General features: G+C 40.7%; 2 protein-coding genes across 5 annotated transcripts; both read right to left on the reverse strand.

Moving 5' to 3' along the window:
* Positions 1-9,325: 9,325 nt before the first annotated feature.
* On the reverse strand, positions 9,326-53,961 carry LOC119721426 (collagen alpha-1(I) chain-like). 3 transcript variants are annotated; one of them, XM_038191508.1, is made up of 35 exons: positions 53,433-53,961; positions 41,047-41,123; positions 38,918-39,004; positions 38,319-38,448; positions 37,117-37,326; positions 36,346-36,532; positions 35,694-35,765; positions 34,527-34,541; positions 33,592-33,651; positions 32,672-32,770; positions 31,699-31,743; positions 31,208-31,261; positions 30,623-30,667; positions 29,510-29,575; positions 27,617-27,691; positions 26,366-26,419; positions 26,110-26,199; positions 24,859-24,900; positions 23,598-23,651; positions 23,144-23,197; positions 22,434-22,487; positions 22,050-22,103; positions 21,522-21,575; positions 20,699-20,752; positions 19,694-19,747; positions 19,057-19,164; positions 18,553-18,651; positions 17,412-17,519; positions 16,846-16,917; positions 15,399-15,512; positions 13,969-14,115; positions 13,579-13,633; positions 12,502-12,693; positions 11,698-11,775; positions 9,326-10,719 (listed from the first exon to the last, which is right to left on the reverse strand). In XM_038191508.1, the coding sequence occupies exons 1-35, from the start codon at positions 53,453-53,455 to the stop codon at positions 10,511-10,513; spliced, it is 2,991 nt and encodes a 996-aa protein (XP_038047436.1). In that variant the 5' UTR covers positions 53,456-53,961; the 3' UTR covers positions 9,326-10,510. The 3 variants fall into 3 exon arrangements, with proteins under 3 accessions (XP_038047436.1, XP_038047437.1, XP_038047438.1); XM_038191509.1 differs by lacking the exon at positions 24,859-24,900 and adding an exon at positions 24,976-25,017; XM_038191510.1 differs by having other exon boundaries at positions 38,918-38,977; positions 53,433-53,960.
* A 15,910-nt stretch (positions 53,962-69,871) lies between these two features.
* LOC119721427 (extracellular signal-regulated kinase 2-like) lies at positions 69,872-89,662 on the reverse strand. 2 transcript variants are annotated; one of them, XM_038191511.1, is made up of 13 exons: positions 89,508-89,662; positions 85,521-85,649; positions 84,801-84,891; positions 83,398-83,528; positions 81,907-82,076; positions 81,019-81,216; positions 79,801-79,935; positions 78,596-78,701; positions 77,078-77,261; positions 74,378-74,482; positions 73,371-73,489; positions 72,253-72,426; positions 69,872-70,925 (listed from the first exon to the last, which is right to left on the reverse strand). In XM_038191511.1, exons 1-13 carry the CDS (start codon positions 89,571-89,573, stop codon positions 70,740-70,742), a joined length of 1,794 nt encoding a protein of 597 aa, XP_038047439.1. In that variant the 5' UTR covers positions 89,574-89,662; the 3' UTR covers positions 69,872-70,739. The 2 variants fall into 2 exon arrangements, with proteins under 2 accessions (XP_038047439.1, XP_038047440.1); XM_038191512.1 differs by lacking the exon at positions 74,378-74,482.
* Between the last annotated feature and the right edge of the window lie 27,326 nt (positions 89,663-116,988).

Here is a 116,988-nt window from a genome sequence, read left to right on the forward strand (position 1 = left end):
CTTGAGAGCAGGTATGTTTTAAGATCTTTGTAATTTAGAAATGCAAAAGGATTTGATTGATTTCAGGATTGAATAACAAGAGAAAATATCAATTCAGTTTTTCATTCTAGGTTACACAGACTTTTTAACAACCGGTTGCGATTGTTTACGTATGTACACGTACAGTGTTTTAATCTTAAACGTTCGTTTAAAATCAAATATTGTAGTTATCTATAAATACTTCGATTGTTACTAATGTGGATGGTTTAACTGATAAAGTGTTTTCAATAGAAAATGAAGACTGTCAGCTAGTTCAAGGACCAGGACATGAATTTTACTTGGGAACATACTTTGCGGAACTTTCTATTCTTCTATAATGCATACAAACTATTTGACATCCTATTTTTGGTTAACATTGAAAAGTGCACTTTTTGTTCCATGCATTTCCTGACAACTGAGGGCGCTCTTGCAGTGTAGTCACTGCAGGAACACACTCTTCAGTTTAGGTTTTTCAGTTCAAATTTTGAACCCAAAAATGTGCTCATTGGAAACATTCGAAAGAAAAGTTTGCCGTTTGACCTAAGGTAATCTATTGAAAACAAAAGCAAAAAATCATCCCCCCCCGAAAAAAACCTGCAAATTTACAAAAAAAATTCCAAAATTTCGCAACTTTCTGTGCTGAAATAGCTTTAACACTGTTGTTTCTACCTGCCGAAAATAAACTACAGCACATTTGGTCATGATTATGGAACTTTGCATCGGCATAAAAAGAAACATTAAAAACGGATAGGTACCGAAATAAATTTTTAAAAATGGCAAACTGAAAATTGAAAATACAATTAAAAAGAGACACGATGGTGCATCTTCAAGGACTGTATTATACTTAATATTACATGGGGCCCTTAAAGTAGGTTTTGTTTGCCAAGATAGCATTAATATGGATTGAAACAAATTGAACACTTAGAAAGAAGTTGAACGAGCCAATGAAAAATTGTGTACAGGAAAAGCGAATTCTTTGGTCAACAATTTCGACTAATGCAACATTTGACTTTTATGGAATTAACGAAACTTTTGAAATTACAATAGTGTACGTATTTCCGTCTTTACAAATTACAGCGCAGTAGATTTAAATACTTGAGTGCACAGATTATCATACTAGGAAGATTATTGTAATCGTTGAATTGTGATCAGATTGCTTAAACAGGTTTTAATTAAAACTTGCAGAAATATTGCTTTTATCATATCGCTTTTAAGTTTTACAGCGAAGTAGATTTAAGTATAGTTAAGTGTATGAGATTTACCGTCGAGTATCATTTTAACATGCAAAGTAAATTGGCAGAAAGGTTTCATTACAATATGCAGAAATAATTCCGTATTTCCGTCTTTACAAATTACAGCGCAGTAGATTTAAATACTTGAGTGCACAGATTATCATACTAGGAAGATTATTGTAATCGTTGAATTGTGATCAGATTGCTTAAACAGGTTTTAATTAAAACTTGCAGAAATATTGCTTTTATCATATCGCTTTTAAGTTTTACAGCGAAGTAGATTTAGGTATAGTTAAGTACATGAGATTTACCGTCGAGTATCATTTTAACATGCAAAGTATATTGGCAGAAAGGATTCATTACAATATGCAGAAATAATTCCGTATTTCCGTCTTTACGAATTACAGCACAGTAGATTTAAATACTTGTTTTTGAAGTAGTATTGAGTGAACAGATTATCATACTAGGAAGATTATTGTAATTGGCATGGTGTATTTAAAATCGGTTTAATTTGTCTTTAAATTGTGATCAGATTGCTTAAACAGGTTTTAATTAAAACTTGCAGAAATATTGCTTTTATCAAACAAAAAATATCGCTTTTCAGTTTTGCAGCGAAGTAAATTTAAGTATAGTTAAGTGTATCAGATTTATCATCGAGTATCATTTTAATATGCAAAGTATATTGGCAGAAAGGTTTCATTAAAATATGCAGAAGAATGCGTTTGCTATAACATATATTTTCCTCTTAAAAAGTATTACAGCATAGTAGATAGACCTTCGAGCGTTGTTTTGAGCTCCATATCATTGTAAAAATATTTTAAAGCACGATGTATGTAACGCCGATATAACTTTGATTGTACTCAGATTTGAATCGGGGATTACCAAGGTTTGCTTGAAAAATGTCATGAGTTCAGAATATATTTTGAAAGGCATGTTAAAATTTAACAATCGAGTGTTGATTATCATGAGTTGAATGGTTGTGATTTGTCAGCAAAATCAATTCATTATTTGATGCGCCCTGTCGCACAGAGGGAGATTCAGAATAGCCAAGTATAGCTGTAAAAACTGCGACGCCGTAAAAAAGGCGACGCCCAAAGCACATGTTGAACACACGTTGTTAAGGACAGGCAGACCGACCGACCATTGAGTGACATAGAAGCTCCTGCCAGAGCTTAAAAACCATGGATCTATAAACTGTGCCGGATATAGCTAGGATTAGGGACTGCATATTAGACGCTATAACAGGACTGTAGCTAGCACGGGAGTATAATGGTAATGTAGTGGATACCCTCTTGTTAGTTCCAGGGCGGGGAGTTTGTCCACTAGTTAAGGTGGGAGGCTGGGAGTTTAGACTGATGTTTGATTCTCCTGATCTTTTAATCTTTACTCTTGATGATTGCAGTAACAATAGTCCGGCGAGACAGCGCCATGTGTACATGATGTAAAAACTGAGAATACTAGCTCTGAAATGGAAAACCAATGGGCTCCGTGCGCCAAAAAGAGGGCGCCCTTTTACCTAGCAACGACGTCCCAAGGGCGGGACCATTGATCTCCATCTGTGTATATGGAGATCAATGGGCGGGACCCATACATTTCGCTGGTTGACGCGCGTGTGACGCACACTAGGGCCCAATTTCATAGCGCTGCTTAACAGCCGACTTTGTGCTTACCGAGCCTCTATCTATTTCATAAAGACCGTTAAGCAGTAAGCATAGCAAAAGCACGCTTTACCCCAGAAGAAAACTTTGCTTAAATCAGTGACGTTGTCACATGAAAATCCGACTCCTGTGAAAATCGGACCCCTAATTCCCTATTATTGGTTGATCCCTCGCACGTGACAGCTCAGTCTCCCAAAATGATCCTAAAAATAGCGTAGTATCGTACTCACGCGTGCGCAGTACTACCAATGAGTCCAAATTTCATGGAGTCGGATATTCACGCTACACCGTAACAATAGAAATCTCCATGCGCGCAACCGTTAGCATGAAATAGTGCTTTATAAGCAGCAGCATGATTTTCTGCTATAGTAAGCACAACTTATCTGCTTACTGTTAAGCAGTGCTATGAAATTGGGCCCTGGGCATTTGTACTATGTACACGCAGTGGCCGCGCTTCGCGGCAAAATATTGCAGTCAGGCAAGATGGCGTCGTTCGGTCACCCCCAACTGTACATTCTTTGCCGGTGAGGGGGTACTTGTGAACGGAGCGGATACACGCATTCCCTTTTTAATTGAAGATACGCACATGTGTATAGGAACCCACTAATTATTATAATTGGATCCTAAACATATCCAAGAGTTGTCTGGGCACTAAACTAAACTCTTACCTGTATCAGCCTTACTTCCGAATTGTTCAGCAGTCACATGGAATGCGCTTCATCAGCCCACGGTAGTACACGTGTACTGTGAAAATACACCATACTACAAGAAGTAACATCATCACACAGAAAGCATAATTGCACATAAAGTTCGCAAGGAACGCAGCCATTTGCAAACTTGAGCGAATGTAAATTTGTACTTGCTTGTGAATAATAAGTACTCGCTTCATATTACTGAAGACTCAACAGTCATCTCAAATGTCGCAGTTAACCGAATAAAGTTTGTCGAGACGAGACTGGACAAGCGGCTAGCCAGCAAAACAGCTCGCCATTCCAGCGTCTCAAAAATCGGGTACGTTCGCGGTCCAGTGGCATTGAAACGCCAGAGGCGTACGCGTTTCAATGGAACGTGCCGTGTACGATTGTTTTCCCCGTAGCTGGGTTGCTCAAAATGTCATGCATAATTCAGTTTTCCTAAACCATCATAGTCGGTTGAATGATGGTTCCAACAGTCAAACATCTGCCTGACGTTGAATACTGTTTAGGTCAAGGAACAAACGGAGTGCTTCACACACGTGTGCCGTAACAATAGCCACTGTGAAATGTTGTAATCGTTTTTACAAATAAAAGCAATTCCCTTATTGAAATTCGAAATCCCTCCCTCTACTATTAGCCCCCCCCCCCTCCAAAAAAGTCTTCGGTTTCTGGTAAGGAGTTTGCCCCAAAAGTGGTGCGGCGACGCGGCTTTTTTTCCCCCCTACTTTTTTTCCTTAAAATGTCGGCTGATGTTGCAGATGATGACGCTTCGACCCTCTTAAAACTCTCAAAAACACCTTCAGGGTGGAGCTTGAGGTGACCTCAGTCAGGCCATAAGGCTTGAGAATTTTGCACCCACTAACGATCTCGACCGACACGAACATTCTTCGGAAAATTTGGATAGTCAAGACAAAAAATCTGAGAAAACGGTAACGTCAGACCATACAGCGACATCGACATCGTGTCTGTGCTGCCAGTTTGGTCATTAGTCTGCTCCCTCACATATTGCGCTAATTAAAAAGCGTTTACAGGTTCCAGATACACGTCCATCGCTTCCACACAGACGTCTGGCTTCCACACACACAATCACAAAAATACAACACCGTCTGCAAACCTTGCCCGACTATTCCGTGCAAAATATATGGAAGCCCAGAAAGGCCACATGAAGCTTATACTCGATCGTAACCCCATCTAAAAACACGTTAAAATTGTGCAGCAGCAGGATTCCAGTCAAGCCAGTGAGTTTGGCGGTTTTGAGTCATCATCTTTCATTGAACCAAAAAAAAAAAAATTAAATTGCCGACGCGCATGACTAAGGCGACGCGCGCGCATACCAGAAACCGGAGCCTTTTTTTATGGGCCTTATCTACGATATTTTGTCGGGAGATTTCACTAAACCTAGTTCGTACTAGTGTTCAAGAAAATTTTTGTTCTTGCATGGTACAAACATGCCTTGTAATTGTAAACGTGAATACACAATCACGGTATAGCGATGTAAAGTTTGGGGCGAAATTTCACAACAGAAACTAACAATAGCCACTGCGTTTCGTAATCGATTTTTATAAAAAGAAATTCCCTTAATATATTTCGAAGTCCCTCCCTCTATCTTCGATATTTTGTTAGGAAAGTTCCCTTAATCTAGTACGTACTATAGGTTTTCCCGGACAATTTCGGAAAATGTGTACACGAATTTGTAAAAGAAGCATTTGTTTTCGTGCGAAATAGAATGAACGTTCCAAATCTCTGTTTCTATTTAACAAATGATAATTCTTTTTCCGTGAAAGTGCATTCAGTCGTAAAAAATCAGCGTACGATTTCCCGAATGTGCACTGCATTTAGTGTATTGTCATTTCATTTTAGCGCGAAATCGGAGGCACATCCGCAATCCTGTTTTCCTTTTAATTTATCATCAATCTTTTTCGCTAAATGTGCAGCCGATTTCCCTCGCAGTGTTATTTAACGTATGCCTGGTCAAGCATTGGAATTCATTTATGTGTTAAAGTAACAGTTGAGGAATGGTTGATTGAATGATTGAATTTTTGAATATTCAAAAAGTCCCCATGCAGATCCCATGTAACATGACACGTGATGTGTCCCTTTACCGTCTCAATAATATGGCTACAAGATTATTTTGAGTGATTTCATATTGGTCATATTAAATATCATTTTCACATTTCATTTGCCTACATTTCACATAGGCGTGTATATCAGAACAAACACATTAATGATCAATAAGGCATACATTGATTAATTAATGAATCATTAATTAATGAATCAAAGTTGTATCATGATTTGTATCGGCCTGAATAATTTATTTAAATTGAATGCCGAAAATGCGAATTTAAATTGTAACAAATGAAGAAGAATGTTCAATTCAGCCTGTGTCACAATAGACGATCGATTTTCTGCGAATTGGATTGCACATTCGTAATAATCGGCAACGCATACGCCAAACCGAAAACCTAATCACGTATTTATAATCCCTTAAATGAAACGTTATGCACATTCGTTCATTTGATTGATGCAAAATGACATCGAATGCTAGTTATTGCGAAAATGAAACCAGGATGTACGTCGTTTCTCAAACTCGGCGCCAAATTGAATTTATGTTTTACAAATTCAAACGCACATTTTCCGAAATTGTCCGGAAAAACCTATATTAAAAGTGTTATTAAAGACAAATATTGTTCTTGCACTAGCATACTTTAACGTGAATTATATAATCACCGTAGCGTAGCGATTGCATGTGATGATTAACTATAAAAAAAAAAAAAAAAAAAAAATAAAGAAAATATAAAATTAGGAAAAAAGTGAATTTGAACGTTATGAAATTTGGACTTTATTTCCCCTCTAAAAAAAATCCTCCGAAGCCTCAGGTTAGAAAAGGAATAAAAATCGGGTGCAAAACCGAGATTCGAACCCGCAACCTCCTTCCCTTTATCGACTGTGACACACTTCTCGCCAAAATGCGGGGAAACAAATAATTATATACCTGCGTGCGTATCATAAAAGTATTGTAGAGGGCGCTAAACAACCATGTATGCGGATGTCGTTTGGGAGAAAAAAAATCGCGGCCGGGCTACCTAAATTTCACCACAGACACGACATTTACATCATTAGATTACCAAGATTCCATTCACATCAACGTCCACACGTAACTCGTGTTGAACTATTTACCCAAACCTTCACAGGAATTTCACAATCACGTCCAAATATTATCTATAAATCCTCAAAAACAAGAACAACCTACCGTTTAGGTGACGCACGGGTTGCCGGGGATCGGGACGCCATTTTTCCTGACGCAATATGGGCAAATATTCGAAACTGGGCCATTATACGCGATATGCCGGGAACGTTCCGCTGGAACGCGCAGTATGGAATGCGTGTTCCCGGTGTCATACTAAAATCCGACTCCTATGATGAAAATAGGACCCCTTTTCCCTATTGTTGATTAATCCCTCACACGTGACAGGTCACTCTACTATAATTATATAGGCCTACAAATAGGCTATAATCACTCTTACGCATGCACGATACTACCAACGAGTCCATATTTCATGGAGTCGGAAGCATGCTACACCTGCTGTTCCGCTAGACCGTTCTCACAAGAGGGATTGTGCCGCCACGTTCCGACGGAACGGTCCTCTGTTCCCAATGTGGAACGCCGGAGCGTTCCAGTTCGGGATCGGAATCGGGTTCGTAAGTAAATACGTCATGTACACGCGCGCGCACAATACCACTGATTACTAGCGCCCATCGGATAAACGCTCGAGGTGCGTTAATTTCCGGTCTAATTCGCGCTATGCTACTCCGTGTGAAGTGTGCAAGGTTGAATTGAGATGACGTCACACTAATGAACCAAATATGCCGTTCCAATAAGAACGTTCCGAGCGTTCTGACTTATGAGACGTTTAGGCACGCACGTAATCCACTTCTTTCACCACGGAGGAAAACCTGCCTAAATTAAGTCACAGTTAGAGAAAATCTGCTTAACTATTAAACACGTAGAAACAACACACGCGTTTCATGAAGTCTTAGGCAAACAGATGTTTTCGTCACCGTAGTAATTAATTTTTGTCCTCATGGACTGCGACTTCATTAAGTATAAGCAAGGTTTGTGCCCCCCCCCCCTCCCACAAATGCCCAGTGTCCCTCACAAAAAAGCCCTGAAATATGCCACTTGCCATGGAAGTGTCTTTTATTAGTAGTGAAACAGAGGAGAAGTGAAGTTGAGTCTTTTTTATCGATCTAATCCCTTAATTTCCTTGACCCTATGACTTCATGAAATACGAATAAATTGAAAAGAAAAAAGAGGGCCCTCTAGCCTCAAATGAGTTCATATGATAAGGACCATAGAAGAAGAAAAGGGGACGCCTTAACAGCGCAGCGGCCATCTTAGAGGGCAATGCCTTAGTTTTAATGGGATATGCATGAGTGAACCTTTTGGGCATTCATTTTTGAGGAATTCAAGATGACAAAAGATGGCGTCTAAGAGGGTCGCTGCGCATAAGGTCTTATACATGGAATTTGCATCAAACAACTTGTCAAATCAGTTGAACTGAAGTTATTATCAGTGGCGTAGCCACCGGGGGGGGGGGGCGTGGGGGGGGGGCGACCGCCCCCCATGAAACCTTGTCGCCCCCCCCCCCCCCCCCCCCCAGTCGCCCCCCCACTGAGATTTTGAGTTTCTAAAAACATTATCAGTGATCTACATGACGCCATGGGCCCTATTATGTACTACACTGTATCTTTTGCTTAGAAAATATTGGTTAAAGTGGTCAGAAATTGCCTCAGATAGCACCACAGAGCATTTAGAATCCAACATTTTTCGGGGCCCTTAAGCGGGCCCCGAACCCGACGCCTATAGCTCAGAATACCGATAGCTGATTCACTGACTCCAACCTCGAAAACAATGTTCACAAACTTTTCTTATGTCTTTAGCTGAGAAAACCTCGAAAATTATGTTTAAATTATTATCTTTTGTGCTAAGATAATTATTGGTTAAAGTGGTAAGAAATTGCCTCAGATCACACCACAGAGCATCGAAAATCCAATTTTTTTCGGGGCCCTTAAGCGGGCCCCGAATCCCACGCCAATAGCTCAGAATACCGATAGCTGATTCAATTTCTCCAACCTCGAAAACGATGTTTAAATAATTGTTCTTTTGCCTAGAAAATATTAGTTAAAGCATGGAGGAAAGTCGTAAGAAATTGCTTCAAATCACACCACAGAACATCTAGAATCCAATTTTTTTCGGGGCCCTTAAGCGGGCCCCGAACCCCACGCCGTAAGGGCTTCGCGCTTACATCAGTTATGATCAAGGTATGTCCCCCCCCCCCCACTTTTGAGAAGCGCCCCCCCCACGAAATGTTGCAGCCCCCCCCCCCCAGCGCCCCCCCCCCCCCCCCCCCACTGAAAAATTCCTGGCTACGCCACTGGTTATTATACACCCAACATGAAAGCTACTGTACACACCATTTTGTCTATGTTTGTTGCGATAACGTCCACGCTCTTTTATTAGGTTCAATTACGCTTCGCAATCCTACTCAAGCACGTGATCTGTAATGCAAATGTTCATTTTCGCATTCCTATAATGGGTCATTTTGTTTGAATGAAAGAGGGCGCTATAACGAACCCGGGGCCACTATGGGCACAACCCGACGTGGATCCCCAACCTCGTTTCCTTGGTGTTGAGCAGTACGCTGCCACTACCTGCTGTATACGAGGTTGAAAATAAAGCAAGCCCTGGATTCGAGGTTGGTGGATCCCAGGTTATTGACGTTATTTTATTATTATTATTATTATTATTATTTTTTAAGATGAATTAAAGATAATCAATTGCTCAACATGATATTTTATTCGTCCAAACATGTGGCCCGTTACCATCAGTTACTTTGCTATCGGGCAAAATTGAAAATGCAGATGCAGCGCATTATTTTATTAGGTATTGAAAAAGTCACCTGTGTTCTGTTTGACAATTCCAACCCCCCCCCCCCCGAAAAATTTCAAAACCATTAACTGACATTCAGTGCACCAGTAAATCCTTGAAACATGATGATTCTTTGTTTTGTCTTAGGGAAATAAAATGTTCATTACATGTACTTAATTTAATTGGCTAACTTTAAGCTTAAGATACACTGCGTAATATACAAGCGGACTTGTCATGCAAATTCACATCAGTGTAAATTAATGTATACAAAGTGAATTCTTATACTGTTAACAAAAGCCGTGCTTTCTAAGACTAATGGTTGTTTTTGTTTGTACTGCATGAAACCAAAATTTACTTCTTATTACATTTTTCAAGTGCCATTTCTTTAACGAATTCGGATTAGTTGAGTGCAATATTAAAACTTGTAGCTATTCTACAGTGAAAATTTCAAAGTGCAGATTGTTAGACAAGCAAAATTATATTCTTACGAAAAAAAGAACATTTTCTACGGATTTCCTCACTCTAAATAAAATACACTTAAAACGAATACAATTATCGTTTATGAAACACACTGTTTAGCACCATTCTGAAGCTGTGGCAGTAGATTGTACAAAATTGCAATTGGATTACTTGCGACCATTTCACTGCAAGATACAGGCGAATTAAAGTCTCTAATTAGCAGAGAGACAAAGTAAAGCGCGCCTTATCTGTCAACAAATGTCTCTACTTCCATCTATTTGTTTCATATCAAAGTTATCATAATTACATTGGATACTATACTCACATATCACCCAAATTCAAACAAATTGTCGGTGCACAATCAAAGTCTTAAATCTGGCTTGATATTAAGAATCCAAAAAGTTTTATATACAACGGGTGAAATTGAAACTGAAGCTATCCTAGCATTTGACGTATTCCAGATATCCAGACTGCTTTTTGTTTTATTTCACAGGGATTTTGGAAAAGAAAAGTAGCAGTTTAACCTGCTTTGTTGTTGAGGTCTATATAAGGCTGATACGGGTACGGATTGACGAGCTGCTGAGCTCCGGGATAGTTGCAGTATTCGCAGTAGCCCGCATTACCTTGCGGGCCAGAGGGTCCGCGGCGTCCGGTAGCTCCGTTCGGTCCGCGTGGGCCCGGTGCGCCGTCCTTACCGTTCCGGCCAATCCCTGGGTCGCCCGGAAGACCTTTTTTTGTGAAAAAACAAAAATGAAACAAAGAGAGAATTGGTGGATCAAAATGCACGAAGGGAGCGGCGACGACTCCTTTTAAATGTTACAGGGGGAGAATAACATCTGGAAAATTAGGTATAGCTTTACCAACTATTGCGGGGATGTATTACACTGGTGTCCCCTGCCCAAGACATAATGGACAAACTCCCCTCACCCCACCCGATCACACATCCCGACATTGGTATCCTTGTGGAGACATCGCTTTGTTCTCGTGTACAAAAAGGTTAGAGGGTCGAAACATATTTTCCAAACGCTCCTATTTGAACTAGAATTACTTTCCTGGGTCAACATTTTGACCAAAATGTCCCTCGCATAACAGATTGTAATTTGCGGCAGAGAAGTACACCTTAGAAAATACTAGTTTTTAGTAAAATCAATCTATTTCGTGAAATGCTTGTGGAGACCTTTACATCTTTAGAATTTTCCTGTGGAGACCTTTTGTTCCGTATTATTCGCGGGTCTCCATAGGGTACAGTTTTGGAATCGCCCCTCCAGGTTCTCCACACAGGGCAATTTTTCATGGAGGTGCTAAGCCGAAAAAATTGCTTAGCCCATTTTTGTGTCAAGCAGACATCGAAAGAGTACCAGTTGAACAGCAATATACATGGCATGACATTGGTTGGTAACCCGTTCTTGCTTAGCAAATCTCACCTGTGCTTAGCAGAAATGGGGCTCAGCAGCGCCATAAAATTAGCCGACTGTCATTTCATATAAAAAGAGGTTTTCAATCCCTGCATGATTCAGCGGGGTTTCATATAAAATCCATCTTGTTTTTGTCGCCAAACTCTAAATTTGAACATCGTATCATCATCTCCTGTTTCTCTTGGTTTCCCGGACGTCCGAGCGACAGTTCACTTTTGAAAAACCCTTCCTAAGAATGGTTAATTAAAGTAATATAAAACTTACAATGAAGTCAATTTAATTAACCTTTACCTTGTAATCCCATGTGACCTGGGAAACCGCGGCTGCCATATCCTTTGTTGCCTTTGTCACCACGAGACCCGCGTGCACCTAAAAAAAACAATCCGGATTACATATATCAATATCAGTTTCAGCAAAGAAATTGAGTAGTTCTTCTCTTCCTTTAGCTTGCATTGCACAAGTTGCCTCAATACTGTAAAAAAGAATGCTTGCATACACTCTAAAATGCCTCTTGTTTGATTGACCCGGAATCCGGATTTTATATGGCCTAGTAGTACGTTTCAGGGTAAAAAAACGACACTTTTCAGGGTCAAAATAACACTTGTATGGATAATTTTCCTGGTCATTTTGACAAGGACACTGGCAAAAGTGTCATTTCTATAAAATGCCTCTTGCCAGATTTACCCAGTATCCGGGTTTAATTTAGTCAAGTACATTTCAGGATCAAAAAAGACACTTTTCCGGGTCAAACTGACACTTCTCTAGGTCATTTTCCGGGTCATGCGGACCAGGAGACCTTGGCAAAAAATGTTATTTCTCTAAAATGTCTCGTCAGCGTGATCCGGAATCCAGGTTTCGGCCTTGTACATTTCTGGGTCAAAAATGACGGTTTCAGTGTCAAAATGACACTTCTCTGGATAATTTTCCGGGTCATTTTGACCAAGACACCTTGGTAAAAGTGTCATTTCAGACCCAGAAAGATGTCATTTTTGGACCCTGAAAAGTACCAGGCCAAATAGAACCCGGATTCTGTGTCAATCTGCATGGCCAGGGACTTTTAAGAGTGTGTAATACTTGGCTTTTTGTGCTACAAACCTTGTGGGCCGTTGAGGCCTGGGTCACCCCGTACTCCTGGTCGTCCGGGCTGGCCCGGATCACCGGCTACACCCTTGCCTCCGGGGCTGCCATTCGGTCCGGGGGTACCTCTACTACCGGGATTACCTCGGAGTGTTCTCCCTGGAGGGCCCGGCGGGCCGGTCATTCGAGACGCGATGTTCTGCATTTGACCTTTTTTGGGGGAACAAAAATGCAGGAAAAGTGAAATTGAGCCCCTGTTTAATAGGTTTCGTGACTCATAATCAACGGGTCTGGGGTTCGAATCCAGCTGCTGGTTGTGTGTTGTGTCCTTGGGCAAGCCATTTCACCTCACTTGTCTCTCTCCACGAGCAGTACAAATGGTAACCGGCATCAGTTGGGGAGTAAAACGGGATGGACTCGCATACCATCCAGGGGGAACAGAAGATATTTTCATTGTCTCCAGAATGACTTTAGTTGCTAAAGGATTCTGAGACATCCAGAATTTCAAGAAATGCATTCGTCTTTTCAAAAGTTAAAATCTAGTTACGCTGATTTTGAATCCATGCAGCATTTACCATTCAAGATGTGAAATATGGATAATCTCGTTTGTGACCTTGCACCACGAAATGAGCATAAAGTTGGAAATTGCCATTTTGCAGGACAGTGTGGCCAAACCAAACTTTTTAAAGGTTGGTGAGATTTTTGTTTTCAGATGAACCTCAATCTGTAACTCTGTTTCAACCTTACCCGTTCTATTAGTTGACTATTCATTCACGGTAATACAACAGCGGGATTTTGAAATGACATTTTCTCATAAATTAGTTGTACAACTTCAATTTAGTTAGCAGTCTATATTCCCGATACTGAACTCATTCAGAATTAAAAAATAAAAATATCTCAGTTTTTTAAATTTTTATTGCTGCGGTTACATATTCGGAATTCAATACATTGCAGTAAAACAGTCCGTTAGATTGAACTGTTCAGCTATTAAAACAAGAAAAGCTGACAGTTTTCGAATTTTTGTCTTTGAATTATGTCTGAGAGGAGTACTCTTGTTTAAATATAAATGTTGCCATGGCGTTATATAAGACTTACTCTGAAGAACCTTCTCCACTATTTTAGCGATGTCATCCTCTGTTGGTGTGAGACCCTGAAAAAATACGAACACTTTTTGTTTACAACAAAGTCTTTTCTTATGACGGTTTCGTGTCTTTCACTAGACTAAAAAACCTGAGCCATCTCAATCCCAAACCCCAAAATATTGACTAATATCAGTCTTCACAAAAACAAACCTAAACGGTTAACAGGAATTAATCCGCTAAATGGTTTCTTTCAGTGATTGTTTTCAAAAATACAATGAGCAATGAGCTATCCGGTTTTTTTAAAACATGGAGATCAGTTGAAGGTGTCGAACTATGTTATAATGGTTAACCACAGTATTCGCTGGAAAGGGTTCCAAGATTCTTGACGGGAATCGTGACTTACGGGCTGGCCCGGTTCTCCCCTGTCTCCTTGGTAGCCACGTAGTCCCGCCTCGCCTTTGACTCCGGTTGCGCCGGTGGGTCCTTGCAAGCCGCGCGGACCGACTGGGCCGTTGGGGCCAGGATCCCCGCGAGACCCCTGCTGTCCGTCCTGGAAAGAACAAGAAAGAAAGACTTTCTAAGTGCATATTTGCCCTGAACAAGGCTAAAAAAATCACTCTAGGTACAAGCTACAAGAGAAATACGAAGAAGATTAAGTCCTCATGAAAACTGAAGGTAGGAATTAACATTCTTTTTTTTTAAGGAAGGAATTAGGTCGGATCATAGGTTGGAGCAACAAGCACCTGGCAAGGAATCCCAAAAAGATGTATGGTAAGAAACTCATGTTAACAAAATCTGGTTGTTCTTGAGTGCATAGTTGCCCTGAACACGGCTAAAAGCAACTCGGGTACAGGGATATAAGAGAAATAAAACGATGAATAAGCACTCAGGAAAAAAACTTGGAATTAACATTCCTCTTGAAATAGGTCAGATCATAGGTGGGAGGGAAACAAGCACCAGGCAAGGAGTTCCAATGAAATGCATGTTATCAAACTCAAGGTAACACTGTCAGAAGATTTATGCAAAACAAAAAAAAACATTTATTATTGACGAATTATTGGAATAGCTTGTTCAATGTTCATCTGTGTTTTCATGTTTCTTTAAATTATAAATGTTAAGCTTCATGTAAGCGATTGATGTTTCCAATTAACAAAATTCGCTGGAATACTCGGCCCGCGATGAATAACATATGAAATTACATAGGCCTATTTATTAATTACTAATTGATCAATGTCCACTGATAAAATTAATGTTAAATATTATATTTAATTCATATTTATCAATTTAATAAATGAATCGGCCTATATTAACCTATATCACCTGTAACACGAAGTTAGGCAATACTATATTGAAAGACCAAAGTAAAGCACAGTAATGTGAGTGTGTTTTTTTTAGTTCGAAATTCGTTTTCTTCCATATTACTCGTAGTCCAAGGCCATTTCATAAAAATCGTCTCCGGCTTTGGCTCCACACTCCAGATTCATGATTTGAGGCTCATTAGGTTTGGGATTACCGAACAGCAACTGATCATCTGCTGTAGTGTTTGCAGTTATTCCATTTGGGCCTACCATGAAGGTCACTACCGAAGCCGCAGACAAAACCGTGCTTTCCGAAACGGCCTAGTTTCTCTTTTTTTTCACACAACACTTTGAAAAGACATTATCATGTTGCGGCCTTGATTTGTTCCTATTCAAATCAACGTAACTAAAGCGAGGCTGGAAGGAAACATAGTCTGGTTCCTTTTTGCACTTAAAAAGTTATCATTCAGTACTGTTATTGGGTACGGGGCACATGACTAACATGGTGGCAGCATGATAAAGGTCTATTACTCACCAGTCCTGGCGGGCCTATCGGTCCAGGTTTACCCTCTTCTCCAGTGCGTCCCGTGTTACCTCTCGCCCCGTTCGGTCCTCGTGCCCCTTTCACTCCGAGATCGCCCCGTGGACCCTAACGAAACAATCGAAACAGTTTACTGTTTCTAAAGGGTGAGTAAAAAAAAACAACCGAAACCCAAATGTCGGGACTATTGTTCTAGTGAAGTTCTGCATGTAGCACTTTCAAAATCTAGGATATTAAAGTTCAATTTTTAGGCTTTCTTCTAGTACAAGATGCATTCAAATCACGAATGTACTTTTTAAGTTACGGAGTTTTAAACACAACCACCGTTTTAGAGTTCTGTCCACGGATCTTAAAAAAGGTGGTCTTTTAGCAAAACGAAAACATTTTGATACGATTTCGTTTTGCTGAAAGAACACTATTTGTAATCCGTGGACAGAATTAAAACGATTGTTGTGTTTAAAATTCCGTAACTTAAAAACTACATAAGTGATATGAATAATTCTTGTACGAAAAGAAAGCTTATGAATTGGGCTTTTATATCCTAGATTTTGAAAGTGCTACATGTAGAACTTCACCAAAACAATGGTCTCGAATTTTGGTGTTTTTTTTTTACCTACCCTGTATTTCTAAAAAGTAATTAATTATAACGTCCTGAATTCTTTCTTAATTAATTTCGATCGAAAGGACAGATTCCAGCAGCAAACTTTAAATTGATGAAATTTAGCGTCGGGGATATGTCAATACAACATATCGTATCTTGTAACGAAGAAATCGGCACTCCAAGTAGTCTCCCTCAACTCTCCCGTCCTTACCGTTGAGGGGGTACTTGTGCATGGAGCCCATTTACCCGTGGTACAAAACTTACAGAATGATGATATTAAATTATTCATGGTAAAAACAGTTAACTTCACACTGTGCGTCCACAATGCGAGAAAACTGCAAAGTTTCGTCGCACAGTGCAAATAAAATCCTACCCGTACACGGCAAGGTTTAAAGGAAGGCCCACATCGGATGATTTCATGTTTGTGCACTGTTGTTTCGTTTGAAGCAACAACATTGTTCAAAGTCTTAGGAAGGGTGCATAACAACTAACTGCTTGAAGTTTCAGCTTAGTTGATCATATACATTTTTGTGAGAACAGAAAAAACGTATGCACAATTTATGTGGCCTCGTAACTGGATTCCGTTGCCGACGCACGTAAAACTGTGCTCTTATTTAAATGTTTTCTTCCGAATGACAATAATTCCATGGGGTATTTGGTACCAGTCCTATCTTCACTTTGAGCAAGAATTTCCATGTTAAATCAGTTGGTACGTTGTCAGGTAATTGCAAATTTTCCTAGGTGCCTTTACGGATGTAGACCTTTCCCCACAATGCCCTGCGGCTGAAGCGTGATTAACGCCCTCAAGAGTAGGTTTTCGGCCTAGTAAAACAGCCTTACCTGTGGGCCCATGATACCCATAGATCCTTTCAAGCCTGGTGGGCCAACGATACCCGGATCGCCATCTCTACCCTGTGAGAAAATAAACCACAGTTTTAAAAAGTAATAATCCGTTGTGATGTATTATTTTGCGATACGTCGTTAATGTACAACATATGCCTACAACTATTTCTTCAATGTCAATCTGGTTTTTGTTCGATTCCTGGTTTATCAACTATCTTATGACTTATATAACACTGACATTTTGCTTGAACACATTAACTTATAGGCGCCGGACTATTTAGGGTGGAAAACAATCACTCTGTTAGATTGAACGAGCTTTAAAAACATTATTGCAGTGGAAACTCGGTTTGAATGAAGCTGACCCCAAACGTCTTGTCCTTAGTCTCAGTTCGGCTAATGGAAAAAAAAATAACATTTCATGTTTACTAACGCATCTCTTAGGAAAAACTATATTTATTTGACTACCTAAAACTTATCGATTGAAGTCTTTCTTCCTCTTTTAAAAATTGCAGTCCTGGTTAGTGGCTCTGTGAGCTTTACCAGTAGTACCGGTACGCACTCACCTTAGGTCCCGGCCGTCCCCTGGCGCCCTGTATGCCGGGCTGACCCCGTTCTCCCTTCGGCCCCTCTGGTCCAAAAATACCAGTCTGTCCTTTCGGTCCTGGTTCACCCTATAAAAATGAGGCGAGCAAATTCAATTTCAATTCAAGAACATCAATTTCCAACAAAACCAAAAAAAAAATATCAGGACATCGAGTCATACTATATGATGGAGGCATGATTTGAAAAAGCCGAAGCTTGTGTGGGCATGCCTGACATTGATAAAACTGAAAAACAAAACTGAAAAAAAACCACTGACAATATTAAAGAACTTACAGAAAGACAGACGAAACAATTGGCAAGTACAAGCGAACACAAACAACAACCAAAAGATAGACTGACGAACAAATGACATAGAACAAGGGTCAATTAATTATCAAATTATCACTACACAGCTGCTAAATGAGGGATGACTGAGCAAAACGCGCACACCAGCATGCATTTGCACACAAATACCGCGTCATGGAACAAGAATGATCCTAACTGTTGAATGGCATTTCCCATTCCCCATGGACGAACGGGACTTCTGGAGCCCCGGCGTGAATGGGAGCAATTAACGAATAGCACGTGATGTGAGTCCCACCAATCACATGACAAGTATCTGTATGTCAGTTATATAATGTTTGATACCAACTAGCTGGTCTTTATCAACCGTTTAAAACCGGCCACGTGACGGGCCCTCGACCAATAGAAATGGGTAAACTGTCTTAGGTATTTATGAATGCATTGTCATGAAAGAAACACCTTTTTTATATGTTATGTCTGCAACCCTTATGCATGGAAAAGAAGTTTTTGTCTGGGGCTACTTTTTTACCCTGGACATAGACTGGATCCCGGTCACGATAGTATCGATTATGATAAGGAGGCGGTACCCAGTCTTGAGACCTGCATTACTGTTGAACCGCAAGTTATTCGAAATGTATACGGTATTTAGGCCTAGCTATTCCATAACTTAACTTTGGTTGATATTTTTCGTGTGATGTCTCATTAAAATGTAATAAACTTTTTTGTATTGCTAAAAAAATATAGCCATTAAAAAAAAAATCTTATTTTCGGTGAGAAACTCAAAAATAGCCCGGATATTACATCATTAATTTGACTTACGGGAGGTCCCTTTTCTCCGATGCTTCCTGTGTCACCTTTGCGGCCAGGGTTCCCGGATTGCCCCTCATCACCAGGGTCACCAATAGGTCCAGGCATTCCCTGACAAAGAAAATAAACGAGATGGAAAGTTACTTGAAAATGCACCTTTAAAACAATCAATCTGTAAGTTTAACGCAAAAAATCTTTCAGTGCACCACCGAATTTTTCGAATGAAGAGTCAACTTAAAATAAAGACACCAGTTTCCGCAATCTACAAAGCATAAGGTATTCAACTTTGCACCGAGGTCCAATATTAAAATTATACCTCTGTCAGGTCAATAAACACGGTGTTCAATTGTCTCGGTAGAACAATGTCCTATAATATTATTGTCCCCGCGGCCCGGGCAAGATATTTTACCGGTAACCATGGTTGCTCTGAATTGACGTCTTAGTGACGTCACGATTGCCACCAGACGATGAGTAAGTACTATCTTTCGCTTCGATCATGGTTTATTTCTTTCTTACCATGGGTCCGGCCAGTCCACGTTCCCCTGGCAAGCCGTCGTCTCCCCTGTCTCCTTTCTGCCCGTCAATCCCGTCCGTGCCTCGTGGTCCGGGGTTCCCAGAACTTCCCTAAATGGGACGAAACAAATTCTTTTTAGGTACCGTACCACTACACTCTAAAAACTCCCCTGTAGATCTAACCCGGAAACCGGGCTTTATTTGACCTGTATAATTTTAAGGCCAAACTGACACTTTCGGCAAGGTTTTGCGTCAATCGACTCTTTTTGTATGATTTTCGGGTCAAATTTAATGACCCGAATTATGAACATAATCAACAGAAGTGCCATATTGACTCGGAAGACAAGTTTTTGACCCTGACAAATAGCAGGTCACATTAAATCTGACCCGGCACTTTGTTGGAGTATAGTGGAAAGTTACTTTATTTAACATTTCTCAATTTTCAGCTTTCAGATAAAAGTCTAATCCTTTGTCGTAACAATGTATTTTTTTGTTTGCATTTTTTTACACAATATTATTTGTTATTATCATTCAATACTTCCCCAGTTTCATCTTTCGACACATAACGAAACGCAAATGTATCCTGATGTCACGACACCTAAAGAAAATTGCTATCTGGTATAACTTAAATATCCCTTACCTTAGCTCCTTTCACGCCCAAGAGGCCCGGTGCACCTGTACTGCCGGTAGGACCCTGTTTAGGAGATAAAATGAGTAAAAGAGGTTGCTTAATTTTGAAAAGAAGGTTAATGCAGAAAATGAACACTAACTCACGAGGCATTTTTGCTACAGGAATATTTTTGAAGTCCTCCCGAAATATAACAATGTTAGGAAACAAACGTACGGCTTCAATCTTTTTGTATTGGAACTTCCGACGAGCATCAAGCTATATTCTACCCAAATATTTTTTATTGCCCACCCGATTTTAGTTAGTTTATATATAAATATTCCTGTTTTAATATGTTAAAGCGATTGTGGATTTTATATGGGTTATGTAACCTTTTCCACAACCCGCGACAGAAATGTCGTAGTAAATAAATATAATATATATAAATATAAGCCTCATTTGAGTAGAAGTGGCTGCACTCTAAAAAGTAAATCGCAACATTTTACGCAGAATGCGGGTTCCTTTTGGCTAATACTCTTCAGGATCAAAATGACCTCTTTCCAAGGTTTCGTGGTCAAATCGACCAGGAAAATGACCGAGAGATGCGTCACTATGACGGGAAAGAGTCATTTGGACCGTGAAATGTAGCGGGTCAAGTACGACCCAAAGGGTGACAATTCACATTTTTGAAAATTCACTCCCACCGACTGTAACTAGAAACTAGACGTTTTAGAGTGTAACTCATTCAATCAAAAAGATCGAGTTTTCACTCGAGCTTCGACTGTAGTGATTCTTTTTTCAGAGTATTTCAATCTAAAATAAGAGTGATTTTCTTATAACTGCGGCCATACAGACAGGGGCGAACTGGAAAAAAAGGCTACACAATTTTGTATACTGGCGTACGGGCATACGCTTTCCAGTCGGTATAGCGATCAGTGGTGCACACTCCATGAGTCCTTCACTGGCTCCCCTAAGTAGACCATATACCGCCCTCTACAGCTTCAGCAGGTAGCCAAAGAATGATGTGAATATACTTACTGGTGGTCCAGGATTCCCAGTTGGTCCTGTGGCGCCCCGCGGTCCATCGTTACCCTTGTTGGCAAAACAAATACGATATTGCAAAGAATTAGATTGCCAGGCTAAAGTTAAGACAGGGAAGGAAATTTCTACGAATAAACCATATACAGGGTGAGTAAAAAAAACAACGAAACCCAAATATCGGGACCATTGTTTTAGTGAAGTTATGTATGTACTTTCAATATCTAAGATATGAAATCCCAATTCATAACCTTTCTTTTAGTACAAGATTAATTCAACTAAGTCATGTAATTTTCAAGTTACGGAATTTAAAACACAACCACCGTTTTAAAGTTCTGTCCACGGATCACAAAAAGGTAAGTGTTCTTTCAGCAAAACGAAAACAAAGCATATAGGGATGTGTGTAGATAAGAACACACATTTTTTTTTGGCGTCTTAAAAAAAGTCAGTTAATACAGTAAAGTCTGAACTTCACTCCCCCCCCCTCCCGCATAAGAAGCTGGCGGTCAGCATTAACATGTACGTTGATTTTCCAATGCAGCAGAAACCAACGATTAGCATTGTATAATTCAAAACCTAAGGTGTTCTACATTTCAAACCCATGAGGTATCTGTACTGAGCTACTCGTCCAATAAAATGTTTGGAAAATTCAAACACTAACCACCTTATCGCATTGTGTTTTAAACTGTTTTAACATATTAAACTGTCTTCTTGTCAGCTAAAATGAATGCTGTGTTTAAGTGTCTCGGTTTTTCAAAGTCCCCGTGTCCCCTGGCAAGATAATTTACATGTATTAACACTACAGTTGGTGCAGTGCACTCACCCTCGGTCCGATTGTACCCGGCGGTCCCTGTATTCCAGCTGGGCCTTGTACACCCTGAAAGTCAAAGTATTATTTCAAGGATATTCATACTACATTGATAGTATATCATTACATTAATTGGCGTAGAAAGCAAGCCAGAGTTACAATAACAGTGTTATACTATTTTATGAGTTCTAAAGACGCAACTTTGGCCACTGATTATTCAATTATTGTACTGATAATGCAATACAAATATGTGAAATACCCCTTTCTTTCTTTTTTACAAAAATTACATATGAAATAAAATATCTCTCGCACTTGAAAAAAGTCAAGGAAGGATTTTATTGATATTAACACAAGGCTTCTATTACATGAAATCTCCAAGTCAGCAATTATGGCCCCTCCACATAATTTGGTCAGGCAATAAATATATTGACATTGTGATACTGTCTACATGAAATATCACAGAAAGCCCTTATTGCCCCTGAACATTAATTAATCACAGATTGATTATACTGCATATTTTACTATCAACTATGAAACACGTACTTGTTCTCCTTTGTCACCACGTGGTCCTGAGGATCCTGATAGTCCCTGACTTCCCTGAAACAAAATGTACATTTTAACCGTGTAGTTCATGATACTTAATATTGAATATAGATGAGACTTCAATACACGTAACTTGCAGGTAAGATTTTCTCAAGAAGTAACTCTCGATCTTGTAAGCTTCATATATCGAAAATAGCCACCACAATGAATAAAAAAAAAAAATTATGTAGCATTCTTATAGATTAAAATGTGTTTCTTGCGTTCGCCTCTGACACCAAAAAGGATTAACTACATTTACAAAAATGTTCCTCTTTCTGGCGGGAAATAAATAAATTCTGAAAAGAGGCTTTTTATTTCCCTTTCGCTGTCATCAAGCAAACTTACCGAGCCTCCAGTTTCGCCCGTCTTTCCTGGTGGGCCTTGGGGTCCGTCGTCTCCCTGTAATAAAAAAAAAGATCACCGTGTTACGAAAACAAAACTAGGTAAAGTCTAGTAAAAGCTGGTCCCAGAGTGCACAAACTGTATTTAGTTGATTCAGAATGGCTATTCACTGGAAGTTCGTCATTTTAGTAATGGCTGGATCTCTTTATGGGCCTGTTTTAGCTCATTCATTGGCATTAAAGGGTAATCCTATACGATAGCACTGCCCGACTTACAAGTGACAGTCAGTCAGTCACTATTAGTCGGACAGTCAGTCTGTCAGTCAGTCAGATACAAAGAGAACACTGGGCTGGCCCTCTTGGACCAGCAACAATTCCGAAAGATCTCTCCATTTTAGTTCAAATCGCAAAGGAATGAAGTCATAATGTGGCAAAGGAATAGTTTCGTTGCCAATTATAACAATGATTGGGTGTTTACTTTCGTAGATTTAAGGCACTCTCCCGAAGACGGTCAGAGCATACTGACCGGAATGTCAAGTTTACACCTGTGGTTCTTTTCAGAACAATTCTCTTAGTTTGAGAAATTATTACCACATGGTGTTTCCGCGAACGTTTCATTCATGAGTATTTCCACCATGCAGAGCCTCAAATCTTACTTAATATTGATACAATATTATGCAATCAAAATCTGTGGAGTCTTTAGTTTGACTGTACCTTGGGTCCACGTGGTCCCGGTCTACCAATATCGCCTCTGGATCCTGTCTCGCCCTGTTCATCAATAAAATGGATGTTTACTGTCAAATATTTGTTTTAATTTGTTTTGTTTTTTTTTCTTTTTTTTTTACAGTTTCCCCGTTTGTGTGTGTGTGTGTTTTGGTTTAACATTATTAAAGAAAAAATTTAAACATGCAGAAAAACAGTAAGTTTCTGTTACTCCTCAACACAGAAAAAGTGCGGGCAACTTTCAAATATAGTGGCTTTACAGTGGTATATATATCACTTGATAGTTGGACAGTAACGGACTAGGTCGATGTTAAAAATACGTTTTATTAAAGCTCCATCTTATCTCATTGAAGCTAAAGTTAAGAAGAATCCACTTTGTACAAGATTTTTTGGTAAAAAAGGTGGGGGAACTCTGTATTTTTTTCTGAAATCAATTGTTCAGCACCTGTGGTCCTTGCACACCGCGAATTCCTTGAGGGCCAGGTGGTCCGGGGGGTCCCTGAAACAGTCCCAAAGAAAATTATTAATTGTTATTTGCTGTTTATTTGTTTTCTTCCATTTAAACACAACATTGCTTTCATGTATTCGTGACGATGTACCTCAGCAGTTAAATTCAAAACTGGAAGATCGTTCACTGCGAGAAACAAATGTATGGTAACCATTTTGTACAGCAATTTTCAATTTTAAAGCAGTAAAGCAAAGTGAATATCTTATTCTATAAAAGAACACAAGAATAACAAGGATTCAAAGTTATATTTGCATAATTGTACAAGAACATTATCATATGATATACAATGGGAGAACTGCAAAAGAAACATGTTAACAAACAACATCAACAAAAAGTTGCCGTTGATAAAGTTTAGTAAGTGTCAAATTAGAAAAAAAATAACTAAACGGTGACGGTAGGGGATTTGTTTCTACGGACTCCATGGACTAGCGGTAGTAGATTATTTTTGGTGTAGGCTAGAAGTGGTCCTTAAAATGAGACTACTGGTAAACGTGGAGGTAATTATGGTAAACTGGTAAACGTAGAGGTAATGATGGTAAAGTGTATAACGTAAAGGTAATGATCTGGTAAACTGGTAAAAGTGGAGGTAATGATAGTAAAGTGGTAAACGTGGAGGTAATGATAATAGTAAACTGGTAAACGTGGAGGTAATGGGAGTAAACTGGTAAATGTGGCGGTAATGATGGTAAACTGGTAACCGGTAATGATGGTGGTGTTAAAGATGATTATGAAAATGATGATGGTGTTTTTATTGGGTTGGACTAGAGTTTGCAAAACTTGGATACACTAAATGATAAAGTTCTATTCGGACATGAAATATGTGAATGTGGCTCAGGAAGGGAATTGATCACACGTATGTGGTTTTAGGTTAACAAAGAATTAGTGGTGTAATGGTGTGCGAAATGGTAACTAATTTGGTGTTCATGTTCAATCTATGCATGGTTGGTTCAAGAAATCACAACTTCAGAAGTCGCAGAGTTCTCTGGAATCTTCATGTGTCGTACTCTACTGTACACTGGTAAACAAGTTTCTAAGGAATAAAAAACTACACCAGATATGAGAGTTTCTTCCGTGTAGGATGATGATGATGAAGTGGAATCATGAAGTGATGAATGATACGGGGTCAATCTAAGGTCATTCCAGGTCATGACATCGGGTGAAAGGTCAAACGATGACGTCATTCAAACAGTATACTGACCACAATAGTCGTCGGCTCCTGGGTAAACTCACTTCCCGAGCTCTGAACAAGTAAAAACAACCGACACAGCAGCGTTTTTAACAAACAGGAACATTAAATTTAAAAAGGAATATTTACCACAATGTTTGGCGTAGGATTTGGTTCGCTTGGACCTTCAGCCTATGCTCAGATATAAAGAGTAACAAAGCAAAATACAATGATATTCAAACGCACTGAACAAAATAGTACCAAAATTAATGTGTTTCCCCCCTAAAATAGGCTCAAATATCTATTATCGATATTTGATACAAAATACTTCCGTTGTAGCGTGAATATCCGACTCCATGAAATGTGGACTCATTGGTAGTACTGCGCACGCGTGAGTACAATACTATACTATTTTTAGGATCGTTTCGGGAGAGTGACCTGTCACGTGCGAGGGATCAACCAATAATAGGGAAATAGGGGTCCCATTTTCATAGGAGTCGGATTTTCATGTGACACCGTCATTGCTATGTCATGGGTAGTGCATGGGCTATGTAAAACGTCGTACTGGGCCGATATCTCAAGTCGATGGCGTGACCTTGACCAAAAAAATCTTCAGACTATGAGGAAAGGGTGCTTTTTTAAAACTGATTTTTGGTTTCAAAAATTGTATATTATTTTTAAAATCCATACAGGCAGCCGAAGCTTGGCAGTGCAATTTCTCTTTTGATCAAGCCCTATGCAGAGGGATATTTCTCTTTTTCCATCTTGGCAAACTATTCTTTAACGATACCAATTTGCAGGTTTGACAAAATGATGTTACTCAATACCACCGCAAAAGAAACAAACCCTTCAAAAACTTAAAAACTAACAGATGATCATATTGAAATTAGCCAGATATTTTTTTTTTTGTGGCGTTAACTATGCCAAATTTGCTCTAGCAATTTGATGCTGGACTGTTTGAGAGGATTTTAATATCTTCGGCGCTGAAAAGTCCTAAACTTGCCAATTACAAGAAACCAATCGATCTGAAACACTTTTTCTCGACAAAATATTAAATTTCTTCCGAACAGTTTTGCGCAAACTGCTTGACAATTCGACTGAATCAATTCGTAACTGTAGCGCTGACAGAACGTCAAAGTTTTTTCCCCAAATTACGCAAGTCCCATACTATTGTGAAGAAATAGTGAGAGAATTATTCTCACAATATTAAGGCCTATATCACAATTTAAAAAAGGTTATATTTGACGTAATGTTCGAGTATCCGACGGAATGTTGGTATCTTACGGGTCTACCAGGAGGACCGGGCGGTCCTTGTGGTCCCATGGGGCCTTGAACGCCTTGAATACCCGGGGCACCGTCTTGAGCGTCCAGACCCTGCAAGCCAAAGTAAGACAAACGTCATCGAGACTCTGAACATTCCGAACAATGCAATTCATTCCGAACAATGCAATAAATTGGTGCTTATATATTGCTTTATACCAAAGGTCTCAAAACGCTTCCCATAACACCCGTTAGGGCCTATAAGTAAAATGATACTTACTGGTGCTCCTTGGGGTCCACGCGGCCCACGTGGACCAATGCGGCCATTTTCACCCTATAAATAGTTGGGGGGAAAAGAGACGAAACTTAAAGATCAGATAGCTCGAAACCAACTAAACACATCACAAGCACGTCTGACAAATCTATTACCACCCAGTACAAGTCTTGATCTACTTGGATGAATGACTTTTTGTACACATTGTACACTTTTGTACATTGTTGCTTCCTTGAAATAACAATGCCGATTTATAACATGCAGAATGCAAAACGCCTTATTTATACCGCATACACTTAGTGTAAGGAGAACATGTTGAAATATGCATTCCATTATTGGTCACCAATTTGTTTTAGTGTGAATGTTGTCGAAGTTAAGTTTTGGAGATTGATTTACGCAGAGACGCCCATCACCTAACAATGCCCCATTTAAAGGCCACTCAAGATACTGACAACACAAAGATGGTGTGACAAAAAGAAATCTAAGAAACAAAGCAAAAAACTTCAAGTATTGACGTTTCGCTGGAACTGGGACAGTTTCAACATGAAAACGGAATAGGCCTACACAATAGGAGTTCTCAAGGGTGAGTAAAAAAACGAAACCCGAATGTGGGGACTTTTGTTTGTGTGAACTGAGTTCTGCATGTAACACTTTGAAAATCTAGGATATGAAAGCCCAATTCATCAGCTTTCTTTGAGTACAAGAATCATTCAAATCGCTAATGTACTTTTCAATTTGCAGAATTTATAACACAACCACCGTTTTAAAATTCTGTCCACGACCACGGATCACAATAAAAGTGTGCGTTCTTTCAGTAAAACGAAAACAAATCGCATGTGATTTTTTTTCGTTTTGCTGTAAGAACAGTTACCTTTATGAGATCCGTGTCCAGAGCTTAAATATGTTTGTTGTGTTTAAAATTCAGTAACATGAAAATTACATGAGTGATTTGAATAATTTTAGTACTAAACGAATGCTTATGAATTTGGCTTTTATATCCTAGATTTTGAAATTGCTACATGCAGAACGTCAATAAAACAATGGTCCCGACATTTGGGGTTCGTTTTTTAATGACTCACCCTGTAAAGTGGCGCAGGGCATGCACAGAAACTGGATAAATACTTCCTATAATTTGTTTTAGGAACAATGACTTTATATTTATATGGATGTGAATAGATAGAGAAGCGTGTAGTGCGCCGGCCACAGCTAGCTACAGGACGGTTAGGAGGAACAACCAGAGAAAGATGGATTATTTACCGGAACTCCATTCAAACCCGGCAGGCCTGGCGAACCGGTTTCTCCCTTCAGTAAACCAAGCTGGTTAACCAGATCCTGAGAAAGGAAAAAAAACAAATCTTAATTCACAATTGTTAAATGTGTTCACTCTCAAAACAATTATCCCTGTAGGTCCTGGAGCTCAAACTCTTCTCACATCCCACTCATATTCTTGCAACAAAACAATTTTTAAAAATGCAGGCGCAGTTCCAGTGTCGGACGTCCATTTACATTTTGGTAAATTCAATAATGTGCTTAGATTTACTTATATTCACGAAGTGGATTTAATTCTGATAAAACGTATAAGTTAGTTAGTACAATGATTTAAAAAAAGGAAATTATCCATCAAATTTTTGGCTGTAATAGAAATCGGTTCAAAACACCATTACGTCTAACATACTCGGACAAGTTGATTTTTTTCTGAACTCGTTAATAATTTTTTTTCTAAGTTGCTAGTAACAGCCATACTCTTGAACACTGTTAAAAAAATAAACTATATTTCAATAAAAATAAAGTTTAAAGTAAATCAAAGTGTTGTCTGACATGAAACAATATTTATATACTACGGTGCGATATTATGAAATTTAAAGATTTTTGATGGTTTTTAAGATAATATGAATATAGTATATATTTTTTACTCTCTAAGTATACAAATATATATTTTATCATCAACAAACATATTTTCTTTGCTGTTTTGTTAATGAACCAGTTGATTCTAATACTATTTATTAATAGAAGGTATAGGGTTATTTGTTGGGACCGCAATAGAAATAAGTTGTAAAAACGTGTTTGCGTTATCCCTGCTTTTTCCACTGAATGGGGAACTCTTTATGTTTTTTATTATTTACAGTTCTAGATAATTGTTTTCATGTTAAATCTTAACTAATATGTATCATTATTATGTGGAAGTTCCGAATAAATCACATCAAATCAAATCAAATACAGATGATAAGCTTCAAAATGGTGTACAAGTTTCATATGTGTCTTTTGAACCATTCTAAAATGTTGGCATTGAGGTTTATAATTCTGTGGCATTGCCCGTGTAATGGTAAGAACAAATAAGGCAACCCCGATTCTTTTGTTTATTTATTTTTGTGTAAGATTATAATTAATTTATTGTCTATCATTCATTTTGTTTGTTCATTTATTCGTTACTGTTAACTTGTGTTAGTTTTTTTGTTTTTCATTATTTATTTGATCAGCCGAATCATCTGTTTATTGATATATTTGTCTTCGATTATGTTTTTACTTGAACATTTATGCATGGTTTTGATTTTTGACTAGTTGCATGACTTATTCATTTATGACATTATCTATTTTGTTTATCTTTCCCTCAATATTTGTTTTCATCCCATGTGTATTGTATTCATGTTTGTCCGATTGTTAGTCTTTATATGTTGAGTTGTCATTTCTGTTTTTTTTTTATCAAGGCATCTCCATATAAGCCCCCGGCTTCGGAAGTTGCCTCCAAATTACCCATTAATTTACTGTTCTTTCATTCTTATCTATCTATAATCTGAACAATATTATTTTATAACTTCACTTTGTAACATTGCTTTCCAAGCATTGTGGCATTATGGAAATAATTGTTGATTGAACTGAATTGAATTTAATATCAAATTGAAGCATTTAGTCTTAACTGTGTGCAACTGGAGGTAAGTCAAAATACCTTTATATCTAGTCACAGTTACAGCTAACAGAAATTTGGCCAAAAGCCAAAAGGTGGGCGTGTTATTTCGTAGCGACTGAATTTCCAGTCAGTATACCAAAGGACTTGTGAAGCTAGTCAGCATACAAGCTGCGTATGATAACTTAGAGAATCAACAAAGTGTTAATGTTAGAGGTAACACCAAGGGAATGAACGCCATAGTTTACCTCGATGTTGCCGAAATCTCCAGCGGGTCCCTGCGGTCCCTGTGGGCCGGGGAAGCCTGGTTGACCCTATAAAGAAAAATCAAGACTATGAATATAACACCGCAGTGTTAAATTAACACTAACTAGTATCTACATATTACACGATGTTAAAGGCACATTAGCATCATCTGCATTTAACCCAAAAGTAACCCAGCGAGTTTTTATCAAAAAGCTTAATTGGATGAAGATGGTATACTGGTACTAAACACCCCGTGAAATCATTCCGTCTGGTCTGGCTCGCTGTCATTTTGAAAAAAAATCAGCAAATGTAGGTGATTTCCATAAATCAAGGGTGGATCGGGGGGGGGGGGGAGCAACGGGGACCATAGCCCCCTAAACGATCCCCATTTTTTGTTAGTGACGTCGCTATAAAGGCAGGCACTGCGTACACCACCATCTTTTCCTCCAGAGCATTTAGAAACAACACAATTTTCGGAACCCCAAGCCGTAACTTTTTGGACCCACTTTTTGGGGGGCCAATTTGTTTTGGGCCCCCCCCCCCCAACAAAAATTGTGTTCTGGATCCGCCCTTGCCATAGATCAGTCAATTGACTGATTTTTAGAACAAAGAGTTTTATTGACGTTTTTATTTCATCACACCTTAGGCTACATATACCCGAAAAATTACGGAAATGTCTTCGAGCATTCCACAACTTCTTTAGCGTGGCTCAAAATATTAGGGTATGTTTAATCACACATTTTAAGTTATTCATCAGAGCAGACTGGTGTTAATTTTTAATGAACTTTTATTTTATTGCTTTCATTGCTCGCATGTCTTAAAATGAAGAGTTTTACCTCGCTTTCAATTTAATAAGGCCGACTCGCGAATAAAGCCTATGGGTTTTGAACTTTCTTCTTTGGGTTTTGAATGGTGTTATTATTGAAAACGAACAAAATGCATAAAAAAACGAACAGTTCTATATATGATCTTTAAGCGACACCATGCAATATGTTTTCAATATGACACGTTTTAAAGACCTGGTTCTTGCGCACCATAAAGAAAGTCAAACTAGTTGTTGAATTGTTTGTCCAACTTGTCAAAATATCTGTTTAATGTTTGAATTGTATACTTACCGGCTGACCAGTGGGCCCAGTAATCCCAGTGAAACCCGGTTCACCCTGCAATGTCCAGAAATATTTTAATATAATATCATTTTGTCGATTCGGTGCTAATTATACAATCTAGAAGCATCAATTGCAACATCGTTCTTCTATGGAAATGGCACACTGCTGGTCGAATTATCAACTGCCTACACTCTTTGGCAAACTCTTCCCAATAGTTTGACAGTTTTTACCCAATTGAACCAATATGAGGTAATTTCATACCAATGATTGGTAAATTACATTCCCCAACAGTGTTTTATCCAATCATTTTGACAGTGCAGTTGGGGAGACATTCAAATGTCTCCCTAGAGACGCCCAGTGTCTACCTATTGTCACATAATTTAGTAAAGCCTAGAAAGTGTTTCGCTGAGGTACAATTTGGAAGAATTATAGCCATTTTTTTTAATCAATCAGTTCTTATATAATTTGTCAAAGGTATAAATAATCAACTATCGGAAATAAGATGTTACAAAAGTCGTAATGTAGGCCTAAGTGTCATTCTACCCTGAAAACCAAAATGGCAAGAAAAGTCTCTTATATGATATCATTCGTTACCTTTTCTCCAGGTTCGCCGTTCGTACCATCAATACCCATAGGTCCCGGGTCACCCTATTAAAAAACACACACAACATTCTCTTTAAAAAATTAAGAACGTTGTAAATAAATCCTCAAATTTCTTCCACATAATTGGGTTTGAAGACTAGATATGGTGGTCCATAATTGAGGAGGGGGCACTGTGGTAGAAACATGTATCTCTGCTCTTGTATTAAATACACAAAGAGAGAGCAACAGATTCTTTGTTGTCCTCGAACGTACATCTTTTGTTATATTACAGGAACGAAGAGAAACACATTGCCTTGTCCTCAGGCATACTGGTAAAACACGACTGTATTTTTATGTTGTATGTGGTTCTGGGAATATTGGTTAACATATTTACACAACAAAGTAATTTAGGTTGTCTTCGAGCCATGAAGATAACGAATCTTTTGCAGTTACAATGCAGATATTTACATCAAATTTAAGAAGGGGAAAAGGAAAAATCTTACCCGTGGGCCTGGTGGTCCGGGTGGGCCGGACGAGCCTGGAGTTCCCTGTAATAGTCAAGGAGAAACACGCTCAATGTTTTTCTCAAGATTACCATTTTTATCCTAAGTACCTCTCGATGAATCAAATCCCGAACGATTAAACATCGGTGAATATAGCAGGAAAGTGCAATTGCTTTTTTATACATCAGTAAACTAAGAAGACAAATTTCCAAAATTAATTCTTAGCCTTTGAAATGAACAATACTACAAAAATCCTACTCAAGATCCTATATCGAATGCACTTTTCCCCGACTCAAAATCCTAAATAGAGAGCAGAGTACTGTAACTTATCAGAACATATTCCGTTAACGTGCACAAATCTTGTTTATATTTGCACGACTACAGGGTGAGTCAGAATGATCTGAACCCAATTTCACCATTTTATTTTTCTGGCAAAAAGAGAAAAAAAAACCTTCAGTTTTAAAATTAGTGGCTGTGGTGAGGAGTAATGCCATTTTCATTAAAGTGGCTCATTTTCCAGTCTGCACACGGAGTTGGTTTTGCCTTTTTAAAAATAAATGTGTCAACAACTTCAAGTGAGTCAGTAACCATGACAAGGTTTCAATTTGTTAATTTCACTGCTTTACATCAGTATGCGATTTCAAACAATTTGGCAAACCATGGAACTGTGTGTTTGCTAGCACTTTTCTTCAAAATGGTACAATGGATATACATAAAGCTGTCACCAAATATGTCCAAAATACCAGCCCAGATACGTATCTCGTTTGCACTTGTTTTAATAATTGCTAAAATAGTCTTAATATTTTCTTTCATTTGGGTCAAAATCATTCCAACTCACCCTGTATGCATGTGCCGGCTTCAATCTGCCTCCCTGAAAAATACTCCCCACAGCTAAAAAATATGGAGTTTGGGGGAGGAAATTTAAAACAAAATATGCTCTGGAAGATTTTTATAAGATGGATTATCGACTCACCCTGAATCCGTCCGCACCGCGCGGTCCTACCGGTCCAGACGGGCCAGGCAGGCCGGGCTCCCCATCTCTGCCCAGTCGACCAGGGCTACCAGTTGCTCCCTGTAGTATTTCACCAGACACGATAAACACAAAACAAATTAACCCTGCGAGGCGCCATCGTTTTATTTTGTTTAGGTGCAATCTGCCACAGCACTGAACTTTTCAGTATGATGGTGCATGGGTGTTACGGTCTAACAAGATATGGGCGTTTGGGTTAACATAATCCCTTCTCATAGTAGATGGATACAGGCCCTCTTTGCTCAACAAAACAATTTCAAGCCAGAGTGTGTATACATCACCAGATTACTCTGTATTTGGTTAGTACCCGTGCGAAAACGTTTCAAGTTTTATCTCCCTGCTTTCTGTTGAAAAAACATTTGAGGCTACATGTATATAGCTTAAAAGGAGGAGGACTACCTGTTTTTAGGCTTCAAAAATTGGCCCAGTGACAGGATGATCGATGGTCTTACGAAAACAGAAGCTATACTTACAGCACAATACAATTACAATACTATACGTGACAATACAAATCCTATGAGAGTTGGCCTGGGTCTGATCTTTGCCTCAGAAATTCTGAGGAAATTTGCCGGAAATGTACATGTGCTATAGATTGTAATCATACACAATTATAAACAAAAACGCTTTTGTAGGTGTTTAACACAACTTAACAAATAATTTTATCCTTAAAAAGCAATCTTATCTCTAAAACAGTTAAATCTGTGAAACCTACAATTAATCTTATGGGTCCCTTAATTGATTGTGACTAAACATCGATGGCTAAGATTATTCGTTTTGAAAATTCTTTGTGAAATACCCGGACATTTTCACAATTAACATTTTGACATCTTTAATGAAAGATTATGCCAGTTCATGGGGCTTACCGTTGGTCCTTGAGGCCCGGCTGGTCCCGCAGGGCAAATCTGCTCACAAGTCCCAGGGCCCTGCACCAAAACGATCACAACCAAAACATTTAGGCACTTGCATTGTAATGATTAACATCACGCTGAAATAGCCTCACTATACAGATCATCAGGCTTCTCTCAATCGCGAGTAAATGGCGGAATCGTTTTTACTAGCCACTAAAACTCTCAATGTCCAAATCGTTTTTACTAGCCACAAAACTCCTAATGTCAAATCGTTTTAAATAGCCACTAAAACTTTCAATGTTTAAATCATGTGTACTAATCACTGTGTACTAAAACTCCCACTAAATCTCCCAATCGTGTTTACTGGCCCTTAAACATCCTATGTCTAAATCATTTTTAACTAGCCACTTAAACCTCCAATGTCCACATCGCTGTTACTAGCCACTAAAAGTCTCAATGTCCAAACCGTTTTTACTAGTCACTAAAACTCAAGACTAAAAACAAGGCAAGACTAAAAAACTGGCCCCAGAGCCCACCAATTTCTATTCAATTAACAAAATGACTATTCACTGGAAGTATTTTCATACATGTGCCCATACACAATATGGATAGGATTCAGCCCATTCGTTGGCATTACGGGGTAATGCTATACGATAGTACTGCCCGGCTCACAAGTGAAATTCAGTCAGTGAGTCAGCCAGTTGGGGAGAAACTCCTTTTTAAAGTTTCATATATCCTTAAGTAACTGATTTTTATTTTAATTTGGTTGCCAGTTTGGTTACTACTTCAAGATGAACAATATAACCTTATATCCAGTTAAAGTGAAGATTTTAAAGCAACTGCAAGTCTATGACGTAAAAAGAAAAATATAATTTCATCAAGATAATATCCTATGAACTTAAAACAATTTTCCCCTTTAAATCGAAAGAGAGATTGGAAATATAACTTACCGGACCTTCCTTTGTCTACAAATAAAAGAGAGACAACACAATGTTAGATTACGTTGCATTCTTTTTTTTTAGTTAAGCACATGAGATTAGATTACTTAAATCAATACGCCGTAGTTTAGATCGAATGAGGGCGCAATCGTTGGGCTCAAACTACCAAAAATATCATGTTCACTGAATTAACAATTGAGTAATGTCACTTCAATCAGAAATTCCACATTGTAAATGTATAATTTTTCAGTTGGACCAGCATGTTAAACTCAGGTCAATGTAATTGGATTGTTGTCTATTCCTACGTCCAAAACTGGCGCCGTTTCAGCACGCGCAATTTGTGAAAAAAAAATCATGCTATTGACTTTTCTATCGAAAACACGTGGTTGGCAGTTTTGCCAACCACAGGTTGCCAAACTATGCAAGGCCCAACACTACAAAATGAGGAATGGTTAACAACGATTACAGAAATATAATTTGATTGTTGAAACTACAAAATAATCAATGAACGCAAAAAAAACCTTCCTATATATGCCTTTTCCTTATGTATATGAGAGCTTATTTGTAACCACGGCTTAAATTCATACGCTTGCGGCAGCCCATACAAAATGGCGCTCAATGTTTACAAACAATAGTAAGGTATATTGGCAGTTTTGATTGATTACACGCCGAGAACGTATGACGTCACCTAATCCTTAGGTCACATGCTCACTTACTGTTCACAAATAAGTACCTGAAAATGGTCCATTACCTCTCAATAGAATGTTACAACCACAGGTATGCTTATTTTCGCTTCAAAGAGGAGAATAGAGGAATTTCGAATTGGTACTGAAATCGAGGGTTTCAGCGCTGTCTTTGGAGAGGATTAAAATAGAAGATAAGGTCATCAGTTCAAACAATGGCTTATTAGCACTGAGAGCCTCCATTTCAATGCTAATTTGAAACAGGTCTATCAATCAAGGCACTTATGGAACTGAAACACAAGAGCCATGGCGAAAACACGGTATTCACTGGGCCGTTGCCTTGCCATGAATTAATAATCAGGGTTGCACCGACTTGACCTCCGAGTGTCGTCAGTACCATTATAACGAATTGGTAGTGTCTTTGCAGCTAATGAAAGTTGACCATGGCTGAGGCCAATGCCCAAGTATTTAGTCTTGTATTTCCCACAATTCTTACCGGAAGTTCTTCGCAGTTGTCTCGCTCTGGTCTCGACGGGTCGCAGTGAATGATCATCCATTGCAATTCAAACTACGGACATAAAGATCAAAGATGGATTCATTATTATTATTTACATCGATTTCATGACCAATTTGGCATAAGACCCTTGATCTGGAGGACCCTTGCCCAATAAAGTAAGGACTTGTTTCGACTTCACGACAATCAATTCCTATATAATCAGGAGACATAGGATTAAAGCATTATTAGTTTGGAAGTAAAAAGCGCATAAAAATTTCAAACAGACTTAAAGTGGCACTCACGATTCTTTTCAGCTATGTCTCAATGGGAACCTAGTGGAGTATGAGATTGTGTAAGGTAAAAATGACGGAGTAATTAAAAATTATTTAAAAATGTAATACCAATGTCTGTACTGCCGCACACCAAAGACATAAAAGGACCAGAAAAAAGATCAAGAGAAGTGCCATTCTAACCCTCGGAGGTGACAATTTGACCTGCTACAGTGTTATTTTGGCCCATTAGAGTATCATCTTGAACCTGAATAGATCAAATAGTACCCGATTTCTGGATGAAAACTGACCCGGGACTTTTTGAAGTGTAATGTACAACCGTGCCTTTTTGGTACGAAGAAACTAGTTAGCAAGCACCTTACCGGCACCGGCATGTCGCCGTCGAGGGTCCTTCCGATGCTTATCTTCCCGGAGTAGTCCACTACGCCGCGAGGCGGTGAGATCAAGGTCGACGAGACGATTTTGCAGTCGACAAAGACAGTCACTCGGTCGTTCAGGATGATGATGTGAAGTTTATGCCATTCGCCATCAAATAGTTCCTCAACGTTCCTGCAGCAGAAAAGAACATAAATTGTTACTAGTTTGCCAAAAAAATTCTATAGACCTATAATTTATTTTACTGTTCATTTACTTAATATTCTAAACCGTATACAACTGCGCTGACAGCGCCAATACAAAGACTGATATTAATCAAACAGAGCAAGACTATAAAGGAAATTGAAAATGTGAAGTCGTAAAGAGAAGAATTTTTAAGAGAATATTTTTTTTAGGTCTTTTGAGGGACTTCGTGAAAGAAAATCTGATTCAAATCAAAACGGCCATTGAATAAAGATACGATGAATGCAATATTCATCTTCACAGTATTCATCCTTATAAACTTGCACATGAAGGAGCATGAATGACAAAAGTAGCTGTGTAATATTTAAGAGTTAAGATGTGGATGAAAGAACATCGTTTTATGCTACCACACAAAATACTGTGGAGGCTTCTGGGAGACACATGCAGCTCCCTCCGTAATTCAGATAATAAGTTCGAGTCGATTAAATTTGTTCAGCCTGCAATAATGAATCTAATGGCAAACGTGGGCAGGCAAAACCTGAAAGATTTTGAAGGGTGACATGATTATACTGAACCTGACGCTGACGCTCTGTAGTTGTCTTTCAGTGTCTACGTAGACGATCTGAAGCGCTTGCACTTCGCCGTTGAGCCTGAATGCCAACTGTGGTACCTTGGCCGGGTCTCTGATCTGCCATAAGAGCCAGTCCTCCTGGCGGGCTGCCGGGGACATCTTGAAGGTGGAGACGAAGGAGAACTCATCGGGAAGACCATCAGGAAAGAGTGCGCTTGTGGAAAAATGGTCCAATCGAAGTTAGAGTGACTCAGATAGGGCCAGCCTGACTTAAAATGGGCCAGCCTGACCCAAGTGCAGAAGCCCGACTAAAAGTGCAATTATCAAGACTTAAAGTGGGTCAGCCTGAGTTCGAGTTAATCAACCTGTCTAAAAGTTGCTAAGCTTCCTCAAAATAGGTCAAGCTGATTGAAAGAGGGTCGTCCGATTGACTCAAATTGGATCAGCCTGGTTTAAAGTGGGTCAGCTTTAACCAAAGTGTGTTAACCTTACTTAAAAAAGGGAGGGTCCGCCCCTCTAAAGGTTTGTCAGCCTTCCAAGTGGGTCATGTTGACTAAAATGGGTTTTCAGATTTGACTGAAATCGAGTCAGCCTGATGTTAAGTTGGTTAGACTGACCCAAAGTGCATTAGCCTGATTCAAAGTGTATTGGTATGTCTAAAAGTTGCTCAGCCTTTCCAAAGTGGGTTTGTTTGACAACAAAATAAATTGGTCATCAGATATTGGGTTAACCTGACCTAAAGTGGGTCAGCCTGTTCGAATAAGCCAGCTTGACTGGGTCAGACCGATTTAAAGTGGGTCACACTGATTCAAAGCGGGTCAGTCAGTTCAAATATCTCCAAAAATGCAAACAAAAGATAAAGGAATGCCAGACGTAGAATGTGTAGCCAACATAGATAAGATATATGGTTTGAAATATACACATTTCCACTTTCAAATGAGACTTTACATGTTCAAATCTGATATTTTTTACCAAGTTATGTGTAATTTCCCAAAAGAGTCCAAATCTTTTTTGGCATTTTTTTTTGGAGACGCACTGTATAACAGCAGCCAGCCCCTTTTTTTGCTACAATCACAACACAATATTAATTTTGGAAACTTGATACCGCTATCAAATCTATACGATAACTTGGCTGCCAGTAGTTTTCCAGATACTCTGAATATGTGTATGATTAAGAACAAATTATGGTGTAATGACAAAATCTACCTTGTAGGGAATCGAACCAGGTCGCTCTTCTTGTTGATCTTATAGGCTGTCTGATACTCGTTAGACCCAGGAATCTCTTTTATCCCTGACGCCTGGTTGTCTAATGTGAACAGCCTGATCACATCCCAACCTTAGGAAGGAACCAATCATGTACTTAGTACAAATATCGGATAAATATCATCCAATTTGTAACAAACAGCAAAATGTTCAAACCTTAGTCTTGACTTCAAAGGTAGTAAGAAGTGAAGCAATGCGTCTCACTGAAGGTGACATGGTCCTTTGGCAGGGATTCGAACCCATTTTGAAAAAAAATGTGCTTCGAGACTGGAAATAAGTCTGTTCAAACCTCCTCAAAGCACTGCGTCAATTGCATTGGTTTTGTTCCAACGGAGCCGATTGTGTGTCTACAATCTCTTGAGTATTAGCCCTCTTCAGATTTTGCGTACATAATACGGTCAAGGTTATAGACATTCTTGCAAGATAGCTTATTGTGCACTTGCACTTGTTGAATGATGTGCTGCAAACAAAATTCAATTGTCATCACTTTGTGGTGCATTGCATTGTAAGTCAGTCTTGTAGGCTATATAATATGTACTGACCTGGTAAGTCATTTTCCCCAATCCTGATGTCGTCCGGGCACTCCAGCGTCTCCAATTGCTCTGCCAAATACAAGGGAAGTTGAACTCCTTGGCAGTTTCAAACAGTTTTTGAGAGTTGCAAGCAGCATAGCAACACCAACAAGCAGGGTCATGATGGTGATGTGGTGATGGTGGTGAATGAAGGGTTGCATCTTTGACAGCAGGGTGGGGTGAGGTTTGGGGTTGCATGGTGGTGTTTTTCACCGTCGTGGCATCGGTTTGGGGTTCGGGGTTTGTTTAGCAAAGCGTCATCATCATCAGATGAAAGGAATTGTTCACCGTTGGTGATGATGGTGTCGTCCGATGAGGATTTCCAGCATGGAATGAACGGAAGAGATAGGAGATTGGAGGGAAAATGGGTTGGCGTTAGGGTTGAATTGGTACAAGGCAATGGAAGATTAAGAGCAAGGAAAGATGGGAAAACGAGAGATATGTGGGGAAAAAAAGCGAGCGGAACAGGAAAAGGAAGACAACAGGCATTAAGGAAATCAGGGTAACATGTTCGCAGAGGGAATGCTCTCTGGCAGATTCGCAAGTAGCTTTTTGTCATGCATAAATCTTGAATATTGAAAGCTCTTCTTTAAAGGTTATTATGGACACCAAACTAATTTTTTTCCCACTAGCCCAGCCGGGCTACTGAAACAGACACTTAACTAACCCGCGGGCATTTTCATTAGCCCGCATGTTTTTTGTTTCTTTTTTAGAGAGACTCATAAACAACTATGTGCATACACGTAAAACGTGTATCCTGAGACAATCTTGTAATTTAAAAGTGTTTTAATACACAAATCTAATAATTTAACCCTAAACAGTTAATAAACTTAGACGCAAATTGATACAGGTTTGCTTTCTGAATTTAATGATTTATCTTTTGCCGTCCTTTCATCTTTGCCGTATCCCAACAATTTTTGATATCCCCAACATGGCGTGGTAATGAACTGGGTATATAATCAGGCACATTGCTACAGTTATCTAAGACCTAAATACAATTGCAATTTAAAGATATAATTCAGAGACAAATATACCTAACAACAAAATGTGGTATTCAGAAGCATTACATTCGTGGGTATTTTTTAATCAGTATTAGTCACGGTAAGTGACTTATTATGATCAGAGGGTCAGCGGTCGAATCCAGCTGCGGTCACATGTTCTGTCCTTGGGTAAGCCACTTCACCCCGACTTGCCACTCTCCACTCAGGGGTAAAATGGGTACCGCCATTAGCTGGGGAGTAACCTGCGATGGACTAGCATCCCATCCAGGGGGAGTAGAAATATTCTTCTACGTTTCATGATACTGAAACTGGAGATAAACGCCGGCCGGATAGGCCACATTAGCTCGTGACAAACTTTACTTTTGTTTTAGTTGTATAATTATTCGGTTGTATTTATCACTGTTCACCCTTCATTATACAGATCATTATCAGAGTTCTGTCGAGCCATCTCAAACCAAGTCCATTGAGCATCGCTAGCCTTGCTGCCTGCATAACTTTGACACGCCACGGCTAACTGGTTCTGGCATTTTAGGGGCTCGGCTGCCCTTGAACTAGGCACAGAACCTGGGCCGCCTGTGGCAAACAAGCTTCTCCTCATTCCAAGATAGACTGGTGTTCATTAAAGGGTGGACAAGGAGCCAATCTCTAGTTTGTTTATTTAGCGATTTTCAATGTATGAGAGGAAAAATTGTAATGTATACCCTCTATAAAAATATCAAATCCACACTGTCTTGTGGGCATAACCATATATTCAAACGTTTGATCGACATATCCTAGCAGATAGGCCTTTGATCATTAAAAATATTTTGCTGTTGAGAATTTTGTCCTTTCAATATTCAACCTTTGATAAGCTTTTGTAGCAAATTAGGTAATGCTCAATGTCAGGCTCCCCATACCAAGGTAAATATTAATACGCAAACACTGCATTTCTACTTTCAAAATAGTACTTCCAAGACATTGCTATACCTCTTCAGATGTCTAAACTCTGACCTGTAAACATTTTGATAACAATTTGTCTCTGAAATTTGTTTCGGAATTCCGAAGCAAAAATCCTTATAGCAAAGCCCTGTCATTAAACCCTTGCTTCAATCTACTTACGTGCTGTAGCTCCGATTTGATATGAAGAAAATACAAGAAATATTGCGACCATACATAACTCCAGCCTGACCGGCCATCTGTAGTGAAAGAATAGGAGAGATACAAGCTGTTTAATTGCGAACCGTAAGATATAGACCATGGTGCCACATTTTGTTTTTACAAAATTTGATGTTGTGGTCACGTGGTACCAACTTTCACCAAAGTCTGGTTCCCAGACCAAACGATTCTGACTATTCCTCATGAATCTTAGGCCAGGTAGCCTTCAGTAATACATTGTATTTCAATTTACGTCACGTGACTAAAACGGGAGGAATTCCTCCTTTTTCCGAAAATGTCCGAAGTTCGCCGAATTCATTTCGTCGACAATCGGATAGTACCCGAGTATTTCCAAGTACAATATAGGTTATATTAGCTGTCAATTGCTTATTAAAAACTTTAAAAATGAGTTGATAAAATAATAATGTTCATTGCTTTCATTTAGAAAACTTGAATTTCAACGACGATTTTGTGCATCATGCACTCGGATCGTGTAGGAGGGGCGAACTTTTTGCTGCGTCATGTACTGTTTTGAATTTGACGACCGTTACCGGGATTTTCCAAAACTCGGCGTGGTCTTCATTCGCCTCCGCCTGCTAACAGTGCTATTCGGGTGCCTAACTTTGAAGATTCCAAGTCAACATTTGTCAATGTTTTTTTTACAGAAATATCAAACTGTATTATGATAACTGTATGATATTATGAAGCAAGTGATTCATTTAAAAATTTGATCCCAACATTAAAAGCTGTAAGTGATAAAGCGAATTCGGATACGAAGCCGAGCTTTGAAAAAGGGCCGTGTATGTCGTCATGTTCATTTTTAGCCATGAAGGCTGCCTGACCTACAATTTAGACGTGAGCGTCGGGAATAATTGTCAGGTCTGGAAACCAGACTACTACCTGGCTGGTCTTGAACACTTTTCCAGTGTCACGTGAAATGATGACTCCTTTGAATTCCGGTGCCTTTTTGTTACCGTTTGATTAGTCGGTGTAAATAATTGGTGTTGGACAGATTTCTTTTGCCCAACCCTTTGAATAAAATAACCGCAATTGTCGCTCAAGTCAAGTGAAACGTTTTGAAAACTTTTGTTCACTAAAGTGTAAGCAATTGATATTTCAACAAATTTTTGGCAAGAAATCACAACTTTCCAGGTTCATACGGGATGGTGTCGGCAGGTGTAAAACTACGAGTATCATATTTACAAAAAAAATTGCCAATGGGACAATAAATCTGTGACCGCCCACGCTATAAAAAGGCTCCCCACCTGCCTCTAAATAAAAATCCATCATTTTTGCCAATCGACCAAGAAACTTCGAGACCCTTCTCACGCCCACGTAATGTGAAACGAGTCAGGTCAGGGGAGGGGTGGGAGGGAGCGCAACGTGACGGGCCACGACTACAAATCTTACCATTATCATTGCTGAGCCGTACATTTCTCTGTTAAATTCGTATGCTTAGATGGGAACCAGTTTCGAGCAATATACATTACATGATCTTTGGCTGGTAACCTGTAGCTGCTAAGCTTTTTTTTTTAAATCCTTAGTAACTCTATGAGTTAGGCAACTCCGTGAAAATGGCTCCAGGTATGATCCTACCTTTGGCCCGACCTTATAAAGGTCTTTTAAGTGGTGCATAATGGTTAAGCAGCAGGTGGCTCGCACCTGGAATGCTCCAACCGACAGGTGACTCGGCACACCACAGCGATGTGATTGGACAAACGGTCCGCACAAAAACAGCTGACGCAGACTCCGATATGTTAATTAGAAACATTGTAAAACTTGTATGTAGTTGTATTACAACACCTTTATGAATATGGGGCAGTTGAGATTTTCCTTGTCACGAAACATTTAAGGTATGACATAGTAACACAGTGAAATCTCGATAAGTCAAGCTATGATAACTCAACCCAACTGTTAAGTCAAAGAGTCCATTGCCTTCAGTAGTGATTTACAACACTGCTTAACTCAAAACTCTGCTTCAGCCAAATTTTGAGCCTGTTCCCTTGAGGCTTGACTTTTCAAGATTTCACTGTAACTAGGAAGCACCCACACAGCGAAAACCTCCGCCAAGGCTAAACATTTCCCCGCCATACTGTCAGTACACCCAAAAGAAATACTCACATAAATGGTGAAGAATCCTTTTAAAAAAATCCTGAATTCCAGACCCAGATCCGGATCCGGATCACTTCCAAAATCTAATTATTTGGTATTTGTACCAAGGACTACCCCTAAAAAAATCATGGAAATCCGTCCATAACTTTTTGAGTTATCTTGTTCACAGACAAACCAACCAACCATCCATCCAACAAACTTACCAAATCAAATAAAAACATAACCTCCTCGACAGAGGTAATAACACTTGCATAATATTAATAATATATTTTCAGGTTTTCTGTTATTATTATTATTATTTTTTTTTTTTGGGGGGGGGGCTTTTTATGTGCTTAAAGTATAGTGCAATCAGGTCACACATTTTTGCGTGGATTAAAGATCTTGAAATACCTCCGTCAGAATTTCTGAGTAAATGGAATAATTTCCCGAACCTTTTGTCCCCCCTGAATCTGTTTCATTTTAAAACTGGCCTGTTGAAGTCGACTTGACAGGTTTTGTTGGGTAAACATTAATGTAGGGACCGCAGGGAAATACCGCATCTAGGTGAACATAGCGCCACAGGCGCTTGGTTTGGAGATTAAGTACGTATAGTTTAGTGGTAGTTATTAAATAAATATCATCTGAGACCACTGTCATTAGCAGGAACGGAATCCGAGATATATTGAGGAATTCAGAGAGCTGGTTAAAGTACAGTTGATTTAAAATAAAATTGAATGGAGATAAGGGGTTGTTCACACATATTTCTCCCGCAGACCAACGGAGCACAAGTTAACCGGTACTCCTCAGAACTATGCACAACTCACACAAAAAAGGGGGGCATTGGATGTTTTTTTGTTGTTGATCAATATACCAACTAAACTGCCTACAGTTTTGGTCGAATTCTGCCCATAACTTGGCAAAGTTTACCCGGATTGACCAATGATGGAGGAACTTTAGTAATAATATGGGGCAAATAACATAGCCGAACCCTTTCTACCTAGCTTTGTTGAGTGCACAAAAGGGATGCACGCACTCAGTGATATTGCAAAATTCTTAAAGGGGCAACGAAGTGATTGTTTTCTTAGGAACTCATTTTGTACAACTGTTTCCTCCTCTTAAGTGTAGGAAAACTGTTTTACATCCCTTTTTGGTTTAATACTTTAATTGAAAAGTGCACTTCTTTAAGCATTTAAAATTGTCTATGCTTTTCCGGACAACTGAGGGCGCTGTTGCCGTAACGTCATTTCAGGAAGACAATGTTCACTTAAGGGGTTTTCTGTTCAAGTTGTGAACCCAAAATGTTGCTCATTGAAAGCATTTCTGAGAAACGTTTTGCTCATTGGCTGACTGCAATATAGGCCTACTGACACAACAACGAATCGCCAAGAAAAGAAACTTAATGATAGCAAAACATCCGAAATTCTGGCGACTTTTGGTGCTGAAATAGCTGTAACATTGAGGTTTCTGCCTGAAATGACATCACACTTTTGCTCATGAATATGGAAATTTCCATAAGCATAAAAACCAAAACAGGCACCAAAACACAATTCGGGCGATTTACAATGCAGTGCGCCACCAAGAGTTTGCCACGGAGAGTTCATTTTTCCCAGTGCATTGTGGGAAATGGTCGACAAATTTGCAGAGCGGGACATTTGAAATCGTTACTTTTTCAGGTCAGTAGTGTCGTAAGCGTATGATTTGAGGATCTGTTTGCCATTTTCTTTTTGTCTACTGACACTCATTCAAATGGGCATGTTTTGTCGACCGTAAACTTGAAAAAATGGACTCTCCATGGCAAACTCTTGGCGCACTGCATTGTGAATCGCCCGAATTGAAAATGGAAAAACAATAATTGAAAATAAGGTTAAATGGGACACAAACGTGCATTTTCAAGAATTGCATTAAAAAAAATAGGCCCTTTAACATTATACGAGATTTGTTTAAAGGCTTTTATTAAACTCAAAAATAGCTGCACCGACGTCATACTATTTTTGTTGTGCTGATGGGTCGTATGTTTAAAAGTAGGTTCGTGTATAGGAAGATGCGTACAAGACATTCCTGACCCGGACATGCAGGTAATTTTATCCCGTGCATTTGGAGTGATATTCCGCCTCGCAAGGACACGATACGGGGGGCACCACGTGCAGTCCGCACGCAAGCATCCCCGTTCACGGCATCTTTTTATGATTGGTACGATCCGAATCAAAGATAAGACGAGATGGTACCTTAAAATGCATGCAGGATCATTTGCATTTATCCCCAAAGTAACCTAGCGAATTATTACAAAAGGAAAGATCGCGCTGGTACTAAACATCCCGTGAAATTATTCCGTCTTGTTTGCTGTCATGTAGAAGAAATGGGAAAAAAGTAGGTGATTTCCAACGATCAGTCAATTATTCATAAGGTGGAATTTTGCGTCGGGATAATGTAAATCAAATTAGGTTTTGCCCTTCACCGACGTATAAACACTGTATACTCAGTGTGTTACCTAAAAACAAAGAGGATCAGTCAATTGGCTAAAGAGTTCTATTGAAGACATTTTTGTTTCGTGATCAAAATGTTGTGTATATATTTCTTCCACTGTTTTCTCAGTAAAAGCGCAAGTGTAACATCCACTGAGCTGAAACAGGTTAAGTTTTGGACAGTCTTGTTCTTGGAATTTGAGTGGCGTTTATTAAGGGAAATGAACAAAATGCATGCAAAGCAAATGATCATATAATGCCTTCAACGGGGAATTTTCTTACAAAAAGGCACTAAAACTCCACATCGGATTAATTCAGAGCAATTTAAGGTTTTTGTCTCTTGCTAAAAACGGTCAATGCTGCTAAACGTCTGAATACAACTGAGGTACCGTTTTGCAAATACTGCCCAAGACCGAAATTATTTTGACTGAAATTTAGGTTACTCATACCAATTGTCGTGTTAAATATTATTGCCGATATTTAATTTTTTTAACAATACAGCCGGCATGAAACATGCCTTTCAAGTATGGATTTTATGGCCATCACAATGTAAATATACGTTTACATCACGAGTATGTTAAATTAATGCAGCATCGGTTTATATAAGCGTACTCTTGGCCAACTAGATCACAAAATACAAGAAAACATAACGGCAAAACAATGTAGGCCCTAATTCCTAACAACGCCACTAAGACTTAGGTTAATATAATAAGGTACACCTGGCACAAAAAGAAACCAAGCAGTTTTTATAATCATCTTTGAAAACAAAAAATCCGAAATATGCGTTTTGTCACGAAAACTTTTCGGTTCAATTTGATACCTCACTTGGGAACACTGTGTAAGAAATAACGAGAGCGCAAGCGCTGAAGCTCCTGAAGCCCCAAAACTAAAAGTTGCAATTAGCGAGATTTTCAATGCAATGATGCAAGCCCCACATTCAATTGTAAAAAAAATTAATTTAATTAGAAATTAAAAAACAAAAAACAAGAGCGCAAACGCCGAAGCTCCTGAAAACCAAAAACTAAAAGTTGCACCTACCGAGATTTTAAATGCAATGATACAAGTCCCGCATTCAATTGTGTGTTGCAATGCTCATTGAAAATCACACTGAGAAATGTCCAAACAAGGATGATTATAAAAACTGTTTAGTTTCTTTTTGTGCCAGGAGTATTTCCCCCGAATTTCATGATGACGCTTTGTACCTATCCTTCGAACCAAGTACTAAATGTAAGACAAATCTACCAATACTAATAAAATGCATTTGGAAGTTATCGAGGCTCTTTAGGCCAACATCATTAACGTTCTCGCGTAATGAGTAAAGACAAGTGTTATTCAAACTATGCAACCGTGGTTTAATTAGAATGTTTATTTTTAGTAAATGAAATTCATGTTCGGATTGACGGCCTACTGCCAAGTCAAGAAGTAAAAAAAATAAACTTGAAGTAAATTCAGACCACATGCCTCAAGAAAGTCCGCACACGCGCATCTGTTGCGATAGCCAGCGGTGACCCACGGGGGAGCATTACGGCGCTCGCTCGGCGCTAATTCTAGTAAAACATTCGCGGACGAAAGGGTTTTTATAAAATCCATGTTCCGCTGGTTCCTTGAGACAACCCTCGGCAGAGCTGTGAAATTGAAACCTAATTACTGCTTCTGCCGAATGTGTGGTGTCGATGGGGGGAATAAGGGTAAAAGTACAAGTGACCCTGTGTTGCTAAAGGTCGACCCGCAATCAGGACAAGCAATGCGCCATTGTTGTTTTATTTCATCCGAAGATGTGGGTCTTATTTATTCAGAGAATGATGCGTACGTGCTTTTCAGTTGGGCCATGGTTGTGGGTTGTTTTAACGTGGATATGATGGCCGAATCGAGCAGTACTAGGCCTATTAGGGTATATTAGATGATGCGGCGATACTGGAACAAGCATTTTAAATACTGTCGAATGCGGACTAATGACATCACAAATTGATGCTGAATGGATGCTCCGATAACAACATTACGGATACCAGATGACGCCTTTTGACCGCTTTTCGAGAGCGCCAGTGGGAGCAACCTCGTCTCCAAGGCGTCGAGCAGTACGCTCTCTCACCTTGGTACTGGATCATTATATCCGCTTGCACACAAGCATCTATGAAATGCGTGCAGATCTTACGATTAATTATGCAAAACAACACCGCGTATTGGATCGAGATTCTGGCCATTAACTGGCACCTTCTATCGGGTCTCCGATAACCCGTTTTTTATCTTTTAATGCAAATCGCAAAGTGTGGAAGAAGCAGCCCCTCATACTGAAACAAGACAAGATAATCTCTTCACAGTATGAATAGGGTATAGGGATAGGTAACTAATCCACTGCAAGACATCAATAATGCCTCTACCCATATTACAAAAGACATGGCAGTCAAATTGACCAATCAACAGCTTAGTCAACATTTCTGATCCACACGATGTCACACTCGACTCCAATTGGCTGACCACGCGGGGTCGCATAAAATATGCATGTCCACGTATGATCCGCAGAATACTTGATCATTTTGCATGTTCAAAAATCCGTTGCACAATATAATAAGGTACGGAATAGTCTGGAGCCATTGGGTATTTTTTTTCTCTCTCGCGGTGTCCAGGGTACAGGTAAAACTACACCATTTATTTTTTAAAAGTTTTGCTGCTGCAATCCTACCTGTCCAACATTCATACTAGACAACACTACACTTAATGCTGGTAAAGCAAAATGGCTACGGGAAGATTGTTTTTTAGTAAGATTGGACGTAAGTTACAATGAACGTCAAAACACGTCAATACGCGCTGGAAATAAAATTGAGTACAAGATATCCATATTACTTGCTATCGGAGCGGAAAGCTTACTTAACGAGGTTGAGATAAATGGAACTTAAGAGCATTTAAACTATTTATTTCCCACTTTTTTTGACTTTTTGATTATCCCAAGGTTCTACGTTTTCTGAGTGCAGAGATATCTCTTTAACTTGTCCTCCCATATTACCCACTCACAGCTGTTTTTAAAAAAATCACATTTTTCCCCCCGGTAAAATTCCATTGAATTCCATGTCGCAAACAATTAATTTCATCTCCCCGGCTGACTAGTTTGCCGACACCCGAGCTGAGAGTAACGACGCCTAGGAGACATTCTCAACTTGAACCGTGGCGTGAATCGACCAATCGGGGGCCTTGTATCATTCGAGCAAAAAGCGACCAATCGGGGGTCTTGTATTATTTATGCAAAACTGACCGTTAGGTCATTACAGGGTCGCGATTCCGCGCGCCATCTAATGTGCACTCTGGTTGAACCGGGGCTATCCATGGGGGGAATTAAATACAATCGGAAGGCGTTTCTTCTAGAGTACCACCCAACGCGCCTTCCATTATAAAGCAGGGCACTTGTAGATATGCGAAGTTGTTATCAGATGTAAATTATATTATTAATATTTTGATTTAAGAAAAGCCAGAAATGGTGATGATTTGCTTTTAATGTCATGTTTAAGTGACTGACTGACTCCCCGACTGCCTGACTGACTGACCGACCGTCCGACTGTCACGTTAGACGTAGAGCGTGGTCGCTAAATGGTAAAGAGAGCTGGGCAGTGGTATCGGATAGGATTACCCAATAATATACCAAATGTGACCAATTGTGTAGTCCAGATGCACAAAAAGACTTCCAATGAACTGCCATACTGAGTAAACTGAAGATAGATCTTTGTGTGCTCTGCTTGGGAACAGCTTTAGATTGCCCAGCCATTTCCTGGTTTAGTTTCATTCTTGTTAAGTAATTAAACAAGGGATTCAAATGGTTCCTGAAGGGAGAGAGGAGACGATAAGGTCTAATGTAGGGATGGAAAGAAAACTCACTGTGAGGGTGAATCCACAGAACAGAAAACTCGATCCACTTGTCGGCTTAAGTAGGACTCGAGCCGCGTACTAGGGGGCGGGGGAACTGAGGGGCCTCATTTTTTTGAGGAGGGTGGGGATAGCTCACAATGGGTTGGCCATGATTTAAAAAAAACCCATCAAGTTACTTGTTTTGGCCTTCTCCAAATCATGAACGGGAGGAGGCGCACAAGGGGACAGAGGCCTTGAGCGAAACGTGCGACCCCTGCCACCGATGGCCACCACCTCACCCCAACCCTACCCCACGTCGCATTGATGTCAACATTCAGCAAAACTGCCAAAATGTCTTAAACTATCCTGTTTGATTATAAGAGGATCAAGCATATCCTGTGAAGTCATTGCGCCTACAGAGGTACGCTGTGATGATAATTTCCTCGAAAAAAACCCAAATACTGGCCCAACTTGAACGATTTGTACTTTAATTTGCAATCGGTTACATATCCATGAATGGGAATATTTGTTTACCGCGTTATCAAACTAGGGATCATACCACAAGAGGGTGCTAATCAAAAAAAATGTATTCAACGGGAACTTTGCATTTCCACAATTTCACAATTATCAACATGCTTTAGGTTTATTCTGGTTTCCTTATGTCGGCGAAAGTGCACTTTGTTTTTTTGCAGATGGTGTTCATTACCTTTAACCTTAACTTCTAAAATCACAAAACTGCTTGTTGGTAAAAAAATTCATTCGTACGTAGGCCTATTACATGGACGGCACCGCTAAAATCACACATGCAAAAACTTAAACTGTGACTGTAGCATAGTGTCAACGGTTCCATTTTGACGGTATATAGTATGCGCCAAACTGTCGCCTGCAGCATCGGAATACCCGCACAGCATGGTTGTTTTCATACACGATGCGAGTTACCAAACATTACACGACACGCCCATCATAGGGTGACACATACACCTTGCGCCTGTAGGCAACCCAGTGAGATATCGGCGATCTCCCAAAAGTATACCTACACAATTATTATCCAGGAGCTTATTTGGGTTAAAGATCGTACTGGTATTAAACAACCCCGTGAAATTATGCCGTCTGGCTTGCTGTCATTTTTTAAGAAATAAAGAAATGTAGGTGATTTTCAATGATCAGTCAGTTGGCTGTGTTTTGGTGAAAAACAAAGGCTCTGCATTGTTTTTCACTGTTTTCTCGAAAAGTATAACATCCACCAAGCTAAAACTTCAACAGGTTAGGTTTTGAACATTCTTCTTTGGATTTTGAGTGGCGTTATTATTGGAAGCAAACAAATGCATGAAAAGCAAATGATCCTATAAACGTATATGCCTTTAAGGCGTTAATCAGGATCTCCCAGATGCATGACAAAGTCCATGAAAACCTCGTAAAAGTGGAAACATTAGGATATAAACAAAGACGTTGATTGGAGTGGGATTTCAACTTGTGACCCTGGAATACTGTACCGGCGCTGTACCAATCGCACTATTTTTTTTAACTAGTTCGTTAATTTATATATTTTTTTAATCGGAGAAAATTACTGAATATTATCGGCCGCAGTGTATCCATCAGTATTGTGTTTTTTGTTATATTTCAATGCAAAATTATTGTATTTTTTAACCTTCTAGGTCTGAGAACGTAATTAACTGCAATGCTGTAATGATGATTAATAAGTGTTTTAAGCTGTCACATGATGCGATATTGTTTACTTAATATCCAATGGCTATTTATCATTTCACTTATTGCCTGTTCACACTACCGTTAGCCAATAACATGTCAATTAACAACCTGAACTTAAATATTACCAATTATGTAGTTTTCTTTTATGACTGCATATACACCTGTTGTATCTTTTGTCTATAGTATAATTTAGACAAAGTTTAATTGTCTACTGAACTAGTTTAACCTACTGAACTACAGACCAATCTGGGCACGCTGTCAATTCTCTCACGAAGGCCCCCTCCAATGGCGAAATCTTTGTGATATGGCTATTTCTCAGATAATTTGTCATGGGGCGGTAGCTTTGCACATAATTCTTTGGCCATAATTCATTGTCTTTGGTACGACCATAACTTAACAAATTAAGTAAATCCTGTGTCATGTGTCCAGGTTCGTCTATTGGCAAAATAGTTATGACTTAGCAGACTAAGTTTCCCCGGGAAAACTTTTCCACGCCTGTCAAGTTGTCTTTGGCGCGACCATAACTCTAAAGTGTATGTATTTATTTGTCAGCTTTAGGACTACAACCGTAAACCACCTTAAGGCCAGACGAAGTACACCTTGTTAATATGCAACCTAAAACGTAGCACCCGGACTATAACAAAACAAAATAGTACATAAATAAAAAAAACCAAATCAAAAATGCAAAGTAATGTAATAAAAATGTAATTTGTTTTCACACTGCAAGCTTCCTGATAATGCCAACGTTGCATTTGCCCATAATTCAATGGTGAGCGGTTGAAGTTCATGACGACACACTGTCCCGCCCTTTCACATAAGGGTTAAAGTGGAAGGTTCGACATCGTTGAAGGGGCTAAGGCCCCCTGGGGCGCCCCCTACTGGGCGGCTGTCGAACTTATGCTTAACACCTGGGATAGAAAACTTCACCAACGTTTTTTTAAGGCCTTCCGTTTATGCAATATGCAGGGCTATTTGTACAGTCTCTGTATACTCATACGATATCTGTTACAAACAACTATCGCTGCATAGGTATCCTATAGTTTCGATTTGAGCACGAGAATGGTGATTGGCATCAACTTGCAATGACCTTAGACACAATATGAGATGCTACACAGATATAAATACACCATTATCTTTCAATTTCGTATACAAAATAAGTATTATTTTCATTATTATAATTATTTGCACTGTTTGCAAACCATCTGACTAAGGTTACAGCAAATCTGTACCAAATCAGCACATAGGTTTTTAATTTTGAAAATGTTTTCAAAGTGTAACATAAGAGCGATAGTAATTACTAAAAAATTATACCTTATGTGGAAGCATTCCCATAGACTTGTCCGCAAACAAAAAACCTTTCCATAAGCCCATTTGTAAATACTTCCGCATACCAAAACATTTTATTTATACTATTCTCGACACAAGGCATCTTTCTAAACATTGTAACATTGCCACTGTAAAATTCGTCCTGGAAATGGTAGTCGAAACATTAGGAACCATAGTAACCAATGTCTCCCCAGTGTAAAATGATTTACGAGACAGTTGTCTGGTAAAGGTACCCTTTCTTGAAATAAAGCATTTCACATTTCAAATAACTCAGACACTGTACTATTAGCAAAATTTCAAACGGCTTTTTTTCGACATGAATGACATGAATAGACAAGTGCATTCTTCAAGTAAATATTGACGATTTTCTGAATGGAATTTTTTTTTTAGACATTCCAGCATTCTCGCGTTGCTGATGCCATTACCATAATCTTCCCTCCTATGGTCAATTCCTCCGCCTACGTCACCGGCCTCAGTCATTTCAAGAATTCGCCCGTTATTTTTCTCGACAAACTTCGACATGATCCGATGACACCTTTTGAGACCGAGTATCGTAAACACACCGCGTCACTCGGAAAAAAGAAAAAGATCTTTCGAAGATGTCAAAGTATACCTTATATGTGTTGAATACGAATTTCGTTCAAAGTTGGCATTTCAAAAAAATACTTGTTAACAGTTTGGGATTTACTCATGTATACAGTGATTCAAAATTACCACTTATCCCAGGTCCGCAAAAAGGATATGTTACCATGTTAAACATACACCAAGCAATACTGTTACAACTTACATCATCAGTGGCAGAGTGCCAAGTTTGCTAATTACGGTATACAACCAATGCTTAATTTTAACGAAACCGAATGAGTGGACGTTTACAAATCAGGCATTTTTATCTTACGAAAAATGCAATTAAATGAAAGTTCATGATCTTACCTTGAATTACACTGTTCTCTCATTGGAAGCGGTGTAAGGAGTCCACAGACCCCAGCCAATAAAGTTCCAAAGTTTCTTCTTCTTCTTTACTTCTTCCTTGGTATCCCCAAGTCAGGAGTGAGACCAGACTCTGACTTTCAAGTTCGAGGAGCAAGATCTTTCCGGAGAGTCTGGATCCACCACAGCGAGGTATCAGACGCGAGGCAGCAGGCCCGAGTCAGCGAGCTAAGGACTTTCCATCTAGCGGGGCGACTTCCATTTTATTACCGGTTGGCGTTCGCCTTTCAGACTGCTCGGTGGGGCGTCCCGCGCGGTGATTGGGCCGGGGCTAACGAGAAAATATGAAATGATTCGAGGGGGCAAATGCGGCGCAATGTCGGGTAGGGAAGACGGGGCGTCCACGGTGTGGACCTGACGTATACGCGTGGAGTTCACCTTGTCAAACTTCCCATAGCGATCAGTTGGGGGATCCTGTCGAGCGGGAATCGGGCCAAATTACAGCGGCGGCTTGCCAGAATATTACAGGGGATGTGGCTTGCTCTGTGTGCTGATCTCCTGAAATCCAAAACTTCTTTTTTACATTTCAAAAAGCCGTTCAACATCTTGCCCAATCGTTGATTAAAAATATAAACTGCATACACTTCTTGGCAGTCTTTCCGACAGTTGGTAAAAATGTTATTCAAATTATCTACATTAACAATTCAGGCAATTAGTCGTTAATAATATTGCCATTATTTTGCACCAAGTTATAAATGTGTGCATGTATTCTTTCATTGGATATACTTTCACTTTTTGTTTACTATATTCGTCATAACAGCGCACATAAAAATTATCACACATAAATACAAAGGTCTAGGTCTATCTGCGAAATATATTGTGACGATCGTGCAAGCCAGTGGTATTACATACATGATGCATCCCAAACAGCCATTGTGGGGTTTTATCGTGTAACGTCCACTTTTTTTCCCAAGTATAACAATAAGTATACAACAATAATATACATGTAATTATAATAAGTTACGATAATAAATAATGAATTAATAATACTACAAACTGCTCCATAAACAGGTTTTGAAAATATCACTTAGTGATAAAACTATTCACTTTCATATGAATATAGGTCTAATACTTTGAACGTATTTTGTTTCTGGAGGGGAGATGTATAGATGACTATTCTGTTATTTATTTCACTGACACAGATATTTTAGTGAATGACATAATACCTGAGATCATAAAGTAGGCCATTTAAGATATACAAAGCTGCAGAACTATTTCGCTAAATAGGGAATATCAGTGATAACATTAGTTTTGGGAAAATTTGCAAGAACGACAATCGTGGAGATCACTGCGCGCCAACACGTCTTACCAAACTAATGTAACTATTTGTTGGGGGCATTGATGACGTCAAACAGTCAATCTGGGAACTAGAACTTGAATGTGGTTTCTCCAACTGGGACAACAGGTGAGCAAATAGAGGTGACATTCCAACCCTCATTGTGGCTGAATTCTATTACAGTTTGAAACCAGGTTCTCAAACCATCGGCGGTCCGTGCATGACAAATCGGGGAACCCGTTTAATAGGTTCGATTCAGTTCGGTTTGAAATCGGCTTAATTAACAACATTGCGGTTCCGTTCGTTGGTTTGACCAAGGCTCGTCACGCTTTTCAGATCGGTTCGATTTTGTTCGGCTTCGTTCGGCTGTTCGCATCCATCTGTACAGCAACATTGGTTGAAGAATTTGCAGGTCTCTTATGCAGTTCGCAAGAGTAGGAAATCGCCCTTATTGTGGGCTTCAATTCCGCACACTTGTCTGTTTCTCAAACTTTTTCGTGTGCATTACTCGGCTACTTGCCATTGAGTAAAATTGACTCATTTGTAACCTTAGGCTTGTCAATTTCAAATGAATTTCGCTGTCTTACTTTTCAAAATAGAATAAACTAACAAGCAAACAAACCGCAGTGAAATTGGTACCGGTTAACTTGAGTGACTCACAATGACTGCATAATTACACTGTTTTTGTATTGAAATTTTGTCTGTCATTTCTGAGCAGTTTGCGGCCGCGACAAAAACGTCATCTTGGTTTCTGAAATTGTTCGTGGTTTGCTATTGTACGTTAATTTGTTAGACATCGGTGAGACTTAGCGTAGGCGTGGGAAACTGTCATGTAGGCAGTTGCGGTGGACGATCAATTTCCCTTTTTCTTCTTCAATCATTGTATACTCTTTGATTTCAAAAGTGGGAAAGAAATCTCTCCGAGTGAAAATTCATGCCACGTGATCAAAACTAGTGAACCGGACGATTTGGGGTGAAATTCGTTCAATCGAAAAGATCGAGTTTTCAATAGAATGATGTTTCCCGACGTATTTCAATCTAAAATCAGAGTTATTTTTCACTATAAATCGTACGGTCATATAGTTTCACGGTTTGGAAATATCGAGTTGAATTTCAAAACCGCGGTTTCAACAACTGTATAGGGGAGTTATCTTTCAAATAAAATTTATTAAATAAAACCTCAACTAAAATTAAGCATTACAAAACATATTTAACATTTCCAACAATGGGGCTGCTTTTACTGGTCAAAACCTAGTGATCCCTTTGTAACTGACTGACTGTTACTTGTAACGTAGCATGGTTGTTGGCCGATGAAGAGAGCCGGGCAGTTCTATTGTATAGGATTACACCCCAGTGGGCTAAATCTGGCCCAGTGTACAGCCATTCTGAATCAATCGAATACAATTCTGTGCGCTGGGACCAGATTTACTCGGCTTGACTTGTCTTGTTTTCGGAGAGGAACATTTGTTTCATTCCGAAAACTCGGAGGCAACTGTATGTACAGTTTTCCTGCAACACACTGCAAGAATTCAGGCCTGGTATACGGCTGCGTTAATTTTCAAAGAGTTGCGTGTTTGGAAACGCCTTTACGTCTTTTTTCGTCCCCCCCCCCTTCATGGTTCTTTACCAGGTTTTCATAAAGGTGTGTAAACACTGGACGAACCAGGATACTGAACAAACATGTCACACACAGGTAGGACAATAATACCAACGCATATCTGAGCCCCTCATACGAAAACACGGTCAAATACCTTGGCTCCATTCCTACGCATAGCGATGCTAGTTTGGTATGCAGAGATCAACGTTCACGGACAATTATACGCACTAAAGAAAACATCGGATTTAGTTTGGTTGGATTTCGACATAAGTCTTCGTTACAATAATTCAAATCAAATCTGCAGGCGTATTATCTGCGAACCATGATTTTAAACATGTTCGTTCGTGAAGACGGATAGAGCGTACTGTCCGAAACGTCGTGTGTTACCAAACCGGTCTTTTTCAGAGCCAAACACAGTCACACAAACAAAATTGACTATCGTGTTATCGCAAACATTAAATGCTTTTTGGCATGAGTTAATTCGTTTGCATTTAGGCCTACCGAAATTTAGTCATACCAAGTAGTGCCCTCCTATTGTGCCCGCCATTTTCTTTAAAAATGAAAGATTGATATCATTATTAAGGGGGCTCAAATCCCCGAACATTTTTATGTTTTGGATTGTTTCCTTATCCTATTTCAAAGGTCTGGTGAAAGGAAACTAACCTTATGTCTTACCGTTCCCAAGAAAAGACGAAAAAAAACCCTGGTTGTTTTCATTGGACGCGGCTGACATTTTGTGGCATATGCATACGTATTTCGAGCTGTGTCAATTCAATGTACGGTACTCGCGGTGTGTGTGACACATAATACACACAAAACCAGTACACAAATGTTGTTTCTCGCACGTCCGCGAAATGCGATGCACTGGTGTAACATATGCGGCTGAGGATTCTCGACTAGTATCCAACAGCTCGATTTTTGAGAGTCAAAATTTTGACCCCCGAAATTCGTTCTCGCAAGAACAACAAACAAAACGCCCAATTTTCAAAGGAAGCTCTGTCCACTTAACATCTTTTCAGAACCACACACTCACAAAAGAGATTTATTCACATGGTGCTTCCGCAAACTTATTTTGTCTTAGTAACATCATTTCGTTTAAAAAGCGTTTTGTAGCCCAATTGGGCGCATTCCAGGACGTAATGTCCCTTTAAATGTTACATGAATATGACATGTTAAACTGATACATACATAGAAAAATATACGTTCTTCAGAAAGGGTTAATATAACTTCACTCAGCTTTTCCATAAGCTTTTGGGCCATTCTATAAATTTAGGCTCCTAAGTGTGACATTTTTCTGTACCCGTTACATTAGTTCTTCGTAATTTGCCATTTAAGTATCGTTAAGAAACTTCAAACATTTTCTGTCGTTGTTGGGTATGTATAGTTTGCTGTTCATAATCACATTTGGAGGACGACTGCAGTAGGGAGTACATCGGAACTATACAATCGTATATCAGAAATTTCTGTTTACCCTTACAGAAAAAAAAATGCCCCAAATTTAGAGAAGGACTCTTTTACAATACACCAGGTAAATTTAAGTAACAGTCAAGATCAACGTAAAATTCAAGCACTGAAAAAAAAATCTAAACACCTTTCAAAGCTTAAAAAAAGTTCACACGCAGCACTTAGGTTTTAAAAATTGTATTCATTTTCATTCATTCAATTCAGTTTACACATGTGTTCGTCATTTTGTCGTGTCAAAACTCGTTAAATTTATGCCTGAACAGTGAAACTTCTAATGGGATTGTAATTCCTTTGCATAACAGTATAGATTCGGTATTGCTTGCAGGTGCAATCGAGATTGACTCGGCAGGGCGCGCAGACATCGTCGCTACATGAGCAGCCTTTGGGATACCCCCATATAGCCTAGGCCCTACCCACAGCGAGCAGGAACCGTGAAGGGACATTTTTTTCACCAAAGCTGAACTGAAAGTTCTGAGAAGTTGAACAATTTGTCTCCCAGGAGCTTGTAAAGTGTGTGTGGTCTCTGTTCATTTTTTTCGTCTAAGTTAACCGTGTCGGTACTGGCGATGGGCTGGCGTAGAGAGAGAGAGAGCTTATATGATTTTTTCATCGAGGATCAACCGAAATTTCAAAATTGAGCACCTTTTTCTACCTTCTTCTGTCAGCCCTGTTTTTGATTGATTCTCTCGAGTACTAATCTTTATTAATTTAATGAATCGGCCGGGTGTACCGTGAATATTAATAGGTAGACATGTGACATGTGCATGGGCGAACATCAGAATTATATAATCATAGATAAGATGTCAGATGTAACAGGGTCAGGAAAAAAGGTGGACCCCCAATTTATGGAACCACCCACCTTTCAAAGCTCATGGTAACTATAATACTTTGCAAAAAAGTTACCCATCAGTTTGGCTCTATAAACCCTCCGCTGCCCTAAACAATTAACCACATTTTTAATACTTTTTTCTCCGTTTGGAACTTGTTAAGTGTGTGTGGTCTCCCTACTCCTCCTGCCCAGTCTATCGTTTGTTGCACACTTATACGAAAAAGCCTTTGTTTTTGTTCTGATTCTTTTCCACTTCTTTCTTGTTCTTCTATCCCCAATCCAATACACTGTGCTCATTTTCTTTTTTTGAAAACGTGTTGTCTAAACGGAATGAGTTGTTATTAGCAGTTATACACTCGTTGAGAAATGTTTCAGAAAGTTACAGTAAAAAGTGGAATCTTTTTCAGTGTTTTGTTCTGCCTTAATCTCAAGTTTAATATTTTCTCCTCTACATTCTAATTTATTATAAATATACATTTTCTGCGTTTTCCCATATGTTTGTTTTTCTGCCCATAACCCGCAGCACAGACTGCAGATGTCACAAAAAAAACAAAGTCTTAAAAAAAAACATTGTTACATTTCCAAATTTCCAATATAACATTCCCTTTCTCCATATGTTACCTTTATTATTCAGGTCTGCTTAAAACAAAACAATCACAGCTCATTTCGACCTCCAAGAATGCTCTGGACAGGTCCCTACTGTGATAATGGACGCGGAGGCGGGAAGTTTAACCCAAACACCGCCTTGTCAACTGTCTAGACCTCGCAAACAAAAGCAGCAAAATATAATGCCCCCTGGCCCATACGGTGTTCCGACGAGTTTCGATTCTCGGCCACAAAAATGGTATCTCCTGCTATAGCCTGTCCCTATTAAAGATACATAGGCTCCTTTGCTTTTAGTGATTTTGTGACTTCCGTTTGAAACAACAAAATTGCTCAATATCTTAAGTATGGGGTGCATAACACTTAACCTGTTGAAGTTTAAGCTTAGTGGATACTTTATGTTGGGAAAACAAGGGGAAACCTAAATGCAACATCATAACTTGATACCGTTGAACGTTATAACCGGCACACTTTTTTCAAAAATACCTTCAATAATTGTTTTCTTGCGAACGATACCATGCATTACAGGCGGAATAACTACACAGGGCGTTTGGTGCAATCCCTATCACTCTGAGTGAGGTTTTTCTAATTCAATCGAAGTCCGTTTTGGGGTATTTTCCAATGTACCCGTATAGACCCTACGTGCCTTCAAATGTTTCAATGTTTGTGCAAGTCAAAGATTCAATACTTGCACAATGTCGACTACTGGATTAATCGTGTTATTATTATTATTATTATTATTATTAAAAAAGTTGGGCAAAATGGGTTGATTATTCGACCAACGATGGGCGAATAGTTGACACGTTCAACTATTGGGCAAAACTGCCTATACATATTGCGTAGTTTATATTTTGCCCAACGAATCATTTGCCCAATATTTTTTTACAGAAGAGCACCTTGGTCTCACCCGCAAAATCCTATTTTGTTGATAAGCGATTTAAACTACATTTTCAATAGTCTCAATGAAGTTGCTAGTAGACGTTTATGTATCTTTTTTGGGGGGTTCTTCCATGCCCTTACATTTTTTCCTCGAGTGTGCTGTTATTATTGGTATTTTCATTCAACAAGGTTTCCTCAAATGTGATGAGGCTCGCAAGTATGAAGAAACCAAGAGATAACGGTGATAATTCAGAGTTTATCGAGATGATGGAAGGAACACCAATGATCTTCCAAAGGAAGACAAGTGGAATCGGGTAGTGACTGGGAAAAAAGATCTACTTCCGGTCTATAGGTAGGATTCAATGTCAATTAAAATTTCAGACGAACGCATCTTTTTACTCGACAGTACATAGGAAGCAGGTGTTCAAAGGTATGTTACAGGAATAACAAGGGTCACATATGAGGATGCCACCACTGCGCCAATTCGATTCCTTTATAATTGATATAAGTATAAGTTTTAAAAAACGCTATTGTTGTCTTACCTTTCAAAGTGCTACAACATCGACCCAGTGATTTTTTTTGGTCCGAACCTCAACTGAAACAGAGAAATAAAAAAGCTTTAAAAATTGTGTACAGGATGAGTAAAAAAAAACGACACCCAAATGTTGGGACCATTGTTTTAGTGAAGTTCTAAATGTTGTACTTTCTAAATCTAGGATATAGAGGCTACATTCGTAAGCTTTCTTTTAGTACCAGAATCATTCAAATCACTCATGTACTTTTCAAGTTACGGACTTTTAAACACAAGCCCCATTTGAAAGTTCTGTCCACGGATCTCAAAAAAAGTAAGTGTTCTTTCAGCAAAACGAAAACAAATCACATAGGGATGTGTGTGAATTGTTTTCGTTTTGCTGAAAGAACGCACACATTCTGAGTGATCCGTGGATATAACTTTAAAACGGTGACTGTGTTTAAAACCTCGTAACTTACAAAGTACATAAGTGATTTGAATGATTTTTGTACTAAAAGAAAGCTTATGAATTGGGCTTTTATATCCTAGATTTTCAAAGTGCTACATGTAGAACTTGACTAAAACAATAGTCCCGACATTTGGGTTTCGTGTTTTTTGACTTAGCCTGTATATCCATAGCCAAAAATGGGTACACTCGAATAAAATGTTCACAGGAGCTTGGAAAACGAGGAATGGGAAATACAGGAGGCGTAATGCGTTACATCATGGGACTAATCTTATGCTGTAACGAAAACTATTTTAGGTAAGACCTAAACAGGAAGCTTCGTTTCATATATTTACTCAAATTCAACATATTTTTGCAAGCGAGTCAAGGCCTTCAATCGTGACAAAACAGTCTGGGAACTTGGAATATTAAAACAGGCACGTTCATTTGCGTTTCAATATATGGACTCGGGGTACTAGATGCAAAATGACTTCCTCGTGAATAAGAATACAAGAGTCCAGACCGGTCAATAAACTGCCATAGACTTTAGTAGTAATTACGAGTACTGCCAAAATTATTTAAAATACTCACAACTCTCTAAGGTGTTCAAGACAAGCATCAAGTTAAAGCTTATTTCATCATCTTTCATTTTCGGTTAAAATTTTCTTGGGGTATAATCCAATGACTTTTGGGAGAAATTTTCATCCGAAGATGACACCCCTAAAAATAGTCCTGAAGCCCATCGCCATTTTGAAAAAAACCCCGATGCCTACGCTCAATTGCAAAATAGAGCGCTTTTAGGGCCCAATTTCATCCAAATTTCACAGAAATACAAGCTCAAGATCCTGTGCACGGCTTCCACCTTTCTGTTTTTACAAACCCTCAAGTTCATGGCCCACAAAATGCTCTTATACCAAAGAATTTGAAACTGGTCTGGGCCCACAAGGTAGACTGCATGGATGGGTTTCATGTGTGCTTCGTGTCAATCGTGTGTTTGTTTTCCTGGCTGTTATTTTTCTTGTCTTGATTTGATTTGAAATCTTACAATCTGTCAGAGAGACTTCTCTATCTCTCTCTTTGCGGTCGGACCCCCACTCCTGCTTACTACGCGGAGAATGTGGGATGTGTGCCAAGCGAGGCCCGGCGCCCGGATGTTGTCCGCCCAACTGCCGATCGAGACACGCTCTTTCGTGCTGTGATAACTGGCAAACACACGTCAAAATAGACACACAAACATCGGTATTATTTTTGCTGGCAGACCGCAGTAGACGAATTTTAACTAAGCGTCTCAACGTTGATGGTATTTCGAAATTCGTGTATCGTCTCTTGCAAAACGTATTCGTTTCGGTCGCCACTGGGTACCAACAAGTTTCATTTCTATCAGAAGAAGTATCTTTAACCCCAAAAATGTGTTTGAAATTTAGCATTTCGGATGTTCAAATGCTACGATGTTTAAAACTGCACAGGTTCACGTCGCCTTTCGTGATTAAAGCTCGAAATAACTTTAATATTTACTACAGCGCAATTTGGAAAGTTTCTTTCGAAATAAAACGAGAAATTGTCTCAATTTGAAAAAAAAATGAATATGTATTTTACGTGGCCTTCAAATTGAACGTGCGGATGTGGGGAAATTTAAACATATACGTTACTGAATACAAAGCAGTGCAAGTGTGATTCCAATATTAATTGACTGATCACTCCATTAAATGTGGAATTTCTTGGTAACTATATCATATTGCGTGGAAGAATCTTCACCTGTTTTTCTCCGTCTTGGGCAGTTAGGGGCAGTAGGAGGCAACTAGGTACATAACCCACACTATTCACGCATCTTTTTTTCAGAGCCAATTCAAAAACTTTTTCAGAAAAAGCAAAATCAACTGTAGGTTGCAAATTCGACACAACTCACCCGCCCGTTCATTTTTACGTCAAGTATTTTGTTGTCCGATGCTCGCGCGCGAGCGCAAGCCGAGAAAAGCGGCAGAATCCGCGGGGAATTTCCCGCATACCTGGCATTCTTCGTCTCATTAACCTGTTTCTGTTTGTTGGGACGCGGGGATCGAGAATCATCCAACCAAGAGTTTCGGAAACATTCGACTACGGCTTCTCCGCTGGAAACCGCCCAAGAAAATACCTCTGCCCCGGAGAAGTTTATTTTTGGATTTTCTCGGTACGTCATACTGAAATATTCTGGAGTTGTTTTCTCCCAAAGGGACGCAAGAATACATTGTTTCAGTGGAATAGTTGAAATAACTTCGTCTGCGTGCAAAACATGAATAATTGTTTCAGGAAACATACTTTCACAAAACTGACTAGGCCTAGGCTACATGTACATGTGATTAAAAAAACTGCATCCCAAATGGCAGGACCATTTTTGAATGAGATTTTGCCTGTAGCACTTTACAGGATATGAAGCCCAATAAATGAGCTTTCTTTTAATACAAGAATCATTCAAATCACTCATGTCCTTTTCGAGTTGCAGAATAACACAAACACGTTTTAAAGTTCTGTCCACTAATCACAAAAAAAGTTCAGCAAAACGAAAACAATTCACATGCATCCCTACGAGACCAGTGTTTTCGTCTTGTTTAAAGAACACATATTTTTTTGTGATCCGTGGACGGAACTTTAAAACGGCGTTTATGTTCAAAATTCTGTAACTTGACAAGTACAGTATACATGAGTGTTTTGAATGATTCTTGTACTAAAAGAAAGCTTAATGACTGGGCTTTCATATCCTAGATTTGAAAGTGCTACAAGCAAAACTTCATTCCAAAATTGGTCCTGTCGTTTGGGTTTCGTCTTTTTTACTGTATAGTTTACTGACTTCATGGTATTAATAACTGATGCTTCTATGTTTAGCAAGTTTGCTATTTCGTGAAACCTTTAAATCCCTTTTTAATTTAATTTCCCATTTTTAGAATTGATTTCCTTTAAAGTTGTCGACTTGATTCATACCAAGTTTCAATGAAAGTTTTCCTGGTGGACCAGCCACAAAACTCCGTCCGCGCCTGCAAGGCCCAAACTTCAACTCGCTCTCTGGGAAAAATGGACGACAAAACGTCCCCTATATAATTACCCAGCGTTGAACGCCACTAATACCGGGATATCATGTATCAAATTTGGCCAACATGGCGACCTTTCCAATGAAGGGGTCAACTGGACAAATTGACCTTTGAAAGGGACGCCATACCGGGACGCGGTTAAGTCAACTCGGAGCTCGCTCGTTGGTACCAAAAATAACCTCGAGACGTATCTATTATTTTCGCGTAATGATAATCTAATAAAGGAAATTGGTGTCTTAGTTTTTGGTGCAGTTGAACTTTACTCCACTTAGATATCCAAGTCTTAAGGTCATTACAACGCACAATCATGAACTGAGGTACTTATGTACGTTTATACGAGGTAAACGGTTATGCACATGCAGTGCGTATGCATTTATATTGTTATACTAAAGGTATGCAAATTCAAACACAATGGAACATGTAGGCCCTATTTTGGAATTAAAGAAAACGCAAACATTCCTTACTTAAAAGGGTTACAGTGCAAGAACAATGTGAAACTAGAAATTCAGCTATTCCGGCTGTTTGAAATGAATTTGTGGCATGTGATGACGACATGACGACTTCACTTCAAATTTGACACAATGTATATGACACAATGATTACATCAGCATGCTGTAATCATAATTTATAGATAATTGAAAATGTCCCTTTAACACATCCCGGTCTACTACCCACTTACTAAATTATAAGCAAATCCTACCTATAGTTCTGTAGATACAGGCCTTGGAAAAATGACCCTTTAATGTGACGTCACATGTGAAGATGTAGGTCAACACAAGTAAGTTATTCTCTTGAAGTCTAGTTATCCTGTAAAGTCACAGTCATTTCGGGCAAACTTTCTCCACTTTCACATAAAACTAAACGTCGAGAGGTATGGAAATTAGATTTTGCCTTCTGTTTTTACCAGGTAAGTAGTCCGAGGGTCAGGCGTGCACGTACATGTGCAGAGCCACACTACGAACGTCTGATACATCCGTGCGTGTAAATGTTATGCCACCCCACGTGCCAACCAATCGGGGCCGCCCATAGAATTTGTGACGTCATTAAGTGCAGATATTCGGCAGAAGATGTTGAGTGGTCAATAGCTGCCATGCTTTTCTCATACAACATCGGGTTACCGAAGACACGATGGAAGGCGCCCTCTGAAAGGTCAGAATCTTGAGGTCAAGACGCGCATCTTGTTTTTACGTGATCTACATGTACACGCATATAGATATTGCTGTGCAAGCGTCCCGGTCCATTCCATCTCAGACTACCTGGTAAGGTATTTTCCACATAGTGAGTATCAAGTGGAAAAGGTCTCGATTTTCAAATTAAGGGAACTCAACAATTCAGGAACTGAAGTGGGCTCACAATCAGCGGCGTATCCAGGTTTTTATTGTTTTTTTTTTTTTTTTTTTTAGAAATTGTCCGTTTTCCGAACAACTGAGGGCACTGTTGCTGTGGTGCCATTTCAATTCAAGCAGACACTGTCTGCAGTACGTTTAAGGGTTTTCTGTTCAAATTGTGAACTCAAAAATGTATTGAACATAATATTGTGACAAAATTGCTCATTGGTTACTGCCATGTACTGACACAACAACGAATCACCAAAGAATATAAAATGTTTAACAGCAAAACTAATATCCAAAATTCTGGCAACTTTTGGTGCTGAATTGAATAGAGGTTTCTGCCTGAAATGACATCACACTCTTGCAAAATGCAAATGAATACGGAAATTTTCATAAGCATACAAACCAAAAAGGCACCAAAATGCCCTTGAAAATGACAAAACGAAAATTGAAAACAGGGTTAAATGGGACACAAAGTGCATTTCCATTGATTTCATTTTGAAAAGAAAACTACATGCAATGGGCCAAATAATTGCTGCCATATGCGAGACTTTTGCATCGTTTGTACACAGAAAATTGTGTCAACATAGCGCCCTCATTCGGTCACAAACCATTGGGGTCGCACGCCTGTGTACGTGTGCAGTCCACACGCCGCGCTTTGCATATGTGGTTTTTTTCTCTTTTTTTTCTCCGCCTTTGAGAAAAGAACAAATCCACATTCAGATGTAATTTGTACCTACACCTGGCCTTATATTCGGACACCCAACGTCCCAACCGACACTTTCTACCATAAAAGAATCATGTGTGCTAATGAATCACTACTTATTACACTGGTTATTTTCATCTTTGGAAAATAACAATGCAACTCAAAATAACAAACCAAAATATTCGCCGCTGACCAAGTCAATAGAGGGGGCTGTTTAAACAACTCTTTTGACAACACACACCTCTGATAAATTATCTAAGGATATTCTCTGCAGCCTTACCTGATTCCCTTTCAATGAAATAATAATTTATTGAAACGTTTAGTTTGAAAAAGGGTAATTGCTCTCGCAGACTATCCAGAGAGAAAACCGAAAACGATACCCACCTGAGCTGCAAGAGTGTACGTACGTCCGCGTTGTTTCGGTCACATTTTCATTGGTCCCAGCACAGGTAGCCAAATGCACATTGTGAGCCAAGCAAGTTCGAAAAGCAGGATACCGGGTACCACTTAACAAACGGAAGCTGCCCAAAGCCCAAACGAACTGAGCAACATTCCGTTTGCGCTGTAATTCAAGCCGGAGAAATTTGTGTTCGCATCTAGTCTAAAAAGACGTAAGTGTCCTGGATGGACTGCGGAACATAGATTTGTTAGATGTGACGGAGCACTCAATCTTGACCTTTAAATACAATAAATACACCGTTCAATCCGCCACATGCAGTGGCCAAGGTTCTGCTCCTGTTGATGGCGCCTTGAATTGGATACAACCTCGGCCCCGCGGTGTTGAGCATGCAGTATGCTCCCACTACCTTCACTCTCGCCCTAGTATTGCAAATTGGGTATACGGAATAGTCTGGTGCCTGTCCATCCTTTACATCGGTGTGTTTTTGTATTGTTTTTGAGGAGTGGACTTTTTATAGGCTTAATTCAAAATGAACAATAAAACATGTTAGAAACAAAAGTTAACAAGAACACGATATAAATCCAATATACTTGCTACTGCGGTACCGAATCAGTACAGGAATCAAGTTTCCCACCCAGGGGTTACTATAGAAAACGAGCGTGGAATTAAGAATAAGCGCCCCGGGGACGAGGTTGCCATGCATCGCGCTGCAAGTTGTTTGCGCAAACGCGCGCGCATGTTGACCAGTTTCCAAAACTTCGACTTCATTTCCAGTTGGGATTCAGAAAATGCAAGGCCCCTGACTATGTTGGTGTAGTACGAATCATTGTGCTTTGGGAACTCCAAATCCTATAAAAAACGTTCAGTTTTGTAGTTTATTTTGTTAAAGGCTTTATCAATCTAGAGCCACAACTTACAAGAGATAACCAACGGCCAAAATTTAATAAATTCACAGCAGCCGATTTGTTTAAGGATAATAACTTACTAATTTCTTTATTTTGATTCTTTTTTTCCTTTTAATTTATAAAACTGAACATCTCTAGCAAATCTTTACATACTTTAAAACATGCACAGATATTTACACAACATTTGTACAAAATGATCACACTAGGAATGTGAACAATCGGTCAATAACATATGGAATACAATGTACTTCACCTTCGAATACAGCTAAATCAAGCAAACCTCTCTCTAACAAATCATACTCAAGTTCCCAAGATTTCCGTTTTAGGAACCAAGATTACAACCAAGGAAAAATAGGAATATGCCAACAGCACAGGCTAAACTTTTAATGGTAGAACTCTCTCCACATTACTGGCTACAACAAATTAAAATCGAGATGAGACTGTCACTTTAAAAAAAATCAAAAAATTTGATGTAAGGTCTAAAAGATGCATTTCTTTCTACAATGATAAAGTTTCTCTCTCAGATTCAAAAGGTCTGATTTTAGGCAAAAGTCTTATAAAAAAATTCATGCCTGTTAATACAATTACAAATGGCACCTAATACCATGAATGAAAAGAATACCATGCAGAATACAATGTGGATGTTTACTGTTTAATGAAAAAGAAAAAGCCGATCTTTGAAACTATTGCGCACAGGATTTTTAGTTTCAACAATAAGTGATGCAAAATTATATTGTCAAGTATTGAACTATCAATAGCAACTTCAAATAGTAATACAAATGCTAATAACTGGCGATTTAATGTTACAATCCAGGAAAAATTCTCCCTGAAAAAGTTCTTTGAATTTATTTTAAAGCAAACATAAACATTTATCCCTAACTCCCTACTGTCTTTTACTAGGTACTGGACCAAGTCCGCCAAAATCCATCACTGACCCTGCTTCACATAATGCTTTAGGACCAAATCTACCGAAATCCATCACAAGACAACCACTACTATAGGTTGGTTTTGATGGACTTGGTACTCATCGCTTGCCTACCAAAATTCCCCCAAATAGGGTGCGGGGGTGGATTTCATTGGAGTTGGGAATAGGATTTCACCACGGAAGGACATGTAGCTGCCAAAAAAAGTTACAAAGAGTACATGCAAGGTTTAGCTCAGCAAAATCCACTGCTATAGTGAGATTCAACTGAGAATGCTCAATAATAAAATGCTGGCTGCCAATGTGTCCTTGCGTTAGGTTATGTTTGGTAGGCCCTTGTTGCATGACATTTGCCACAAATTGCTCACAAAGCTCCAAAACGCCCTGCCCGTTATTCCGTGCGCGGTGCAAACTGCCCATGCACTCTATGGTTTTATGGATTATCATCAGGGCCCAATTTCATAGCACTGCTTAACAGTAAGCAGAAAAGTTGTGCTTACTATAGCAGAAAATCATGCTGCTGCTTAAGCACTATTTCATGCTAACGGTTGCGCGCGCATGGAGATTTCTATTGTTACGTCACTGATTTAAGCAAAGATTTCTTTTGGGGTTAAGCGTGCTTTTGCTGCGCTTACTGAATAACGGTCCCTATGAAATAGATGGAGGCTCGGTAAGCACAAAGTCGGCTGTTAAGCAGCGCTATGAAATTGGGCCCAGGTAACAAATACAATATATCACAATGTGGTACAGGTAAGGGTATTGGATATCATTGGGGCAGTATTTGAAGAAACGAAAATGCTGTTTTTCTTGCGGTGGTTTGGTCATAACCATCGCAAGGAAATTAAAACTTGTTAACATGCAGGGCAATAGACCATTTTCATGTTGCGGCCATCTTGATTTTTTTCCCATTCAAATCAACGTAACCAAAGCGAGGCTGGAAGGAAAAATAGTCTGGTTCCTTTTTGCACAAAAAAAATTATCATTCAGTACGGTTATTGGAATTGGATACAGGGATTGGATACATGACTGAAATGGTGGCAGCATGATAAAGCTTTATAAAACACTTACTTCTTGTGGTTAGGCAATGCTTAAAATTCAGGCATGCAACTGGGAAATTAAAAAAGAGGAAATTCATTTGTACAGTGTTTTACTATTTTTAATGGCACACATTGGAAGTAAAAAAAAAGAGGAAATCAGCTGATCTGAGAAAAAGTTGCATGCCTGTTAATTAAAGTACGTCAAGTAGGCCTGATGAAAACTTTTGAATTTATGACACTAAAAAAGCCCAGATGAAAATTTACAAAAACCACATAAAAACACATGCAAGCTTAGAAAATTATTTGATATCATTATCGTCAGCATCAATAACTTATGAAAAATAAGACAAGGCACAATAGTTACATGTTTCAAGGTGATGCTGTCTTAATAAATGGCCCCCAACATGAAACTGAACTTTAAAAAAATAAAAATTGGCAAACTCCAAAACCGGTTAAAATCAGCCCTGTTTTGCAGAACTTCAATATCCTTCATGCTTTGATTAATGAAAGACAAAATGTTATGATTCATTTGTACTACACCTTTCCACAAACCTAATCCAAAATCAATCGGCCCTAGACTGGTTCCCGCTCCCATAATATGGGGACCGGTAGCGAGTTCCCATTTAAAGCCATTAATTGGATCACCTCCGCTCATGCGCGCAGCAACGATTTGCTGAGATAACTGATGCTTAACTCGAAGAATTTTTGTTGAATATTTATTGGATATAGCAAAATAAAATATAACATGGTTAATATTTCGGGTGAATAGTTGATATTAGCTCCCCCTTGGTATTGGAAGTTGAAAAAACTAGTTCCTTGGTTTTGGAAGTTGAAAAACTAGTTCCTTCAGCTTTGCCTCGGTAACAAGTTTGTCCATTTCCAATACCTCGGGCACTAATATCATCCTTTCACCCTCATGTTATATTTGAATCCTACTGAATGTTATAAAACTAGGAAATTAAAACCTTATTCTAAATATTACATTGGAAACTCACTATAGAGGCCAAGTTTGGGAAAATTGCCTCAAGAGTGTACCCCTACATGTACAGAGCACACACTCTTGATTTGCTATACTCCCGAGGACAATGCTTTGTGTTTTCCTTTGTACCTGTAATATAACACACTCCCATAGACTAAGCACACAAACCTACCACAGAGGACCGTTTTCAACAAAAGACCCAACTCCTGAGGACTGAAAGTATCTGTTGTTCTCCCTTTGTGTGTCTGTCCTGGGGGGTTATGTAGAACAAGTACACAGATGCTTGTCTTCTGCGATGGAACCATTACCATTTCATAGTCTTGATCTTGGCCAGACCGCTTGCCGTGATCGTCCCGTGGGCCTGGGAGTAGCTGCCGAGCGTGGACTTCGGAACGCCAGCCGAGGGAGCGTTCTTAGCACCGTACTGCTTGCGACCGTAGGAAGGTCTGGGCCGGTCTTCCTTGGCCGAGACGGGTCTGTGGCCTGGGACCTACACAAGTCAAAATACATGGCGTAAAGAATAATCAGTGTTGCTTGTAATCCAGTCAATCAAAAGCAATGTCAAGGCCGCTGTAGTCGAGTCCATCACATGTCTGGTCACAAGTTAATCACAAGTCCTGTCACCTGGTGTAACGGTCTCACTTCTCAGGCATGCTAGCTTCTCCGAGAGGGAAGTTTCGCTTCAACACGCATGCACAACATTGCGCAGTAATGTACATTTTCGCCACCTTTATTTGTGTGCCGAGTTCTTTGGGGTTGTACTGGTGCATTTAAGATCTTAGGATATTTGTATGTACTTTACAGGGTACCAGTCGAATCCAGAAATTTCGTGGCACGAGTGCAATTCCCAATAACCAGAAAGACTTGAAGGATGCCTGTGCACATTTATTTTAAACCGTGGTTGCAAAAATAAAGACACGTGATGGACCACGAACAAGCCAGGAACACAGACCAAGGACTTAATTATTCTTCCATGCCACACACACATGACGCTGGGAACACAAATCAGAATGCTTACAAGGCCATGGAATGACTTGACCCACAGGAAGTGTTACATAACACATTCTTGGGTGTCCCTCACTGTGTTATTTATGGACTGGGTAGACTTCAGAACAGCCCGAGGAAAAGTAAGCACAGCAGACACATGAGCATGTATTGTGCTCATGTAATGTGCACTGTAACGTGCTAAATAATCTGCCGAATACACCCGGAGAAGCTAGCACGCCGGAGAAGTGAGCCCGTGACACCAGGATAAGGCAAGCCCATCACAAGTCCCAGGTAGTCCCTACAAGGCCATTGCAAGTCCTCCAGTCCCAATTCAACTCGCAAGCAACTCAAATGAGCTTTGACAATAGTATTGCTTTGTTGTTTGTTCATCCACTGTTTCTTGTGACAGGAATCATGAGTGGACTCGTGATTTACTTTTGACTGGACTTGTGATAGACTTGACTTCATGTACATCCCTGCCTAATATTAGTAACAGGGGATTAAAAGCATTGAACAGCTCAGTAGAATGCTATAGAATAATTTAGTATTGGATTACTCGAGACTGCATTTAACTGAATATCCGGATATTTGAAACTGTCATCTGCAACTGCATGCTGCGACCATAAAAGTTGCATGGAGAGTGTGCCAGTTGAAATGTGCATGCATCGATCGTTATAGGCCTATAGGGTGCTGTACTTTATAACTGTGAAAGGGCTACACCTGCTAAAAGGATGTGAACAATGAACCGCGTAACATTTTGGCAGTTTGATTTTGGAATGTTTGCGCACAATAGACATATTTTCCAAGGGGAAAGTTTTAAAGTATCTTACAACTCTGGAGCTTGTCACTGTGAGCCCGAGAGGGTTCTTGTCAGTGTCTCTGGTGATTTGAGGGTGGCGTAAACCGGCGGAGAACGATCTTGTACGATGGTGGCCCGCAGAATGACGGGAACTGTGATTTGGGGAATGATATTGCTGTGCGTGATTCTCACTTCCGCTACCAGTCTGCAGTCAATGGGGGAAAGAAAGTGTCAGGGTTTTAAACTTCATCTGAGATAAATTCAAAATATAAACAAAATGGCAAGATATAACAGTGACTAATTATAAATTTGAATGAAGCAATTGACCGGAGCAGGTTTTGAACCTGCAACCTCCGGATTGCCGTTCCGGTGTTCTACCAACTGAGCTATCCAGCCCTATGTTGGCGGTTCCCTATTTTGTCAATGCCTTTGTTCAAGGGCGCTAGTCAGAAGCCATAAGCCTAAAAACTTGGCTCAGCAGATTTTTGAGAAAACTGCGAAAAGCTTCAATTTTCTCATCGCAAAGCAAGACTCTGTTGAAATCCCTCCCTTCCAAAACATTCCGACTTGCATCATCTTGGGGTATATCCCAGTTTGCCACTTAACTAATAAGTGTCATTCACGGATATGTAACCAATTGGAAATTAAACTAAATTCGGCCAGTTGGGAGCAGCATTTGAAGAAAAAAAAATTTTCCCCTCAGGATGCAGATATGCAACTGGGGATTTAGCAAAAATGAGGAAAGTCCATTTTCAATTTGTAATGGCATTCATGAGATGGAAAAAAAAGAGGAACTCAGCGGATCCGAGCAAAACTGAGTTGCATGCCTGGCGATGATATAGTCCTAACCATCACCATGAAATTATGGTAATTCCTAATTTCTTGAAAATGACATCATGAAAGGCACAAACATTTCACATGGTGTTTGATCCTATTATTAAAATCAAGTAGAATATTTCACACTATTTTGCAGTATCATTTTTTGACTGTTTGCAAATGCTGTCCACTACCTTTAATCCTTTATAAAGTCAAAGCGTGATGTTGTTCCATTGGGTTCGGACACTACAAGTTCAAAGAGATTCTGGAGCTAGAGCTTCAGCCAAAGCTGGAGTCAAGGCCGAGATTTAGCAAATGGCTTGACAGACTTACAGCATTGATGTTTTCTAGACTGCGTTGCCTGGCTAGGAATCTCTGGCCAGCCTGGGCCTGTGTCCTAGCTGGGCTGCTGACTTGGCCCTGATCCTTGGTGGCCCTACCAATGGCCACCCCTGCAATGAAGACACACACATGATCCAAAAACCTTTAGGCCTCACAAAAGAGTGAGATAGGTAACCAGCTTTGTGACAAGTCGTCACCGTTATCAAGAAGGTACAGGCATGTGGATTTTGAAGAGAAACCGTTTTCGAGATAATCGCAAGAGAAGTTTCTCCAATTTAAGAACTGCAAAAACTACTACTTTGCAACAAATGTTTGCAATAGGGAAGCCTTAACATAATTATTTGATAAGTAAAATTTAATTTGAACCACCCAGTAATTAGAACTAACACAGTGGTTAATTTGCCAGAATTAATTAGTAAAGATGCCAGTTTCCCACATTTACGCCCTTCTTGTTCAATGTGTTTCTCCATAGGGAAGGGGCACACGTCTTTACGCCCCGCGCAGCTGAGAATGTAACATAGATGCCTGCCCTTCGTGAAAACGAAAATCTCAGTTGACCTACTTTTACGCCTTTCTGTGCAATACTTTTGTACGCTTTTAAGGAGCAGACATACTGCGTCTCTTCGTGAAAAACAAAATGCAATTATGGAGATGCGTGCCCCTTGCATCATTAATGTAATTTAGTACTTAATGATGTTTTGCTTACGGAAATATGTCAGAATGCTTTCAAAAAGTACCATATTTTATAGCAAAATAGTGAAAAAAACTTCATATGGAAATTTTTTTTACAATTATGACATGCCCGACCCTTCGTGAAAACGGTGACAAAGCGACAGTCAGTCAGTGAGATAGGTAACCAGCTTTAGTGACAAGTGACAGACAGTCAGTCGGATAGGTTCAAAGAGACCCTCACGGACTGGCAAAAAAGTCTTTCAAAATAATAATAGAACATTTTAGTCGGAAGAAAGTTGTAGTAACTTCTATAAAATGTATATTACCTGTTTGATAATGCGAATGACCATTTGTTTGCAAAGGTCTCTTGTTTGGCAGAAGGGAAGCCGATCTACTCCCCTGGGCAAGAGGAGGCCGTGTCGACCGGCCCCCTGGGAGGTAGGGGAGGTGACAAACACACAGGCAACAGGTACAGCACACACAAGAGTGCATACAAGAGTGTAGATACCGTCACACAAGCCACAGCACATACAGCAATGCAAAGGAAAAAAGCAGAAAGGAACAACACTACAGCATCACCAAATGAAATGAAACGAGTTACGACAGCAAGAAAGGATAGCAAAATAAGAAATAATATGAGGCCATGGAGCACTCTAAGTTCTGGGCCCAATTCCAAAGAGCTTCTTAAAGGCATAAACATATAGGATCATATGCATATGCCCCAAAAGTAACCTACCCAAATATTATCAAAAAGCTTACTGAAATTAAAGATCGTACTGGTACTAAATTTTACATCATTACAGCAGATAGGTGATGGGATTGTGCCTTTGATGATACAAGCATGATATTTGGCACACAGTCAGAGTACGTCCTGAGAAAGATATTTGGCTGTAGACCTTTATCATGCTGCCACCATTTCAGTCATGTTCCCTGTATCCAATAACAGTACTGAATTATAATGGTTTTCTGTGCAAAAAGGAACCAGACTATTTTTCCTTCCAGCCTCGCTTTGGTTACATTGATTTCAATGGGAAAAAAATCAAGATGGCCGCAACATGATAATGGTCTACAGGGCCATTGCAGATGTGTCTTTCAAAAAAAAAAAATAGGTAGAATAACAAGCAATGGCAGCCATTTTGAAAATTTTGAAAATTGCTTGTTATTCTACCTATATTTGTTCAAAGGACAAATCTGCGATGGCCCTATAGCCAATATCTTTCTTAAGACATACTCTGACTGTGTGCCAAATGCCATGCTTGTATCATCAAAGGCACAATTCCCCCAAATATTTCCCCTATCTGTCCCACTACAGTAATCAAGAAATGTTAGCTGATATCCAACAATCAGTCAACTGACTGATTTTTGGAATAAAGAGTTATGATGATGAAATCATGTTTCGTGATCAAAAAGGTTGTGCCTGTTTTTTTCAGTTTTCTCGAAAAAGTGTAATATCCACTGAGCTGAAACTTCAACAGGTTAAGGCCGATTCATACTTCAACCGAAAGCAAGTGCGAAGCGAAATTCATGTCGTTAACAATGACTTATTGACGACACAAATTTCGCTTCGCTTTCGCGTGAAGTATGAACCAGCCTTTAGGTTTTGAACATTCTTCTTTAGATTTTGAGTGGTGTTATTATTGGGAACGAACAAAATGCATGAAAAGCAAATGATCCTATATGCCTTTACGTTTAATTGCAAACTACTAAGTCTAACTAGGGGTGTGAGTGGAGTCCAAAAAAAATAGCTGAAAATAGCTGAACCTGTAAATAACCGAACCTGCGAGCGCGAAGCGCGAAGCCCTTATGGCGTGGGGTTCGGGGCCTGCCCAAGGGCCCCGGAAAAATTTTGAAATGTAGATGCTCTGTGGTGCATTTTAAAGCCCCCTGGCATGCCTGGGCCAACTATTGGTCGAAAATGTTTTGCAATTTATGCATGTTTTTAAGTTAACTTTTCCTTCATATTGGCTTGAAACTGCCTAAATGGCCAACTTGTATATGAAAACTGGGAAATTCAACCACGTTTTCCATATTTTAACTCCTTACTGCAGATGATTGATACACATCGTCACCGCGTGTCCCGGCTTCTGATCGAGTGGCCTAATTTCTGCCCATTAACCATGTGTTCCATCCAAATCCATTTCCACGGATTCGTAACCTGAGGATCGGTCTTGTCAATGTCCGAATCAAACTCCGAACCTCTTGGGATAATAACACATTTGTGTTGCACTGACATCTTGCGGAATTAATGTCAAAATACGTTCGAAACATTTGAAACGACACACTAACGTACGTATCAGCATGCAGCGGAATACGCAGCAGGCCGATGCGTGCATGCAATGAAATGCACACATGAACTTTGCCCCGCATGATGCCCTCTACCGGCGCGGCACGGCGACAATTTACTAGTCTTATTTCAAGGCTTTATATTTGCAACAAGACGATATTTACAGCGAGTTATTGTGGAGATCATCGCGTGTCACTACATGCATAGACACAGGAACGGCCGCAAAGAGTCCCAACGCGCTTCATGGCGCATGTGTGAATATTCATATTTATCTGCAGCCAATCACAGCGCAATGACTGTTGGTTCCCCGGATGCTGTTTACACGTTGTGTACACACGCGGCTTCGAGCTGAAAAATGCATGCACATGGCATCGTATAGTACACACGTACGTACGTAAATGTACATGTACATGTACAGTACATGTACATTGAATGCTCGCTTGCACGCACCCCATCTCAGAGCTACGTGTATGTTGTAGAGAGCGGATCGCGTGCGTTCGGCGGAAAATAAAATAAACGGAAATAAAATCAAAGCTTACGCGCGCGGGAAAAAGCGGGGGAAATCTGGACCATCGGAAGAAAAAAAAGCGGAAAACAAAATGTGGCACGCTGAACAAAAAAGCGGAAATCCGCTAAATAGCGGAGATTTCACACCCCTGTCTAACACCACAACAACAAAATTGACAGCATTGCGTGTAATCTACCACACAGCTACATTATCACTGGTCCTCATCCTGCCTACCTGTGTGTGCGGGCTGAGGCGCGGCCCCACTGGCGCCCACTACTGTTTTCTGTTTGCTGGCTACGTGGTTGTTTTGGGGCGGTAATGCAGCGACGGGGGCGGGCTCTGCAGGGGGCAGGGTTTCTCGGGGTTTCTCCTCGGCTCTTAGTCGCTCTCGATGTCTCGCCTTTTTCTCTTTGATCATCTAAAATCAACAAACAAACAAACAAATGAACAGACAAACATAACAATAAGATCTATGTCGAATGAGCATACAGCAAGAAGTGCTGTAGGTCCAGACCTTAGGTCCAACAAGTGTATTGAAATATGAGGTGTAGTGTACAAATGTTGACTGTTTCACAAGGTGTGGTAAAACTAGCCTCCCAAGGTGATCCATGGAGCATTCTGTTTTCATGAGCATTTGGTTAGCGGGCTTTCACTTAAGTTGAACCCTGATGAGGGAAATGGAATGTTCCACGGATAACCGAGCGAGGCTAGTTTTACTACACCACGAGTTAAAGCAGTCTATACTTGTTTTATAATGCCACACTCACAGATTCTGCTTGATTTCAAGAGATAGTAACCCTCCTGCTGTTTGAACCGTCGCAGACAGAAAAAAAATTCGATCCTCTTCCCCTGTCGTGTCTTTTACACAGGCTAGTCACCAGCAGTCAGACCATATTTCAAGCAAGCACACGTCAAATTCAGTCAACTGACAAAAGCATGCAAGAAGTAGGCACAGCTGGCTAATATCAATCACCTAAAGTCAAAGCATAGCCGTGTCAAGTGACATAAACAGTCACGTCACAGATAGTCAATCCTGCTTTATGTAGGCTGGGAGCTCTTAACTTTTGAAAGTACATGTAGTCACTTGATTGATTTTGACTGAAAGGACAAATTTGCACAGAATGTAGGTTTGCACAGGAGGGTTTAATAAAAACTGATGAATTCAACCAAAATCCCATTAAAATGTACTTCTATTTAAATAGGAAATTGGATTAAACTTTACTTAACCTTTTCCAAAGTACCACTTCTTGAAATGTTTCTTGAAAACTCAACTCTGTAGAACAACACCTGCAACGTGCAACTCGTATGCATGTGCACACAAACCTCTGGTCGTTACATTGGTTTCTACGCGTATCATGCTTTTTCAAAGCGAGGCAGCCATTGTAGAGTCTTTTTGGCTGTGCACAGTAAGATAGTAAAGATAGTGAACGCCATGTAACTTGCTCTCGGCCAATCAAGATACAGAATCTGAGAGTGAGGTGTTATAATGTATGAATGAAATATAACATGGTTTGAGTGTGGATAGTCAATATTGCTGGCATTAGTTCCCATCGAATAGAACAAAGAGTATGTATGTATACGGACATCATCTTTACAAACTTAAAGTGTCATGCCGGCAGATAAAAATCACAACAACGAATGACCAAACAATCTTTCGTGCACCACGTCACGCTTGTTAAAGAGACATTCTACTGTAACACTATTAAAAGTCAACATGTTTCCAACAAAACACTGATTAAACTACTGCCTGACCTCATACAGTTTTCTCCTATACTCGCCGACTGATAACTGGACATCGTCATCTAAGGGAGGGACGACATCGTAGTCTAGTACCTTCTCCTCAGCTGCATTGTGAAACCTTGGCAAATTGACAAGAACAAGGTAACCAGTCTTGCAACTCTTCGAATTTTGGACTTGTGTCAGTGAAATGGAAAGGGGTGGCGGGGTGGAGAGAGGTGGGGGGATTAGCCTTAACACTTACTCCTGAGGGAACTTGTTGAATACTCATTATTATTTATATCAGGCTTCCAAGTTGTAAAAATACATCAGTGTACTGCATACTTTGGGAAAAGTATCCGGATGACTACACAATATTTTTGTTGTTATTATTGCATAGACATCCGGGCATTTTATGGTATCGGCAAGCCTTATGCTGGTTTCCACTCAATCAAGAGCCTAGAAACTCACAGTTCTCAACCAGTCAACGGAGCATAGCAGTCGCACAGAAGCGGCGTGAGATCTGCTTTGGTAAGCGAGGAAGAATTAGAGAACTAAAGACTCCCACAATACACCTCAACTATACTAAAAAGTTTTGGATGATGCATCTTTCCTTCCTTAAACCCTCAAACTATTTTGTTCCCTTATCCCTTTTGATCTTCACCTACACTGGTCTACTCTACCCATGTCCCCCAATCCCTCTTTTGTGTTTCTTCTTCCAACCCTGCATGGTTGTATATCCCCTAGATGTTTGTTTCTTATTCCTCTGTCATCTGCCTCTGAAGAAGGCCTTGCTAAACATGAAATATTAGGCCACTCTAATTTTTTGATTGTAAATTTCAGGTTAATCCAGTCAGTGAGCAGTTCGTAGCAGTTTTATTCTTTTCATGATTCCCCAAGTACCTTCAAAGCAACCAAAGAAGGCAGTAAATATTCTGTGAGCCTATCTGGCCGTGAAGAATCCATCGATGAATTTTGAGATGCTGGTTAAGCTTATAAATGCTAGCGAGTATTCTGTTAAAGTTCTATGCGAAAGTGAGGTAAATTTATTTCGTTCGGTTCAAAGTCTGCCTGATATAAAAATTGTTTGAAGTCATTCTTCATGCAACGCTTTTTGCACACAATATGGCAGCGTCATGAAATTGGTCCTTCGTGCAGCAACAGTGGGAGAGGAGCCGAGGGGGGGGGGGGGCAGGGCAAGTACAAAATAGGGGGGAGGGGGTGAGGAGGAAGAGACCTACTTAGCTACATAAGGATGTTTGAGTGCTTCGGCAGCAGTTAGTCTCTTCTCAGGGTTGAAGTGGAGTAGTCTCCTCAGCAGGTCGATGGCATCGGCCGGTGCTTTGGGAAGGATATCCTCAAAGGACTGCCTATGTCTACACATGAGATGTCAAAAGCAATGCATTTTATACACAATCAGCCCATTAAAGCTGGAGTCCATCATTTGCAGCTATCCAAAAAGTAACTGGCGTAATTCTTGTTGAGAAACATACTTGGTTGAAAGATAATAAGGGGACTAAACTCCCTGTGAAATTATTCTTTCTGGAAAGCTGTCATTTTGAAGAAATCAACAAAAGAAGGCCTTTCCAACGGTGCTTCTTAAGACGCACCGTAGGAAATTTAAATTAGTAGTTTGTTTTATCTTGCGGCGAAGTGCGCACAAGCATTGGCACGACGCACACGCGCGCGCGGTTGCTATTATTCGTCGGATCAGTGCGTGACATTGCGTAGCTGCAATCGGCTCATTGAGAACGTGTCTTGGACGCTGAATTCAGGCCCAATTCAAAACCTGATTCAGCAACTTTTGATTTGAAATCGAGATCCTAGAATGCTGTTTTTCTCAGAATATACAGCTGAAGCTGAGCTGAAACTTCATCAGGTTAGTTGTTCAATACCCTTCTTTAGATTTTGAGCACGTTTGTTGATGGACTATACCTTTAAGCATAAATTCGTCCTTAATTTATCCTGGATAATTAACGAAATCACTCCAAATTGTTTAACTGATTTGCTTTCTGATCGACTTGTAAACAGCTTGAGTAATATTCTGCAAATGTAAATGAGCAACGGAAAAGTAGACCAATTTCTTAATAAAAGTTTTTTTTAACGGTATTCATGTAATATGTTTCAACTTTTTGTGCACTCAATGAAACTACATTGTATATGTTGCCATGAATATCAAAGCCAAAAATTGAAGGTGAACTTTAATCTGTAAAAATTCTATTTTCTCAAAACTTAGTTTTACAACTGAAGTTGGTGGTCTATATTTCCGATAATACTGAACCCAATACCCCTAAATGTATTGAACAAAATACCCCGTATCCTAAAAAAAATAAAAAAAATCATCAGATTTTAAGGTTGTTTTGTGAAAAAAAATCAATAGAATTTTGAGAAAACATTTTCTCAAAAGCTATATCTGCAAGATTGAGAAAATTAAACTCAACTGCGTGGATTATTCCTACCTTACGGAGGCTTTGTCGAGAATTGAGGACACGTAGTTGGAGTCGATAGCTTCTTTATCAGCCTTTGAGGGAGCGTCGATGATATTCATGATTCGCTCGATCTGATTTAGCGTCGACGTTCCGGGGAAGAGGGGTTTGCCGCGGAGCAGCTCGCCCAAGATGCAACCCACGCTCCACATATCCACTCCTTTGGTATATCTGCATCGGGAAACGAACAAGGTGCGTGTGAACGACATCCATTCCCAGTACTGTGCATTTCCGAATCAGTTATTATTCAATTATTCAAACTTGAATTTTAATCAAATAGGCGCAACATGCTGATTACATTTTACACCTGCCATGCCCTGGCTGGTCCGAGTTATCATCCGTTGTTCAACGGAGCCGGCAAGCTCCACAACAACGTCTGACATATGTGAGCATGCAACTTTTATACGACGACGCGTGCCAGCCAATCGGAGTTGATTTTAGAAATTGTGACATCATTTTTGCGCAGAAATTTGGCCTTAGCTGTTGATTGGTCAATGGGCTGCCATGTTTTTGTACTTTACAACAATGGGTTACTGAAGACCCGTTATAGAAGGCGCCCGCTGAATGGTCAGAATCTGGAGGTCAAGAAGCAGTCTTGTTTTGCACAACTCCAGCACAGCACCAGACCAAAATGCATAAGGAGTAGGCCTGGGCGAGTAGTGGATTTCTTCTACTCAAATTCCCATAAAAGCAGAAAAAAAGTGACATATCTGTCAGTATGACGTGAAGTAACTGACAAACAAAGAGCTTGCAAGTCGCACCACATTCTTCAGCACTTAAATATCACTTACTGTGCGACATTTGGGGTTATTTACTTGAATTTTAAAAAAAAAATGACTAATGGTGCGAATTGGTTAATACCTCTTGGATGCTAGGAGAATTTCAGGCGCCCTGTACCACCGAGTTGCTACATATTCTGTGAGCGCTGGATCGCTTTCGCTCTGAGTAATGTCCAGTTGTGTTATTGACCTCGCTAGGCCGAAATCGGCAACCTTGACAAAACATTCGCTGTCGAGAAGAATGTTGGAGGGCTGTGGATTGAAAAAATATAATAATAATATCCAAAAATAAAAAGATGAAACAAACTATCTGCAAATGATCACAAATCAATATCATCCCATTCTTGATTTCTATTAGTTTCTCAAAAGTTGTAATGGAGTGTGCTATTTAAATAAATTTTTCCAAATTTTATAAATTCAGAGTCAAGGATTCAGTTTGAATGCACAGCTTTATTGGCTTTCGCATAGTTGCGTAAAAGCCTTTCTTTTTGTTCTGATTTTCTTTCTTTCCCCCCTTCTTTTTGTCCCGTGGAAAATCCCATAGACTTTGTACACGTCTTTTCCAGCCTTTATTTTTGGCATTCATCTTTGTCATAAATCCTTCAAAGTTAGCATAGGCATAGTTCCTATAGCAACGATGTGTCCCGAAGAGTGACGTCATGATGACGTTATCATGTGTCACTAGACGTCATCTTAAAGGTGCATATCTGAAGATCCTTTTTCTACAGAACTGTATATCCAATTGGGTTGAAACTTGGTACGTAGGTAGACCAGGATGTGTTATATGTAAAAATTGAGGTGACGTCATCATGACGTCATCAAGTGATTTTATATATATTTTGAAATATTGAAGCTTAGCGCCATATCTCACGAATGCAACATGCTAAATTCAAAATTCTTTTTGTTATGGGTTTGTTAGGGCATATGCACAAAAAAAGTGACAAGTGTGTGATGTCATGATCACGTCATCAAAAATGTCATTTTCAAAACACATACACAGGTAGGTCCGATTGTCTTGAAACTTATTACATTTGATTCTACTAGCAAAATTTGACATAAAATACAACCAAGTTGACTTCAAACTAGGCACACAAAAAGACCCCAGTTTTAAGTTGGCCCAATACAAGTGATGTCATGATGATGTCATCAATGGTCTTGTGACGTCATTTTAAAGGCGTCCATTTAAAGATTGTGTATCTAGAGAACTTCCAGTCTGATATGATTTTTAAAAAATGCTATCGGCGATATCGATATCAAATAATATCGAATAATCGAGTTATATCGATATATCGACGGTGCTTATCATCACTACACCTACAGAAACTACATTTCTGCACTAAATGATGGCCAAATATTACAAATCATCAAGTGTCAGTTGTGCAGCATTCCATGACTTTTGTCTTGGAATATCAACTTTCTTTCCGTGACTCCTTGTAAAATATTAAACAAAATCCCATGGCTTTCCAGGATAGCTTTAAATTCCAGCATTTTCCATGACTGTGAGAACCCTGCAATAGTGATGATGGTGGACTGGGGTCAACATGACAATAATGATTGGGTTTTTAAAGCTTACCTTGTGGTCTCTGTGGATGACGTTACCGGAATGCAGGTACATTGTAGCGTTAATCAGCTGGTACATTATGTATCGCTGGTGGATATCTTTCAGTATATTGCCGTTCTTTATGACTGCGTGCAGGTCTGTGTCTACATTTGAAGACAACAAAAACAGGGAATATGTAAGTATTACAGCTGGTTCATACTTCATGCGTAAGCGAATGCAAATTTGTGACGTCATGGAAAGTATTCACGCTGTAATTGGCAGAAGTTGAACATATGTCAATTCTGGCAAATTTCATTGAGAATTATTTGTAATGTCACATTCGTTTTGCATTCGCATTTGCGTAAAGTATGTACTGGCCTTTAAACTGAACAAAGAAAATTCTTGAAGCTAGATTTGAACATTCGACCTCTGGAATGCCGTACTGATGCCCGAACAGCCGAGTTATCTAGCCCTACATCTGTGGTATTCGAAACTGCCTATTTCTGGGTGCTAGTCAGATGCTATTAACTTTATATGCCATGTCATTTGATAGGACTTTGAATAGACACATAAACCAAACTGCAGTCAAAGCAAACAGAACCCTCGGTCTACTCAAAAGAACACTATCCAACTGTGATATACACACCAAAGAAATAGCATATAAAGCACTTGTTCGACCACTACTGGAATATTGTCAAGTCATATGGGACCCCCACCAATTGAACACCATCAACGTGCTTGAAAAAGTTCAGAGACGTGCAGCCAGGTTCGTCCTGAGGGACTGTTGTTTCTCATCGAGCGTCACTGCAATGCTCAAAGACCTAGGCTGGGACCCTTTGGAAGAAAGACGCAACAGAGCTCGACTATGCACAATCTACAAAGAAATTCACGGTATAATTCCATGTAATATCTCCCACCTGCAAATTCATCTACCCAGTGACCAGCTAACTACCAGCAACTACAAGACAAACCAATAGCGCTTTAAATCTTCAACGCCTCCAGTCAAACAAAAACAAATACCTCCACTCGCTATACCCATGGACAATCCCTGAGTGGAACCTCCTACCCGACTCTACTAAAAACCAACCCACACTGAACACCTTCAAAACCCAACTAGACAAGATAAATATCAGCCAACTTTCCACCCATGCGCACTTCAAAATTCAGTAATCAACCAGCCCCACCACAGCAACTTACAGATACAGATACAGATACAGTTACAGATATCAAGGATCACACCTGAAGTCATTCATCACTTTCTGTATTCAACTGTGGGACGTAGAGCCACCCAGGCATGATGATCTGTAGTGAGCTGACACAGCCGCTGAGCGCTAGCAACATTCAATACTATGGCAAAATACATATGCTACAGTATTGAAAAAGACTCTTTTTTTCAATCACACAAGGAGTAGGGGCTATTGTTTTGGTAAACTTACCCATGTATTCAAACACCAAGTAAATGTCTTTGTCGTTATCCGCCTTCATCACATTCAACAGCTTAATGATATTTTTGTGATCTCCAAATTCCTGTTATAAATAAAGATTGCAGGCAAACCACATTGATATTCACAATTTGAAAAAAAAATCCTGCATGTTTACACTGAAATTTCTCATTTTTTAAATATGAACGATTTAAGAATCATTCTATGTTACAATAAGCAGCAAAAAAATGTCTACAGAAGTTTTAAAAACATGATTCCAAAAATCAATTAGGCCATTCTTGTAATTTTTGTAATAATTCTTCCATTTAGTTGGAATCTAGTTCCTTATTATTTTTCTTCAAAGTGAAAGGAATGAAAATACAAAGTTTTTTTTTTCGCCGTTGATGTGTTTAAGAGTAGTTAACCCCTTAAGGACGGGTTATAATGGGGACATTCCTCCACACATAGAGCAAGTGGCCCGCATGACTGCACAGCCTTTGTGTGGTAGCAGAACTGCACAAAAGCAGCAGCTGTGCAACTACCCACTAGCTGTGTGCCACGGCATACCACAGCTGGCAACTGCATTCTAATAAGGATTAGCGGCCGTGGCCATGACCGCTTCCCGTGCGCATGGGGTTAATGACGAAATCAAGCAGGATGAATCTGAAGTAACCAAACCCATACGATATGCCAATTGGTTTAATGTACAAGTGTTTCCCTGTTTTCTAGCAATACCTGCAAAAACATGATTTCTCTGAATGTCCGTTGTGCATCTGTCTGGTTTCTGAACGCATCAAAGATCTTCTTGAGGGCAACAATCTCGCCCGTCCGTCGGTCAATTGCCTTCCAGACAATCCCGTAGGCCTGGCAGGAAAAGAAAGAATAGACACAAGTGCAACAAGGAAAGATTACCCACATAAATGAAATGTGAATTTCACAATTATGGCTCTCAGAGTGAGCTTTTGCCATGTTTAGGCCAAAAAAGGCTGTGGTTTCTGGTACGGAGCTTGCCCCCAAAGTGGTGCGGCGACGCAGCTTTTTTTTTTTTTTTCCTTTTTTTTTCTTCAAATGTCTGCTGATGATTGCAAATAAAGCCCCAAAAATGTAGTGCAAAAATGTATGGGAGCCAAGAGAGGCTACATAAAGCTTATACTCAATCGTAACCCCATCTAAAAACATGTTAAAATTGTGCAGCAGCAGGATTCCACAAACCAGTGAGTTTGGCGGTTTTTAGACATCATTCATCCATACATTGAAAACACACTTTTTAATTTTGCTTAAAAAAAATAAATTTGGAAAATTATTTTGTAGGTATCTCCATCAATGAAGGTAAAGTTTTTAACCAATGTCACTTGACTTCGCGATTCGTGGATTAGTTGAGCCGACAGCAGCTGGAATAATTATTGCCATCAGGTGTAGCATGAATTTAGGTTTTAGGAAATACGGACTCATTGGTGGTACATATTGCACATGCTTATGCATAGATAATTAGGAGAGGGACCGGTCACATGAGAGGGTTTAACCAATTGTCCAATATAAGGGAAAAAGAGACCGATTTTCATATAAGTCCGATTTACATATGACACCGGAACTAGGAGTACAGTCGTTTTCCTAGTTCCGGATAGCAAACTACATTCAGGCTGCTTTCAGCTCAACTACTCCACGAATTCAAGTGACATTGATTCAAAAGTTTACCTTGACGGAGAAACCACGAAATAATTTTCAACATTTAAGCTCTTTTTATTTTGATTTTACGACGTCAGAAAGTACCGATGTCAGTTTTTCTAGTTCCGGATCGGTTCAATCAGTTCGGAATCGATCAAAACTGCTTCACGCGAAAAAAAAATCATGCCAAAAAATCAAAATTTTCAGCCAGAACCAACCGAATCAAGCATAATTTCTGATAAAGTATTTTTTCATTTTCCGAAAATAGTTCAATCAAAAGAATTCCAGCAAATTTTAAAAAGAGAAAAAACGTAATGATTTTGAAACATTTGTCCGCAGCGCATGGACGGACGGACCAAAAATCTTCGACCCAGTACAGAATACGTCACACAAAATTGATTAACGCGCGTGTACTTGGGTCGTAAGTCATGTTGTAAGTGCATGCGCTATCCGGAACTAGGCAAAAGCATACGGTCATTCGTTGGCAAATTTTCAAAAATGAGACTTTACAACTTATTTTGATTCAACAAGCATTCGATGGAAGAGTTTATACGACTGTAGTGCATGAACAAAATATTCGAAAATCACACGGTACAACTACAAGTGATATATCCGAGGAGAACATTTTTCGTTGATTGGCAGCTACGGCGATTTTCTACAACGAAGTGGCTATCGTTACGGCAGCCGTTGTTTAGCGCCCTCTACAATACTTTTTTGATACGCACGCAGGTATATAATTATTTGTTTTCCCACGTTTGAGCGAGCAGTGCGACAGCTCAGTCGATAGAGGGAAGGATTTTGCAGCGCGAGGTTGCGGGTTCGCATCATTTTGTTTGTCAGTTTTGCACTCGAATTTTTTTCCTTTTCTAACCTGAGGCTTTGGAGGATTTTTTTTTAAATGGAAATAAAGTCCAAATTTCATAACGTTCAAATTCACTTTTTTTCAATCTAATTTTATATTTTCTTCTCATGTTTTTATAAAAGTTGCACTACCGACCGTAACGATCATGACGATAGAAAATGGAAAATGCGTTACGGCTGCCGTAACGATAGCCACTGCGTTTCTACAAACCGTCCAAACATGTCGAAGTGTGAGTCGGAAATCCGGCCAAAATTCCTCTTCAAAAGATTTTTTATCGGAAAAATCTTTGTGCATCAACATGATCAACTTGATCAAGGAGCTTACATTTTCCTTTTCAAAATAGATAGTGGATATTTTGCCGGAGGTAATGACGGCAAACTAACGTTTACTAAAGGTTTGCCGGCGGCAATCCATATCAACAGAGGGCGCTGTACCCTTTAAGATAGGGCTGAATTATAAGACATATTAAATTCCCACCAAAAGTTGTGTAGCACGTTTGGTGTAGTGGTTATGCAAAGGCTCTAGTAAGCGGGATGACTCGGGTTCGATTCCGACCGCAGCACATTTTTAATTTCTTTTTCTCATCCCCAAATAAATTAGAATTTTCTTCTTTATTATTTTAACATGTCTCAAAACATTTTTTTGCAGAGTATTACATTTTCTTTTTCAGATTTGTGGCTCTGGAGGATTTTTTTTTAAAGGGAAATAAAGTCCGAAATTATAAAATGGTCTGAATCCCATCTTGTGAATTCGAGGTTACAACGATAATTTTGGCATGGTCTGGAGCCAGACTAAAATTTGTCACCGGAAAATGTACAAGTACAAAAAACAGTAACTGCGCATGTTCAGTGCATATCCGGCAAACTAAAGTTTACTAAAGGTTTGCCATCTCCGGCAAAATATACACTGCCTTCAAAATACATATCGTCAGAATTTTTTGTATTGGAGACTAATCCAAAAGAGCTAGAGTTAGGTTTTTATTTGAAGCTATTATCCGGAACTAGGAAAGCGACTGTAGGAGGAGAACGACTGTAACCTACAGTAGGCTACAGTTGTTCTCCTGGGTGTCGGACGCTTCGCCCCATTTCCACGTCGCCCCATGTCACTTCGCCCCTAACCACTTCGCCCCATCCCCACTTCGCCCCATCCCCACATCGCCCCATCTCCGCTTCGCCCCATCCCCACTTCGCCCCATCCCCGCTTCGCCCCATCCCCACTTCGCCCCATCCCCACTTCGCCCCATGTAGTATGAAAAAGGTGAAGGCTAGGGGTGCAGACCAAATAAACTGCCAAAGACCCCAGATAATAAATGCTCCCAATTCTAGAAACTTAGGAAAAATACAAACTCTCTGATGAGGTGCTCGAGACACAGATGAGAGAAATGATGGCTCTATCCCATTCAGAGACGCCTCTCCTATCGGCTTGTGAATAAAATCATCAGCCGCTGGATTCAAAAGAATCCGTAGGTATGGGTCAGTGAGTTAAAAGGAACTCACTGCCTTGAGGAAAATGTTCCGTCGAAATTTGTCTGATATGTGACACTTACAACTTCATTTAGATGAGATTCGTTCCTCCAAGAGTGAAATTAGGATGTCAAAGGTATTGTTGTTCTCAGATAAGTGGGAGACGGGTTGGTTTAGCCGGGTTGGGAACAAAGTTGGATCTTTTACTTCAAGCTTTTTTCTCGGTAGGGGAGAGCCTAGCTAGAGAGGTTGGTTATGAATTGTTCATTTGGTGATGGGCTAATTCTTTCCGTTGGTTAGCAATTAGTGAATCTGTTGAAATTGTTTTTAAGCCAAAAAAATAGATGAGATTTTTTTTTTTACATGTATTGTAACAGCTGGGGTGAAGTGGGGATGGGGCGAAGTGGGGATGGGCGAAGTGAGAATGCGGCGAAGTGGGAATGGGGTGAAGTGGGGATGGGGCGATGTGGGAATGGGGCGAAGTGGGGATGGGGCGAAGTGGTTAGGGGCGAAGTGACATGGGGCGACGTGGAAATGGGGCGAAGTGTCCGACATTCGTTCTCCTACTACAGTACAACTCCCGCGTCAACATTGTCATTGGCACGATAGGTGTTGGCCCCTATTTCCGACATGCAGGCAAAAATTCCGTACGATTTTACATGCCGATTCAATTCACTGACAGCAACCCCATTTGAAAATCAAAAGAAACACGCCTCCGTAAGCAGTACTTACCCCTTTCCCCAACCTCCTTTTAATTTCATATTTTCTTAAAATGTGACTTTCGATGTCGGAGCTCATTTTTTACCGGTTGAAAATTCAACACACTGAATCGCAGTCGGAATGTCATATACAAATGTACACGGTGTCGAACACCCTTTGCTGTTGCGTGAAAAAAACTATACCCAGGTAAGAGAAACCTGACTATAAAATTGACAATTTTTGCCAAGTAGTTGGTGCTAAACCTTTCACCTCTTTGCCTTTCGCAGAGAAAAACATAGTACGTATTCATTTTAATGTTTCTTTATGTACCTTTGATAGTTCAGCCATAATAGTTTTTAAAATCAATTTATCGATTATATGAGGCGTCTCTGTTAACTGGGTCTGACTTTTAGTTGAGGTGAATTGTGCCTTTGTGCTTGTGTAGCGGATGAATATTACACTTTTGGGTGAGGTTAATGACCGAATGACATGGTGAATTTATTTCTCATGCATATTCATATACTGCGGTGCCAAGGCAACCGACGCAGTGTATAGTACAGGGTTTCACGGCGAATATTTTTAAATTTCCACACTCTTCTTGTCTCTTCACGCAAATGACAATTTTACATGTGACCTATTTTATAGAATGTTAGGTGTTAAATGTGTCTTATCGATACATTTTAAAAGTAGTTTTCTTAAGATTAGAAAAATAATTTTTAAAAAATCAAGAAATATTATCTTGTCTCACTTCCCCCTCAAAAAAGAGGAAGGACTGAAACAAGAAAATATTTCCCAAAACAACAAGTTAGTGTGTTTATCTCTTGTAAGAAATCATTTTACACAATTGCGATTTGAACGTTTGGGTATCTAGAAAGCCTAAAGTTGATATGTCCGTGCTCGCTTGAGGTGCGGTACTCGGAAATTAATTTTTCCAGATTTCAACTGAAATTGTTTTTTTATTATTATATAGAAAAGTCAAAGTCACGAAAGAGACGTGACAATGTCGGCTCATATGATGGCCAGTAGCAGATAATTGATTAGGTTTAACATTTGGAATTGGGAGCCGATGGAGCATCCAGCTTTTAATTTCTGAGGTATAATAATTAATCTATCAAATTTCGGTACAAATAACTTTTTTTTTGTGCGAGCAAAGTAGAATGTATTGTAATGGACAGTTTGTACAGCACTTTTGTTGCTCTTGTTCACTAGCTGCCGTAAATGTAAACATGTAAATAGGCCAAAAATCCGTCCGCCGAGCTCATGAATAACAGTTACTTCCCCTTAAATATTCTATATTTGAGAGTTTTGAGAGCCATAAAATTGGGGAATTGAAGAGTAATGAACCTCTGGCCCTTTTTTTTTACCATGTTGTAGAGGCCGGGATCGTTCTTTAAGATGGCTACTTGTCCGCTCTGGGGAAAGTAGGGGTCGTCTTCTTTGGGCGAGAATATCTCGAAAAGTCAATGGTCAACCCACCAAAAAAATTAAAAGAAAATGAAAGATGACACATTTATCATCATTTTTCTGTGCAGCTTGAATACCTGTGAGAGTTCTGAGTATTTTTAAAAGAATTTTGAATTATGCGCATTTAGCAAAAGTGTCTATAATTATGGGAATTTTATTGCAGGGTTGCACCCTCTAGAGCTGCACAGAATCTTGTGAAGGAAGTAGGGATGTCATCCTGGGTAACTTATCATGCCCTATATATTAAGACATAATTAAAGCTCATGTAGCTGTTTAAAGGGTGCAGGCTAGTCTGTTTCCCTGACCCAATTGTCTTTTGGACTCAAAAATATCTTTAGGTGGGGACGGGAAACAGTCTAGGTGCAGACCAGTAATTCGGTCCGAAATTGCCTACGCCGGCCAAATCACGATTTGCATGCCCTCAAATTCTTCAGTATTTGAGCACATTGTGGGCCATGAACTTGAGGGTTCGTACAAAATATGGATGGAAGCCGTGCATTGGAACGTGAGCTTGTATTTCTGTACAATTTGGATGAAATTGGGGTCCTAAAAGCGCTCTAGTTTTGCAATGGAGTGTAGGCATAGTTTTTCAAAATGGCGATTGGCTTCAGGACTATATTTTAAGGCGGATAGATATATTCGGGGGGAAATTTCCCCCCAAACTCATCAAATAAAAGAAAGACGATGTGTCTCGAATACCTTGGAGAGATTAAGTTTTAAAATTGCGCACACTATTCAGAACGAATTAGGAGCGCCCTGCTCTTAATTCGAAAGTTGAAATTAAATAATTGATATGCTTGCTATGGGCATTTGAAAGCTCATTGAAATTTTCGATTTGGGGGATTTAATTCTTTTTGTAATTATAAAAAACTTATTTATTTACGATCATAAGTAAGACTTTTTGACACGACGTATGGAAAGACGTCGCGCCGGCAGATACTATCACATTCTAGCACTGTACAAGAGTCGCCCAGGCCCCTATGCAGGAAGGGGGGGGGGGGGGGTCCAAGCCCCAGCTCTGTTAAAGAATTGTTTTCATAGAAATTACGCGAAAATAATGTGAAACCCCCCACCTGCTCTGACACCCCCCCCCCCCCAAATCTATACTGGTAATAACGGACAGCAGAGGACAGCAGAGGTAGCTTCGTCGTAGGGTATTTGTACGCTATTCTGTAAATAATATAGTTTTAATAATCGTCGGATTTGAACTGCGCCCAAATAGTATGGTGCGAGCCCCCGCCTGATTTTCGGAGGCCGAAATGTCCGGAGAAATAACCTGTCTACATTGCAGATTTTCTTGCTGATGAACTCCCCCCTCCCCCTGCCAAAATGTCTGGTTCCGCCCCTGCCGCCTGTTGGGTTCCACGCTTTTGGCGGGTCATTTATATTCATCATCGGAAGTTTTTCAAGGTGTCAAAAGACAACTTATGAACGGACGAGCCATCGGCTGATATCCCGCTGCCTATTGCTTGGTGGTGGCCCACAGGCCTTCCCACATTCTAGGGACTCCAATAATCATTGCTTACCCGACAAATTTCATTTTTTTTCATTCTACATGAGCAACAGAAACTTCATTGGGGTCAAAATAGTGATAAATCGATATCACATTTTATATCATGAACCAACTTACGTCAGAGAGGATCTAGTATAACCTTTGCTGGGGTTGAGTTGGGAGGAGGGGGAGTGGTTCTGGCCCGTCAGATACATAATAACCACTCAGAATATCTATACTTTATTGTGTCAGATCAGGAGAGGGGTTCGCCCCCCACTCCCCCCAGCCCCTCTGGATCCGTGACTGCATGTCCCTGACAGTCAAAGGCAAGTCTGTAAAAGCCCCATGTTATGGAATTTTAAAGTCAATCCTTAAGGTGCATTCGGGTTTTCCAATTGACTTTTTTTTTCTATTTTGTATTTCCAGTTCTAAAGATTATGGGCTTTGTTTTCTTGCGTTTTCCTATTTTGCAAATCACTATATATTTGGGGAATGTTCACAATTAAAGGTACGTGATTATTTTCAAACAAGTAATACACACATTACAATGTACATTGCGTACTGCAGATCGAAAAAAAACCTTCGTTTTGATTATAGTCAATTACTACAAGTTCAATGATTTATTACATGACAGCCTGTTCTAACTGACAGGCCTTGCTATGGCATGTACTGCACAAAACGCAACTAGCGGGTGTGAGTGACTACAACTTGCATTTTCTCCACAATTCTTGGGTCTAAAGACTTGCTTGTTTGTGCAGGTTGTAGAGCTATTCAGCAGCTTCCGAACAACGTAGAGTTTGTCTAGAATTTCCTATGTTAAGGTAGTTTTGGATCGAGACATAGAGAGGCGGTGTTGCATGGCGCTGACAGGCCTTGCTATGGCATGTACTGCACAAAACGCAACTAGCGGGTGTGAGTGACTACATCTTGCATTTTCTCCACAATTCTTGGGTCTAAAGACTGGCTTGTTTTTGCAGGTTGTAGAGCTATTCAGCAGCTTCCGAACAACGTAGAGTTTGTCTAGAATTTCCTATGTTAAGGTAGTTTTGGATCGAGACATAGAGAGGCGGTGTTGCATGGCGCTGACAGGCCTTGCTATGGCATGTACTGCACAAAACGCAACTAGCGGGTGTGAGTGACTACATCTTGCATTTTCTCCACAATTCTTGGGTCTAAAGACTTGTTTGTTTTTGCAAGTTGTAGAGCTATTCAGCAGCTTCCGAACAACGTAGAGTTTGTCTAGAATTTCCTATGTTAAGGTAGTTTTTGATCGAGACATAGAGAGGCGGTGTTGCATGGCGCTGACAGGCCTTGCTATGGCATGTACTGCACAAAATGCAACTAGCGGGTTTGAGTGACTACGTCTTGCATTTTCTCCACAAGTTTTGGGTCTAAAGACTTGCTTGTTTTTGCAGGTTGTAGAGCTATTCAGCAGCTTCCGAACAACGTAGAGTTTGTCTAGAATTTCCTATGTTAAGGTAGTTTTGGATCGAGACATAGAGAGGCGGTGTTGCATGGCGCTGACAGGCCTTGCTATGGCATGTACTGCACAAAACGCAACTAGCAGGTGTGAGTGACTACATCTTGCATTTTCTCCACAATTCTTGGGTCTAAAGACTTGCTTGTTTTTGCAGGTTGTAGAGCTATTCAGCAGCTTCCGAACAACGTAGAGTTTGTCTAGAATTTCTTATGTTAAGGTAGTTTTGGATCGAGACATAGAGAGGCGGTGTTGCATGGCGCTGACAGGCCTTGCTATGGCATGTACTGCACAAAACGCAACTAGCGGGATTGAGTGACTACGTCTTGCATTTTCTCCACAAGTCTTGGGTCTAATAACTTGCTTGTTTGTGCAGGTTGTAGAGCTAATCAGCAGCTTCCGAACAACGTAGAGTTTGTCTAGAATTTCTTATGTTAAGGTAGCTTTTGATCGAGACATAGACAGGCGGTGTTGCATGGCGCTGACAAGCCTTGCTATGGCATGTACTGCACAAAATGCAACTAGCGGGTTTGAGTGACTACGTCTTGCATTTTCTCCATAATTCTTGGGTCTTAAAGACTTGCTTGTTTTTGCAGGTTGTAGAGCTATTCAGCAGCTTCCGAACAACGTAGAGTTTGTCTAGAATTTCCTATGTTAAGGTAGTTTTGGATCGAGACATAGAGAGGCGGTGTTGCATGGCGCTGACAGGCCTTGCTATGGCATGTACTGCACAAAACGCAACTAGCGGGTGTGAGTGACTACATCTTGCATTTTCTCCACAATTCTTGGGTCTAAAGACTTGCTTGTTTTGCAGGTTGTAGAGCTAATCAGCAGCTTCCGAACAACGTAGAGTTTGTCTAGAATTTCCTATGTTAAGGTAGTTTTTGATCGAGACATAGAGAGGCGGTGTTGCATGGCGCTGACAGGCCTTGCTATGGCATGTACTGCACAAAATGCAACTAGCGGGTTTGAGTGACTACGTCTTGCATTTTCTCCACAAGTTTTGGGTCTAAAGACTTGCTTGTTTTTGCAGGTTGTAGAGCTATTCAGCAGCTTCCGAACAACGTAGAGTTTGTCTAGAATTTCTTATGTTAAGGTAGTTTTGGATCGAGACATAGAGAGGCGGTGTTGCATGGCGCTGACAGGCCTTGCTATGGCATGTACTGCACAAAACGCAACTAGCGGTGTGAGTGACTACATCTTGCATTTTCTCCACAATTCTTGGGTCTAAAGACTTGCTTGTTTTTGCAGGTTGTAGAGCTATTCAGCAGCTTCCGAACAACGTAGAGTTTGTCTAGAATTTCTTATGTTAAGGTAGTTTTGGATCGAGACATAGAGAGGCGGTGTTGCATGGCGCTGACAGGCCTTGCTATGGCATGTACTGCACAAAACGCAACTAGCGGGTGTGAGTGACTACATCTTGCATTTTCTCCACAATTCTTGGGTCTAAAGACTTGCTTGTTTTTGCAGGTTGTAGAGCTATTCAGGAGCTTCCGAACAACGTAGAGTTTGTCTAGAATTTCTATGTTAAGGTAGTTTTGGATCGAGACATAGAGAGGCGGTGTTGCATGGCGCTGACAGGCCTTGCTATGGCATGTACTGCACAAAACGCAACTAGCGGGTGTGAGTGACTACATCTTGCATTTTCTCCACAATTCTTGGGTCTAAAGACTGGCTTGTTTTTGCAGGTTGTAGAGCTATTCAGCAGCTTCCGAACAACGTAGAGTTTGTCTAGAATTTCCTATGTTAAGGTAGTTTTGGATCGAGACATAGAGAGGCGGTGTTGCATGGCGCTGACAGGCCTTGCTATGGCATGTACTGCACAAAACGCAACTAGCGGGTGTGAGTGACTACATCTTGCATTTTCTCCACAATTCTTGGGTTTAAAGACTTGCTTGTTTTTGCAGGTTGTAGAGCTATTCAGCAGCTTCCGAACAACGTAGAGTTTGTCTAGAATTTCCTATGTTAAGGTAGTTTTGGATCGAGACATAGAGAGGCGGTGTTGCATGGCGCTGACAGGCCTTGCTATGGCATGTACTGCACAAAACGCAACTAGCGGGTGTGAGTGACTACATCTTGCATTTTCTCCACAATTCTTGGGTTTAAAGACTTGCTTGTTTTTGCAGGTTGTAGAGCTATTCAGCAGCTTCCGAACAACGTAGAGTTTGTCTAGAATTTCCTATGTTAAGGTAGTTTTGGATCGAGACATAGAGAGGCGGTGTTGCATGGCGCTGACAGGCCTTGCTATGGCATGTACTGCACAAAACGCAACTAGCGGGTGTGAGTGACTACATCTTGCATTTTCTCCACAATTCTTGGGTCTTAAGACTTGCTTGTTTTTGCAGGTTGTAGAGCTATTCAGCAGCTTCCGAACAACGTAGAGTTTGTCTAGAATTTCTTATGTTAAGGTAGTTTTGGATCGAGACATAGAGAGGCGGTGTTGCATGGCGCTGACAGGCCTTGCTATGGCATGTACTGCACAAAACGCAACTAGCGGGTGTGAGTGACTACATCTTGCATTTTCTCCACAATTCTTGGGTCTAAAGACTTGCTTGTTTTTGCAGGTTGTAGAGCTATTCAGCAGCTTCCGAACAACGTAGAGTTTGTCTAGAATTTTCTATGTTAAGGTAGTTTTGGATCGAGACATAGAGAGGCGGTGTTGCATGGCGCTGACAGGCCTTGCTATGGCATGTACTGCACAAAACGCAACTAGCGGGTGTGAGTGACTACATCTTGCATTTTCTCCACAATTCTTGGGTCTAAAGACTTGCTTGTTTTTGCAGGTTGTAGAGCTATTCAGCAGCTTCCGAACAACGTAGAGTTTGTCTAGAATTTCCTATGTTAAGGTAGTTTTGGATCGAGACATAGAGAGGCGGTGTTGCATGGCGCTGACAGGCCTTGCTATGGCATGTACTGCACAAAACGCAACTAGCGGGTGTGAGTGACTACATCTTGCATTTTCTCCACAATTCTTGGGTCTAAAGACTTGCTTGTTTTTGCAAGTTGTAGAGCTATTCAGCAGCTTCCGAACAACGTAGAGTTTGTCTAGAATTTCTTATGTTAAGGTAGTTTTGGATCGAGACATAGAGAGGCGGTGTTGCATGGCGCTGACAGGCCTTGCTATGGCATGTACTGCACAAAACGCAACTAGCGGGTGTGAGTGACTACATCTTGCATTTTCTCCACAATTCTTGGGTCTAAAGACTTGCTTGTTTTTGCAGGTTGTAGAGCTATTCAGCAGCTCCCGAACAACGTAGAGTTTGTCTAGAATTTCCTATGTTAAGGTAGTTTTGGATCGAGACATAGAGAGGCGGTGTTGCATGGCGCTGACAGGCCTTGCTATGGCATGTACTGCACAAAACGCAACTAGCGGGTGTGAGTGACTACATCTTGCATTTTCTCCACAATTCTTGGGTCTAAAGACTGGCTTGTTTTTGCAGGTTGTAGAGCTATTCAGCAGCTTCCGAACAACGTAGAGTTTGTCTAGAATTTCCTATGTTAAGGTAGTTTTGGATCGAGACATAGAGAGGCGGTGTTGCATGGCGCTGACAGGCCTTGCTATGGCATGTACTGCACAAAACGCAACTAGCGGGTGTGAGTGACTACATCTTGCATTTTCTCCACAATTCTTGGGTCTAAAGACTTGCTTGTTTTTGCAGGTTGTAGAGCTATTCAGCAGCTTCCGAACAACGTAGAGTTTGTCTAGAATTTCTTATGTTAAGGTAGTTTTGGATCGAGACATAGAGAGGCGGTGTTGCATGGCGCTGACAGGCCTTGCTATGGCATGTACTGCACAAAACGCAACTAGCGGGTGTAGTGACTACATCTTGCATTTTCTCCACAATTCTTGGGTCTAAAGACTGGCTTGTTTTTGCAGGTTGTAGAGCTATTCAGCAGCTTCCGAACAACGTAGAGTTTGTCTAGAATTTCCTATGTTAAGGTAGTTTTGGATCGAGACATAGAGAGGCGGTGTTGCATGGCGCTGACAGGCCTTGCTATGGCATGTACTGCACAAAACGCAACTAGCGGGTGTGAGTGACTACATCTTGCATTTTCTCCACAATTCTTGGGTCTAAAGACTGGCTTGTTTTTGCAGGTTGTAGAGCTATTCAGCAGCTTCCGAACAACGTAGAGTTTGTCTAGAATGTCTTATGTTAAGGTAGTTTTGGATCGAGACATAGAGAGGCGGTGTTGCATGGCGCTGACAGGCCTTGCTATGGCATGTACTGCACAAAACGCAACTAGCGGGTGTGAGTGACTACATCTTGCATTTTCTCCACAATTCTTGGGTCTAAAGACTTGCTTGTTTTTGCAGGTTGTAGAGCTATTCAGCAGCTTCCGAACAACGTAGAGTTTGTCTAGAATTTCCTATGTTAAGGTAGTTTTGGATCGAGACATAGAGAGGCGGTGTTGCATGGCGCTGACAGGCCTTGCTATGGCATGTACTGCACAAAACGCAACTAGCGGGTGTGAGTGACTACATCTTGCATTTTCTCCACAATTCTTGGGTTTAAAGACTTGCTTGTTTTTGCAGGTTGTAGAGCTATTCAGCAGCTTCCGAACAACGTAGAGTTTGTCTAGAATTTCCTATGTTAAGGTAGTTTTGGATCGAGACATAGAGAGGCGGTGTTGCATGGCGCTGACAGGCCTTGCTATGGCATGTACTGCACAAAACGCAACTAGCGGGTGTGAGTGACTACATCTTGCATTTTCTCCACAATTCTTGGGTCTAAAGACTGGCTTGTTTTTGCAGGTTGTAGAGCTATTCAGCAGCTTCCGAACAACGTAGAGTTTGTCTAGAATTTCTTATGTTAAGGTAGTTTTGGATCGAGACATAGAGAGGCGGTGTTGCATGGCGCTGACAGGCCTTGCTATGGCATGTACTGCACAAAACGCAACTAGCGGGTGTATGTGACTACATCTTGCATTCTCTCCACAATTCTTGGGTCTAAAGACTGGCTTGTTTTTGCAGATTGTAGAGCTATTCAGCAGCTTCCGAACAACGTAGAGTTTGTCTAGAATTTCCTATGTTAAGGTAGTTTTGGATCGAGACATAGAGAGGCGGTGTTGCATGGCGCTGACAGGCCTTGCTATGGCATGTACTGCACAAAACGCAACTAGCGGGTGTGAGTGACTACATCTTGCATTTTCTCCACAATTCTTGGGTCTAAAGACTGGCTTGTTTTTGCAGGTTGTAGAGCTATTCAGCAGCTTCCGAACAACGTAGAGTTTGTCTAGAATTTCTTATGTTAAGGTAGTTTTGGATCGAGACATAGAGAGGCGGTGTTGCATCCGCTGACAGGCCTTGCTATGGCATGTACTGCACAAAACGCAACTAGCGGGTGTATGTGACTACATCTTGCATTTTCTCCACAATTCTTGGGTCTAAAGACTTGCTTGTTTTTGGAGGTTGTAGAGCTATTCAGCAGCTTCCGAACAACGTAGAGTTTGTCTAGAATTTCCTATGTTAAGGTAGTTTTGGATCGAGACATAGAGAGGCGGTGTTGCATGGCGCTGACAGGCCTTGCTATGGCATGTACTGCACAAAACGCAACTAGCGGGTGTGAGTGACTACATCTTGCATTTTCTCCACAATTCTTGGGTCTAAAGACTGGCTTGTTTTTGCAGGTTGTAGAGCTATTCAGCAGCTTCCGAACAACGTAGAGTTTGTCTAGAATTTCTTATGTTAAGGTAGTTTTGGATCGAGACATAGAGAGGCGGTGTTGCATGGCGCTGACAGGCCTTGCTATGGCATGTACTGCACAAAACGCAACTAGCGGGTGTGAGTGACTACATCTTGCATTTTCTCCACAATTCTTGGGTCTAAAGACTGGCTTGTTTTTGCAGGTTTTAGAGCTATTCAGCAGCTTCCGAACAACGTAGAGTTTGTCTAGAATTTCTTATGTTAAGGTAGTTTTGGATCGAGACATAGAGAGGCGGTGTTGCATGGCGCTGACAGGCCTTGCTATGGCATGTACTGCACAAAACGCAACTAGCGGGTGTATGTGACTACATCTTGCATTTTCTCCACAATTCTTGGGTTTAAAGACTTGCTTGTTTTTGCAGGTTGTAGAGCTATTCAGCAGCTTCCGAACAACGTAGAGTTTGTCTAGAATTTCCTATGTTAAGGTAGTTTTGGATCGAGACATAGAGAGGCGGTGTTGCATGGCGCTGACAGGCCTTGCTATGGCATGTACTGCACAAAACGCAACTAGCGGGTGTGAGTGACTACATCTTGCATTTTCTCCACAATTCTTGGGTCTAAAGACTTGCTTGTTTTTGGAGGTTGTAGAGCTATTCAGCAGCTTCCGAACAACGTAGAGTTTGTCTAGAATTTCTTATGTTAAGGTAGTTTTGGATCGAGACATAGAGAGGCGGTGTTGCATCCCGCTGACAGGCCTTGCTATGGCATGTACTGCACAAAACGCAACTAGCGGGTGTATGTGACTACATCTTGCATTTTCTCCACAATTCTTGGGTCTAAAGACTGCTTGTTTTGGCAGATTGTAGAGCTATTCAGCTTCCGAACAACGTAGAGTTTGTCTAGAATTTCTTATGTTAAGGTAGTTTTGGATCGAGACATAGAGAGGCGGTGTTGCATGGCGCTGACAGGCCTTGCTATGGCATGTACTGCACAAAACGCAACTAGCGGGTGTGAGTGACTACATCTTGCATTTTCTCCACAATTCTTGGGTCTAAAGACTGGCTTGTTTTTGCAGGTTGTAGAGCTATTCAGCAGCTTCCGAACAACGTAGAGTTTGTCTAGAATTTCATATGTTAAGGTAGTTTTGGATCGAGACATAGAGAGGCGGTGTTGCATGGCGCTGACAGGCCTTGCTATGGCATGTACTGCACAAAACGCAACTAGCGGGTGTAGTGACTACATCTTGCATTTTCTCCACAATTCTTGGGTCTAAAGACTTGCTTGTTTTTGCAGGTTGTAGAGCTATTCAGCAGCTTCCGAACAACGTAGAGTTTGTCTAGAATTTCCTATGTTAAGGTAGTTTTGGATCGAGACATAGAGAGGCGGTGTTGCATGGCGCTGACAGGCCTTGCTATGGCATGTACTGCACAAAACGCAACTAGCGGGTGTGAGTGACTACATCTTGCATTTTCTCCACAATTCTTGGGTCTAAAGACTGGCTTGTTTTTGCAGGTTGTAGAGCTATTCAGCAGCTTCCGAACAACGTAGAGTTTGTCTAGAATTTCTTATGTTAAGGTAGTTTTGGATCGAGACATAGAGAGGCGGTGTTGCATGGCGCTGACAGGCCTTGCTATGGCATGTACTGCACAAAACGCAACTAGCGGGTGTGAGTGACTACATCTTGCATTTTCTCCACAATTCTTGGGTCTAAAGACTGGCTTGTTTTTGCAGGTTTTAGAGCTATTCAGCAGCTTCCGAACAACGTAGAGTTTGTCTAGAATTTCTTATGTTAAGGTAGTTTTGGATCGAGACATAGAGAGGCGGTGTTGCATGGCGCTGACAGGCCTTGCTATGGCATGTACTGCACAAAACGCAACTAGCGGGTGTATGTGACTACATCTTGCATTTTCTCCACAATTCTTGGGTTTAAAGACTTGCTTGTTTTTGAGGTTGTAGAGCTATTCAGCAGCTTCCGAACAACGTAGAGTTTGTCTAGAATTTCTTATGTTAAGGTAGTTTTGGATCGAGACATAGAGAGGCGGTGTTGCATCCCGCTGACAGGCCTTGCTATGGCATGTACTGCACAAAACGCAACTAGCGGGTGTAGTGACTACATCTTGCATTTTCTCCACAATTCTTGGGTCTAAAGACTGGCTTGTTTTGGCAGATTGTAGAGCTATTCAGCAGCTTCCGAACAACGTAGAGTTTGTCTAGAATTTCTTATGTTAAGGTAGTTTTGGATCGAGACATAGAGAGGCGGTGTTGCATGGCGCTGACAGGCCTTCCTATGGCATGTACTGCACAAAACGCAACTAGCGGGTGTGAGTGACTACATCTTGCATTTTCTCCACAATTCTTGGGTCTAAAGACTGGCTTGTTTTTGCAGGTTGTAGAGCTATTCAGCAGCTTCCGAACAACGTAGAGTTTGTCTAGAATTTCATATGTTAAGGTAGTTTTGGATCGAGACATAGAGAGGCGGTGTTGCATCCCGCTGACAGGCCTTGCTATGGCATGTACTGCACAAAACGCAACTAGCGGGTGTATGTGACTACATCTTGCATTTTCTCCACAATTCTTGGGTCTAAAGACTTGCTTGTTTTTGCAGGTTGTAGAGCTATTCAGCAGCTTCCGAACAACGTAGAGTTTGTCTAGAATTTCCTATGTTAAGGTAGTTTTGGATCGAGACATAGAGAGGCGGTGTTGCATGGCGCTGACAGGCCTTGCTATGGCATGTACTGCACAAAACGCAACTAGCGGGTGTGAGTGACTACATCTTGCATTTTCTCCACAATTCTTGGGTCTAAAGACTGGCTTGTTTTTGCAGGTTGTAGAGCTATTCAGCAGCTTCCGAACAACGTAGAGTTTGTCTAGAATTTCTTATGTTAAGGTAGTTTTGGATCGAGACATAGAGAGGCGGTGTTGCATGGCGCTGACAGGCCTTGCTATGGCATGTACTGCACAAAACGCAACTAGCGGGTGTGAGTGACTACATCTTGCATTTTCTCCACAATTCTTGGGTCTAAAGACTTGCTTGTTTTTGCAGGTTTTAGAGCTATTCAGCAGCTTCCGAACAACGTAGAGTTTGTCTAGAATTTCTTATGTTAAGGTAGTTTTGGATCGAGACATAGAGAAGCGGTTTTGCATGGCGCTGACAGGCCTTGCTATGGCATGTACTGCACAAAACGCAACTAGCGGGTGTATGTGACTACATCTTGCATTTTCTCCACAATTCTTGGGTCTAAAGACTTGCTTGTTTTTGCAGGTTGTAGAGCTATTCAGCAGCTTCCGAACAACGTAGAGTTTGTCTAGAATTTCCTATGTTAAGGTAGTTTTGGATCGAGACATAGAGAGGCGGTGTTGCATGGCGCTGACAGGCCTTGCTATGGCATGTACTGCACAAAACGCAACTAGCGGGTGTGAGTGACTACATCTTGCATTTTCTCCACAATTCTTGGGTCTAAAGACTGGCTTGTTTTTGCAGGTTGTAGAGCTATTCAGCAGCTTCCGAACAACGTAGAGTTTGTCTAGAATTTCCTATGTTAAGGTAGTTTTGGATCGAGACATAGAGAGGCGGTGTTGCATGGCGCTGACAGGCCTTGCTATGGCATGTACTGCACAAAACGCAACTAGCGGGTGTAGTGACTACATCTTGCATTTTCTCCACAATTCTTGGGTCTAAAGACTTGCTTGTTTTTGCAGGTTGTAGAGCTATTCAGCAGCTTCCGAACAACGTAGAGTTTGTCTAGAATTTCCTATGTTAAGGTAGTTTTGGATCGAGACATAGAGAGGCGGTGTTGCATGGCGCTGACAGGCCTTGCTATGGCATGTACTGCACAAAACGCAACTAGCGGGTGTATGTGACTACATCTTGCATTTTCTCCACAATTCTTGGGTCTAAAGACTTGCTTGTTTTTGCAGGTTGTAGAGCTATTCAGCAGCTTCCGAACAACGTAGAGTTTGTCTAGAATTTCCTATGTTAAGGTAGTTTTGGATCGAGACATAGAGAGGCGGTGTTGCATGGCGCTGACAGGCCTTGCTATGGCATGTACTGCACAAAACGCAACTAGCGGGTGTGAGTGACTACATCTTGCATTTTCTCCACAATTCTTGGGTCTAAAGACTTGCTTGTTTTTGCAGGTTGTAGAGCTATTCAGCAGCTTCCGAACAACGTAGAGTTTGTCTAGAATTTCTTATGTTAAGGTAGTTTTGGATCGAGACATAGAGAGGCGGTGTTGCATGGCGCTGACAGGCCTTGCTATGGCATGTACTGCACAAAACGCAACTAGCGGGTGTGAGTGACTACATCTTGCATTTTCTCCACAATTCTTGGGTCTAAAGACTTGCTTGTTTTTGCAGGTTGTAGAGCTATTCAGCAGCTTCCGAACAACGTAGAGTTTGTCTAGAATTTCCTATGTTAAGGTAGTTTTGGATCGAGACATAGAGAGGCGGTGTTGCATGGCGCTGACAGGCCTTGCTATGGCATGTACTGCACAAAACGCAACTAGCGGGTGTGAGTGACTACATCTTGCATTTTCTCCACAATTCTTGGGTCTAAAGACTGGCTTGTTTTTGCAGGTTGTAGAGCTATTCAGCAGCTTCCGAACAACGTAGAGTTTGTCTAGAATTTCTTATGTTAAGGTAGTTTTGGATCGAGACATAGAGAGGCGGTGTTGCATGGCGCTGACAGGCCTTGCTATGGCATGTACTGCACAAAACGCAACTAGCGTGTGTGAGTGACTACATCTTGCATTTTCTCCACAATTCTTGGGTCTAAAGACTGCTTGTTTTTGCAGGTTGTAGAGCTATTCAGCAGCTTCCGAACAACGTAGAGTTTGTCTAGAATTTCCTATGTTAAGGTAGTTTTGGATCGAGACATAGAGAGGCGGTGTTGCATGGCGCTGACAGGCCTTGCTATGGCATGTACTGCACAAAACGCAACTAGCGGGTGTGAGTGACTACATCTTGCATTTTCTCCACAATTCTTGGGTCTAAAGACTTGCTTGTTTTTGCAGGTTGTAGAGCTATTCAGCAGCTTCCGAACAACGTAGAGTTTGTCTAGAATTTCCTATGTTAAGGTAGTTTTGGATCGAGACATAGAGAGGCGGTGTTGCATGGCGCTGACAGGCCTTGCTATGGCATGTACTGCACAAAACGCAACTAGCGGGTGTGATGTGACTACATCTTGCATTTTCTCCACAATTCTTGGGTCTAAAGACTGGCTTGTTTTTGCAGGTTGTAGAGCTATTCAGCAGCTTCCGAACAACGTAGAGTTTGTCTAGAATTTCCTATGTTAAGGTAGTTTTGGATCGAGACATAGAGAGGCGGTGTTGCATGGCGCTGACAGGCCTTGCTATGGCATGTACTGCACAAAACGCAACTAGCGGGTGTGAGTGACTACATCTTGCATTTTCTCCACAATTCTTGGGTCTAAAGACTTGCTTGTTTTTGCAGGTTGTAGAGCTATTCAGCAGCTTCCGAACAACGTAGAGTTTGTCTAGAATTTCCTATGTTAAGGTAGTTTTTGATCGAGACATAGAGAGGCGGTGTTGCATGGCGCTGACAGGCCTTGCTATGGCATGTACTGCACAAAACGCAACTAGCGGGTGTATGTGACTACATCTTGCATTTTCTCCACAATTCTTGGGTCTAAAGACTGCTTGTTTTTGCAGGTTGTAGAGCTATTCAGCAGCTTCCGAACAACGTAGAGTTTGTCTAGAATTTCCTATGTTAAGGTAGTTTTGGATCGAGACATAGAGAGGCGGTGTTGCATGGCGCTGACAGGCCTTGCTATGGCATGTACTGCACAAAACGCAACTAGCGGGTGTGAGTGACTACATCTTGCATTTTCTCCACAATTCTTGGGTCTAAAGACTGGCTTGTTTTTGCAGGTTGTAGAGCTATTCAGCAGCTTCCGAACAACGTAGAGTTTGTCTAGAATTTCTTATGTTAAGGTAGTTTTGGATCGAGACATAGAGAGGCGGTGTTGCATGGCGCTGACAGGCCTTGCTATGGCATGTACTGCACAAAACGCAACTAGCGGGTGTATGTGACTACATCTTGCATTTTCTCCACAATTCTTGGGTCTAAAGACTTGCTTGTTTTTGCAGGTTGTAGAGCTATTCAGCAGCTTCCGAACAACGTAGAGTTTGTCTAGAATTTCTATGTTAAGGTAGTTTTGGATCGAGACATAGAGAGGCGGTGTTGCATGGCGCTGACAGGCCTTGCTATGGCATGTACTGCACAAAACGCAACTAGCGGGTGTGAGTGACTACATCTTGCATTTTCTCCACAATTCTTGGGTCTAAAGACTTGCTTGTTTTTGCAGGTTGTAGAGCTATTCAGCAGCTTCCGAACAACGTAGAGTTTGTCTAGAATTTCTTATGTTAAGGTAGTTTTGGATCGAGACATAGAGAGGCGGTGTTGCATGGCGCTGACAGGCCTTGCTATGGCATGTACTGCACAAAACGCAACTAGCGGGTGTGAGTGACTACATCTTGCATTTTCTCCACAATTCTTGGGTCTAAAGACTTGCTTGTTTTTGCAGGTTGTAGAGCTATTCAGCAGCTTCCGAACAACGTAGAGTTTGTCTAGAATTTCCTATGTTAAGGTAGTTTTGGATCGAGACATAGAGAGGCGGTGTTGCATGGCGCTGACAGGCCTTGCTATGGCATGTACTGCACAAAACGCAACTAGCGGGTGTGAGTGACTACATCTTGCATTTTCTCCACAATTCTTGGGTCTAAAGACTGGCTTGTTTTTGCAGGTTGTAGAGCTATTCAGCAGCTTCCGAACAACGTAGAGTTTGTCTAGAATTTCTTATGTTAAGGTAGTTTTGGATCGAGACATAGAGAGGCGGTGTTGCATGGCGCTGACAGGCCTTGCTATGGCATGTACTGCACAAAACGCAACTAGCGGGTGTATGTGACTACATCTTGCATTTTCTCCACAATTCTTGGGTCTAAAGACTTGCTTGTTTTTGCAGGTTGTAGAGCTATTCAGCAGCTTCCGAACAACGTAGAGTTTGTCTAGAATTTCCTATGTTAAGGTAGTTTTGGATCGAGACATAGAGAGGCGGTGTTGCATGGCGCTGACAGGCCTTGCTATGGCATGTACTGCACAAAACGCAACTAGCGGGTGTGAGTGACTACATCTTGCATTTTCTCCACAATTCTTGGGTCTAAAGACTTGCTTGTTTTTGCAGGTTGTAGAGCTATTCAGCAGCTTCCGAACAACGTAGAGTTTGTCTAGAATTTCCTATGTTAAGGTAGTTTTGGATCGAGACATAGAGAGGCGGTGTTGCATGGCGCTGACAGGCCTTGCTATGGCATGTACTGCACAAAACGCAACTAGCGGGTGTGAGTGACTACATCTTGCATTTTCTCCACAATTCTTGGGTCTAAAGACTTGCTTGTTTTTGCAGGTTGTAGAGCTATTCAGCAGCTTCCGAACAACGTAGAGTTTGTCTAGAATTTCCTATGTTAAGGTAGTTTTGGATCGAGACATAGAGAGGCGGTGTTGCATGGCGCTGACAGGCCTTGCTATGGCATGTACTGCACAAAACGCAACTAGCGGGTGTGATGTGACTACATCTTGCATTTTCTCCACAATTCTTGGGTCTAAAGACTTGCTTGTTTTTGCAGGTTGTAGAGCTATTCAGCAGCTTCCGAACAACGTAGAGTTTGTCTAGAATTTCCTATGTTAAGGTAGTTTTGGATCGAGACATAGAGAGGCGGTGTTGCATGGCGCTGACAGGCCTTGCTATGGCATGTACTGCACAAAACGCAACTAGCGGGTGTGAGTGACTACATCTTGCATTTTCTCCACAATTCTTGGGTCTAAAGACTTGCTTGTTTTTGCAGGTTGTAGAGCTATTCAGCAGCTTCCGAACAACGTAGAGTTTGTCTAGAATTTCTTATGTTAAGGTAGTTTTGGATCGAGACATAGAGAGGCGGTGTTGCATGGCGCTGACAGGCCTTGCTATGGCATGTACTGCACAAAACGCAACTAGCGGGTGTATGTGACTACATCTTGCATTTTCTCCACAATTCTTGGGTCTAAAGACTTGCTTGTTTTGCAGGTTGTAGAGCTATTCAGCAGCTTCCGAACAACGTAGAGTTTGTCTAGAATTTCCTATGTTAAGGTAGTTTTGGATCGAGACATAGAGAGGCGGTGTTGCATGGCGCTGACAGGCCTTGCTATGGCATGTACTGCACAAAACGCAACTAGCGGGTGTGAGTGACTACATCTTGCATTTTCTCCACAATTCTTGGGTCTAAAGACTGGCTTGTTTTTGCAGGTTGTAGAGCTATTCAGCAGCTTCCGAACAACGTAGAGTTTGTCTAGAATTTCTTATGTTAAGGTAGTTTTGGATCGAGACATAGAGAGGCGGTGTTGCATGGCGCTGACAGGCCTTGCTATGGCATGTACTGCACAAAACGCAACTAGCGGGTGTATGTGACTACATCTTGCATTTTCTCCACAATTCTTGGGTCTAAAGACTTGCTTGTTTTTGCAGGTTGTAGAGCTATTCAGCAGCTTCCGAACAACGTAGAGTTTGTCTAGAATTTCCTTATGTTAAGGTAGTTTTTGATCGAGACATAGAGAGGCGGTGTTGCATGGCGCTGACAGGCCTTGCTATGGCATGTACTGCACAAAACGCAACTAGCGGGTGTGAGTGACTACATCTTGCATTTTCTCCACAATTCTTGGGTCTAAAGACTGGCTTGTTTTTGCAGGTTGTAGAGCTATTCAGCAGCTTCCGAACAACGTAGAGTTTGTCTAGAATTTCTATGTTAAGGTAGTTTTGGATCGAGACATAGAGAGGCGGTGTTGCATGGCGCTGACAGGCCTTGCTATGGCATGTACTGCACAAAACGCAACTAGCGGGTGTGAGTGACTACATCTTGCATTTTCTCCACAATTCTTGGGTCTAAAGACTTGCTTGTTTTTGCAGGTTGTAGAGCTATTCAGCAGCTTCCGAACAACGTAGAGTTTGTCTAGAATTTCCTATGTTAAGGTAGTTTTGGATCGAGACATAGAGAGGCGGTGTTGCATGGCGCTGACAGGCCTTGCTATGGCATGTACTGCACAAAACGCAACTAGCGGGTGTGTGACTACATCTTGCATTTTCTCCACAATTCTTGGGTCAAGATCTTGACTGGCTTGTTTTGCAGGTTGTAGAGCTATTCAGCAGCTTCCGAACAACGTAGAGTTTGTCTAGAATTTCTTATGTTAAGGTAGTTTTGGATCGAGACATAGAGAGGCGGTGTTGCATGGCGCTGACAGGCCTTGCTATGGCATGTACTGCACAAAACGCAACTAGCGGGTGTGAGTGACTACATCTTGCATTTTCTCCACAATTCTTGGGTCTAAAGACTTGCTTGTTTTTGCAGGTTGTAGAGCTATTCAGCAGCTTCCGAACAACGTAGAGTTTGTCTAGAATTTCCTATGTTAAGGTAGTTTTGGATCGAGACATAGAGAGGCGGTGTTGCATGGCGCTGACAGGCCTTGCTATGGCATGTACTGCACAAAAACGCAACTAGCGGGTGTGAGTGACTACATCTTGCATTTTCTCCACAATTCTTGGGTCTAAAGACTTGCTTGTTTTTGCAGGTTGTAGAGCTATTCAGCAGCTTCCGAACAACGTAGAGTTTGTCTAGAATTTCTATGTTAAGGTAGTTTTGGATCGAGACATAGAGAGGCGGTGTTGCATGGCGCTGACAGGCCTTGCTATGGCATGTACTGCACAAAACGCAACTAGCGGGTGTGAGTGACTACATCTTGCATTTTCTCCACAATTCTTGGGTCTAAAGACTTGCTTGTTTTTGCAGGTTGTAGAGCTATTCAGCAGCTTCCGAACAACGTAGAGTTTGTCTAGAATTTCCTATGTTAAGGTAGTTTTGGATCGAGACATAGAGAGGCGGTGTTGCATGGCGCTGACAGGCCTTGCTATGGCATGTACTGCACAAAACGCAACTAGCGGTGTGAGTGACTACATCTTGCATTTTCTCCACAATTCTTGGGTCTAAAGACTTGCTTGTTTTTGCAGGTTGTAGAGCTATTCAGCAGCTTCCGAACAACGTAGAGTTTGTCTAGAATTTCCTATGTTAAGGTAGTTTTGGATCGAGACATAGAGAGGCGGTGTTGCATGGCGCTGACAGGCCTTGCTATGGCATGTACTGCACAAAACGCAACTAGCGGGTGTGAGTGACTACATCTTGCATTTTCTCCACAATTCTTGGGTCTAAAGACTGGCTTGTTTTTGCAGGTTGTAGAGCTATTCAGCAGCTTCCGAACAACGTAGAGTTTGTCTAGAATTTCTTATGTTAAGGTAGTTTTGGATCGAGACATAGAGAGGCGGTGTTGCATGGCGCTGACAGGCCTTGCTATGGCATGTACTGCACAAAACGCAACTAGCGGGTGTATGTGACTACATCTTGCATTTTCTCCACAATTCTTGGTCTAAAGACTTGCTTGTTTTTGCAGAGAGGCGGTGTTGCATGGCGCTGACAGGCCTTGCTATGGCATGTACTGCACAAAACGCAACTAGCGGGTGTATGTGACTACATCTTGCATTTTCTCCACAATTCTTGGGTCTAAAGACTTGCTTGTTTTTGCAGGTTGTAGAGCTATTCAGCAGCTTCCGAACAACGTAGAGTTTTGTCTAGAATTTCCTATGTTAAGTAGTTTTGGATCGAGACATAGAGAGGCGGTGTTGCATGGCGCTGACAGGCCTTGCTATGGCATGTACTGCACAAAACGCAACTAGCGGGTGTGAGTGACTACATCTTGCATTTTCTCCACAATTCTTGGTCTAAAGACTTGCTTGTTTTTGCAGGTTGTAGAGCTATTCAGCAGCTTCCGAACAACGTAGAGTTTGTCTAGAATTTCTATGTTAAGGTAGTTTTGGATCGAGACATAGAGAGGCGGTGTTGCATGGCGCTGACAGGCCTTGCTATGGCATGTACTGCACAAAACGCAACTAGCGGGTGTAGTGACTACATCTTGCATTTTCTCCACAATTCTTGGGTCTAAAGACTTGCTTGTTTTTGCAGGTTGTAGAGCTATTCAGCAGCTTCCGAACAACGTAGAGTTTGTCTAGAATTTCTTATGTTAAGGTAGTTTTGGATCGAGACATAGAGAGGCGGTGTTGCATGGCGCTGACAGGCCTTGCTATGGCATGTACTGCACAAAACGCAACTAGCGGGTGTGAGTGACTACATCTTGCATTTTCTCCACAATTCTTGGGTCTAAAGACTTGCTTGTTTTTGCAGGTTGTAGAGCTATTCAGCAGCTTCCGAACAACGTAGAGTTTGTCTAGAATTTCTTATGTTAAGGTAGTTTTGATCGAGACATAGAGAGGCGGTGTTGCATGGCGCTGACAGGCCTTGCTATGGCATGTACTGCACAAAACGCAACTAGCGGGTGTGAGTGACTACATCTTGCATTTTCTCCACAATTCTTGGGTCTAAAGACTTGCTTGTTTTGCAGGTTGTAGAGCTATTCAGCAGCTTCCGAACAACGTAGAGTTTGTCTAGAATTTCCTATGTTAAGGTAGTTTTGGATCGAGACATAGAGAGGCGGTGTTGCATGGCGCTGACAGGCCTTGCTATGGCATGTACTGCACAAAACGCAACTAGCGGGTGTGAGTGACTACATCTTGCATTTTCTCCACAATTCTTGGGTCTAAAGACTTGCTTGTTTTTGCAGGTTGTAGAGCTATTCAGCAGCTTCCGAACAACGTAGAGTTTGTCTAGAATTTCTTATGTTAAGGTAGTTTTGGATCGAGACATAGAGAGGCGGTGTTGCATGGCGCTGACAGGCCTTGCTATGGCATGTACTGCACAAAACGCAACTAGCGGGTGTGAGTGACTACATCTTGCATTTTCTCCACAATTCTTGGGTCTAAAGACTTGCTTGTTTTTGCAGGTTGTAGAGCTATTCAGCAGCTTCCGAACAACGTAGAGTTTGTCTAGAATTTCCTATGTTAAGGTAGTTTTGGATCGAGACATAGAGAGGCGGTGTTGCATGGCGCTGACAGGCCTTGCTATGGCATGTACTGCACAAAACGCAACTAGCGGGTGTGAGTGACTACATCTTGCATTTTCTCCACAATTCTTGGGTCTAAAGACTGGCTTGTTTTTGCAGGTTGTAGAGCTATTCAGCAGCTTCCGAACAACGTAGAGTTTGTCTAGAATTTCTTATGTTAAGGTAGTTTTGGATCGAGACATAGAGAGGCGGTGTTGCATGGCGCTGACAGGCCTTGCTATGGCATGTACTGCACAAAACGCAACTAGCGGGTGTGAGTGACTACATCTTGCATTTTCTCCACAATTCTTGGGTCTAAAGACTTGCTTGTTTTTGCAGGTTGTAGAGCTATTCAGCAGCTTCCGAACAACGTAGAGTTTGTCTAGAATTTCCTATGTTAAGGTAGTTTTGGATCGAGACAGAGAGGCGGTGTTGCATGGCGCTGACAGGCCTTGCTATGGCATGTACTGCACAAAACGCAACTAGCGGGTGATGTGACTACATCTTGCATTTTCTCCACAATTCTTGGGTCTAAAGACTTGCTTGGTTTTGCAAGAGAGCGGTGTTGCATGGCGCTGACAGGCCTTGCTATGGCATGTACTGCACAAAACGCAACTAGCGGGTGTATGTGACTACATCTTGCATTTTCTCCACAATTCTTGGGTCTAAAGACTTGCTTGTTTTTGCAGGTTGTAGAGCTATTCAGCAGCTTCCGAACAACGTAGAGTTTGTCTAGAATTTCCTATGTTAAGGTAGTTTTGGATCGAGACATAGAGAGGCGGTGTTGCATGGCGCTGACAGGCCTTGCTATGGCATGTACTGCACAAAACGCAACTAGCGGGTGTGAGTGACTACATCTTGCATTTTCTCCACAATTCTTGGTCTAAAGACTTGCTTGTTTTTGCAGGTTGTAGAGCTATTCAGCAGCTTCCGAACAACGTAGAGTTTGTCTAGAATTTTTATGTTAAGGTAGTTTTGGATCGAGACATAGAGAGGCGGTGTTGCATGGCGCTGACAGGCCTTGCTATGGCATGTACTGCACAAAACGCAACTAGCGGGTGTGAGTGACTACATCTTGCATTTTCTCCACAATTCTTGGGTCTAAAGACTTGCTTGTTTTTGCAGGTTGTAGAGCTATTCAGCAGCTTCCGAACAACGTAGAGTTTGTCTAGAATTTCCTATGTTAAGGTAGTTTTGGATCGAGACATAGAGAGGCGGTGTTGCATGGCGCTGACAGGCCTTGCTATGGCATGTACTGCACAAAACGCAACTAGCGGGTTGAGTGACTACATCTTGCATTTTCTCCACAATTCTTGGGTCTAAAGACTTGCTTGTTTTTGCAGGTTGTAGAGCTATTCAGCAGCTTCCGAACAACGTAGAGTTTGTCTAGAATTTCTTATGTTAAGGTAGTTTTGGATCGAGACATAGAGAGGCGGTGTTGCATGGCGCTGACAGGCCTTGCTATGGCATGTACTGCACAAAACGCAACTAGCGGTGTGAGTGACTACATCTTGCATTTTCTCCACAATTCTTGGGTCTAAAGACTTGCTTGTTTTTGCAGGTTGTAGAGCTATTCAGCAGCTTCCGAACAACGTAGAGTTTGTCTAGAATTTCTTATGTTAAGGTAGTTTTGGATCGAGACATAGAGAGGCGGTGTTGCATGGCGCTGACAGGCCTTGCTATGGCATGTACTGCACAAAACGCAACTAGCGGGTGTGAGTGACTACATCTTGCATTTTCTCCACAATTCTTGGGTCTAAAGACTGCTTGTTTTTGCAGGTTGTAGAGCTATTCAGCAGCTTCCGAACAACGTAGAGTTTGTCTAGAATTTCTTATGTTAAGGTAGTTTTGGATCGAGACATAGAGAGGCGGTGTTGCATGGCGCTGACAGGCCTTGCTATGGCATGTACTGCACAAAACGCAACTAGCGGGTGTATGTGACTACATCTTGCATTTCTCCACAATTCTTGGGTCTAAAGACTTGCTTGTTTTTGCAGGTTGTAGAGCTATTCAGCAGCTTCCGAACAACGTAGAGTTTGTCTAGAATTTCCTATGTTAAGGTAGTTTTGGATCGAGACATAGAGAGGCGGTGTTGCATGGCGCTGACAGGCCTTGCTATGGCATGTACTGCACAAAACGCAACTAGCGGGTGTGAGTGACTACATCTTGCATTTTCTCCACAATTCTTGGGTCTAAAGACTGGCTTGTTTTTGCAGGTTGTAGAGCTATTCAGCAGCTTCCGAACAACGTAGAGTTTGTCTAGAATTTCTTATGTTAAGGTAGTTTTGGATCGAGACATAGAGAGGCGGTGTTGCATGGCGCTGACAGGCCTTGCTATGGCATGTACTGCACAAAACGCAACTAGCGGGTGTATGTGACTACATCTTGCATTTTCTCCCACAATTCTTGGGTCTAAAGACTTGCTTGTTTTTGCAGGTTGTAGAGCTATTCAGCAGCTTCCGAACAACGTAGAGTTTGTCTAGAATTTCTTATGTTAAGGTAGTTTTGGATCGAGACATAGAGAGGCGGTGTTGCATGGCGCTGACAGGCCTTGCTATGGCATGTACTGCACAAAACGCAACTAGCGGGTGGAGTGATGTGACATCTTGCATTTTCTCCACAATTCTTGGGTCTAAAGACTGGCTTGTTTTTTGCAGGTTGTAGAGCTATTCAGCAGCTTCCGAACAACGTAGAGTTTGTCTAGAATTTCTTATGTTAAGGTAGTTTTGGATCGAGACATAGAGAGGCGGTGTTGCATGGCGCTGACAGGCCTTGCTATGGCATGTACTGCACAAAACGCAACTAGCGGGTGTATGTGACTACATCTTGCATTTTCTCCACAATTCTTGGGTCTAAGACTTGCTTGTTTTTGCAGGTTGTAGAGCTATTCAGCAGCTTCCGAACAACGTAGAGTTTGTCTAGAATTTCCTATGTTAAGGTAGTTTTGGATCGAGACATAGAGAGGCGGTGTTGCATGGCGCTGACAGGCCTTGCTATGGCATGTACTGCACAAAACGCAACTAGCGGGTGTGAGTGACTACATCTTGCATTTTCTCCACAATTCTTGGGTCTAAAGACTTGCTTGTTTTGCAGGTTGTAGAGCTATTCAGCAGCTTCCGAACAACGTAGAGTTTGTCTAGAATTTCCTATGTTAAGGTAGTTTTGGATCGAGACATAGAGAGGCGGTGTTGCATGGCGCTGACAGGCCTTGCTATGGCATGTACTGCACAAAACGCAACTAGCGGGTGTGAGTGACTACATCTTGCATTTTCTCCACAATTCTTGGGTCTAAAGACTTGCTTGTTTTTGCAGGTTGTAGAGCTATTCAGCAGCTTCCGAACAACGTAGAGTTTGTCTAGAATTTCCTATGTTAAGGTAGTTTTGGATCGAGACATAGAGAGGCGGTGTTGCATGGCGCTGACAGGCCTTGCTATGGCATGTACTGCACAAAACGCAACTAGCGGGTGTGATGACTACATCTTGCATTTTCTCCACAATTCTTGGGTCTAAAGACTTGCTTGTTTTTGCAGGTTGTAGAGCTATTCAGCAGCTTCCGAACAACGTAGAGTTTGTCTAGAATTTCCTATGTTAAGGTATTTTTGGATCGAGACATAGAGAGGCGGTGTTGCATGGCGCTGACAGGCTTGCTATGGCATGTACTGCACAAAACGCAACTAGCGGGTGTGAGTGACTACATCTTGCATTTTCTCCACAATTCTTGGGTCTAAAGACTTGCTTGTTTTTGCAGGTTGTAGAGCTATTCAGCAGCTTCCGAACAACGTAGAGTTTGTCTAGAATTTCCTATGTTAAGGTAGTTTTGATCGAGACATAGAGAGGCGGTGTTGCATGGCGCTGACAGGCCTTGCTATGGCATGTACTGCACAAAACGCACTAGCGGGTGTGAGTGACTACATCTTGCATTTTCTCCACAATTCTTGGGTCTAAAGACTTGCTTGTTTTTTGCAGGTTGTAGAGCTATTCAGCAGCTTCCGAACAACGTAGAGTTTGTCTAGAATTTCTTATGTTAGGTAGTTTTGGATCGAGACATAGAGAGGCGGTGTTGCATGGCGCTGACAGGCCTTGCTATGGCATGTACTGCACAAAACGCAACTAGCGGGTGTATGTGACTACATCTTGCATTTTCTCCACAATTCTTGGGTCTAAAGACTTGCTTGTTTTTGCAGAGAGAGCGGTGTTGCATGGCGCTGACAGGCCTTGCTATGGCATGTACTGCACAAAACGCAACTAGCGGGTGTATGTGACTACATCTTGCATTTTCTCCACAATTCTTGGGTCTAAAGACTTGGCTTGTTTTTGCAGGTTGTAGAGCTATTCAGCAGCTTCCGAACAACGTAGAGTTTGTCTAGAATTTCTTATGTTAAGGTAGTTTTGGATCGAGACATAGAGAGGCGGTGTTGCATGGCGCTGACAGGCCTTGCTATGGCATGTACTGCACAAAACGCAACTAGCGGGTGTGAGTGACTACATCTTGCATTTTCTCCACAATTCTTGGGTCTAAAGACTGGCTTGTTTTTGCAGGTTGTAGAGCTATTCAGCAGCTTCCGAACAACGTAGAGTTTGTCTAGAATTTCCTATGTTAAGGTAGTTTTGGATCGAGACATAGAGAGGCGGTGTTGCATGGCGCTGACAGGCCTTGCTATGGCATGTACTGCACAAAACGCAACTAGCGGGTGTGAGTGACTACATCTTGCATTTTCTCCACAATTCTTGGGTCTAAAGACTGGCTTGTTTTTGCAGGTTGTAGAGCTATTCAGCAGCTTCCGAACAACGTAGAGTTTGTCTAGAATTTCCTATGTTAAGGTAGTTTTGGATCGAGACATAGAGAGGCGGTGTTGCATGGCGCTGACAGGCCTTGCTATGGCATGTACTGCACAAAACGCAACTAGCGGGTGTGATGTGACTACATCTTGCATTTTCTCCACAATTCTTGGGTCTAAAGACTGCTTGTTTTTGCAGGTTGTAGAGCTATTCAGCAGCTTCCGAACAACGTAGAGTTTGTCTAGAATTTCCTATGTTAAGGTAGTTTTGATCGAGACATAGAGAGGCGGTGTTGCTGGCGCTGACAGGCCTTGCTATGGCATGTACTGCACAAAACGCAACTAGCGGTGTGAGTGACTACATCTTGCATTTTCTCCACAATTCTTGGGTCTAAAGACTTGCTTGTTTTTGCAGGTTGTAGAGCTATTCAGCAGCTTCCGAACAACGTAGAGTTTGTCTAGAATTTCTATGTTAAGGTAGTTTTGGATCGAGACATAGAGAGGCGGTGTTGCATGGCGCTGACAGGCTTGCTATGGCATGTACTGCACAAAACGCAACTAGCGGGTGTGAGTGACTACATCTTGCATTTTCTCCACAATTCTTGGGTCTAAAGACTTGCTTGTTTTTGCAG

This window comes from Patiria miniata, unplaced genomic scaffold, assembly GCF_015706575.1.
Source record: "Patiria miniata isolate m_02_andy unplaced genomic scaffold, ASM1570657v1 HiC_scaffold_13, whole genome shotgun sequence".
Classification (NCBI taxonomy): domain Eukaryota; kingdom Metazoa; phylum Echinodermata; class Asteroidea; order Valvatida; family Asterinidae; genus Patiria; species Patiria miniata.

Bases quoted from the DNA above. Each gene is read 5' to 3' on its own strand.
- LOC119721426 (XM_038191508.1), bottom strand. From the start codon at position 53,455: ATGAGAGAACAGTGTAATTCAAG. The intron at 18,652-19,056 runs GTAAGAAAGAAA...TTTCTTTGTCAG, and splicing joins GTGGACTGGCCGGACCCATG to GGAATGCCTGGACCTATTGG. The intron at 12,694-13,578 runs GTAAGTCTTATA...CCCCCAAAAAAG, and splicing joins AGTGGAGAAGGTTCTTCAGA to GTCAAATGCAGAACATCGCG.
- LOC119721427 (XM_038191511.1), bottom strand. From the start codon at position 89,573: ATGAGCTCCGACATCGAAAGTCACATTTTAAGAAAATATGAAATTAAA. The intron at 79,936-81,018 runs GTAGGAATAATC...TCTCATGTGTAG, and splicing joins CTCGACAAAGCCTCCGTAAG to ACATAGGCAGTCCTTTGAGG. The intron at 70,926-72,252 runs GTAAGATACTTT...TGACTTGTGTAG, and splicing joins CAGTGACAAGCTCCAGAGTT to GTCCCAGGCCACAGACCCGT.